Raw genomic sequence first — 119177 nt, forward strand, 5'->3', positions numbered from 1 at the left:
ACCCCCCCTCTTTTCGTAGTTGGTTTGGTCTCCGCTTTCCCTCCCCCTCCCGAGCGTGAGGAAGTTGGGTGGGGGGAGGAAGAGTCAGTCAATAAGGCTGACACTGAGGAGGGAGAGGAGTCGGGGCGGGCCTTGAAGGAGAAACTAGGGTCAAAGGCTACGGTGACCATTTGGAAAGGACTTTCCAGACGGTGGCCACAGCCATGAGAAAATGGCTGCTCAGTTCCCCATCTGGGTTGCTCTTTTCTGAAGGGCAGTGCCCCTCCCCACTCCCTGCAGCCAGAGCCAGGATGTCCTCCCATGCCCCCAGAATAAATCTGGGAGAGCCTCCAGGGCTGGGCACCTCAGGTTGCCCACGGGCAGAGCCAAGGGCAAACAATGGTCCTCCCCCAACCAGAGCTAGGATGTCCTCCCATGCCCCCCAGAAAAATCTGGGAGAGCCTCCGGGGCTGGGCACCTCAGGTTGCCCATGGGCAGAGCCAAGGGCAAACAGTGGTTCCCCCCAAACCAGAGCCAGGATGTCCTCCCATGCCCCCAGAATAAATCTGGGAGAGCGTCCAGGGTTGGGCACCTCAGGTTGCCCACGGGCAGAGCCAAGGGCAAACAGTGGTTCCCCCCAAATCAGAGCCAGGATGTCTTCCCATGCCCCCAGAATAAATCTGGGAGAGCCTCCAGGATTGGGCACCTCAGGTTGCCCATGGGCAGAGCCAAGGGCAAACAGTGGTTCCCCCCAAACCAGAGCTAGGATGTCCTCCCATGCCCCCCAGAAAAATTTGGGAGAGCCTCCGGGAGTGGGCACCTCAGGTTGCCCGTGGGCAGAGTCAAGGGCAAACAGTGGTCCCCTCCCAGCCAGAGCCAGGATAATAATAATGATGGCATTTGTTAAGCGCTTACTATGTGCAAAGCACTGTTCTAAGTGCTGGGAGGATACAAAGTGATCAGGTTGTCCCACGTAGGGCTCACAGTCTTAATGCCCATTTTACAGTTGAGGTAACTGAGGTACAGAGAAGTTAAGTGACTTGCCCAAAGTCACACAGCTCACAAGCAGCGGAGCCGGAATTTGAACCCACGACCTCTGACTCCACAGCCTGGGCTCTTTCCACTGAGCCATGCTGCTTCTCAATGTCCTCCCATGCTCCCCAGAAAAATCTGGGAGAGCCTTCAGGGCTGGGCACCTCAGGTTGCCCATGGGCAGAGCCAAAGGCAAACAGTGTTCACTACAATAGAGTGTCAGGCTGCTCACTCCCTTCTATCTTCCAGCGCTTAGAACAGTGCTTAGCACATAATAAGTGCTAAACAATATGCCATCATTATTATTACCTCACTGACTTTCATCGATTCAGTCGTATTTATTGAGTGCTTCCTGGGTGCAGAGCACTGTACTAAGCACTTGGAAAGAACAATTCAGCAACAGATTTATTCAATAGTATTTATTGAGCGCTTACTATGTGCAGCGCACTGTACTAAGCACTTGGAATGTACAGTTTGGCAACAGATAGAGACAATCCCCACCCAACAATGGGCTCACAGTCTAGAATGGGGGAGACAGACAACAAAACAAGTGGGCATCAATAGCATCAAAATAGATACATAGAATTATAGATACATATTGGGGAGGGGAGGAGGATCAGAGGGAAAGGGAGGGCTTAGTCTGGGAAGGCCTCCTGGAGGAGGTGAGCTCTCAGTAGGGCTTTGAAGAGAGGTAGTTTGGCGGATGTGGGGAGGGAGGGCGTTCCAGGCCAGAGGTAGGATGTGGGCCAGGGGTCGACGGTGGGACAGGCGAGAACGAGGCACCATGAGGAGGTGAGCGGCAGAGGAGCGGAGTGTGCGGGCTGGGCTGCAGAAGGAGAGAAGGGAGGTAAGGTGGGGGGGACAAAATGATGGAGACCCTTGAAGCTAAAAGTGAGGAGTCTTTGCTTCACGCCAAGGTTAATAGGCAACCACTGGAGTTCCTTAAAGAGGGGGGTGACATGCCCAGAGCATTTCTATAGAAAGATAATCCAGGCAGCTGAATGAAGTATAGACTGAAACAGGGAGAGAACAGGAGGAACTACACAAACATTCCTATTACAACCCAGCCTGCACACTTGGCTCCTCCACTTGTCAACCTATTCACTGTACTTTGATCTCATCTATTTCATCACCTATCCCTTGCCCCTGTTCTCCCTCTGACCTGAAACTTCCTCCCCCTTCACGTCCAACAGACCACCACTGTCCCCCCGCTGCAGCCTTATTGAAAGCAAATCTCCTCCAAGAGGTCTTCCCCAACTAACCCCTAATTTCCCTTATTCCCTCTCCCTTCTGCCTTACCTAGGCACTTGGATCTGTACCTTTTAAGCACTTGATATTCACCCTATCCTCAGCCCCACGACACTTATATGTATCCTTACTTTATTTTAATGTCTGTCTTCCCCTCTAGTCTGGGATCGCCTGTTGGGGAGGGAACATGTCTACTAACTCTGCTGCACTATACTCTCCCAAGCCCTTCGTACCCTGCCCTGCATACAGCAAGCACTCAATAAATACCACTGATTAATCGATCCTACCCCATCCATATGTGGTAAAATGTCTCCAGGTAAGAAGCAGATTGACCTAGTGGATAGAGGATGGGCCTGGGAATCAGAAGGACCTGGGTTCTAATCCCTGCCACTAATAATAATAATGATAGCATTGTTAAGCACCTTACTATGTGTCAAGTCCTGCTGTAAGCACTGGGGTAGATACAAGCTAATCAGGTTGGATATAGTCCCTATCCCACATGGGCCTCACAGTCTTAATCCCCATTTTACACAGAGAGACACAGAGGAAATGAAATGACTGGCCCAAGGTCACACAGCAGACAAGTGGGACTGGGTCCAATCCGATTAGCTGTGCCAGCTCTGCCACTTGTCTGCTGTGTGACCTTGGACAATTAATTTCACTTCTCTGTGCCCAACCTGATTAGCTTGTATCTACTCCAGTGCTTAATACGGTGCCTGGCACATAGTAAGCATTTAAAAACTACCATGGACCAGGCCGGGAGGCTGGCTTGATGGCTGGAACTCCTTGAACGCTGCTTTCCCTGAGTCATCTTGAGCAAATTAGTTCTCCCTGGGCAGGGAATGGGGATTTGGGGTACTCCCTACTCCTTCAGAGGGGTGTTGCCAGGCCAGAGGGTGGATCCCAGGGGTGCTGGCACAAATCCAGGAGATTTTAAAGAACCAGCATAACCTAGTGGAAAGAACCCGGCCCTGAAAGTCAGAGGACCTGGGATCTCTGTCCGGCTTCACCACTTGCTTGCAGTATGACCTTCTCTGTCTCAGTTTCCTCATCTGTAAAATGGGGGTAGATGCCTGTTCTTTCTCCTTTTTAGGCTATGAGTCCCATGGGACAGGAACTGTGTCCGGCCTGATCATCTTAGTACAGTGCTTGGCACATATCGTGTGCATAAATCCCACGATTAAATTATCAAGATATGTTCTCATGGTCTGAGGGAGTGGGGGAGCGTAGGAATTGGGGGTGGGGGGATTCCTCGATCCACCTATTGACCTGGCCTCCCTCTCTACCCTGGCCGACTCTTCTCTGAAAGGCCAAGAGAAATCCCCAAATCCTTTTATCCCTTGGCTCGCCATGGCCTTTGCAGCTTTCTCCATTTTCCCTTGTGCTTCTCCCTGTCCAGTGTTCAGCCCCCTTGCTGTTGAAAAGCCCCCCTTCACCTTTTCCCTTCCCCCAGAGACCCGGTAGTGTTACTGGGTCCCTGGAGGGAACATCTGCCTTCCAGGAGCCTAGCAGGACTCTCGACCGAGGAATAGAAGGGGTTTACCCTTGTCGCCAGGGGAGCGAGAGCTGACAGGGCCTTTCCAGAGGTCATGGTGAAAAACATCGATGCTGCTGAGGCTGGTTGGGGCCGGTTGAGCCGCCCACCCTCCCCCTGCAGGGGTCTGTCTGACTGTGACTCTCCCCAGTCACTTCTGAGACAGATCCTGGAGGGGATTTGAGGCAGGGTTGTAGATCCCGCTCAGCTCCTTCCCTCCCTCCATCCCTCCTTCCCTCAGGCAGGCTGAGTCAGCTAACCTCTGGGACCCAGAACAAGGCTCTCAAGCCCCAGCCTGATGCAATAGCGGTGATTAGTGCCTTTCCCTGGTTTGAGCCAAACTGGGGGTGCATTTCTTTATCTTCTCTCTGCCAGTTCCCAGAAGCTCTGCAGAAGGGGCACATTTAGCGGGGGGGAGGGAGGAATAAGGCAGTGTGGAGTGAAAGAAAGGAAGAAAGGGAAGGAAACCTCTAAAAGTGGACAAATTCCCTGAATCCGGTTTGATCTGGGAGTCTTCTCCCGGTGAAACAGGGGGAGGGGCAGATGAAAAGCAGCGGCTGCTTCCTGCTGGGAGAGCTATTCCTGGGCCTCGCTTCCTGATACCACTAAGAGACAAGAAAAGCTGCTTCTGGTGCCTCGGAGGGACCTCCAGGGGCCTTTCTCGTGGGCGGGTGGTAGTGTGGTTCAGTGATGGTAGCTGGGCATGGGTGGAGTTGGGGTTGCAGGGGCGGGTGTGTGTGTATGCAGTTACTGGGGGGTAAATCAGAGAATATCTATCTCTCCTTCCCTCCTGGCAGGCTGAAGCCTGTCTGTGGATCCAAAGGAATGCTTTTAGCCCCAACCTCTCCTTCCCTGCCTTTTAAAAATAATAATAATAATAATGTTGGTATTTGTTAAGTGCTTACTATGTGCAGAGCACTGTTCTAAGTGCTGGGGTAGATACAGGGTAATCAGGTTGTCCCACGTGAGGCTCACAGCTAATCCCCATTTGACAGATGAGGTAATTGAGGCCCAGAGAAGTGCAGTGACTTGCCCACAGTCACACAGCTGACAAGTGGCAGAGCAGGGATTCGAACCCATGATCTCTGACTCCCAAGCCCGGGCTCTTTCCACTGAGCCATGCTTTCGAATGTCAGCGACCCACCCCGGCCTAGGTGACCGGGAAATATCTCCATCGCCGAACAGGGCTTGGGAATCGGATCTCCCAACCAATTTCCTCCCTTCCTCCCTCCCTTTCTGGGTCGTTCCTTGTGGGCAGGAAAGGCGTCCGTTTATCATTGTATTGTACTCTCCCAAACGCTTTAAACAATGCTCTGTACACAGTAAGCGCTCAATAAATGCAATCAAATGCTTGCTATGTGCCAAGCACTATACTAAGTGCTGTGATAGATACAAGATAGGACACAGTCCCTGCCCCACGTGGGGCTCACAGTCAATCCCCATTTTACAGATGAAGGAACTGAGGCACGGAGAAGTTATGTGACTTGCCCAAGGTCACACAGCAGACAAGTGACAGAGCCGGGATTAGAACTGGGTTTTGGGAGGGAAGGAGGGAGCGGTCTGCAGAACCAGTACCTCAGGGAGGGCCCAAGCCTCCTGCTCTCCACTCTCTCTTCTCAGGGAAACCGGGGCTCGGGGCAGTCCAGCTGGCTCAGCATCTTGAGTTCCCGTGGGCAGGGAATTTTCCCAAGCGCTTAGTACAGTGAGTGCTCACTAATATACCAGTTCCCCCACTACTCAGTTAGCAAATACCAATACACTAATAATAATAATTGTGGCATTTAAGCACTATGTGCCAGGCCCTATACTAAGTCTGGGACAGATCCAAGAATTAAATCAGACATAGTCTCTGTCCCACATAGAGCTTGCGGTCTTAGTAGGAGAACAGGTATTTCATCTCCATTTTACACGTGAGGAAACCAAGGTACAGAGAAATGATTTGCCCAAGTTCAAACTGCAGGCAACTGGCAGAGCCAGGATTAGAATCCAGGTTCTCTGACTCCCAGGCCTGTGATCTTTCAAAAAATCAATCAATCATATTTACCGAGCACTTACCGTGGGCAGAGCACTGTACTAAGTGCTCGGGAAAGTATTATATAGGGAAGCGGTGTGGCTCAGTGGAAAGAGCCCAGGCTTGGGAGTCAGAAGTCTTGGGTTCTAATCCCAGTTCTGCCACTTGTCAGCTGTGTGACTGTGGGCAAGTCACTTCGTTTCTCTGTGCCTCAGTTACCTCATCTGTCAAATGGGGATTAACTGTGAGCCTCTCGTGGGACAACCTGATGACCCTGTATCTCCCTCAGCGATTAGAACAGTGCTCTGCACATAGTAAGCACTATGTAAGCATAGTAAGTAACAGATCCCAACATTATTATTATATAGCAGAGTTGGTAGACACGTTCCCTGCCACCAGGAGCTTACAGTCTAGAATGGGACACAGACTTTAATAAAAATAAATCAATTCTGGATATGTATAAGTGCCACGGGGCTGAGAGAGGGGTGAATAAAGGATGCAAATAAAGGGAGTGGGAGAAGAGGAAATGAGTGCCTATCTGAGATGTGCCTTCAATAAGGCTTTGAAGGCGGGGAGAGCGATTGTCCATCAGATATGAACAGGGAAGGTGTTCGAGACCAGAGGGAGGACGTGGGCGAGAGGTCGGTAGCGAGATGGAGGAGATCGAGGTAAAGTGAGTAGGTTGGCATCAGAGGAGCAAAGTGTGCAGGATGAGCGGCAGTAGGAAATCAGGAAGGTAAGGTAGGAGGGCACCAGGTGATGGAGTGCTTTAAAGCCGATGGTAAGGAGTTTCTGTTTGTTGGGGAGGTGGATGGGCAACCGCTGGAGGTTCTTGAGGCGGGGAGAAACACGGACTGAAGGTTTTTGTAGAAAACCGATCCCGGCAGCAGAATGAAGTATGGACTGGAGTGGGGAGAGACAGGAGGCAGGGAAATCAACAAGGAGGTCGAAGCAGTAATCAAGGCGGGCGAGGAGAAATGCTTGGATTAACCCGGAGAAGCAGCGTGGCTCAGTGGAAAGGGCATGGGCTTGGGAGTCAGAGGTCATGGGTTCTAATCCTGGATCCATCCTTGTCAGATGTGTGACTTTGGGCAAGTCACTTCACTTCTCTGGGCCTCAGTTCCCTCATCTGTAAAATGGGGATGAAGACGGTGAGCCCCACGGGGGATGACCTGATCACCTTGTATCCCCCCAGCGCTTAGAACAGTGCTTGGCACATAGTAAGCACTTTACAAATACCATTATTATTATTATTATTATTACAATTCGGCAACAGATAGAGACAATCCCTGCCCAATGACGGGCTGACAGTCTAATCAATGAGCACTTAGCCCAGTGCTCAGCACACAGGAAATGCTCAATAAATACTATTGAATGAATGAATGAATTGTCCATTCCAAGCGCTTAGTCCAGTGCTCAGCACACAGGAAGCACTTAATAGAGAAGCAGCTTGGCTCAGTGGAAAGAGCCCGGGCTGGGGAGTCAGAGGTCATGGGTTTGAATCCCACCTCTGCCACTTGTCAGTTGGGTGACTGTGGGCCAGTCACTTCACTGTGCCTCAGTTCCCTCATCTGTAAAATGGGGATGAAGACTGTGAGCCTCATGTGGGACAACCTGATGACCCTGTATCTCCCCCAGCGCTTAGAGCAGTGCTCTGCACCTAGTAAGCGCTTAACAAATACCAACATTATTATTAACTTCTCTGTACCTCAGTGACCTCATCAGGAAAATGGGGATGAAGACTGTGAGCCCCACGTGGGACAACCTGATCAGCTTGCATTTCCCCCAGCGCTTAGAGCAGTGCTCTGCACCTAGTAAGCACTTAAATACCAACGTTATTAACTTCTCTGTGCCTCAGTGACCTCATCAGGAAAATGGGGATGAAGACTGTGAGCCCCACGTGGGACAATCTGATTCCCCCGTATCTCCCCCAGCGCTTAGAACAGTGCTCGGCACCTAGTAAGCGCTTAACAGATACCAACATTATTATTAACTTCCCTGTGCCTCAGTGACCTCATCGGGAAAATGGGGATGAAGACTGTGAGCCCCACGTGGGACAACCTGATCACCTTGTATTTCCCCCAGCGCTTAGAGCAGTGCTCTGCACCTAGTAAGCACTTAACAGATACCAACATTATTATTATTAACTTCCCTGTGCCTCAGTGACCTCATCGGGAAAATGGGGATGAAGCCTGTGAGCCCCACGTGGAACAACCTGATCAGCTTGTATTTCCCCCAGCGCTTAGAACAGTGCTCGGCACCTAGTAAGCGCTTAACAAATACCAACATTATTATTATTACTGAATGAACGATTTAGCGAGCCCCTCCTGGGTGCCGAGCACCGGCCTGAGCGCTGGGGAAGAGCACAAAACGAAGAAGGGGGGAGGAATTTCCGGCCTGTCCTTAAAAGGGTCGGGAAGGGGGGGGGGAGGAGCGGCTCGAAGGGGGCGTGGCTTCGGTGGGACCCGGATGAGGGAGGGGTTGGGGGCGTGGCTAAGATGGGCGTGGCCTGAGCCCCTCCCGCGGCCTCCCATTGGCTGGCGGGGGGGCGGAGCGCACGCTGGCCTGGGCACCTTGGCCACTTTCGGTGTGCCGAGGGGGTTAATAATAATGTTATTATAATATACCAACAAATATAATATCTATTCATATAATCTATAATATACCAACAAATAGTAATGTTGGTATTTGTTAAGCGCTTACTATGTGCAGAGCACTGTTCTAAGCGCCGGGGGAGATCCAGGGTCATCAGTTTGTCCCCCGTGAGGCTCCCAGTCCTCATCCCCCTTTTAATAATAATAATGTTGGTATTTGTTAAGCACTTACTAGGTGCAGAGCACTGTTCTAAGCGCTGGGGGAGATACAGGGTCATCAGGTTGTCCCCCGTGAGGCTCACAGGCTTCATCCCCATTTTACAGATGAGGAAACTGAGGCACAGAGAAGTTAATAATAATAATGTTGACATTTGTTGAGCGCTTACTAGGTGCAGAGCACTGTTTTAAGCACTGGGGGAGATACAGGGTCATCAGGTTGTCCCCCGTGAGGCTCACAGGCTTCATCCCCATTTTACAGATGAGGAAACTGAGGCACAGAGAAGTTAATAATAATAGTGTTGGTATTTGTTAAGCGCTTACTAGGTGCAGACCACTGTTCTAAGCGCTGGGGGAGATACAGGGTCATTAGGTTGTCCCTCGTGAGGCTCACAGTTAATCCCCATTTGACAGATGAGGTCACTGAGGCCCAGAGAAGTGAAGTGACTTGCCCACAGTCACCCAGCTGAGAAGGGGCAGAGGTGGGATTCGAACCCATGAGCTCTGACTCCCAAGCCCAGGGTCTTACCACTGAGCCACGCTGCTTCTCTGTTGGGTGTGGGCAGCCCCGAGTGGCTGGGCGCTGCCGCCTCTGCCTTCACCCGTGGGCTGGGGGTCGTGGGGCGGCTCTCGCGTGTCCATGGGGGTGCAGGCCGAGGCTCCCACGGGGTCCCCGGGAAACCCCCCGCTCAGGGCCGTGCTGCACGGACTGGCCCCTTCCCCGACGTTGCCTCCGTGCAGCCCTCCCCGGGGCTCGCTCCCACGGTGGGGGCCTTTGAAGAGATGCAGCGTGGCTCAGTGGAAAGAGCCCGGGCTGGGGAGTCAGAGATCATGGGTTCAAATCCCGTCTCTGCCCCTTCTCAGCTGGGTGACTATGGGCAAGTCACTTCACTTCTCTGGGCCTCAGTGACCTCATCTGGAAAATGGGGATGAAGACTGTGAGCCTCATGTGGGACAACCTGATGACCCTGTATCTCCCCCAGCGCTTAGAACAGGGCTCTGCACATAGGAAGCGCTTAACAAATACCAACATTATTATTATTTGGCCCCCTGGCCCGTCCTTCCTCCATCCCTCCGGTTCCTCCATCCCGCTGGCGTGGGCGGTCAGGACCGGTTTTGGGGGTGGTGGCCGTGTCCCCATCAAGAAGCATTCATTCAATAGTATTTATTGAGCGCTTACTATTTGCAGAGCACTCTGCTAAGCGCTTGGAACGGAGAATTCGGCAGCGTGGCTCCGTGGAAAGAGCCCGGGCTGGCGAGTCAGAGGTCATGGGTTCAGATCCTCTTCAGCTGGGTGACTCTGGGCCAGTCGCTTCTCCGGGCCTCCGTTACCTCGACTGCAAAATGGGCATGAAGACCGGGAGCCCCACGGGGGCCAACCTGATGGCCTGGTATCCTCCCAGCGCTTAGGACGGTGCTTCGCACATCGTAAGCGCTTAACAGATGCCAGCATCCTTTAACCTCCTCCTCCTCCTGCGGGGTCCCCGCCGCCCGGCTTCTCCAGGCTGGCTCCCGGCAGTGCCAGCGCGGGGCATCGAGAGAGCGCGCCGGTGCCGCTGACATTTACTAATCACAGCTCTCACCCGAGATCCCCACGCTCCCCGTCTGGTCTCCATGGAGACGAGGCAACCTTTGCCCATTTGTTAATGGCGGGAGCCCAGCAAAGCTGCGCTGGAAGAGCAGCCTCCCCCCCGTTCCCAGGCCTTGGGGCACGCAGGCCTCCTCTCCCGCCCCACTGCAGGGGACCCGGCAGCCGCTGCCCACCGTGCCAAGGGTGCGGAGGGACGGGGGACCCACGCAGTCGAGGCCTAGTGGGTGCCCGAGCCCCTCCCAGCGCCATCTTCACGGCCGGGGAGGCAGGTGGTGACGGGCACTGGGGGAGGGTGATGTCAGACGGCCTGGCAGAATGCAAATGCCTCCCTGCAACACTCCCCTCCTGGGGACGGCGCTGCCGGAGAGCCGGGCTCGGGCAGGCGGGCCAGCCGCACAGGCAACAAACGAGGGTTGCTTCCAGGGAAGCAGGTGGCTCGGCTCCGGGCCCCCTCCCCTCCCTTCCCATCCTCTCCCCTTCCCGTGCCAGGCCGTGCCAAGCCACTCTGCACCAACGCTCCCCCGGCCTTCGCTTCCGCCGCCCCTCTTCTGCTCTGGAGTCTCCTTAGGTGGGAGGGTCGGGGGCCGGGCGTGGGCCTGGGTGCTAGGAAAGTCACTCATTCAGGCAATAGTATTTATTGAGCGCTTACTAGGTGCAGAGCACTGGACTAAGCGCTTGGAATGGACAATTCGGCAACAGAGAGAGACCATCCCTGCCCATCGACGGGCTTACAGTCTAATGGGGGGAGACGGACAAAAACAAGAGCAGTAAATAGAATCAAGGGGATGGACACCTCATGAACAAAATAAATTGGGTAATAAAGATATATACAGATGAGCAAATGAGCACAGTGCTGAGGGGAGGGGAAGGAGCAGAGGGAAAGGGGGCTTAGCAGAGGGGAGGTGAAGGGGGGACCCCGGGGTTCCGCCCATCCTGCCCTCCGCAGCCTCTCGCCCCGAGGGGTTACGGCGCCCACCGACGCTCAGCCCCGGACTCTTAGCCCCCTTCTCATTCGTTCATCCGTTGTCGTATTTATTGAGCGCTTACTGTGTGCAGAGCACTGCACTAAACGCCTGGGAGAGGACAATACAACAAGAAGCAGACACTTGGGGCCTGGGCTCGGAGCCTGGGCTGCTGCTGATCGGACACGTTATTTTGCAGAGAAGCAGCGGGGCTCAGTGGAAAGAGCCCGGGCTGGGGAGTCGGAGATCATGGGTTCGAATCCCAGCTCTGCCACTTGAGAAACAGCGTGGCTCAGTGAAAAGAGCCCAGGTGTGGGAATCAGAGGTCATGGGTTTGAATCCCGGCTCTGCCACTGGTCAGCTGTGTGACTGTGGACAAGTCACTTAACTTCTCTGTGCCTCAGTTACCTCCTTGTAAAATGGGGATTAATTGGAAGCCTTGCGTGGACAACCTAATTACCCTGTATCTCCCCCAGTGCTTAGAACAGTACACATAGTAAGCGCTTAACAAATACCAACATTATTATTGTCAGCTGCGTGACTGTGGGCAAGTCACTTAACTTCTCTGGGCCTCAGTGACCTCATCTGTAAAATGGGGATTAACTGTGAGCCTCGCATGGGACAACCTGATTATCCTGAATCTACTCCAGTGCTTAGAACAGTGCTCTGCACATAGTAAGCGCTTAACAAATACCAACATTATTTTTGTCGGTTGCGTGACTGTGGGCAAGTCACTTCACTTCGCAGGGCCTCAGTGACCTCATCTGTAAAATGGGGATTAACTGTGAGCCTCACGTGGGACAACCCGATGACCCTGTATCTCCCCCAGCGCTCAGAATGGTGCTCAGCACATAGTAAGCGCCTAACAAGTACCAACATTATCATAACCCACAGCCGGGCGGGGACGGGCACCTCTGAAGCTGTTCCTGTAGCAGTGACCAGCTCCTCCGACTCCTCCCCGCCCCAACCCCCGGCTCGGGGTCACAGAGAGGCTGGGGAGAGGAGGGGAGGGGGCCGGGTGGGAGGACCGGCACTCGGGATCCCGGCCCAGGAGGAGACCCCACCCAGGACCGCCCCGGCCTACTCCACACGGGCCGGTGGGCGGAAAGGGAGATCCGGCTTTCCACTCCCTCCCAGACGTCCTTCCCGTTCCCCCCACACCCCTTCCCGAAAATTCCTTCCCTCCCCACTGCATTGAACTACCAGCCTGCTCTTCCTTGGCCTCCAGAGCATCTTTCTTCCAGAGCTCACAGCATTCCCCATCTGTTGTCTCGTTTGCCTTCCCTCCATCAGGGACGGTCTCTATCTGGTGCCGAATTGTCCATTCCAAGCGCTTAGTCCAGTGCTCTGCACATAGGAAGCGCTCAAGAAATACTATCGAATGAATGGCCTCTCTCTGGTGCCCAATTGTCCATTCCAAGCGCTTAGTCCGGTGCTCTGCACATAATAAGCACTTAAGAAATACTATCGAATGAATGATCTCTATCTGGTGCCGAATTGTCCATTCCAAGCGCTTAGTCCAGTGCTCTGCACACAGTAAGCGCTCAAGAAATACTACTGAAAGAACGGTCTCTATCTGGTGCCGAATTGTCCATTCCAAGCGCTTAGTCCAGTGCTCTGCACACAGGAAGCGCTCAAGAAATACCATCGAATGAATGGTCTCTCTCTGGTGCCCAATTATCCATTCCAAGCGCTTAGTCCGGTGCTCTGCACACAGGAAGCGCTCAAGAAATACCATCGAATGAATGGTCTCTCTCTGGTGCCCAATTGTCCATTCCAAGCGCTTAGTCCGGTGCTCTGCACACAGGAAGCGCTCAAGAAATACCATCGAATGAATGGTCTCTCTGATGCCCAATTGTCCATTCCAAGCGCTTAGTCCGGTGCTCTGCACACAGGAAGCGCTCAAGAAATACCATCGAGTGAATGGTCTCTCTCTGGTGCCCAATTGTCCATTCCAAACGCTTAGTCCAGTGCTCTGCACGCAGGAAGCGCTCGAGAAATGCTACTGAACGAATGAATCCGCGGGGGACGGGGAGGGAGGGGGAGATGAACGTCCTCCAAGGTGGCCAGCCCAGAGAGGTGGAGCGATTGGCGCAAGGTGAGAGCGCGGCGGCCCGGCCGGGGTTGGCAGGCCGCTAGAGGTCGCCGGGTCCCCTCCCACGGTGGGGCGAGGGGCCGAGGGCAGTGCCCAGCCCTGGGCCGCCGTGACTGGCAGTGCCAGGTGGGAATGGGTGGGGGCCGCCGCTGACTCATTCGGCAACCTCTCCGCCGGGATCGTGGGAGAGGAGGGCCGGGCTAAGGCTAAGCAGCCTGCCTTGGTGGAAAGAAGCCGGCCCGGGCAGTCCGAGGTCGTGGGTTCCAATCCCGCCTCCGCCACTGAGCAGCTCTGTGACTTTGGGCGAGCCTCAGGGACCTCAGTCTCAATCTGCGAGCCTCCCGTCGAACGACCTGATTAACCTCGTATCTACCCCAGCGCTTAGAAGAGAGCTTGGCCCATCGCGCTTAACGATTACCAACATTATTAATATTATTATTATTAAAGAGCCCGGGCTTGGGAATCAGAGTCGTGGGTTCCGATCCCGCCTCCTCCACTGAGCAGCTCTGTGACTCTGGGCGAGTCTCAGGGACCTCATGGGGATCGAGACTGCGACCCCCCCGTGGAACGACCTGATTAACTTCGTATCTACCCCAGCGCTTAGAAGAGAGCTTGGCCCATCGAGCTTAACGATTACCAACATTATTATTATTATTATTATAGAGCCCACGCTTGGGAGTCAGAGGTCGTGGATTCCGATCCCGCCTCTGCCACTGAGCAGCTGTGTGGCTCTGGGCGAGTCACTTCACTTCTCTGGGCCTCAGCGACCTCATCCGTGAAATGGGGATGGAGACTGCGAGCCTCACGTGGAACGACCTGATTAATCTCATGTCTGCCCCAGCGCTTAGAACAGTGCTTGGCACATAGTAAGCGCTTAACAAATACCAACATTATTATTATTATTATTAAAGAGCCCGGGCTTGGGAGTCAGAGTCGTGGGCTCCGATCCCACCTCCGCCACTGAGCAACTGTGTGATTTTGGGCAAGTCACTTCACTTCTCTGGGCCTCAGCGACCTCATCCGTCAAATGGGGATTGAGACTGTGAGCCCCACATGGAACGACCTGATTAACCTCGTATCTGCCCCAGCGTTCAGAACAGTGCTTGGCACATAGGAAGCGCTTAACAAATACCATCGTTATTATTATTACCCAGGGGCCGGCAGGGAACCGGTGCCAGATTCCCCAAGGGTCCTGGCTGGAGGTGGCGGCCACAGAAGGGCTGCCCTCGGAGGTCAAAGACCAGGGATGAGAGCGGGGGGCACCCCCACTTCTCAGCTGCCGAAGGCCAAGAGTGGGGAGGGGGCGAATTGCGGGGGGATGGGGGTGATCAAGCCTGGGCTCCCTGCCCGGATCCACAACTCCTCCTCAGGCCTGGGGAGGGAGAGAGACTCTAAGCCCGTTGTGTGCAGAGATCCTCTCTCTTTATTGTATTTTCCAAGTGTTTAGTACAGTGCTCTGCACACAGTGTTCAATAAATACAAATAAACATATGAATGAATGAGACCCCCTCCTCCATGCAGTTCCTTACCTGTACTTAATAAATGGTACTTAATAAATACCATATTTATTATTATTATTTTGTAGGGGTGTCCCTCACAGTCCCTGCTGTCCGGTTTCAAGCCCACACAACTTGGTTTTGCCTTCCCAACCCGGGCTCCGGCCGTCTGACACGTTGGCTCCCGCTCTAGGGCTGCAGCAGGCGGGACCGGCGGATGCTGTGGGCAGGGGCGGCGGGCAGGGGCCGGGGGCTGGAGCTGTCTGGTCGAGCCAGCCCGGAGCCAGCCCCGGAGGAAGAGCGAAGACAGAAGATGAAGTGAGGGCAGCAGCCGCGGCCCCCTCCCCTTCCCCTTTCCCTGACCAGCCTCCTTCCCCTCCTGATTCCCCGGGGAGATGGGCCCCGAGCTGGAGTTGGGGGGCGGTGGGGAGGAAGGACTGTGGCTCCGGAGACACCGGCGCCTGGGAATGCACCACAGTCGAGTCTGGGTCCCCTGAACCCAGTCGACTCGTCTCCCCTCCTGGAAATACCTGGCTTTCTGCCCGCCCTGCTTGAGTGAGGGGTGCCAAAGAAAGAGACCTAGAGGAGGGACAGCCCTTTGGGGGGCCTGGAAGAAAAAAAGCATCAATGGGGCCCGTTCACAGTTCACAGCCTCATCCTGCCCAGCCCACTCCGGGTTTGGGACTCCCGGGGGCACCCGGTGGTTCCAGCCCACAGCCAAACTGGGTCGTCCGGGGTGCCCGGCGTTGTCCGAGGGGCCGATAGAGGCTTGGGGGACCGGGAAGGAAGATTAGAAGGCAGGGAAGGGAATGGGGGAGGTGGAGCAGGGGCTAGCGGGTGGGGAAGGGACCGGGGAAGGGGCTCGTGAGGTGAGGGGTGAGGACGGGAGAGGGCGTCAGGATGAGATGGATGTAGCATGGTGTAAATGGATAGAGTATGGGCCTGGAAGTCAGAAGGCCATGGGTTCTAAACCCGGCTCCTCCACTTGTCTGCTGTGTGACCTTGGGCATTCACTTCACTTTTCTGGGTCTCAGTTACATCAACTGTAAAATGGGGATTGAAACCGTGAGCCCCACGTGGGACAAAGGACCGTATCCACCACGATTTGCCTGTGTCCACCCCAGCACAGTACAATGCCTGACACATAGTAAGCACTTAGCAAATACCATAATTATTACTATTAGTATTAGTGGAGTCGAAGACTGATGTTTTTCAAGCGTTAACCATGGAAGCCCAGGGCTGGGCAGTGCTGGCCACCATCCTCTCTGACTCCTGGTCAAGGGGCGGGGGTGAACTTGGGTCCATCAGCCTCACATTTGAAGGGTACGAGGAGCCCTCCCCGGCCCCGACACGCCGCTCTTGGGGAGCCTGGGCCTAAGACAGACGAAGGTTTTCCTCCCAGGGCTGCCGGCCGGTCCTGTCCACCCCCTCATCTGTGCACCCGCCCGTCTGCCCGGCGGTGGCGGCCTTCCTTCGAAGGGAGTGGCGGGTGCGGGGACCGGGAGGTTTAATCACGGGGAAAGTGAGTCCTCTCCCGGAAGACCCGGGCCCCACCCCCGGCCCGAGGGACCTCTGCTGACTCAGGGGCCCTAGGCAGGGGCAGGCCAGGCTGGGGGCAGAGAGAGGAGAAGCTCAGGGAGTGGGAGGGAGGGAAGAGCAGGAAGTTGAGAGAAACAGAGAGAAAGAAGCAGAAGGGGGTCGGGGAGACAGGGCCGGGGGGCAATGGCGATGGCTCAGCACCTCGTGGCCCAACTCCTGGAGCCCCAAGCTGGGCTTGGGCATCCTGGGCTATCCAGGATGCCACTTTGATCTCCGCTATCTCACCGCCGACCTCTCTCGCCCACGTCCTGCCTCTGGCCTGGAACGCCCTCCTTCCTGGAATTCGACTGACAGTGACTCTCCCCTGCCTTCAAAGCCTTATTGAAGCCACGTCTCCTCCAAGAGGGCTTCCCTGACTAAGCCCTCCTCTCTTCTTCTCCCACTGCATCGCCCTGACTTGCTCCCTCTATTCACCCCTCCACTCCCAGCCCCGCAGCACTTATGTCCATGTCTATTTTATTTATTTCCATTTATTTCAATGTCTGTCTCCCCCTCTAAACTGTAAGCTCATTGTGGGCGTGGAATTATCTATTTATTGTTCTATTGTACTCTCCCAAGCGCTCAGTACAGTGCTCTGTTCACAGTAAGTGCTCAATAAATACAAGTGACTGAATGAATGAATGAACCCAGTTGGCCTCCCTGCCCCTCAGTGCAAGGAGACCACAGCCTATAAGGACTGGGCTGAAGGGGCCAGAGGTCTGGCCCTTGCTCCTTAGGGTCTGCATCTCTTGGGGGGCTGGAAACCCCCTTCTTCCTCCGGCCTGCCAACACCTCTCTCCCCAACCCCGTCTTCTAGGGCCTGCCACGGCCGAGTCTCTCCGAGTCACCTTGGCCCAGAAACTTGGTGCCGGTTTGAGGTGGGCCGGGGGAGTGGAAACCCAGGAGGCCCTGTGGCTTAGAGGAAGCCTTTTCCCTCCTCCTCTTCTCTACCTCGGAGGCGGGGCTGTGCTGCGGGGGAGGCGGGCAGGCAGGTGGGACCCAGAGAGGGGAGAGTGTTTTCCCCCCAACACCATCCTTCCCCTGGGCCACCCGTTGCTAAATGTCACTGACGGGGAAGCTAAAAATATCTGCTCTTTCTTCCCACTCCCAGAGACCCTGGGGGCAGCTCCATCTTGGTCCCCTTCGGCTGGGCAGAGGAGCAGGCAGAGGAGCAGGCCCCATCTCACACTGCCAGGCTGCAGGGACTTGCGGTGCCGGGGAGGGAACAGTGGGCAATGCCAGGACAGGCCCGGGGCACCCTGGAGGCCGGGACTTTGGTCCCCAGCCACTCCCACCTCCCTGCTGTCCTTAAAGATCCAGGGAAGGACAATCCTGAGTCCGGTCAACCGGTTCCAGCACCTCCCACTCCTGCTCGGGTCCGCCCTCGGTCTAACCCCAGTCCCTCCTGCTGCGGCACGAGGCACGAGGTCTCTTTCCCCCTTGGGAGCGCTGCACCTCAGGCGCCTCGGCCTGGTGCGGCCACGACACTCCTCCGGTCGCCCACACGTCCCAGGCGAGAGGCAGGATGCGGCTCCCTCCCTCAGGCGCCAGCAGAACCATCGTCTTCTCTCTCCCCCTGCGCTCTCCTCCCTCCTCTCCCTGCCTCGAAGACCCCCCACACCTCCCCCCCACGAGGCCCCATCCCTCCCCCAGGCCTTCAGATCTCTCTGGCAGCAATTCAGGGGCTCTGGCTGGGCCCACGTCCGTCCTTCCTCCCCCCGCCCCGCCTGGGCCTGGTCTCTCCCCTGACCTCCCTGGGAGGAGGCTGCAGCTGAGGCAGCAGATCTGGCCCGGCGGGGTGGCCCCCAGGACCCCTCTCCATCTCCTCGAGCAGAGGACGGCGGCCCCTGCCTCGCACTCCGCACCGCTAATGGGGTCCCCGCTGCCCCCTCCCACGCTATGGACTCTCTGCCCTCGTCCTCCGGCTCCAGGGGAGCGTCTCCAAGGCTGCTGGCAGAGGCTCGGCCCTGAAGCCGCAGCCAATCCCCCCCTCCCCTCTCCCAAGCCCTTCCCCTCTTTATCTCTGACCTTCAGCTCTCCTGCTGCTTTGTGCCACGCACTCCCCCTCCCCCAACTCCCCTCCTGGCAAGGGCAGGGTGAGGGCAGCGAACCCTGGCCCAGCACCCCCCAAACCCCCCACCCCCGGCACCCGGCCCCTCCTGCTGTACACACGCTCCCCCACCAACTGCCCCCGAAGCTGAACCTCGGGCACAAAGCGGGGGAGTTGGAGCTTGGTGTGTGAGTGGGTTGCGGGGGGGGGGGGGGGCGGGCACAGGGCGACAGCTCCTCCGGCTCCCCCGGATGGAGCCGGCTCCGAGAGGGCACCTGCGGGCACTCAGCCGGAGGCAGCGGACAGACAGTGCGTCTGAGCAAAGAGCGCGGTCACCTCGTGCGGGGGAGGGAGTGGGCCCATTGTTTCCCGAACACCTTGTGAGTGTGTGCGTCTGTGTGCGCACGGCGTGGGGAGTTGTGGGCATGCGTGTGCATGTGGGCACCATGTGTGTGCCTGTGGGGGGGCTGTGCCGGCTGCAAGCGTGTGTGATTGTGTGAGCCTGGAGGTCTGTGTCTGCTTGCGCGTCTGCCGTTTGCGCGCGGCTGCGATTATGGGCGCCTGCCCACGTCTGTCCATGGGCGTGTGTGCCCCTGTCTGCGGGCACGTGTGTTCCGCCATCCTGCCGCCGGTGCATCCTTCGCTGATCCCCTTCCCGCTCTCCCTCCCTCCCTCCCCTGTGTCCGGCCCAGAGCGGTGGAGCCCCTGGCAGTTGGCCGAGGCTTCTGCGGTGAGGAGAGCGGCTGGGGGCAGCGAGAAGCCAGCCTCCCACAAGCCTCCACACCAGCCTTCTTGCCAGCCTCCAGGCCCGTCTCCCCACCAGCCTCCTCTCCTGCCTCCCTGCCAACATCCACACCAGCCTCCCCGTGAGCCTCCCGGCCAGCCTCCCCCCCAGTCTCCTTGTCAACCCTCTGGCTAGTCTCCCCACCAGCCTCCCCTCCAGCCTCCCGGCCAGTTCGCCAACCAGCCTCCCCACCAACTCCTTGCCCTGCTCCCGTCCAACCCCCCTTCCGGCCTCCGTGCCAGCCTCCCACAGTGCCCCCGGGGAGACCGAGCCCGGGGCCTCCATTCCCGTTGGGTGTGGAGGTGGGCATCCTCCCCCCACCCTCCCCGGCCTCAGCTGCGGAGCGCTCGGAGGGGCGGGAGCCGGAGAGGGAGGAAGGGAGCCGCAGAGACGGAGGCCGAGGCGGCGGCGGCTCCCTGCAAACATGAAGAAGAAGAGCCTTGGTTACACGTAAACACCAGCTGTGTCAAGAGCGAACAGTTTCTTCTAGGTCAACAGACAGCTGTGGGGTTGCCGGGCAACCACTCGGCTCGGCCTCCCTCCCTCTTGCCCCCCTTCCCCTCTCACCTCTCTCCCCTCGCCCCTCGCCCGGTCCTCCCTGGCAGCGGCTCCCCGGCGGGCAGGGATAAGACGCCAGGTGGGCACGCTTAAGACTCCCGGAGTGAGGCCGGAAGTGGCGCCTTTCTTTCAATGATATTTGCTAAGCGTTTACTACGGGCCAGGCACTGTTCTAAGCACTGGGGTAGGTCCAAGCTAATCAGGCCGGATGCAGTCCCTTTCTCGCAGGGGGTGCACAGTCTTAATCTCCATTTCACAGATGAGGCCCAGAGAAATGAACTGACTTGCCCAGGGTCACACAGCAGACAAGTTAAGCACTTATGTATATATCTGTAATTTTACTTATTTGTACTGATGTCTGGTTCCCCCATTCTGGACTGTGAGCTCGTTGTGAGCAGGGTTAGAGCCCGGGCCTGGGAGTCAGAAGGTCATGGGTTCTAATCCCGCTTCCGCCACTTGTCTGCAGTGTGACCTTGGGCAAATCACTTCACTTCTCTGGGCTTCAGTTACCTCATCTGTAAAATGGGGATTGAGACTGTGAGCCCCATGTGGGACAGGGACTATGTCCAGATCAATTTGCTTTTCTCCCCCTCAGCCCTTAGTACGGTGCCTGGCACATCGTAAGCCCCCGTAGACTAGAGGGAACAACCCTATCCCCTGCTCCGGGTCCCTCCCATCCACCCCAGGCCACCCCCGCGACCCCTGGCCGGGACTCAGAAAGCCTCTGGGACAGGGCCGGGCTGGGCCGGACTAGGCCGGGCCTCCGAGGAGGGTGGAGAGGAGGAGTTCGTGCCAAGGCGATGCTGACGGTGCCACTGCATCCAGGGCCCGCCCTGGCTGAGACCCCGCTGGAGACCCCGCCTGCCTCCATCCAGCTGGATGCACGGCTTGTGGGAGGGGGGCCTGGAGGCCTGGGGGGCCTGGGGGCGTCGGGCAGAGAGTGACCCAGCACCCGCTCCACTGGCCCCGACAGAGAGGTTCTGCAGAATCGGAGGAGAAATACAGACTAGCAGGGTGTGGGAGCGGAACAGACTCGCTCCCCTCCAATCCTTCCTCACCCCCTCCCACCATCCTTGGATCTCGGATCCACCTCCATCACCCCCACCCTCTTGGTCGGTCCTTGGCCTCACCCGGCCCCTCACGGGTGTTGGTTGGTCGGTGGGTGCCCAGGACTCTCCCTGACAATGGATCCCCAGCTGCCCCTGGGGATCCTCTTCCTCCTCCTCTTCCTCCTCCTCCTCTCTCCCTGGCAGCCCTCTCTTCCCAAGGCAGGATCCCCTCCTCCTCCTCCTTCTCCTCCTCCTCCGGATCCTGCCCCCTCCACCCTCCAGCCTGCTGCGGGAGCCGGCGCTGAGAACAGATTGTGGGCTGGGCCCCGGGGGGGAGTTGGGTGTGGGGGGGTGGGGGGAGGAGGGGTGCGTGCACGTGGGCGGGCTCGTCCGTGCATATGCCCCCTGCGCAATGTGTGCGTGCATGTCTCTGTGAGACTCTGCGTGTCTGTGGGGGGGTGTGGGGGTGTGCGTGTGTGCACGGGCATACTTGTACGCGACTGGGTGGGTGCACAGGCAGGGGGACTATGTGAAGGTCTACAATCCATGTGTATCTGCGTAAGCATCCGTGTGGAAATGGGGGTGTTGACAGTCTAGAGGTGGGCACGCATCTCTTTGTATGTGACTGTGTGTATCTGAGTGTCTATCAGACTGGGTATGTGCCTGTGCTTGACGGGCCAGTGGGTGTGCGCCTTGGGTGTGAGCATCTGTGGGTGCGTGTGTATTTGAGTGGGTGTGTTTCATTGTATGGCTTTCTGTCGCTGTGGATCGGCGTGCGTGTGTGACTGCTTGTGAGCATGTCTTCCTCTGGACCTCTGCTGGGTCCATCGGTGTCTGTCGGCAACCACTCAAGGGTCTGAAGAATTACATACTGTGGGGCGTTTCTTTGGGTTAGTTGACGGTGGTGTGTATGTGAGTGTGTCTGTGTGCTCCTAGGAGGGGTGCTGACCGTAATGGTGGGGGGTGCTTTGGAGAAGGGGATTCTGGCTGTATGAGTGTGCGTGTGTGTGTTTGGAGAAGCGGGCATGGCGACTGTGTGTAGGAGGGGAGTGTTGTGTGTCTGTGTGTGTATGTGTTTGTTCCTAGGAGGGGATGCTGACTGGGTGGGTGAGAGGGGCTTTGGAGAAGGGGGTAGTTACTGGCTATGCGAGTGTGTGTTTGGAGAAGTGGAGGTGGTGGCGGTGTGAAGAAGGGGAATGTTGTGCATGTGTGTAGTGTGGGGGGAGTGGGGGGTGCCCTCTGCCCCATCCTGCAGCCAGAGTCGCTGGTGGTTGCTGCCTGAGGAAGCTTGGCACCTGCTCCCTGGGCAGAGAGATCAGGTCTGCAGCTCCTGTTCCCTGAGTCAAGGACAGGGAAGGACATGCCAGACCCTCCGAGGGACCGGAGGGGAGGGGAAAGGAGGGGAGCCCAGGGGATTGGAAAGGCAGAGGAGAAGAGGCAGAGGAAAAGGGAGGAGAGCAGAGCAGAGGAGGGAGACAGAGGAAAAGGGAGGAGAGCAGAGAGAGAGAAACTGGAGGAGAGGAGGGAGAGGACAAGAGAGGGAGAGGAGCGGCAGGAGCTCTTTGGCCCAGACCCCATTTCCAGCTCTGGCTCCTAAACGAGACATCCGACAGGCGCCCCCCTCCCTCTGGCCCTCGCCCTGGAGTGTAGAGGAGGAGAACTTGGAATTCAGGCCAGGGGAGGAAGGAGTGTGACAGGAAGACCCAGGGCAGGTCAAGAGCAGCCCAAGAGCAGGCCCAGCGCAGGGTGGCCCAAGGAGGTCTGGAGCTTAGGGTAAACAGCTCCAGGCCCAGTCCCCAACTCCTAGCCAGCTCTAGCTAACCTCTATGCAGCCCTAGTCTCCAGCCCCTAGCCAGTCTTAGCCGATCTCTAGCACACCCCAGTCCTAGCCCCTAGTCAGCCCCGGTCCCCAGCCCCTAGCCAGCCCTAGCTAGTCGACCTTTCAGTTCTCTCTGTTCTCCATATAAGTGGCGCCAGGCAACAGGGAGCAGTTTCCAGGGTGCAAGGCCTGGTTTCCCTGGGCGGGACCTCAGCAACCTGGCAGTGTCACCTGGAGGGCATTGGATGGGGTGGAGCTCTCCTGCCCCCGCCCCAGCTCATCCCAGGGAATTGCCCGGGAGGCCGGTGGGCAGATGGCCTGGTGTTCCCGTGGCCCAACAGGTGCTGGAGTGGTCCGATCCTGAGTATGGTCGGTGGGACTGTCCATAATCCACCCCTACTGGTTTCACAAAGCAGACAGGTGTCGGAGCTGTAATTTGAACCCAAGTCCTGATTCCCAGGGCCATGCTCTATCCGCTAGGCCATGCTGCTTCTCAGCATCTCTTTCCCAGGGTGGCCCCTGCTCGCCCGCTTTCAGACACAGAGAGGACCAAGCAGGTGCCAGCCCAGGCCCCGACTCAGCGGGCCTCGCTGAGGCGGTGGCCACACTAGCCCTGCTGCGTTGGGCCCCTACCTCCACCTCCACAGAGCGGGCAGAGGAGGGCAGGATGGGCAGCAGAGCCATCCTGCCCTCGCTCAGAGAAGCAGTGTAGCCTAGTGGAGAGAGCACTGGTCGGGGATCAGGAACCCTGGGGTTTAGCCTGCTTCCAATACTCACCTGCTGTGTCATCTTGGACGAGACACTTAACTTCTCTGTGCCTCAGTTTTCTCAACTGCAAAATGAACCCTAAATACCTGTTCTTCCCTCTAAGATAATAATAATAATAATAACGTTGGTATTTGTTAAGCGCTTACTATGGGCAGAGCATTGTTCTAAGCGCTGGGATAGATACAGGGTGATCAGGTTGTCCCCCATGCGGCTCACAGTCTTAATCCCCATTTTACAGTTGAGGTAACTGAGGCACTGAGTTTAGTGATTTGCCCAAAGTCACACAGCTGACAGGTGGCGGAGCCAGGATTAGAACCCACAACTTCTGACTCCCAAGCCCGGGTTCTTTACACTGAGCTACGCTGCTTCTCATGTGATGTGAACCTATGGGACAGGGACTGAGTATTATTATTATTAATAACAATAATAATAATTAACAACAATAATAATCGTGGCCTTGTGGTACTATACTAAGCATTGGAAAAGATACAAGGTCATGAGGTTGAACACAGTCCTGTCCCATATGGGAGGGAGAAATAGGAATGAAACCTCATTGTACAGAAGAGGAAACTGGGACCCAAAGAAGTGAAATACTTGTCCAAAGTCACACAGTAGAATCTTTTCTGATGATAGCTATCTCAATGTTTAGCACAGTTCTTGGAACATAGTAAGTGCTTAACAAATACCACAATTATTATTACTATTTATTAGCCCAAATCGGCAGCCAGAATGAACTGGGGGGGGTGAGGGGAGGTAAGAGAAGCTGCATGGCCTAGTGGAAAGAGCACAGGCCTGGGAGTCAGAAGTTGTGTGTTCTAATTCCGCTTCCCTAATGTATCTGCTGCGTGGCCTTGGGAAAGTCACTCAAGTTCTCTGTGCTTCAATTACCTCATCTGTAAAATGGGGATGAAGACTGTGAGCCCCATGTGGGACAGGGACTGTGTCCAACTGACTCTCTTGGATCTATCCCAGTGCTTAGAACAATGCCTGGCACATAGTAAGCGCTGAACCAGTACCACAGTTGTTATTAAGTACTGGAGGGGAGAGGCAGGGAGCAAGGGCCAGGGGAGCACAGAGGAGAGGCGGGAAGTGCAGGGCGGCACACAGACGCCTGACAGAGTGGACGGCTGGAACAGATGGACGGACGGATGGACAGACGGACAGGCAGAGAGCAGGGCCACGTGACCAGCCTCTCGTGTTACAGAAGATGGAGGAGGTCCTGAAGCCAGCAGCGAGAGGAATCCAGTGGGGGGCAGGGGAGACCCCCCCCGGCTGTCTGGCCTTTGCGGGGGGTCTGGGAGTGGGCAGGGGCTGGACCTGGAGGAGTAACTGCCGCTCTGCCCACTCCCAGGCAGTCCACAAGCTGGGTGTTCAGTTTGGAGGTCCTTCTGCCAAGTAGGCAGGGAAGGGGACTGAGGAAGGGAAAGGAAGCTGGGGGTAGAGGCTGGGGAAGGGAGGCTGGGGAGGAAGACTGAAGAGGAGAGGTTGGGGAAGGGAGGCTGGGGAAAGGAGACTGGAGAGGAGAGGCTGGGGAAGGGAGGCTGGGGAAAGGAGACTGGAGAGGAGAGGCTGGGGAGGAAGGCTGAGGAAGGCTTCTAAAGACTTGGGTAGCTTTTGCCCCTGGGGCCTCCCTTTTATGGGGAGAACCAGAATAATGTCTCAGCCCAACCGCTGCCCCCCAGCCCCCCCGGCCCCCCCAGGAGGGGTTGCAGTTGCTGGGGTTGGAGAGGGCGACCTGGGGGCATGGGAGTGTGGGGGTCCCAGCCTCCCCACTGCCCCATCTCTAGCTGAACAGACACAAAGAAGAAACCTCAATCAATATATAGGTTTGCTTTTAATATAAAAGTGCCTATGAAAAAAATCACTTCCTAAATACACAAAAGGTCCCCCCCCTCCACCCCGCCATCCCCGTCCAAGCAGAAAGGAGGCTGGGAAGGGGGCTGGGGAGGAGGCTGGGGAGGGGAGCAGGGCTGCAGAGGGGGTCCCCCACCCCAGCCGGGGTGGGGGAAAGGGGAGAGGAGGGGACAGGCCCAGGCCTGAGCCCCAGGGAGAGGCCTGACCGGGCCTGGCCTCCCACCATGGCCACAGCGCGGAAGGTGAGAAACGGACACACAGATTGGCTTGGTTTTCTTTTTTTTTTCTTTTTTCTTTTTTTTCACAATCCACAAAGCTGTACATAGACCCAGACCCTGGGAGGCGGGGAGGGGGTGTGTGTGCTGAGATGGAGGGGGTTAGGGGTAGGACAGAGAAAGCAAGCCCGCGGGGACCCCCTCTCCCCCAACCCCCATACCCCTGGCACACACACACCCTGCGTTCAGCACGGATGCGCCCCTCCCCCACCTCCCCACCCCCCCCAGTTGGGGCCGTGGGGGGTAAAGGAAGGGGGGTGTCTGGGGAAAAGCTCGCCGGAAACTCCACGGTGCCCACCCCACACCCCCCCCCCAGTGGGGTCCCCCGCCCTCGCCTCCCCGACCACGCAAGAAGTTTTTTTCTTTTTTCTCTTTTTTAATACAAATGTGGATCTTTGGGTGTGTCCTGCGAGAAAAACCAACCCAAGAAGGAGAGTGGAAAAAAGAAAGCCAAAAGCTGGGAACAGAATCGTCCAACCCAACAAAACCATGCAAATTTGCACGTCACAAAACCACAGCAGATGTACAGAATGCAATATACAGTCCACGATTTATAATAAAACATTATATACAATAAATAGGGTATTGTTCATTCTGCCCAACGGCCTGTAAATAAATTTCTCAGTGCACACCGGAGGGAGCGACTCGGACCTCGCGCTGGCTCTCGCCCTCGCCCTCGCTCCCGCTCCGTTTTTTTGTGTTTTTTTTTTTTAAACATTTTTAAAAAGTATTTACAATGCTGGTTTTGTGCAGAACGAGTCTTGTTCGACTTCTGCATGGAGGGGCCGGGCCGGGGCGGCGGGGTTGGGGGAGGTTGGGAGTGGGGGGGGTCTGTCCTCTGCGCTGTCCCACGGCCCCCGCTGCGGCCCCCGCTGCGGCCCCCGCTGCGGCCTCCGCTGCGGCCTCCACTGCGGCCCCCGCCGCGGCCTCCGGGCTCACCGGCTGCCCGGGCAGGCCGGCCCCGCCCCTGAGGGCAGCTCTCCAGGCCACGGGGAGTGGGGAGACAGGAGGATGGCGCTGGTCCTGGGCCGACGGGATGAGGGTGGGGAGCCAGTGGGCTGGTGGGCTCTTGTTTCTCTGGGGAAGCTGCGGAGGAAACACAAGGCAGGAGTCTTAGCCAGGGCTGGGCTCGGCCGACGTCTGGATGACACGAAGGGTGCGGACGGCTTTAGGGACCTCAGTTTAGGCTGCTGGGGTAACCCCTGGGGAAACGCAAACTCAGGGTTGAGATTGAGGTAGAGCTGGCCAACCCCACTGGTGAACCCCGCTCTTTGGCCGCCCCCCCAGGACTGCCTACTATCTAACACCTCTGCACGAGGGAGCCGTGGACCATCCAACATTTCTGCCTCTCCTCTCTCCATCCCCGACTCTCCCCTGTGATTCAGCACGGGCTATTCAACAACCCTGATTCTCCCACCTCCATCCCTGACTCTCCCTAGTGACCCGGCATGGACCATCCAACACTCCTGACTCTGCCCTCTCCATCCCTGACTCTCCTTGGTGAATCAGCACAGACCATCCAACACCCTAACCATCCCCTCTCCACCCCTAACTGTCCCCAGTGATTCAGCCCGGACCATCCCACAGCCTTAATTCTCCCTTCTCCATCTCTGACTCTCTCCCACTGACCCAGCACGGACCATCCCACACCCCTGATTTTCCCCACTCCATTCCTGGCTCTCCGAGTGATCCAGAATGTACCATCCAACATCCTGACTCTCCCCAGTGACTTAGCACGAACCATCCCATAGCCCGCCCTGAATCTCCCCTCTCTGTTCCCTTCTCCCGCAGAGACTCAACATGGGTCCAGGCCTTGAGTCTTTGGAGTATTGTAGGCAACACTCAGGACTTAGCGGTCACTACTACGACATGGCAGTGCCAGCCTCAGGGGCTGGTCCAGGACAAACCTGGCCCCAGGTCAGTACCACTGCACTGTCCGCCCCCTTGTTACCGGTCACCATGACCTCAATACCTCCCAGAGTGGTAGTCCCAGGACTCTCCAGGCTCAACGGGCACTGTTCCCTTCGGCTGGGCTGGACATTCCTAATCCTTGGGGGGTCTCATCCCCCAGTCCTATTTTCAATCAATCAATTAATGGTTGAGCTCTTATTCTGTGCAGAACACTCTACTAAGCGCTTGGGAGTGGTCCTCGCTTTCCTCCCTGCCTCCTGTCTCTCCTCACTCAAGTCCTTACCTTGCTTTATGGTCTGGATCATCTTTCTAAAAAAATGTTCTGTCCAGGTCTCCCCACTCCCCAAGAACCTCCAGTGGTTGCCCATCCAGCTCCGCATCAAACAGAAACTCCTTACCATCGGCTTTAAAGCACTCAATCACTTTGCCCCCTCCTACTTTACCTAACTGATTTTCTACGATAACGCAACCTTGCCCACTTCACTCCAGTAGTGCTCAGTCGACCCCTTTCCCACATCCTCCCCCTTGTCTGGAATTGTCTGCCTCCTCCAAGAGGCCTTCCTTGATTAAGTCCTCTTTTCCCCTCCTCCCTCTCCCTTCTGGTCATCTATGAACTTGGATCTGTCCTCTTTGGTCATTTTGAATTTGCTCCACCCTCTCAGCTCTACAGCACCTATGTACATACTTATAAATTATTTACATTAATGTCTGTCTCTTCCTCTAGGCTTTAAATTCCTTGTGGGCAAGGGACGTGTCAACCACTTCTGTTGTATTATTCTCCCCCAAGTGCTTGGCACACAGTAAGTGTTCAATAAGTGTTCAATGATTGCTCTGCACACAGTAAGCACTCAATCGATACCAGTGATTGATTGGGCAGCCAGGAAGGACAGAGGGTCTATTCCTGTCTCCACTCTCGGCATCTCCCCAAGTTGTGGGTCCCAGGCCCTGCCATGAGAGCTCCACGTGCCTACCGATGGCCAATCGATCCACTGTATTTATTGAGCACTTACTATGTTCAGAGTGATGGATCAATCTATCAGTGGTACTTACCGAGTGCTTACTATAGGCAGAGCAGTGTACTAAGTGCTTGGGAGACTAATAATTATTATTAAGGTACTTAAGTGCTAACTATATGCCAAGCACTACAACAGAGTTGTTAGACACATCCCCTGCCCACTTACAGGCTAGAGGACTGTATTCATTCATTCATTCAATAGTATTTATTGAGTGCTTACTATGTGCATAGCACTGTACTAAGCGCTTGGAATGAACAAGTTGGCAACAGATAGAGACAGTCCCTGCCGTTTGACGGGTTTACAGTCTAATCGACTGTACTAAACGCTTGGGAGAGTACAATGTAACTGAGTTAGTAGACATGTTCCCTGCCCACAAGAAGGTTAGTCTGTCACGACCACCACCCCCCACCCCCACCCCCAGACAGCCCTGCTGGGACCCCAGAGGACCCAGGTCCGGGCTGGGGTAGGGGATGGGGATGGTCAATAACCTGCCAGGGCAGTCCGGCTCCCCATTTCCTCTGGACCCAGACATGGGCCCCGCCCGGCCCACAGGCTGTGGGTCTGTGTGGGGGGGACAGGTGTCTTGTGCGGGTGTATGTGTTTTTGTATCCATGGGTGTGCATGTGTGGCTGCGTAGGGGAACGCTGTCATGCCTCTGGTTTCACGCCCTTTCCCACAGTGGGAACACTTCCCACGAGAGGAGGACCTCCTCCCCTCATCCTCCACTCAGATGTCTCCCCTGTGCCCCCAGGCCTCTGACCCCCGGTCCCTCAGAGAGCAGCTGCCCGCCCATGCCAACAGCTGGTCCTGGGTGGCCTGGTCGGCTCCTTCCCAGAGGCTCCGGGCACATGCTAATCTGCAGCGAAGGGGAGTGCAAAATGAAGCGATTCTACAGCCTTACGGGGGGTGGAGGGCAGTGGAAAATGGCAGGGATTTTCTCCATTTTGGAAAAACTCTTACACAAAATGGGGGAACTGGTGAGAGTATTGGTTAGGGAACTAGTTAGGGAACCAAATAGGGAACTAGGAAGGGACGAGGGAAGCCAGGAGTGTTGGCTGCTACCTCATTCATTCATTTTTCCATTCAATCGTACTTACTAAGTGCTTACTGAGTACAGGGTGCTGTACTAAGAGCTTGGGAAAGTACAATACCACAGTAAGCAGGGACATTCCCTGCCCACGTCGAGCTTACAGTCTCGGAAAACAGTTCCTCACAAACAGGAGTTGGCAAGGGTGGGAAGGGCAGTGGGGTAGACAGGGGAGGGAAGGGAGGGAGAAATGACGCGGGGAAGGGTACAGTGATCCAACCTGGCCAGACCTTCAGCTGGGCCAGGCCCGAGGCAGCGTGGCCTAGTGGAAGAAAGCATGAGCCTGGGAGTCAGGGGCCTGGGTTCTAATCCCACTTCTGCCACTTGTCTACGTGTGATCTCAGGCCTCAGTTTCCTCAACTGGAAAATGGGGAGTCAATGTGGGTCAGGGAACGGGTCAGACCTGATGATCTCATATCTACCTCAGTGCTTGGCACATAGTAAGTACTTAACAGATTATTATTACTATTACACTATTACCACTTATCACATATTCCATTATATATTATACATTACTTGTTCATATTAATATGTCTCCCCCTCTAGACCCTCAGTGCATTATGGGCAGGGAATGTTTCTGCTAATTCTGTTGTACTGTACTCTCCCAAACGCTTAGTACAGTGCTCTGCCCCCAGCAAGTGCTCAATAAATGCCATCGATTGATTGATCCTATGGGTAACCCATCTGGGTTCCGGGCGAGAAGTCCACGGAACAGCACTGGTGCGCTGGGGTAGAGTCAGGAAAGCCAGCACTAAAAGTGGAGCGAGTGGGAAGGTCGGTGTGGAAATTCACCAGGCCTAAGACTCGTGCCCCAAAGCCTGGTTAAGGAATAGGGGAGTGGGCAGCCCAGGACATCATGGGGCAGAGGCTTCACAGCTGTTCTCTTTAGCCAAAAAGGTCACATGTAACCAGATAGGCGGTGAGCGACTCCTGGGAGGGGGGTCTGGGAGTCCAACCAGGAAGAACCGGTTGGAGATTACACTAAGTCGCTGGGGTATTTGAAAATCAGGACAAATGGGAGCCCTCTCTGTTATCCTGGGGTGGGCTGCTTCCCCTCTCCAGCTTTGTGGCTGAACCAGCTGAACCAGGACCAAGAACAGAGCTGAGGTGGGGGTCCTATCCACTCCTCCCCTGAGCAGGGCGGGGGTGCTCCCTCCATTGGCAGCAGAGTGGGTATGAAGGAGAGGGAGGTTCTCACTCCCAGCTACTTGCTTAAACCCTCAATCTCATGAATCAGAGATCCCGGTGGTAGTGGCCCTGGATCCACACAATTTCTGTCTCCCTACTGGAGTTCACCGGAGCGGGCCTGGGGCCCAGGGTCCGGTGGGAATGGGGTGTTTGGGAGCCCCTCATGTACGTCCCGGACTGGGCTCGGGTTTCATCGAGCTGATTTTTGAAGCCAATGGTTCTCCGGGGCTATTTCTTTTTCACTTTTTTATTAAGCACTCCCCTCCCCACCTGTGCCCCCGCCACTCCCCAACTGAACAACAAAAGCAGAGACCCTCTCCGCCCAGCCCTCCCAAGTCCCCGTTCACAGAGAAGGCCACACACCGAATTCCACGGGTCCGGGAGTGTCAGCCGGCATCGTCGGCTCCAGGCAAGGTGGGGCCGGGGGTCCTCGGAGAGCCCGAGCGCCCTCGAGCCCTCCCACCCTCCAGCCACCGTGCCCCCCTCCGTGCCCGCCATCAGGCCCACCCTCCACTCACTCTGTATCAAAACCTGGCGGTCCGGGCGGCGCATCCGGCGGCACTACAGGGAGGTGACGGTGAAAGTATCCTCGGGGTGCGGCTGCTCCCCCATGGGCCCCAGGAACCCACTCTTCTGGGGGCCGGCCAGGCCGGGGTGTCCCTGCCCCGCCGCGGCGAAGCCGGGGTACCGGTATCCGTCCTGGAGCAGCAGCACAGAGTCTCTCGGCACCGGAGACAGGTTCAAGTCACTCATGAGGGGGCAGGCGTAGGCCCCCCGTGGGGGGTGAGCCCGGGCCAGCTCCAGGGGCTCCTTGTCGCACTTGGGCGTGGCCGAGGGGCTGGCCAGGTGGGGGTTGAGGCACGAGGAGTCCACCCGGCCCATGAAGTCGGCCAGCAGGCCGGGGCCCGCCTTGCCCTCGTAGGGGGGGCTGCGGGGGGCCGAGGTGGTGGAGGAGAACCAGTAACTGGTGTTCTTGCAGCTGGGGGAGTCGTAGTGGGGCTGGCTCAGGGGCAGGTCCCGGCAGCTCAGGAGAGCGGGGTGGGGCAGACCGGCCCCCTGCAGGCCGGGACCCTGCAGGCCCGTCCCCTGCAGGCCCGTCCCCTGCAGGCCGTGCTTGAGGGAGTCACAGGCGGGCAGCTTGGAGGGCCGCAGGTCCTCCTTGAAGGCCAGCGGGGGGGAGCAGTTGGGGGAGAAGGGTTTCTGCAGGCCGGCCTCGAACACGGCCGGGGGCCCCGGGGTGCCCAGCGGGTGCGGGAGCCCGGCGAAGGCCTTGGCCTCCAGTTCGGCGGGGCCCAGGCCGGGCGAGTCGCAGTGGAAGCCCTGGCCGAAGGTGCCGTCGGAGGGCGTGGAGGGGTTCATGGAGTAGGGGCCGGCGAAGTCGCAGGCCTCGCGCTCCCCCAGCCCGAAGGGCCGGGGCTGGGAGGGCAGCGGGGACATGCTGCTGTCGCCGCTGTAGTAGTCCAGGCCCAGGTCCGTGGCCTCGGGGAAGAGCGGGTTGACCGGCTGCGGCTTGGGGAGGAACTTGGCTTTGGCCCCGCCCCCCCTCTCCTTCTTGGCGGCCGCGCAGGCGCCCCGGCCCCCCCGGCCCCCCCTGGGGCCGGCGCTGCGCTTGGAGGGGGCGTAAGCGGCGGGGGAGGCCGAAGAAGAGGTGGCGGTGGGGAAACCCAAGTGGGCGGCGGCGGCAGCCGCGGCGGCGGCCGCGGCGTCAAACACGTCGACCTTCTTCCGCCGGCCCCGACCCGGCTTGCCGCTGCTCTGGAAGAGGACGCTCTGGTTCCAGTTGTAGCCCGGGGCGGCCGAGGCCTCGTTCCAGTCCATCATCAGCTTCTCCAGGCTGGACAGGCTCGACTGGCCCTCGCTGGACGAGGCCTCGCTGTTGGCCCGCCGGTAGCCGCCGGCCGGCTGGCCGAACTGGGTGCTGTCGGAGGACGACTCGGAGAAGGTCTCGGAGGCCGGGGCCTGCTGCTTGGCCTTCTGGGGCGTGTAGTTGGAGATGTCCAGGATGACGTTGGGCTCGCTCAGGTGGCACTCGGGGAAGCCGGGGTTGTACAGCTGCCCGAAGGCCTCAGCGCCCCAGTCCAGCCCGCCGTAGCCCTGCCGGAAAGGCCACTGGGCCGCCGCGCCGGGGAATGGCCGGCAGCTCTCGGGCGAGGGCTGGAAGGCGGCCCCAGGGCCACCCTTGGGGCCCAGGTAGCCCCCGCCAGGGGAGGCGGTGCTGGCCCGGCTGTCGCAGCGCAGGGGCGTGTGGCCGGCGCCGGGGAAGGGGCCCGGGGGCTCCGAGCCGCCGAAGAAGGCGGCGGCGGCGGCGGCGGCCGCCGCAGCTGAAGAGGAGGAGGACGAGGAGGAGGACGAGGAGGAGGAGGCCTTCGCCAGGGGCAGGCCGGGCCCGGCGGGGGCCGCGGAGGGCTGGCCGTAGCCGCCGGCGCTGTGGGCGCTGCTCGGGGAGGCGGGTAGGCTGCTGCCGCTGCCATAGGCGAAGCTGCAGTCCTTGCTGTTGGCGCAGTCCTGGCCGGCGAACGGCTTTCCGGGAGTGAAGCCCCCGGCCGCGGCCACGCCCGGCCCGGCGCCGTAGGCGCCGAACGGGGAGGAGTAGCCCCCGGGGGCCGCGTGGGCCGGAGGCGAGCGGGCCACGGCCGAGGGTGGGGCCAGCTTGGGGAAGGCGTCGGCGCCCCGGCAGTCTGGGGCGGTTGGGGTGACCCCGCCCCCGGGACCGGCGCCGCCGTAACCCGGGGCCCGACCGTGGGGGAAGGCGGGACGGCCTGGGGGGACGGTCTGGAAGGCCGGCTCGCCCGCAGCCCCCGCTCCGCCCCCCGGGCCGGCCTTGGCTCCCCGGCCGGGAAAGGCGGCTGGTCCCCGCTGGCCGGCCAGGGCCCCGGGGGGCGCGCCGGCGTAGGCCCCGGCCGCGGCCTTGCGGGACTCGGGGCGCGAGGCCGCCAGGGCCAGGTCCAGCAGGTCGGAGGAGTCGTCCGAGTCGAGGAGGGAGCGGAAGTAGCCCGTGAAGAGGCTGTGGCGCTCCTGGCCCGGGTCTCCCGCGGCGGCGGTCGGGCCGCCGGCGAAATAGCCAGCCCGACCCGGTCCGGCGGCCTCCGGCCCCCCGGCCGGGAAAGCCCGGGCCTCGGCTCCCTGGAAGGCGCCATGGCGGCCGGCCGGGCCGGCGGGGTGGCCGTGGTGAGGGGCCCAGGCGCCTCCCTTGTCCCCGGGCCAGTCGGCCCCACCGTCGCCGAAGCCCGGACCGCCGGGGCCCTGTTCGGGGAAGAGCGCCCCGTTCTTGCGGCCCCGGCGTTTGCGCTTGGGCTTGGCGGCAGCATCCGGCTCCGCCCGGCCCCTCTTGCGCGGGTGCCCGGGGTCGGCCAGGGCCGCGTGGGCGGCAGCCGGGCCGGGCGCTTTCTTCTTCTTGCCAATGCCCTCGAAGAAGTCGCTGAAAGAGCAGCGGGCGGCCCGGGCGGCGTGGGCCCCGCCCCGCCCGCCGCAGCCCCCGGCCTTGCCCCCGCGCCGTCGGAAGCCCTGCACACGCTGCAGGAAGTGGGAGATGCTCTGCGTGTCGGGCGCCTGGTGGATGGAGTCGGGCTCGCTGGGCGTCCAGCAGCGGGGTGGGGAGCAGCGGCCCGGGCACTGGCTCTGCCGGTTGAGGAAGGCCAGCTTGGCCAGTACGTCCGAGTAGTCGGCCTTGCTGTCGTTGGCGTCGGCCGCGTAGGAGGGCTGAGGCGAGGCCAGCTTCTGCTTGCGCCTCCGCCGTTTCTTGCCCTCGGGTGGGGCCGGCTCCTTGGGCTTGCCCGGGCCCAGCAGCAGGTTTTTGGGTGGGCGGCCCCGCTTGCGCTTCAGGATGATGGGCATCTCACCAGGGGGGAAGACCACCACCACGTTGCGCCCGTTGTTCTTCATCTTGAGCAGCGGGGTGGGTTCGGCGGCGGCCCGGGCCCCCGGCTCTTTGCCTTCCAGGCTCAGGCTGCTGCTGAGCGAGGACACCTTGTAGGTGGTCTTGTTCCGGCGGCCCAGGGACACGGGGATCTTGGCCATCTTGACCACCATCTTGCGCACCCCGCGGCACTTGCCCTTGCGGGTGGGCGGCAGCGGCCCCCGGGTGTCGTCGCCGGGCTCGGGGGCAGGGAGCGGGGGCGGCCGGGCCGGGGACGGGGTGGGGGCCGGCGGGGCGGGCGCGGCCATGGGCGGCAGCCGGCCCTCGGCCCCGGCGTCCGCCCTGCGGCCCCGGCCCGCCTTGCGCCGGCGGCACAGGATCTTTGGCTTGTCGCTTCTGCGCAGCGCGTACTTGCGGGGGTCCTCCGGCCCCGGCTCCGCCGGGGGGCAGCCCCCGCCGCCCCCGCCCAAGGTAGGCGGGGGCTCCAGCAGCTTGGGCAGGGCCTCCAGCAGCTGGGGCGCCTGGGGGTCCAGTAGCTGGGAGTCCAGGGAGTCCGGCAGCTGGGCGTTCAGGGCCTGCAGGGCCAGCGCCTCAGCCAGGGGCGGCAGAGCCGGGAGGTCCAGCGCCTCGGCCAGCGGCTCCAGCGCCCGGGGGTCCAGGAAGCGGGGTGGGGCCTCCAGCGCCCGGGGGTCGAGTAGCTCGGGCTCCGGGGATCGGGGTTCCGGGGACAGCAGCTGGGGCTCCGGGCAGGCCAGGGAGGCCAGCTCGCTCAGGATGTCGCTGTCCACCAGCTCCGAGTAGCCCGCCGCGTCGGGCTCAGAATCCTCGTCACCGGGCGGCTCCTGCGCCAGGCCGGCGGGGGCTCCAGGGCCGGGCCCCCGCTCCGGCGCCGTCCCCGGCCGCTCGGCTTTGCCGGGCGCACCCCGCTCCTTAGGGCTGCGGATGCTGCTGGCCAGGCTCGGGGAGGAGAAAAAGCTGTATTGGAGGTCGCGGCCCTCCTCGCCGGGGCCGGGCGGCGGGCCGGGAGGGGGGCCGGGCGGGGGTCCTGGCCGCCGGCCCGCCCTCAGCCCGCCGCAGTCCAGTCGCAGGCCACTGTGCTGCAGATCGTCTGACAGGCGATTCAGGTCCTTCATGATGTCGATGAGCCGCACCACGGGGAGCAGGGGCCCCTGCCCGTTGTCCCAGCCGGCCCCGGGCGCGGTGCGGTGGGCCGGCCCCCGCGGGGGTGGCGGGTCCTCCCCCTTGGCTAGCAGGGGCGGGCGGCAGCCGGCGGGGTCCCCGCGGGACGGCGGGGAGCGGCCCAGGGGAGAACGGGGGGCCTCAGGGAAACCGCAGGCAAAGGGCCGGTCGGGCAGCAGGGGGCGGGCCGGGTGCCCGCTGGCGAAGAACTTGGGCTCCCGGAGGTAGTCGGGCGAGCTGCAGACCGTGCTGGATGACACCACCAGCCCCTGGGGCTTCACGCGCATCCTGACCGCCTCCTCCGGGGGCCGCTTGGCCGGACACTTGCTGACATGGGGGTCGGGGAAACCGAGGCACAGACCTGGCAAACACGGCAGGGGAGGGTCAGCCCCGATTGTTCAGGTGGGGCCTCTGCCTTCGCCACCCCCCGCTCCCACCTTGGGAGTCCTCTGCCCCCAGGGGCCCCCCTCCCCGCCGCCAGGAGCCCAACTCCCCGGACCTGGTCAGCCAGTCAGGCTCCTCTGCCCCTCTCCTGCAGGCCTCCAGTTCTCCTCACCCGGTCCAGCTCTTAAGCTGGGTACCGCCGGTGGCGGAGTCTGGGGCAGGATGCTGGGGTTAGGGGGCAGGAGAGAGTCCCCTGCAGAACCCTCCCCGACTCTCCACCGTCCCCAGGGACCAAAAGACTAAAGGGAAACAGTCAGTCGGCAATGGGCTTCCTACCTGGCCTCCCATCTGCCTCGCTGCGTGGCGAGGGGCAGAAGGGGGACGGAGGCAGGGAGGTCGTGTTTGGGGCAGGAAGGGAGGGGCTGAGGTTAATAGGGGGTGGGGCTGGAGATGGGAGGGGCTGGACTGAAGCCCGGAGGGGAAGGGATCCAGGCTGGCAAGGGCAGGGCTGAGGATTGGAAAGAGGGGGCGGGGTTAGATCTGGGAGAGGCGGGGCTGAAGCCTGCAGGGTCTGGATTTGGGTTTGGAAAAGCACGGCTGGAGGGTGTGGGGGTGGGATCAGATTTGATTTGGGCAGGGCCAAAGGTGACCGCCGGGACTGAAATTTGGAAAGCTGGTGCTGGAGCACGTGGAGGGTGGGGTTGGACTGAAGTCGGTATGGCGTGGGGTTAACCCTGGCAGGGGCTGGGCTACCCCCAGGTCACTCTGGCCCAAGGCCAGGTCGCACTCACCCTCTGCTTTGCTGTTCTGGCTGTTACACTTGAGCTCTCTGTGGGGAAGAGAAAAAGCACTTTCTTTAGTTTCCTGAGCCGGCCTGGCGCTGACTGGCCGGGGGTGGCCGGCCCCTCACTGGCCCTACCAGGCTCTTCCTCCCCCAGGCCGGCCCTCCCTCCCGCTGGCCAGTCGATCGATCTCTGCCAGAGATCTCGGCCTGTGACCGGGAGAGCGAGGGGATGCCGGGCGGGGACATCCGAAGTGATTCTGGATAAGGAGGCCGAGGAAATTTTTGGTTCTGTGTGCCCGGTTCCGCCCTGCCTGCCCCTGCGTCCCTGTCTCCCTGGGTTCTGAGGTCCGGCCCGGTCAGCCCAGAAGCGCAGGAGCCAATGTAAAGATTAGAGGCTGAGCGGGGCAGACAATAATAATAATAATAATTATGGTATTTGTTAAGTGCTGTACTAAACTCAACCAAGGTCACACAGCAGACAAGTGGTGGAGCCAGGATTAGAACCCATGACCTGACTCCCAGGCTCATGCTCGACCCACTATGCCACACAGGCCCTACACCCAGCTACTAGGGGGAACCAGCGAGGCTGGGGCTGCTGACGCCAACCCAACATTGTAGAGACCGTAGCTATATTGTCCGTTCCAGATGCTGAGAAGCAGTGTGGCCTAGTGGAAAGCGTCAGAGCCTGGGAGTCATGGGATCTAGGTTCCAACCTCGGCTTAGCCACCAGCCCTTCTGTGTGACCTTAGGCAAGTCACTTCAGTTATCTGGGCCTCAGTTTCCTCATCTGTAAAATGGGGATTCAGTACCTCTTCTTCCTCCCCCTTGGACTATTAACCCGATGTGGGATAGGGATCATGTCCCCCTGGGTTTTCTTCTACCTATCCCATGCTTAATTACAATGCTTAGCACATCATACACATTTAACAAATGTCACAATTATTATTATCAGAGGCTGGCAGCAGTTCAAGGGGGTTGTGGTTCCAGGAGGTGTGTGGCTGAGGGACACTGCAGGGGTGGGAGTGTGCCAGCCTATACTGAGCCTTACCCCCACCCTCAACCCATCCTCACCTGTGACTGAGGGGCCGGGGTTTAGGGGCCAGTCTGAAGGCAGGTGTCTTCCCCAGTGAATTGGGTGAATTGGTAATCGCCCAAGCACTGTACTAAGCTCTAGTGCAGATTCAAGATAATCGGGTCCCACATGGGGCTCAGAGTCTAAATTGGAGACTGAACAGTTTAGACTGAACAGATAATGCAATCCCATTTTGCAGATGAGGGAATGGAGGCACAGAAAAGTGAAGTAACTTGCCCAAGGTCACAGGTCAGCAGGTATGAGGCAGAACCCAGGTCCTCTGACTCTCAGGCCCTCCTTCCACTGGACCATGCTGCTCCTCACAACGTTCCCGGCAACTGGATGCTCACCCCACTACTTCAACCCACGCTCACATCCCTTTTCTCTCTGTTCTCCTGGCTGCAATTATCTTAATGGCTGTCTTCCCCATTCGACTGCAAGTTCCTTGAGGGCGGGGATCGGATCTTCCGATCCTATCATCCCTTCCCGGGAGCTCCGGCCAGGGCTCTGCACAAAGTAGACACTTGGTCAATATGACTGATGGGCGGTTTGATTGACTGGAAGGGAGCCTATCGTGGCCTGGGTCCCGGAACACCCCATTTCTGAACACACTGCTCCCACCCCCACCCCGTGGGCACGCAAGAGATACAACAGATGCCTGCGATGACCATTCCCTATATCCTCCCCGGGCCCCAGAAGCTCCCTCAACCCCCTCCTGCTGCCGTGTCACTGATCTCTGTTCAGCTGGCCCTTAAGCCGGCTACCCCTCCTGCTGGGAACCAGCTGGGAACCAGGATTAGATCGGCTCTGGAGGGGGCTGGGACCTGTTGACTTTGAGAGAGACCCCCCCCCCCCACGCCACATCGCCTTTCCATCTCTCCCTTCCTCTCCCCCTCCCTTCTTAGCTGCTCCCAGCAAGAGCCATCTTAAAGTTCGAAATGTCAGTGGGCCAGGCCTGCAATTGGAGGAAAATACCCAGAATCTGGGACTGGCCTCCATCTATCTGCTTTCAGGATGGAAAATGCCCAGAATCCCAGACTGACCTCCATCTCCCTGCTTCAGCTTCCAGGTCGGCCCTCAGGGCAGACCTGGGTGTGGGGTCATTCATTATTCACCGGTTTCTGTTTTTCTCCATTGACTCCTGGGCTCTTTCCCTCTTTGTGCTATGCTATACCTTGGGTGGTTTGGGCAGCTGGTCTCCTGCATGGGGGGGGTCAAACCTGAGGGCGGGGGAGTCCTGTGCTGCCCCAGTATTCCCGGGCACCAGGTGCAGGGCTCAAGTCCCTGCAGATGCCCCATCGATGCCACCGCTTCTGCCGTCAGGCCTGCCAGGCCACCGTGGGTGGCTTCCCTCGCCCCAACCCCGGGCCACTCTGGTGCTCTGTAAAGGCCTGGACTGGCCTAGCTCCCCTGGAGCCTGCGCAGAGCACGCTCAGCGAGACTCAGTCCTGTTGCATTTTGAGATTTGCAATACCCCTCCCCTCAAACACTGCAGAGCTTCAACCCTGCACACCACTGAGGTGCAAGGAAAAGGAGTCCACCGTTCCCCCTTGCCTCGCAACCAACCAATCTATCAATCAAGAGTACTGACTGAGTGCTTAATGAGTGCAGGGCACTGTACTGAGCGCCTGGAGACGTGCAACAGAAGCTCAGTCCTGTGCCCTACCCATGAGGAGTTGCACTCAAACAGGGAGGTATACATCAAAGTATTCACAAGCCGAGGAATGAGAATCAAGAACATGCTCAGTTGATCGGCTATCCCCATAATCACACAGGCTGCCAAAGTAAAGGTAGAAATAAATACAGAGAAGTAACGTGGCTTAGTGGAAAAAGCCCGAGCTTGTTAGAGGTTGTGGATTCTAAACTCAGCTCTGCCACTTGTCAGCTGTGTGACTTTGGGTAAGTCACTTCACTTCTCTGAGGCTCAGTTCCCTCATCTGTAAAATGGGGATTAAGACGGTGAGCCCCACCTGGGACAACCCAATTACCTTATATTTACCCCAGCACTTAGAACAGTGCTTGGCACATACTAAGCACTTAATAAATACCATCATTATTATTATTATTATTACACTAGGTGGGGGTGGGGTTCTGTTAGATTGTCACGTTTTCCAGGAAGCTCTCCTTGATGGGCCCCACCCACATCATCCCTGGGGAAGGACACTAGCTGAGGCTGCCTCTGTTTCTGCTAAAATACACATGGAATTTCAATACAACAACCGATTGCCAAAAGTATTTACTGAGCACCTACTGTGCACAAGCACCGTGCTACGCATTTCCATGTCACAGGCCACTGAGGATCTCAAATCCCTTTTCAGACCCTAATTGATTGACCCACACAACCTCCCTGTGGTAGGCACTGATATGAACCAAATTATTTTTACAGCTCCCTCTCCAATGTCGTCAGCCTACAGGACACGGAGGGCACAGATAACGTGGAACCATGGATAATCCAGAGAACACACGCTAACCATTCTTTTCTACCTCTTTCCTCCCCAAACCTTCCAATGGAGTAAACAAACCCTCCCCTGGAATAAAAAAGGAGCAGGCTGGATTTCACCAGGGATGCCCCACCCTGCTTCTCTGGAGTTGGTTGCGGCGGGGGCGGGGGGGGGGGGGGGGAGCAATGAGGAGGAGAGAAAATAGCCAGGGAGTCAGGGGACAGAGAGGTGGGGGATGGGGGCAGCGGAGGGAGGAGACAGAGAGGCCGCAGACAATCCTCTTCCTGGATAAATAATAATTATGGAATTTGTTAAGCACTTACAATGTGACAAGTACTGTTCTAAGCACTGGGGTAAATAGAAAGTGTCAGGTTGGACACTGTCCCTGTCCCACATGGGGCTCACAGTCTTAATCCCCATTTTACAGATGAGGTAACTGAGGCGTGGAGAAGTTAAATGACTTGCCCCAAGTCATGCAGGAGACAAGTGGCGGAGCCACGATTAGAACCCATGTCCTCTAACTCCCAAGCCCATGCTCTTGCCACTAGGCCACGCTGCTTCTAACCTGTGAGGGGAGCCAGGGATCAGTTCTGGCAGATCGCTCACTACGGTGGTCCTCTTGCCCCACGAGACCCCCATTTCGGCATGTGGTGGGTAGGTCGGTGCTCCCGGCCCAGAGATGCCACCCACCTTCCGGGCCCCTGGCTCGAGGCTCGACTCAGAGCCTGTCCCCTCCCCTCCCGGGTGGCTCGTGAGAGCTCGACGTAGTAGAGGGCCTGCTCAACCTCCACCCTCTCCTCTCCCCTGCCCCTGGGAAGTCTCAGATCGCCCACTCCTGCTTGTAGAGGTCACAGGACGGGTGGGGGTGGAGCAGAGAGCATATTTAGAGCCCAGGCTGGGTGGGGCCACCCCCTCAGCCAGAAACATATCCTTGATGCCCACTTTTTCCCCGCAAGTGGGGGCAGGGGAGCAGAGAGGGAGCTGCCTGGCCCCCGCCTTAAGGGGTGCCCCTTACAGCAGCTTCACGAAGGGATCACCCTAGCCCTTGATTCAATCTGGCCTAGACCTGGTTAGACTTCTGTGCTTCTCTTGGCTGTGAGGCTTTAGTCCTCCTCCTGGGCGCCAGCCCTGAAAACAAGTCCTGGCCTGTAGGGCCCGGGCCTAGAGAAGCAGGGTGGACCAAAGGGAAATCAGGCAGCAGACCTAAAAGAAACAGGGTGGACCAAAGAGAAATCAGGCAGTGGGCCTAGGAGCAGGGTAGACAGAAGGGAAATCAGGCAGTGGGGCTCAGAGAAGCTGCGCCAAAGCACTGTGGTCCAGCGGAAAGAGCACGAGTCTGGGAGCCAGAAGGACCGGAGTTCCATTACGTACGCTATCACTGGTCTGCTGTGTGACCTTGAGCAAATCACTTGACTTTTCTGTGTCTCAGTTACCTCATCCACAAAATGGGGTTTAAGATTGCGAGGCCCATATGGGAAATAGACTGTGTCCAGCTCATTAGCTTGTATCTACCATGTGCTTATTACAGTGCCTGACACATAGTAAACACCTAAGAAATACCATTAAAAAAAAAAGACTGGGTTCTCAAGAGCTCCAGGTCAGGGATGTGGTGGCGGGGTTTGAGCCCAGGGATCTGGGGCAAAAGGGGAGGAAGGAGGGGAGAGTGGGGTGATGGGTGGCCCTGGGCTATGTGAACCTTCTGATTCAATTCTGAATCTGGGTGACATTGGGGATGGCCATGGTCTCCCGGTTCTCCGACTCAACTGGCATGTCAGGCTCCCATTTCCCTGTCACGCTGGCCCCCACCTCCCAGACAGGGCCCCTTGGCCACAATGGCGGGGGGGATTTCCGCCCAGTGATCCCACAGCAGGCATGACTGGGCCTGCCCCTCGGCCTCCCCTCTGCCACCTCCCCTCTAATTGGCACAGGCCTGGAAGTTAGGACCTGGGGTCTAATCATGGCTCTGCCACTTGTCTGCTGTGTGACCTAGGACAAGTCACATCACTTCTCCGGGCCTCAGTTACCTCATCTGTAAAATGGAGATTATGAGTGTGAGCCTCACATGGGACAGGGGCTGAGACTCACTTGTTCATTCATTCATTCATTCATTCAATTGTATTTACTAAGCGCTTACTGTATAGAGAGCACAGCAGAGTTTAGTAGCATGGCATAATGGATAGAGAATGAGCCTGGGGGTCAGAAGGTCATGGGTTCTAATCCCAGCTGCCACTTGTTTGCTCTATGGCCCTGGGCAAATCACTTAACTTCTCTGTGCCTCAGTTACCTTATCTGGAAAATGGGGATTGAGATTGGGAGCCCCAGGCAGGAGAAGGACCGTGTCAAAATCGATTTGTTTTCATCCCCCCCAGTGTTTAGTACAGGGCCTAGCACATAATAGGCACTTTATAAATACCACTTTTATTATTATTATTATTACAATGCTGGGCACACAGTAAATGCTTAACAAATACCATTATTATTATTATTATTACAGTGCCTGGCACATAGTAAGCGCTTAACAAATACCACTGTTATTATTATTACAGTGCTTGGCACATAGTAAGTATTTAATGAATACAGTTATTATTATTATCATTATTATTACAGAGCCTGGCGCATAGTAAGCGCTTAATGAATACCATTATTATTATAGTGTCTGGCACATAACAAGCATTTAACAAATATCATTATTATTATTATTATTACAGTGCCTGGCACATAGTAAGTGCTTGTCTCCCCCTTCTAGACTGTGAACCCATTATTGGGTAGGGATTGTCTCTATCTGTTGCCGAATTGTACTTTCCAAGCGCTTAGGACAATGCTCTGCACAATAAATATGACTGAATGAATGAGTTAACAAATACCTCTTTTATTATTATTACAGTGCCTGGCTCATAGTAAGCGCTTAACAAAAACTACTATTCATTCATTTGATTGTCTTTACTGAGCACTTACTCTGTGCAGCGCACTGTACTGCGCACTTGACTCATTATTATTATTACAGTGCCTGGCCCATTGTAAGTGCTTAACAAAAACTATTATTAATTCATTCAACTGCCTGTACTGACTGCTTACGGTGTGCAGAGCACTATACTAAGCGCTTGACTCTAATTATTATTATTATTACAGTGCCTGGCCCATAGTAAGCACTTAACAAAAACTACTATTCATTCAGTTGTCTATATTGAGCGCTTATTATGTGCCAAGCACTGTACTAAGCGCTTGACTCTTATTATTGTTACAGCACTGACCCATAGTAAACACTTAACAAAAACTATTCATTCATTCATTCATTCGTGTATTTATTGAGCGCTTACTGTGTACTGAGCACTGTACTAAGTGCTTGACTCATTATTATTACAGTGCCTGGCTCATAGTAAGTGCTTATCAAAAACAACTATTCATTCATTCGTATTTGTCTTTAATGAGCGCTTACTGTGTGCAGAGCACTGAACTAAGCATTTGACTCATTATTATTATTACATCACCTGGCCCATAATAAGCACTTAACAAAAACTACTATTCATTCACTTATTCAATTGTTTTTATTGAGCACTTAACTGTGTGCAGAGCACTATACTAAGCGCTTGACTCATTACTATTATTAGAGTGCCTGGCCCATAGTAAGCGCCTAACAAAAGCTACTAGGCATTCATTCGTATTTGTCTTTATTGAGCGCTTATTGTGTGCAGAGCACTGTACTAAGCGTTTGACTCTCATTATTATTATTATGATTACAGTGCCTGGAACATGGTCGGTGTTTAATAAAGGTCATTATTATTGTTATAATTATAAGTGGCATTTTTTAAAAAAATGGGGTCTCCCCGTCGTGCCGCCCGCGGCCTCCCCGCAGCGGAGCGGGCTGGCGGAGACTGGCCGCTAGGTGTCTCTGCTGAGCCGCGGATGCCCCTAGGAGGGCTCGGCCCGCCCCCCCGCCCCCCATCCCGCCCCCAGCCCCCCAGCCCCCCATCCCCCATCCCCCCAACCCCCCACCCCCCGTCCCGCCCGGTCCACAGAGCCCCTTTGTGCAGCCCCGGCCCTTGCTCTCCCACCGCCGCCGGCCCGGGAGCAGGCACCTGGCAGCCAGGTCTCCCCCCACCCCTTGGGGACCCAGGCCCCCCATCCCCCTCCCTAACCGGGCCCCCTCGACGTCCGGGACGAGACAAAGGATCCCAGATGACCGCCGGCTCCTCTCCCCGGCCCGGTGGGCTCCCGGGCCTCGCACCGCCCTGGGCCTCGTGCCCGACCTCGTGCCCCAGGCCACCTGCGAAGCTGCGGCTCTTTGGCGTCCGGCTAGGGTCCTCCCTGCACCCCAGCGGTCCCCCACTCCCACAAAGGGGTTCCCTGAGACCCCCCTATTCCCCGCCCAGTGACGGGGTAGGGAGGCTGGGGGCAGGGGGGCCGGGGGCAGGCGCGACTCCCCATGCCCCCATCAGGGGCTCCGTGGGCTGTTTCGCCTCCCACCCCCCGGCCTGGCACCGCCCCCCCCCCAGGTTTCAGTTCGGTCGTGGGATTTCCCCTAGTGTTTCCTGTCGAAGAGGCACCCTGACCCAGCCTACCTGGTGGGCGGGAGAGCCGGCGGCCCCTGCCGCCCCGACCCACCCCAGCTCGGGGACCACACGCCTCCAAAACCTTCCCTCGCAGGGGGCTGGTCAACGGGAGTTCCATTCCTGGTAGGAACAGTAATTAGGCTGGCCAGTCCCAGCCCTCCCATCTACCCACATCCCCTCCCTCCACTTCATCCACCTCCCGAGGGGCTCCCCAGCTTCTCTCCCCATAACCCCGCACCCCGCTTCTTCCTGGCCAGACCTCCAGTTGCCCCTCCTTTTTCCCCTTTTTCCTCTGGCTCCCATTGTCAGTCTCCTCTCTTGACAGTTTTAAACGCTCTCTGACTGGGTCGACCTGGGGTTCTTTCTTTGTGTCCCCACTGCCTCTGCCCCTTCATCCCCCCACCCTCGCCCTCTGCAAACTCCCCCCCAACCCTCCCTTGCTGCTGTGCCACTACCGCGCCGCCAAGGCTGCTGCTGCCGCCGCCGCCCGAGGGCTACACTCATGGAAAGTTGCTGCAGGAAGTGACTTCAGCTCTTTGGCAGGCCGGGCTGGGCACTGTTGTACACTGCTGTGCGCTGGGCCACATGGGTGTCTTTTCTACAGCGCACACCCGGACAAACACACACATTCATGCAAGGACATACACTCACACACGGGCGGGCCCACTCTCGTGGTAATGCACTCACACGTGCACACCCACGGTCAACAAATGGCTATACGTGCCGGCACGCCCACTCACCCAGGGGCACGTTCATACATGGGCACACATTCACACATGGACAAAAACACGCGCAATGGCATGCTCATGCACGACACCCCCCCCCCCCCCAAACACATGGTTACACTCACAGACACCCCCTCACTCCTCTTCAGGGCTGAACCCAACCAGAAGCAGTATGGTCTAATGGAAAGAACCAAGGTCTGGAGTCAGCGGACCTGGGTTCTCATCCCGGCTCTGCCACTGGCTTGCTGTGTGAACTTGGGCAAGTCACTTAACTTCTCTGGGCCTCAGTTTCCTCATCTGTAAAATGGGGATGAAATACCTGTTCTCCCGCCTACTTAGACCGTGAGCCCCATGTGGGATAGGGACTGTATCTGACCCGATTACCCTATATCTACCCCAGTGCTGGGCCCGTAGTCGGCACTTAAAAAATACCACAATTATTATTATTATTCTTATTGAATAAAGCTTAAAGTCACATTACATTCCCCAGGAAAGGGCTGGGCCCAGTGGTCTGGTGGGGGCACAGCCTGGGATCAAGTCAGCTGCCCCCTGGTCCTCCCTGTTTACCCCCTCCGCCTGGGGGAACTGATGCGGGGGAATATCTGATCGGTGGGTAGGGAGGGAAAGCATTGTTGCCCCAAGGCTGGGGGGGGCATTTCTTCCCCACAGGTCCCTCTGCCAGCCCCTCCCCCAGCTCCCCAGGACAGAAGTGCCACTGCTCTGCCCAAGAACGTGGCCCTTGCACGTGCCAGGGGCCGGGTCAGCTGACACACACCAGGGGGAAGTGGGTGGGACCCAGAGAATGGAGAGTTGTCTGTGTCATGACACCGGTGTCACTGCCACATGCCCAAACTTGTTTGAGTGGCCTGGCTCTGCCACCCCAAACAGCCCCCAGAGCAGGGTGGCCCAGAGTGGGTGGCACTGAGTGGGGTGGCCCAGAGATGGGTGGCAGTGCAGACGCCACTCCCAACACATCTGCTGACCCGGGCAGGTGGCAGGAAGCAGACCCAGCCCTACCCAACTGCATGCATCCCAAGATTCCACCCCAGGCTCCCTAACTGCAAACCTGCTGTCCTCACCGGCCTGGGGTCCAGCAGGCCGCCTACACCCCTGCTGACCATCAGGCTCTGGTGCCCACAGCAGAGTGACCTCTGCCCCCGATGCCTCTCTGGCCCTAGATGCCAGTTGCCTTTCTACTGGGGGCAAGGGGAGGGGGCCTCTTCCGGGGAGGGAGGCTGCGGAGAGGTACAGGCTGGAGGGGCTAGGCTGGCATCTACGGTCCTGCTGGGGGGACTGCCAGGCCTTGCCGCAGCCCTGAGACGCCCAAGCGATGTAAGAGCCTGCCTGGCCTGACAGTGGGGACCTCATCCCACAATGGATCCCGAGGACAGATGGACGGATGGACGGTGGTGACCCCACATACCCTGGCTCCAGGCCCACTCCCCCTCCTCTCCCCAGCTCGCTGACGCGGTCTCCCGGCGCTGCGGGTTTGGCAGGACTGGCGATGGCCGCTTTGAGGTGACTCACAGATGAGAAAGAGGCTCAGAACGCCCCCTCCTCCTCCCCAGGAACTCAGACCCCAGACCCTCCCGCCGCCAGCCCAGCCCGGCACCCGAGCTTCCGGGGGGTACGGGGTGAGAACCCGAGTCGGCGGTCAAGCTGAGTCGGTGGCCAAGCTGAACCGGGCCCCTCGCCGATGGTCTGCCCGGCCTCAGTCTCCCCCCTCACCTGACAAGGATCCTTGGGTCTTGAGGTTGGGGAGGGAGGGAAGAAAGGCAGCTGAGCACACGGGGTGGGGAGGGGAGCCAAGCTCGATGAGGACGAGGATGGAGAGTGAGGCGGGGGGGAGAAAGAAGGATGGAGGGAGGGAGGGACAGAGCCAGGGAGGGTGAACAAGCGAGCGAGCAACAGAGGGAGGGAGGGAGGGAGAGGCGGAGATGAGACGCCAGCACAGACACGGGCGGCTCCTGGGGCAGCCAGCAGCCAGCCGTTACCTGGACACGCCGCGGCTCCAACGCGCGCTCACTTTGAAGCTGCTCTCGCCGCCGTCGGCGTCTCTGCTCGCCTGGCGCAATCCCGAGCCCTGGGCCACCTGAAACCTCTCCGCCGGGCGCCTGCCGTTTTCCAAGCCGATGGGCTGGCATGGGACCGAGTTCCTTCCTGTCAGAGCCAAACACATACACACACACACACATGCAGACCCAGACGCTTGAATACAGAAAGAACGGGGCTGGGGGACGACCGTGGACGGATGGAAAGATGGACACACGGATGGCCGGTGGACATGAGGATCCGGGCCAACGAAGGGGAGAGGGGACGCGGAGGGAGGCGGTGGGAGGGGGGCCCTTTCAGGGAGGGAGGAGAGCCTGGGATAGAGGGTCTCCCGACATCCTGTCCCCTGCCCGCCCGGTGGGCTCTGGGCCGGCTGCCCGGGTTGAGGGATGGGGGAGGGGGGTGGGTGGGACCCGCTTCCGTGGCTGAAATGGGCTCCGGCGGGGGCAGGGCTGGCTCCCCTGGGGCGACCCGGGCTGTGGGTGAGTGACTGTGTGCCCCAGCGTGTGCCTGTGTGTGCGCCTGAATGCATGTGCACCTGTGTGTGCGTGCCTGCGTGTGTGCCATCTGTGTGTGTAGATAAGAGCCCCGGCCTTCACGCCTGCCCGTATGGCTGTACTGTCTCTGTGCGTAAGCGTCTTTGCTGCCTGCCTCCATTTTTTGTTTTCTAATAGCTCACTGGTGGATGTGGGGAGAAAGCGTGGCCAGGCTGGGCTGGGCAGCAGGGGCCCCGGGCCCAGGTTCTGCCTGGCAAGGGTCTGCCTCCCCATCGGGGGGAAGCTGCTGACCACACAACCTCTGCCCGGCTGATTCCTGGCCACCCTGCCTGGCTCCTCCTACAGGTAGCCCTGCCCGGAAGAAGACCAGCATGACCCCCCTAAGCCGCTTCTGGGAGAGGGAGCTCATCCCCTCGAGTCCCGCCTGTCGGTCACATACAACTGTCTTTCTGGGTGCCCCCACGGCTCTGTGGACATCCTTAGCTCTGCCTGAACATGTGTACACAGACGTGTGTGTGTGTGTGCGTGTGTTTGCGCCCACGCTCGCTCACACCCAGTTCTCACTGCATCCCCTTGCTTGACTTTCAGCATCAGGACCCTGTCCTTTGCATCTCTGCTCCTCTTGGGCAGATGGACTGTGGTGTTTGTGTAGGGAAACCCTTCTGGCGGGGTGTGTGTGTGTGTGTGTCTTCCTGTCGGTGCTCGAGCAGGACTGCGTGTCTGTGTGTGAGTGTCTGCGGGTCTGTGTCTGTGCGCGCCGGTCTGCATGCCTGTATGTGAATCTGTGTACCCGCGTCTGTGCCTGTGGCCGTCCGTGTGCCTGTGTGTGCACGCGTGAGCGTCTCCCTCCTCTATCTTTTGCACTCTGCACGATCCAGACTGATCCCCGTGCCTGGATTAGCGTGACAACTTATCAACAAGGCAGGAAAGGAGAATCCAGACCTGTCAGTCACCGAGTCCAATCCTCCCCTCCCTGCTCCGCCCGCTCTCCCACCCTCACCCCCCCCCTCCCCCCGCATCCTCCAGTCTCCGGGCTACGGAAACACAGGCAAATGTGCCTCAAGCCCTCGTTGGCCCCACAGAGCCGCCGCCGCAGTGTAGGGTTACAGCGAAGGGCAGTGTGTGCAGCACAAGGTATGTGCACTGGAAAGATCGGCCGGGCCTCCAGAGCATCTGCTAATGCGCCCAGAGCTGGGAGCTGCTGGGAAGGAGAAGCCAAAGAAGCAGAGCTGCGAAGCCAGCCCTCCCGGCAGCCAGCCCGCCCGCCTGCCCGCCCGCCCCTGGGTCCCCAGCTCCCTCCCCTCCTCCCCACAACACTTCTCTTTCCTCTCTTCTGCTCTCCCCCCATCCGCCCGCCCGCCCCCGGGAGACGTGGAGAGACTGGAAAGCAGCCTTCTCCCCAGATCCGGGCCAGGCAGGGTCGGGCCCAGGGCCCGGGCTCCAGTCTCCCTCCACCCTTTCCCACAAGCCCGCTGACCTGCGGCCTCTCCCCCTCTCTCCCTCCCTATCGGCCCCCTCCCTCCCACCCTCCGGCCCGGGGCAGCCAAGGATGAGAACTGTCCAGGCCCCTCCACCTCCCACCCCCATCCCCGGCACTGCCCGGCGGTCCCCAGTCTCCGGCTGAGGCCCAGGCTGGAGGTCGCTTTCCCTTCTCAAACGCCAGCTGGCCCTGGCAAAGGCGGGCAGCTCTGGTTGGCGGGGCTCAGCCCAGGGTGCCCGGGAAGGTGCCCACGGCACCAGGCTGGCGCCCACGTGACAGGGACATCTCTCTCCCCTCAATCTGCCCATTGTCTCTCCCTCAGAGGCAGGGCCAGTCTGGAAACGGAGCATCCCCGGTCTCCAGTAGACAACAATTCCCCTACCCCTCACCCCGCACCTTTCCCTCAAGGATCTCTGGGCCCCTTCACCCCCAGAGATCTCTGGGGCTGGACCAGGGGGAACCAGGAGCTGTCTGGGGGCCACCACTTTCTGGCACGTGGCCCCTTGGGGGTGACCCGAAGCGGGGCAGAGGATGGGGGAAGGAGGGGAAGGGCCTGGGGAGGGGGGAGGGGGCCGGGGGCCGGGGGCCAGGCCTGGCTGTGTTACCCAGAGTGCTCACTTTCACCTCTGCTCAGCCCCAAACCGCAAGCGACCACACGGTTCCTATTAAGAGCTGTGGGGCTTCGCCATTCCTGGGTTGTTGGCCAGGGCACCTTCTTCCTGGTTACAAAACACCAGGAGAGACCACACAAGAGAGAGAGAGAGAGAGAGAGAGACAGACAGACAGAGAGAAATGCAGAGGGAGAGAAGCACTGAGAGCCTGAGAGATGAAAGCCCAGGGAGGAGGATGAGGAGGAGGTGAAGGAGGAGGAGAAGGAGGAGCAGGGTGGGGGTTGAGGGAGTGAGGGAAGCAGAGAGGGATATACTTACTGGGGAGATGGCACCAGGAGGCAGAGGAGAGAGGAGAGAGGCAGAACCCCACAAAGGTGTGGAGAACTGACTAAGGGAGAGAGAATGGGGGACGAAAGGAAAAAAGAGAGGGAGAAGGAAGCGACAGGGAGAGAGGCAGAGCAGAGAAAGAGAGGGAGACAGAGGGTTGGAGAGAGATGAATGGAGAGAGGGAAAGGAGAGAGGGAGAGAGAGAGAGAATGACGGAGAAGGGAGAGAGGAAGAAAAGAGAATGAGGGAGAAAAGGAGAGAAGGAGGGAGGGGGAGAGGAAAAAAGGGAGAGAGGGAGAGAGAATGAGAGTAGGAGAAAGGGGGGGAGAGGAAAAAGGGAGAGAGGGAGAGAGAATGAGAGAGGGAGAAAGGGAGGGGGGAGAGGAAAAAGGGAGAGAGAATGAGAGAGGGAGAAAGGGAGAGAGGGAGAGAAAGGATGAAAGAGGGAGAGGGAGAAAGGGGGAGAGGAAAAAGGGAGAGAGAAAGATCCAGGAGCCTGGGAGACTGGAGCAAGAAGGCGCAGGAGATGGCAGGGCGGAGGGGAGGCAGACAGGCGGGTGCGCGGGCAGGCGGGCGGCCGGCGGTGTGAAAGAGATTGCAGTAACCTCGGCTTTCCACCTCCTGACCCCTGGAGCCTTGGAAAGATAACAACCCCAGAATAGTGCTGACTTGCCTTTCAGAAATCCAATATCCTCGCCTGGTGAACTAATCGACTACCTGGACTCACAATACCCACACTGCAAAGGATTAATCCTGCCGCTGAAAATCTTTAATTAGTTTAACAGTTTCAGGCTGCTCAGAGGCAGGGACACAGACACACGAGCTGCAACAACCCCCCCACCCCATATGTACGTTGCCCCCCTCCACGGTCTCCCCAGATCCTTCCACCCCAAACTGGGGGGGCAGGGGCTTCACCCCAAATTGGGGAGCAAATGAGGACCTGGACTGCCCACCTGCTAGAGGAGCCCAGCTCACCTGCCTGCTTCTTCCCCCCAACCTGACATCTCACCCCCAAGACCCCTATTTTTCCCACCCCCCGGGACTCCTGCTCTCACCCCCCACCCCCAGATTCCACTTCCACCCACAGATCTTGACCTCTCACCTCCTCCTCCTCCTTCCATCCCCTTAAAGTCTCAGGGGGACCCCCCTTCTCCGTCCCCCGACCCCAACACCAGCTCCCCACTGGCCTGGGAGCTGCGGCCCAGAAGCTGGAGTCTGAAGACCCCTCTGAGACAGGGGCAAAGTGGAGACACACAAACAGGGCCCCCCACAACCCACTGGGGGGGTTGGGAGGCTGGGCAGGCAGTGAAGTCCAGGCCCAGGCATCCAATAATTGGTTGGAGAGCGGGGGTCACATCACCCAGGAAACGGGAAAGCACCCGCCACTCCGCTACAACCTGCAAACCCCAGAGTCAGACAACTACACAACGACAAACCCATCACCCCATGTAAGCCAGCCAAACAACAAACCCCGTCACCCCATGTGAGCCAGCCACACAATAACCTGTCATCTCCCAGTTTGAAACAGCTACACAATCCCATCGCCCCATGTGAGCCAGCCACACAGCAACCCTGTCATCTCCCAGTGTGAAACAGCCACACAAAATCCCCATTGGAACCAGCCACACAGTAACCCCATCATCCCGTGTGAACTAGCCACACAACAACCCTGTCACCTCCAGTGTGAGCCAGCCACACAACAATCCTTTCATGTTCAGTGTAAGCTGGCCACACAACATCCCCATGTGATACAGCGACATAATAGCCCCGTCACCTCTAGTGTGAGACAGCCACACAATAACCCTGTCCCCCCAGGTAAGCCAATCACACGGCAACTCTGTCACCTCCCAGTATGAGTCAGCTGCACAACATCTATGTGTGCCAGCCTCACAATAGCCTTGTCACCTCCAGTGTGACAGCCTCACAACAACCCCTCATCCCATGTGAAACAGGTACACAACACCCTACCACCCCATATGAGCCAGCCACACAACAATGCTTTCATCTCCAGTATGAGTCAGCCGCACAACATTCCCATGTGAGGCAGCCATAAAGTAACCCCATCACTCCAATGTGAGTCATTCACACAACAATCCCATCACCCACTGTGAACCGGCCACACAACAACCCATTACTCCGTGTGAGCCAGCCACAAAACAACCTTGTAACCTCCAGTGTCAGCCAGTCACACAACACCCCCATGTGAGTTAGCCACACAGTAACCCCATCACCCCGTGTAAGAGAGCCACACAACGAGCTCCCCATAGTAAGCACATCACCCTCCTGCTGATAGTAATAATAATAATGGTATTTGTTAAGTGCTTACTATGTGCCAAGCACTGTGCTAAGTACTGGGAGAGATACAAGGTAGTCAGGCTGTCCCACATGGGACTCACAGTCCTAATCCCCATTTTATAGATGAGATAGCTGAGGCCCAGAGAAGTGAAGTGACTTGCCCAAGGTCACACAGCTGATAAGTGGCAGAGGCGACATAAGAACCCACAACCTCTGACTCCCAAGTCCATGCTCTTTCCACTAAGCCACGCTATTTCTGCGGATCAGACAGCCTCACCACAACCGGTCACCCCCACAGCCAGTCACCTCCACAACTTGTGCCCCTCTAGTGGGGGACGGCACAACAATAACGCTCTGACACAATCCAAACTCAACAACTCTACATGGACCTGTTGCCCAGCGACCACATCCCCTCACCCCCCGGACTATCTAGCGCCCACCTCAGGGTTCCGGTCTGCCTCCCTTTAACCGCTAGATTTGCCAACGCCCAACTGGGGTCCTGGCCTACCTCTCCTCATCCCCTGGATTTGGTAGCCACCACCCTGTCCCCCATGCCAGGGTCCCTGCCCACCGGTGGAGGGTGGGACAGCAGAGTCTGCGCAGCTCCAGGCGGACCCCCTCTGGTTTGAGACCTGGAGGATAGACCCCTCAAGCTACTGAGAAACCAGGAGGCCCAGTAGAACTGGCCACTTCCTGTGGGAGCCGTCTTCCCAACCCAGACTCTCCCAGTTCAAGGGACAGCCCCACTGGGATGGGGCCCGAGGACTGGTGGAGGCCCAGGCAGGAGGAGGCCAGCGAGACCAGTTACTCCCCAGCCCCCCTGAGCTTGGTTCCCCCATGCAGTTTTGTGGGGGAGGCTGGGCTGAGAACCCCCAACTGGCTGTAATAATAATAATAAAAAATAATAACTGTGGTATTTGTTAAGTGCTTACTATGTGTAAGGCACTGTACTAAGCACTGGGCTAGATACAAGCTAATCAAGTTGGACACATGGGGCTCACAGTCTTAATCCCCATTTTACAGATGAGGTCACTGAGGCACAGAAAAGTTAAATTACTTGCCCAAAATCCCATTGTAAGTGGACTAGTGGCAGAGCTGGAATTAGAACTCATGGCCTTCTGACTCTCAGATCCATATCCTATCCACTAGGCAGTGCTGCTTCTCCCCACATTTTGGCCTGTTAGACCTGCGTGGGACAGAGGACAAGTCACTTAACTTCTTGGTGCCTCAGTTACCTCATCTGTAAAATGGGGATTAAGACTGTGAGCCTCACGTGGAACAACCTGATGATCCTGTATCTACCCCAGTGCTTAGAACGGTACTTAGCATACTGTAAGTGCTTAACAAATACCAACATTATTGTTATTGTTATTATTATTATTGTTATTGTTACCCAATCTGATTAGTCTATATCTACCCCACTGCTCAGCACATAATAATTTCTGAATACAACAATTCCTAGGACCATTAATACTACCACTAATAATAATTGTGGTATTTGTCACGTGCTTACTCTAAGCCAAGCACTGTACTAAGCCCTGGGGTAGATACAAGCAAATCGGGTTGGACACAGCCTGTCCCATGTGGGGCTCGGAGTCTCAATCCTTATTTTACAGATGAGGTAAGTGAGGCCCCAAAGTAATACGGCAAGTAAATTGCAGAGGTGGGATTAGTATTACTATTAGTACGGCAACGATTGTAATAATAATATAATAACATCAATAGTAAGAATAATAATAAGCGCTGAGTGTGGCAGGGGGAACCTGGAGACTCAGGTGTCCAAGGCACTGACACATCCCCTTATCTCACCTCCCTCCCTCCTGCTGTGTGGCTTTGGGCAAATCATTTAACCTCTCCATTTCAGGCTCCCAGGCTGTAGAATAGGGATACGATGCCACAGTCCTCCTAAGTCTCCTCTCTCAAGCCCAAGCCCAAGTCTCTGAGGATGGGAGAGGTCAGACTGGAGAGGAGGGAAAGCCATATGTACTTCAGGTTGGTTGGGATAATAATAATAGTAATAATTTTTGTATTTGTTAAGTGCTTACTACGTGCCAGGCACAAACTAAGCGCTGAGGTAGGAGGCTGGAGGCTGGTCTAAGGTGCGAGGCCGTCAGAGCAAGAGGCGGTTCACGACTGGAGGCCGGTCGGGGGTAGAGGCTGTTTGTAGTTAGAGGCCCACGAGGCTACAAATGTGTATTCTGGACATTCAATAATCTTGAAAACACATGTTTCCAGGGACTGTCTGGATCCCTCTGGGAGTCAGTCATCTCGGGCCTCAAGGAGAATACTCATTAGCTCTAGTTCTACATTTTCACTGGAAAACTTTTTGCCAGGAGAGGCTGATGGTGCCAGATCCAGGCTTTGGAGGCCACTCTACCTATGCCACTGCTGACATTCTTTTCCCAGGAATGAGAGTCACTGTGATCTGAATCGAGTCCTTCCTTATTTCTATTAATGGCTGTCTCCCTGTCTAGACTGTAAACTCATTGTGAACTCATTGTGGGCAGGGAATGTGTCTTTTTATTGTTATACTGTACTCTCCCTAGTGCTCAGTCCAATACTCTGCACATAGTAAGCGCTCAATAAATACGATTGACTGACTGCTGATGCTGGGTCCCTCTGGGTCCCTCCAATACTACTCGTCTCACTCTTCTGTCTGGGCACTAGGTCTGGCATAGAGGGGGTACCCCTCTTGGGATAATTAGAGGGCACCTGCCCCCTGCCCCCCAACCCGCTGGCATGTGTGGACCATGTGGGGCCGGGGGCTCTGGGCCGCTTTCCTACTGCCCCTGGGGTGGGAGGGGTGCTGGCTCGGAAGCTGGGAGGATTAGGGTGCTTGGGAGGGACATGGGGGTGGGAGAGGGAGCACAGTACCTTGGAGATCACGGACCTGGGGCACCTCTGCCGGGGGCCAAGGTGCGGGGATGTAAGGAGCCCACCCCTAACCTCAGTCCTCACCCATACCAGCTCACAGGCTCTCCAAGGGACCAGGGATGGCAGGCGGGGGGAGACAGGAAGGGGGTGTTGGCGGGAATTGAGGCGGGGGGGGGTTGTGAAACCAGGCGACAGATGGGCTGCAGAGGCAGCGGTGCTGTGGCCGGCTGGAGCCCGGAGCCGCAGTTCAGCGAGGAGCTAGCAGGGAAATGTCTAATTTTAGCTGCGTCCTCACTGCCAGCTTTGTTCCCCGCCCCAACGGGGATGGGGTGGTGGGGGGAGAGGGGAGGGGTGAGGCAGCTCCCGGCTCCCCGGCCCAGAATGCTTTGCAAGTCCTGCAATCGGTGTGTGTGGGGGGTGTCTCACCCCCGGACCCCTGGGGCCCCCGCCTCTCTGATGCCCCCTCAGCCAGGCCTGTGGTTCCCCCTGCCCCTCCCTTGCTTTCTGGCCCTGCCCCTCCGGCCTAGAGTCGGAGTCCTCAAGACCCAAGGTAGCAGTGACCCTCCTCCGGCTCAACCCTACAATGTCTCCCCTCCCTCATTTTCCAGGCAAGGGGGGAAGGACTGGGGCTTTAACCCTTCAGGACCTATGGGGCAGTGAAGGGCCCCTGCATCTGCCAGGAGCGGGGAGGCGGTGGGCCCAGAATGGGGCGGGATCGGGGTGGGGGGTGGAGGGGGGGAGTAGGAAAGGGGAGCCAGCTCGGAGCCCTAGGGGGGTGGGGGGAGGGAGAGAGAGGCAGCATCAGGTGACAGAACCAAGCTATTTCTTCCATCAACATCCTGCCCGCCCCCTCCTCCTGCAGCCTGATCTCAAAGCCCCCAGTCTCAGGGCTGTTCCCTGGTGGGCATAGTGCTCCCCCACCCCATCCCCCAAGACCTTGGCAGGACCCTGGCACTTACCCAGCCCCCCGCCCCCCGCCAAGGCCCTCCGGAGAGGAGTGGGCAGAGTAAAAAGTCCCTCCCCCAGCCTTTTTCAGAAACCACCTGGACCACAGCCAAGGGGCTCACCCGAAGCTGAGATTTACTGTCGGGACCCCTGTCCCGTCCCCCACCCCTCTACTCCCTCCTGTCTCCCGGGAAACCCCAGCGCCGGCAGGGGGCGGCTGGGAACAGGCCGGTGGGCCAGGACAGAGGGGGGTGGGCAGCCCTCTGGGGCCACAGAGCCTGGGCTGTGGGCCAGTGGTCCTCCTCCCAGTTAAAGAATCAGGTTCTGTCCCCTCCCCTGCTGCCTCAGCGGGGTGAGGTGGGGCAGAGCCCTCCATTCTCCTCCCAGGGGGCGGCACCTTGGGGAGCCTGAAAAGCAGAGGAGCCCAAGGTCTGGGGGCGGGAAGCTGCCGGGAGCTGGAGCGGTTCAGAGGGTGGCCGGGCTGGCAGAGGGGGGACCGGACCCCAAGTCAGGGCCCTGGGCCCAGGGGCTTGGCCAGTGGGTCCAGCCTGGGAACTGCCCCCCGGCCATCCCCGAAAGCTTTTCTAGTGAAATACAAAACCCAAGTTGTTGATGCCTGTGTGCCTGTGTGCCCGCATGTTTCCACATGTGCCCTCGTATGCCCTGTCAGTCAGGCGTCAGTGTGAAGATGCCCATAAATTGCTCCATTAATTCTGCTAACGGAGGAGAGCCCAGCTGCCAAGGGGCAAGGGTCCTGGGGGACCTGGGCTCCTTCCCGGAGGGGCCCCCTCCGGGGCCTAGTGGGAGGGAAGGTGGCAGGACCACCTCCCCCAGTCCCATATCCCTCTTTGGGATCCTGCAACATGCTCCCACCCTACCCCCACGGCACCTAGACTTTGCCACTTTGCCCCAGGATCTGGCCCGGGGTCCCTGAGACACCCCATCAGGGGCTGAGGATGCTGGGGGCTGAAGCAGGCAGCAGGGGTCCCCCCACAGGGACCCTCCAACCGGGGGAGGTGGAGGATGACCAGAATCTTTCACCGATAGGCAAACGTGGGGGGTAGGGAATGCAGGAGCCTTGGGACACCACTCCCTCTCCCAGGATCCTGTGGCTGCAGCTGGGGACTCCAGGGGCCAGGGCGTTTTGGAGACTAAAAATCTCAAGAAATCCCAATCTAGCTCCCTGGTGGGGAGTTGTAGGGACCAGTGTAGACCCCACCCTCGCCCAACAACCAACTGTCTCTCAGGCAAGGCTGTGCTAGAGTCATGGGTGGGAGGGCAGCTCCCCCAAGCTGTCCACTGCTGTCCTCTAACCTCCATTGCCACTGTTCTCTGACCTCCTGCTTACCGACTTCAGAGCCGGATTTTTATCTCAGCAATAGATGACTACAATGTACTTGGCCAACAACCAAATTGTTGCAAAGTGTAAAGCCCATATTAAGCAGAGAAAGGAAATAATAATAATAACAATAATGATAATAATAAAAAATGATTACTCTTTATTTAGTGATGCTCCAAGCTCCCCCACCCCCTCCCTTCTCCCAGGGGGCGGTCTAAGAAGGATACTGAATCCCCCACTTTACAGATGGGAAAAATGAGGCCTTCAGAGGCTCTCTAGTCTCCAAACTGCCTGCTGACATACTACTCCTGTTGGGGTACCCCTTAAAACCCCAGATTGTTAAGAGCAGGTCTTGGTGCCAGCTGGCATTTACTGGACTGCCCAGGGTGTGGTAAGCTTGGCAAACAGCATGGCTCAGTGGAAAAAGCCTGGGTTTAGGAGTCAGAAGTCATGGGTTCGAATCCCAGCTCTGCCACTTGTCAGCTGTGTGACTGTGGGCAAATCACTTCACTTCTTGGTGCCTCAGTTACCTCATCTGTAAAATGGGGATTAACTGTGAGCCTCACATGGGACAACCTGATTACCGTCTCTACCCCAGCGCTTAGAACAGTGCTCAGCACATAGTAAGCGCTTAACAAATACCAACATTATTATTATAAGTGTCACTTTGCTTGCCCCCAAGGAGCTTACCCTCAGACCAAAGTTTCCATCTGGGCAGAGGCCTGGGCACCAGCAAAGGAGTCTAGCCCGGCAATGGTCAGGTCTGGACCACAGACGGCCAGATTTGGCCCTGGGGGCTTCTTTTGGGTGGGCGGGACTCTCCGTTTCGGGGTGGTTGGGCCTTGGGGTGCTGCAGTCCCAGCAGCCCCTCCCATCCCTGCAGCACACACATCCATAGGCACACGCACGCATACACGTGCTTGCCCCCATGCTCTCAGCAGAGCCGTGTCTCCTGGCCACGCACAGACCCTGCAGCCATGTGGCACCCCCGGTCTGGAACCAAGGACTTGCAGGGGCATTCCAGATCCACTCCAAACCCCCGGGCAGCCATTCCTGGGCCAACTCCAGGTAGCAGGTATGCTGCTCTGGGAAGCAGCATGGCCTACTCGACAGAGCACGAGCTTGGGAGTCAGAACGACCTGGGCTCTAATCCCGGCTCTGCCACTTGTCTGCTGTGTGACCTTGGGTGAGTCACTTTTCATTCAATCGTATTTAGTGAGCGCTTGCCGTGTACAGAGCTCTGCACAAAGTGCTTGGAGAGTATAACACAACAATAGACACGTTGCCGGCCTGCAACAAGTTTATACTTCACTTCTCTGTGTCTCAGTGATCTCATTCTGTAAAAAACGGATAAGACTCGGAGCCCCATGTTGGAACAGAGATTGTGTCCCCCCCCTGATTAGCTTGGATCTACCAGAGCGCTTAGTATGTGCCTGGCACATTGTAAGCTCTTAACAAACACCATCATTATTATTAAATACCAGGATCCGCAGAATCAATGGTACCAGGGCTGCCCCCCCCCACAGATGGATACACTGGGCAGCCAGGCAGTGAGGCTCCAGTCTGAGCATTGGGGGAAGGGCCAGAGGCTGTGTTTGTGCCGGGGGGGTGGTCAGCTCTGCTAGGGGCTCTGCTAGGGGCTCAGCAGGGATGCCATGTCCAAGGCTGGCAGGCGGGGTCGGCACCGCCGGCGGCGGCGGTGGGCGTCTCGGAGTCCCCAGGGACTGGCATTGCTGGCGGTGGGCCCCTCGGGGGGACCCCAGAGACTGCAGTCTGGATGTCAGGGGAAAGAGGTTGGGGACAGATCATCTGGACCTCAGCAGAGGTCCACTGTAGGATCGGTGGAGAGCGGGGTGGTGGGCGGGGGGACCCCCAGCCCCTGAGACGGACCTGCTACTGCCCCGCCATACCCTGCAGGAAGAGGGCGGGCTCCCCCCTGCCTTGGAGAATTTCCTGTTTGTCTCCTGCCATTGGCATAACCGGACTCGGGGACCCCTGGTGCTCTGCTGGGCTCCAGATGCCCCAGCTGCCGTTTCCTTGCTGGGCCAGGTGTGTGTATGTGTGGGGAGCGGGAGATGGGGGGTTGGCGTAGCCAAGTCTCGGAATGAGGGGGCCTTCAGGAGCAAGGGGGACTGGGAGCCCTAATTGAACACGGCGAATCTAGCCCCAAGATCCAAAGAGGCACTGAGCGTGAAGAAGCCGGCAGGCCATGCCCCTGGCAAATGCAGCCACTGGAAACAAGGGAGGGGCCCTCTCCCATCCCCATCCCTGCCGCCACTGCCCGAGCCAGAGGACCTGGAGCCAAGGTGAATGGGGGGGGTCCCCCGCTTCTCCACAGCCCCAGAGCTGCCCAGACTCCGCTCTCCCTTCCCCTCCTTGACGAGGCAGCAGCAACTGAGAACACAGGGAGCAGGAGGCTGGATGGAGTCCAAAAAGACTTAAAGCAAAAGCAAGCTGCCTGCAGGGGGAGCGGAGGAATCAGAAGCCAAATTAGGCTCTGAGCCCTGAAGAAAATCCATGGAGAGCAGGTGGGGGGAGAAGAGATGGAGAAGAGAGAGTGCGAGAGCCTGAGTGGGGGAGGAGGAGGAGGAGGAGGAGGAGGACGAGGAGGAGGAGGACAAGGAGGAGGAGGAGGAGGAGGAGGAGGAGAAGAGAGGAGAGGAGAGGAGAGGGAGAGAAAAGAAGTGACAGGGTGAGGGAATGGGGGGAGGAGGAGAGAAGGCAGAGGCGAGTGGGGGGGGAGAGGAGGAGGGGGGCGGCGAGGAGAAGAGGAGGGAAGAGAGGACAGCAGGAAAAGGGGCACTTCACCAATGGAATGTCTGTCCGGGCACGAGGTCTGCGCTTTTGGCTTGAGTTTCATCTCCAGGCAATTGGCTGAGGGTCGCCGTGAGGAAACGGGTTTGACTTCTCCCATGGTGGCATCGGTGGTTGTTCCCCAGGCCGGGCTGGACAACCAAGCTCCAGGGCCTGGCCAGAGTTGGGCCTCAGAGACCCTCACCTGCTCCCCACCGGCTGCCCCCCTAGCTCCTGGAGCTGAGGAGCAGGGGGTAGAGGGTAGCTCCTCTCTGGGCTCTCTGGGTCTCCTGAGGTAGGACATGAGGCAGGACAGAGAGGCCTCCCCTTTAGGGGGCTGAATCCCACTCGTCTCTAGGCCTGAGATCCTGCACCCCGCCGCCCTGCTCTCCCTGGCTCCCTGAGACCTCAGCGAGGAGAGAAACTCCTGAGAGAGGAGAGAAGAGGGGAGAGCGAGGAGGAGCGAGAGCCAGAGAGCGAGGGGAGGAGAGGGGAAGGAGGGGATGGACAGGAGAGACGCTGCTGCCTCCACTGCTGCTGATGCTCAGAAAGCCAGCCACTCTAATCAAGGTTTGGAGAATTCATCCTTCCTCTGCCTCCCTCCCGTTCTCTCCAGGCAATTCTGAGGCAAACCTGGCCCTGCCAGCCCCAGCCTCTTCCCTCGGTGTGCTCTCATGCTTTATTTATTTCACTGCCTCTTTTCCTATTTTTTTTTTTGTGGTGTTGTTAATGTATGCATGAGTTTTCGGGAGCCAGACAGCCGGCAGCCTGAGAGCTGTCAGGACCCCAGAGGAAGGGGGTGAGGAGAAGAAACCAAAACCAAAAAGGGGGAAGGAAGGGGAGAGGAAAAAGTTTCATCTGTACGCAGACCAGACAACTCCAGGGCCTGTGGTTGGGGATGGCTCCCTGGGGGGATGGGGAGAAGGCATGGAGGAGGAAGGCAGGGGGGTGGAGGGAGACCCAGGCTCCTGCCCCTGGCCAGCACCCACGCTTCCCATCCCAGGTCCTCGGCCAGTCAGCCCATCCGCTGGGCTCAGCTCCACCCAAGCTGGACCCGGGACCACTCCACCCCGGAGGCGGACGCGTTCAGGAGTGCCAACGGCAGGTGAGCGGGAGGCGACGACGGTGGAGCATCCCGAGGAAGGTGCGAGGTGCTTGGGTGGCCCCAACGGCGGTGCCCGGAAATGCCTTCCTCTCCCAGCTGCGGGTGGGAATGGGGAAAACATGTCCGCTCCCCCCCTCCCCCTCCACCGGCCCCCAATCGATCTACACCCTGTATCTCTGGCCCGCTCGCTGGAGTTTAAGGGAATTCAGAATCTGTAATCTTGACACCACACAGGCCTACCCGGGATCCAGTTTCCACAGCAACGGGGGGTCAGAGGGCAGAGAGGGGAGCCCGCTCCTCTAGTCAGAATCCCAATTGTTAAGTCTCCAAATAAACAGCTGAAATGGACAGGAGGGAGGGAGGGAGGTGGGGGGCGGGAGGGAGGGAGGCTGGAGTGGGAGGCTGGTTGGTGGGGGGGCCGGGAGGAAGAAGGGGGGGGAGGATGAGGTTTGAAGCAGCTCAGTGTGGCGTTGTCAGCGAGATGTCACTAATTGTCTGCAGGAACAGTGCGCCGGCTTTTAACCGCTTCGGTGCCGGGGCTGCCGCGGCTGTGGCGCCGGGCTTGGGGAGGGGGCTGGGACCCCCGCCACACCCTACCACCCGCCTTCTCACGAGGAGTGGGAAGGGGAGCCAGTGGGCAGCCGTGGGCCAAGGGAGAGGTCTGGCGAGATCTAGTGCTCTGAGCTGGACGTGGTGGCTTCCCGCCCTAAACGGGGGAGACCCTCCCATTGGGAGTGCTTGGAGATCTGCAGAAGGAGGGGCTCTCCCCTCTGGCTGTGTCCACAGTGGTGGCCTGCTCCCTGGCCCATGGCCTCTGACTGCTGGAGGGGGAGCAGCAGATCACACCGGATCATCGTCTTCTCCCCTCGGGCACCGAGGCCAATCCCGCGCCCTCCGGACCGCAAACACCCCTCGCTCACTCAGATGCCTGGATGGAGGGGTGGCCATCTCTGGGACCCGTCCCAGAGCCGGCCTGGGCAACGAGGATGGCAGTGGCTCTCCCTGCTCCTGCCTCCTCCAGTCAGTCTTCCTGGATTGGGTCTCCCTCAATGTGGGGCAGGGACCGGCCCTGCTCACAACCCTGCATCTCTGACCACCCCAGAGCTCGGCACAGAGAAGAGCTTAATGAATGTTATTACTGTGATCAGCCTCACTCCATCCCTTCCCCTCTCTGCACGACATGGCCCCCTGGTCCCCCTGGTCCCGGGCCCCTAAATCCCCCAGGCTGGGAGCCAGCCCTGCCTCTCTCCTGCCCTCTGCAGGTTTCTGGGGACTACAGCACCTGCCGAGTCCGTGGCTTCGCCCCAACTTGGTGAACTCTGGACACACCGTGGAGTGTACCCACCTCGTAATTCAATCGTATTTATCGAACGCTTACTATCTGCAGAGCACTGTACTACGCGCTTGGCCCACCGGCTGGCGATACAGGTTCCGGGGCACCAGGTACCGTTGCATATCCTCTAGACTGTGAGCTTGTCGTTGGCAGGAGTGTGTCTGTTATACTGTACTCTCCCACGCGCCTAGTACAGTGCTTTGCACACAGTAAGTGCTCAGTACATTCGAATGAATTGAATCGAATATGCTCACCTGCACCCCTGCACCCCCAGACACAGTCTGCCTGCATCCATGCCCCCAACATTCAGCCCACCTGTGACCCGCCTCCCCCAAATGCAACACATCTGCCCCCTTCCTCCCAGTGTAGTCTAACTGCCCCCTTGCCCCAATATGGACTGCCAGCCTCCGACCCCGCAACAGCTCACCAGCCCCCTGCCTCCCCAAATGCAGTCCACCTACCCCTGCAGACACAGCTCACCTGCCCACTATAAGTGAGTCTGAGTCCTTCACTCTTGGGGGTTCAGCTCAGGCCAGACTCTGGATTTTCTTGTATCACGTATCCTTGCCTGCCCGCAGACAGACACTCAGAGGGCCACCCTGCTAGAGCTGCAGACAGTGGGCATGCCTGCCAGCTGCTCTCTTCCCAGGGACGAGAGGCGCCCTAACACAGACCTACACACGTCCTGGGCCACCCCGGTCCACCCACCCCCAGCCACGACCCCTCCGGCTCCTCGAAGGAGTCACCAACACATGGTTGGACCAGGGCTCCTCTCTTAGCACTGCCCAGCCTCTGACAAGCCTTGCTCCAACCTGCTGCTTGACTACCCTGCCCCCACCCCCAGGTCCACCTCCATCCCTGCAGGGAGACCCAGAAAGTGACCCCAGCCCCACACTCTCTCAGCACAGAGGCTCCTCTCCCCAGGGCACCTTGTTTTCTATTGCACCAGTGGGGCAGGAAGGACCGGGATGGGGAGTCGATGACTAGCTCTTCTAGATGCGGGGGGGCCCAGCCCATGAAACAGGCAGGGAAAAGGACTCCAGGACTGGGAACTGCAGTTCATTGGTCTGGCTTCTAACTCCCAGCTTCCCCTTGGGCCTGGGGTCACGGGGTTGAGCACAAGGAGTTGGGGAAGAGGAGCCAAACCCAAGTCCTCCTGGGGGATCCCTCATCAGTGGAATGTATGTTTGCCTCTTGGTGAGAGGGGCCTCTCCATGGGTCGGGGGTGGGAGGTAGCCCCTTTCCCACCCTCTCTGGAACCCCGGGGAACCTGTCTGGCTTTCTCTTGGGAATTCCGGGCTGTGCCAGGACAGGAGTCATCCCAGTGGTCCCTGGCTAGGGTAAATTGAGGGAAGGGGTCCTTCTAGATTGTAAGCTCATTTTCAGCAGGGAATGTATCTGTTTATTGTCATAGTGTACTCTCCAAAGCGCTTAGTAGAGTGCTTTGCACACTGTAAGCACTCAATAAATACGATTGCATTGGAGCGAGGGGGTGGGGAGGCACTGATTACTGCACCAGGTCCTGAGAGGAGCCAGCCCATCCAGAGACTTCCATGCTTCAGAAGCAATCAAATCGAGTTCTCTTGTCTCTCCATCTAGAGCGTAAGCTCACTGTGGGCAGGGAATCCATCTACCGACCTTGTTGTACTGGGCTCTCCCAACTGCTTAGTACAGTATCTCTGGATCATCATCAATAGTATTTATGGAGTGCTTACTAAGCGCTTGGATGAGTCCTATACAAAAGAGTTGGCAGGCACATTCCCTGCCTCCAGAAGCTTACAGTCTAGAGGGGGAGACAGACATTAATATAAACATAAATAAATGCATCATAATATAGAATTTAAAGATTTGTAAGTAAGTGCTGTGGGGCTGAGAGTGGGGCGAATATCAAAAGTCCAAAGGTCACGGATCCAAGTGCCTAGATGATGCAAAAGGGAGAGGGAGCCAGGGACAAGATGGTTTAATCAGGGAAGGCCTCTTGGAGGAGATGTAACCTTAATAATGCTCTGAAGGTGGGGAGTGCAGGGGGCTGGCATATATGGAGGGGGAGGGAGTTCCAGGCTTACTGCACACAGTAAGTGCTCAATAAATTCCATTGATTGATTGACTGCAGGGGTGCCTGCTGGTTTCCACTCCCCTAGTCATAGCTGCAACAGAAGCCCCTTGTGAGAGGGGAATGTTTCGCTTCTCCAGGCTACACTTTCAGAGTGCCTAGTACAGTGCATTGCACCCAGAGGGTGTTCACAACTACTACTTCTATACTACTAGCAATTTTGATATTGTCACACGGTTACAGCTCGCCAGGCCTCCACACAGTCAGCCCCTCAGGGGGCTGTAGCACCCCCCCCAAACACACACACACACACACACACACCCCACACACTGACTGCTCCATATGTTGATCACCTGACACTTAAAGTCACAGCCTCATGTCCCCTCAGCCAGTCAGTCACTTGAGCAGGGCACCAGGATGGTGGTCCCTCCCAAGTGCACTGGGGTCTCAGGGAAGGAGTTACTACGAGGAGGGGGGGTCTCCGGGAGTCAGATTGTACCCCCAAACCATCCCTCCCGATCTGACCCCTCTACACCCACCCACAAAGCTTTCCCCGGTCCCTGGATGCACACCCCAGCATCTGCCCTGGCTCCGGCTCAATTTTCCAGACAGCCTACAATCCCGGCCCCGAGGGGATCTCGATGGACCACCCAGTCTAACCCCCTGCCTATAGGAGAGGGAATGACCACGGTCCAGGGCCGGGGCGCTAATCTTCTTCGGAACTGCAGGAATGGACACCGGGCCACCTCCCTCGCTAGCCGGCCCCACCGTTCAATCACCCGGATGACTAGGAAGCTAGTCCCACTTATCTCCGACCCAGCTCCTGCAGGCTTTAACTCCACCCATCCCTTCATGTGCCATCGACTATGGGAGGGGGTGGGGGGAAATGGGGCACCCCCTCCCCACCTCCCGAAAGCCCATTCCCAACTTGTACCCAGCCCCTCGGCCTTCCATTCCCCAGGCTGGACAACCCCAACTTTGATCTGGGTCGTGGGGAGGGGGAGGCCCTACTGCTCTCCTGGGGGCAGGGATGACCTCATCTTTCAAATGCCAGCGATGCCCTGCAGGCGCCCCCTCCCCGCCAGCGCCCCCACCCCGGTCTCTCTCCCGTCTCAGCCCGGGTTCAGGCACCAGCCATCCGTCCGTCCAGCCCCGGGCTCTGCCCGCACGGGAAAACAGTGCAGACGGCGGCTAGATCTTCCTGCAGGAGCCATGGCCCGCTTAGCTTGCTCACTCTGTATGCTCAACCCAGGATCCTTTGCGTTGCCCTTTCCTGTAATCCCATCCCCCTCCCTGGCCAGGCCAGGCCAGGGCAGGGCAGGGCCCAACAGCCCGGGGCCTCTCCGGCTCTCTCTGTCTGCCAAAGTGCTGCCGCTGCTGCCGCTGCTGCCGCTGCTGTGGCTGCTGCGGTGCCGCGTTTCCTGCCCGTTAACCCTTTGTGCCGCTCCTCTTTTCCCGCCCGGAACTCCGTCGGCATCCGCTTGGCCTCGGGGAACCTCTGGGGGGGGTCAGGCTCCCCAAAGCTGCAGAGCGAGGGCCCCCGCCACCCACCCTCCCAGCAGGGCACAGACGCTCGGCTGGAGCAGCTGAATGTGACCTGAGTTATTTTCGCCAGTGGATCGCGTTGCAACCTCCTTTGGCCGCCGCCCCCTCCCCCTGCCCACCTTCCACAGGCCTGCCTGGCAGTCGCCTCTAGTTACCCGCTGTGGGCCTGCGGAACAGCGAACCTCAGACCCCTCGACTGGATCAGATAGTCAACCTTGGGCCCCCATGTCCTAGGGTCCTAGGTGAGGGAGAGGGTGAGAGGTGGCTTCTCAACTCGGGCCGGTTTTTGTGTCATAGTTGGGGCTCGAGGGTGACAAGCACCATGGATGTGCCCGCTGTGGGCTCAGACCTGGTTTGGGAGCCAGGCAGGGAGGGTGGCAGGACTAGCGGCTAGGGGGAGGGGCCTGGGGAAAGGGGGCATGACTAGCAAAACCAGATGCCAACTAGCATTTGTGTGACTGAAGCAAAGGGTTTTCCCAAAGGTGGTACCAAAAAGGGGAAACTGAGTTCCAGACAGAGCTGGGTATCAGAGCGAGGCTTCCCCCCGGCCCTTGCTCCTGTCTCCCAAAGGGGTCGCTGGCCAAGCCCCCCAGGAGTTGGCCTCTCCCTCCCCGGCCGGCCCCGCCCTGCCCCAGACCCCCTGCAGGAATGTGACTTGTCTGGTCTGGGCTGCCTTGGGTCCAGAAACTTAAGCGTCTCTAATGCCCCGGGCGGGTGGCCCCAGCTCACATGTCAGGAGAAGGCTGGGGTGAGGCCCCCACACCCCCCTTCCCCTCATGGGGTGGCCATAGTTAACCCAATCCATGCCAACCCCCCACAGCAAGGGACTGCTGGAAGTGATCTCTGACCTCTGGCCGCATGAGAAGCAGTGTGGCTTAGTGGATAGAGCACAGGCCTGGGAGTCAGAAGGACCTAGGTTCTACTCCCAGCTTCACCACTTGTCTGCTGTATGACCTTGGGCAAGTCACTTTACCTCTCTGTGCCGCAGTTACTTCATCTAGAAAATGGGCATTAAGACTGGGAGCCTCACATGGGACAGGGACTGTGTCCAACCCCATTTGCTTGTATCCACCCCAGCGCTTAGTACAATGCCTGGCACATAGTAAGTTATCATTAGGGGATGGATGGAGTGGAGACCAGCTGATGGGTGGCACTGCAACCTCCTTTCTGCCTAGCTACCCATTCCCACCAACCTCCACAGCTCCCCAGATGCCTCTAGGCACCCTGTGACATGAGTGTGTCTAAAGAGCACTGAAGTCCCAAGTGTCTTCAGTCCTCCAGTCTCTTAGGCCCCCAACTCTGAATCTCCAGCTCCTCAGCCCCCCAACTCCCGGGGTCCTTGGATCCCCCAGATTGGGAAGCAGCTGGGCCTCTCTTCTGCTCTCTGCAGGTTTCCAGGAGTCCAGCTCCCGCAAAGCCAGTGACCTCTCCCCAGCCTAGCGAAGCAAGGAAGCACATCGGGCGGCACCGGGTTGATGGCAAGTTCCAGGCCCAGAACGGGACAGGGCCCCAACATCCAGTGGCTTCCTCTGGGGGTGGACCCAAGGGGCCCCACAAGCTTCAACATATCTGGGGTCTCTGTTAGAGCCCCAAAACTATTCCTCTCTCCATCATCAGATCCCAGATAGGGTGAGCAGCGGGCACTGGGTGACACAATGGTGGCCACTGGGGACTTGGGATTCAGGACTCTGTGGGCCCGGCCTGACCGGGCTGGGGGTTGTGAGAGGGAGCCCCACAGGGGAATGGTCCCTGCCGGAAAAAGGCTTCAGAGAGGTTTTAAGAAGCAGCCTGACTCCAAGATCACAGACAGGATCCTTCCTCCCCCTGAGATTTGGAAGCAGCAGAACACATCTGGTCTCCCGAGCCACGTTCCCGACATGCCCAGCGGGGCTCTGGGCAGACGCTGGCCCCACCCTGAAGAGTTCCTCTAGATTGTAAACTCACTGTGGGCAGGAAATGTGTCTGTTATATTGTTGTATTCTTCCAAGCGCTTAGCACAGTTCTCTGCACACAGTAAGCACTCAATAAATACGATTAACTGATTGAGCTTCTCAGTCCAGGGGCAGATTGGGCCGGCAGGGATTAGACAGTCAGTCTCCCCGCCCACGTCAACTCCCACCTCCCTCAGAGCCCCCCAATCTACCCCACCCCTCCGCCACGGGTGACGTGGGGAATGTTGGGGATGAGCGAACTGACTCCAGGCCCCTCGGCCTCCCCCGGGACTCCCTCCCGGGCCTCCGCCAGACCCACAGTCCCCGGCGGCTTCCAGGCCTCGAGGCCGGCGGCCAGGAACAGGGCACCCGTGAGCGGGCCCGGTCCGGCCCGGTCCGGCCCAACTCCCTGGGTGGGGGGCATCCGGATCGAATTTTCTCCCCCCAAGTCTCTGCCTCTCCTTCCTTCCTTCCGTGTGTGCGGAGAACAGTCTGTGCCGAGTTCTTGTGAAAAACAAACACCACAGGGTTTGCAGGGAGCAGTCTAACCTTGACACAGTTGCAGCAGTCACTAATGGCAGGCAATATGCCGGTTCTGGGGGGACTGTTGCCGTTGCTAAGATACTGGCGGCCGCGTGCATGGAAATGGGTCAGTAAACCTGTGGAGAGATAGTGTGACACTCGAACCGCTGCAGCTGTTAGAGCCCGGCTCCGGCTCCCACCCTTTCAATATTTATCACTCCCAGCCCTCGGCGGCTTCCTGCTAGCAATTTCCCCGCTCTGGGGCCGGGACTCGCCCGAGACGTCGAGTGCAGCTCTGCGGGGAGACGTGGCCTGGGAAGACCGGCTGGAAGTCGTCCCCCCGGCAAAAGCGAGGGGAGAGAGGGGAGCGGGCACTCTCACCCCAGATCGCCCCCTCCCTCCTCCGGGGGACGTCAACCCCTCCCCAAACCTCCGCCACCGCTACCACCGCGCCAACCCCGGCAGGACGGAACTGGTTCTGGAGGAGATGGAACAGGAAACACACTCTAATCCCTCGGTGGGGAAAAGGGTTAAAAGGTCAATTTACTGCTGTCCCTTCCTTAGGCACCGTGGTAAAACTACCCGCCAACCGGAGGAGACGCTGCCAGCTCCGGGATAAAAATATCCCTATCTCTCCCCGCCCTCCTCCCCGCTGCCTTCACCTTCCCCTGCCCACTGACCCGCCCGGGATGGAGGGAGGTGGCGGCAGCAGGATGGAGGCAGTGGGATGGAGGTGGTGGCGGTGGGATGGAGGTGGCCGGATGGAGCGGGTGATGAGCCAGAGTGTGAGGAAGGAGCCAGAGTGAAGAGGAGGAGGAGGAGGAGGAGGACAGCACTCTACCCTCTGATAGTCTCACATATACCACAGCCCCGCCCCCCCAAGCACACACACACACACACACCACAGCCCCCCACAGATACACAGCCTCCCTCAGACTCACAACAGTCCCCTCATACACACTCATATACCACAACTCCCTCACACTCACATACACCACAGCCCCTGACACACACACACAAGCAGCCCCCTCACACACACGATAGCCTCTCACATTCACCACAGCTCCCTCACACACTTACACACCACAGCCCATTCAGTCACATAAAACACAGCCCGCCTCACACCCACACCATGGGCCCTGACACTCATACACACCACAGCCCACTTGCACATATACCCCCCCCACACAACCCCCCCCCACACACACATCAGCTCCCTCACACACAATCACACCATAGCCTTCTCACACTCACAGACATCACAACCCCTCTCATAGTCACACTACAGCCCATCAGCCACCCCACTCCACTAGTACCTGACAGCTTAGCTCTCAGACTCAACCTTGTCTTCCTCACCTGTGTCTCCCCAAACAGTACAATACAGCATCTCTCACTCCCCACAGTGCCCCTCCCACACATACACATACACACCGGTGTATCTCTCTCTCACACAAATACCACAGTGGCTCTCACACACTACACCATCTCACACATCAAAGCATCTCTCCTACACACATTACAGTGTCTCTCCTACACACACACACACCACAGCACCTCTCATACACACCAATGTCTCTCTCACATAGAGCTGCATCTCATCTACACCAGTACCTCTCACACCAAATAGCAAAATATACCTCACACCCACACCACAACATGCCTCCCATATGCACATGACAATGTCTAACACACACATTCACATCCTTATACATGCTGTGTCGTGCATCCGAAATACTAATGTTTCTCACACACACACAGAGCATCTTTCTCATATACCACATCCCAGTGTGTCTCTCTCACACCTTCTCACAAATACCAAACCATTTCTCTCCAACGCAAACCACTGTCCCTCTCTCACATACTCCATACCATTTGTTACACCTAACCAAAACATCTCTTTCATGAGTAATAATAATTGAGATATTTGTTAAACACTTACAATGTGCTAAGCAATGTACTAAGCGTTGGAGTAGATATAAGACAATCTGGTCCCACATGGGGCTCACAGTCTAAGTAGAAGGAGGAAACTGAGGCGAACGGAAGTGACTTGCCCAAAGGTCACACAGGAGATATTAGGCGGGGCTCGGTTTAGAATTCAGGTCCTCTGACTCGCTGGCCCATGATCTTTCCACTAGGTCAAGTTTACATCCAGTATAACAGTGTTTGTCACACACACACACCAGTGTCTGTGTCATCCAAAATACCAATGCCTCAGTCACACATTTTTATGCCTCTCTCTCTCTCTCTAACACACACAGACACACACACACACACACACACTCACCCTTTGAATGTCTCTTGTCTTTGTGAGGGAAAGACAGACAGAATTCCCCTCCCCACTTCAGTGTCTTTCTGAGTCGTCTCTCACATAAACAAGTCTTTCTCACACACCCACAAATGTACCCTCATATAACTGCCCACCTTTACGGACATAGTCATCCTCCTTGCCCTCTTTACCAATCCATACAAACCCTCAACCCTCTCTGAAATTCTCTCTGTGTCTCATATGCACCCTCCTCACACTCCCCTTCTATCTTACTCACACACTTCCAGCCTTACAGACACACACACATATGAAGTATCTCTAACTCTCATACAAAAAATACCCCTGAGCACTCAGCTCACTCAACATGTTCTCACAGACCCACATACAGTCTCCGTCACGTACACACTCCCTTTCTCTGACTTCACCTAGAAATACACACCACATGCCTGTCTCTCCCCAAGTTCCTCTCCAGTATCTCATCTCTCTCTCTCCCCCTCTCCCCCTCAAACACCCGGTACTCCTGGGAGCACTGGGTCTCGGGCACATTCAATCTCTCCATTTTTCACACCCCAGGCTCTCCTGAACACAAAATCCATCCACTCCCATCCCTTCTAGAGTGCCGTACTGGGTAGCTCTCTCTCTCTCTCTCTCTCGCACACACACACATACAACCTGCCTCTGTGTGTATGTGTCTCCCTCTCACATACAATCTGTCTCTCTCACAAAGCCTTTCAGAGACACCCATCGCACACACAGCCTCTCTCTCACATACACACCAGTCTTTCTCTGAAAGAAAGTCTGACACACCATTTCTCATTCACATACCTCGACAGTCTCACACATACACTTAGTCTCCCAAAGAAGCCACCTGCAGTCCCTCCCCCAGGTTGACAGACATACCAGACACAGACACCCCTCCACTCCTCCTTCCCTCCCTCCCCCTGCTACCCTCTACTCCCCCCGACCCCAGCGTGCACACACACACACACACACACACACACACACACACACACACACACACCCTGATCACAGGCAGTCCAGACACAAACTCCAGCCCCCGTCGGCCCTCACGGCTGAGGTCCAACGCAGAAAGATCTGCCACAGTAAGTGCCAGGGACCCTCTCCCCACCAGGCTCGGGGCCAGGTTGAGGCTGGGGACCTCGATCCCAGGAAGTACAGTCCTGTCACCCAGCAACCGCAAGGCTGTGTTCTTCAGCACACGGTTGGCATCTGCCTGTCGGGAGGAGGGAGGGGAGGAGATATTTCTGGATGTGTCAAAGGCGACTATGCAGGCAGGCAGGCAAGCAGGCAGGCAGCCTGCTCTGCCCAACAGCCTTCAAGCCCTCCCTCTCCCCTTGCTTCAATTCAAAACATCTTTCACCTCAGTGGAGCTGGGGTCTGTCTGGCTTGGGCAGCCTGGGCCCACTGGTCACTCAGGGGCAGTAGAATCTGAGGGGTGAGGAACAGAGGGATGGCAGCGATAGGGACAGAGGCGATCAGAGGCCTAGCCCAGCAAAGCCTGGTGGGGCAGGGGCAGCGGGGAGAGACAAAGGTGATCAGGGATCTATCCCAGTGAGGCTGTGGGGGGCTGGAGGCAGGAACATGGGTGATTGGGGCCTGGACCAGAGAAGCCGAGGTGGGTGGGCAGGGTGCAGAGGGGAGAGAGAGGCAGTGGTGATAAGGGACCTGGCTGGTCTGGGAGAGAGATACAGGTGATCAGAGGTCTGGTCTGTTCTGGTAAGGCCTGGGGGCACGAGGGGGGCAGAGGGAGGCAGAGGTGATCAGAAGCCTAGCCTGATGAGCCCTGATGGGGCAGAGGAGGAGAGACAGAGGTGATTGGGGCCTGGACCAGAAAGGCTTGGAGAGGGCATGGGCAGGGGAGAGAGACAGAGAGGATGGGAAACTTGAATTCGAGCTACAACATGGTCTAGTGGTTAGAGCTGAGGGCTGGTAAGTCAGAACGATCTGGGTTCTAATCCCAGCTCTGCCACTTGTCTTCTTGCTGCATGACCCTGGGCAAGCCACTCCATTTATCTGTGCCTCAGTTGCCTCATCTCTGAAATGGGGATTAAGACTGTGGCCCCCATGTGGGACATGGTCTGTGTCCAACCTGATTAGGTTGTACCCACCCCAGAGCTTAGTACAGTGCCTGGTACATAGTAAGCACTTAACAAATACCATTTAAAATGAAAAAAACAAAAACCCAAGTTCTCCTTGGTGCTACAGTCAGAAAGCCACCCAGGGAAGACAGCTAGTCTCCACAGCTTCGGGCTCCCAGGAATGTGGCCGGGCCTGTGACGGACACACGCAGACAGAAGGGCTGGTGGTTCCAGGCTGGGGCGTTCCTTTTGGGGAGGGGGGAGATCCCTCGGGGGTCTCCTACTCTCCCCATTGCCTGGTTGGGTATCCCAATGGTCGGTGCAGTGTTAGGGGTAAATGGGAAACTGAGGGTGGAGTGGAATATGTGTGTGTGTGTGTCTGTGTGTGTGTGAGGGAGAGAGAGAGAGAGAGTTGAGTGTGTTGCCTGGCTACCAAGGCTGCCTGCCCTGGTCTTTAGGCCCAAACCAAATGAAGATGTGTCTCTGGGTGGCGGGGGGCCGGTGGACGTGGGGTGTGGGGGGAGGTGGGTAGGGGGTGGAACGGGTTGGCCCTGGGTCTCTGTGTACTTGGGGGAGGAGGGGGGAGCCGGGCTCAGCTCCCGTCTGCCCAGGGACCAATATGCAGGGTCGTAATTTATGGGTCCTGACCCTGCATCCTGAGGGGGAAGGGGGAAGGTGGGGGGGCTGGCTGCACAGAGAAGGAAATAGCTAATACTTCTACCTAATGGCTCTTGTGTCTGAGCGCCAGCACACACACACACCCTCCCCCTCCCTGCAGGTGGCTAGAGCAGAACCGTTGATATGGAGACAGAAGGATGCACAGTCTGGCTAAGGTGACATTCGGCAGAGCCCTGAGGAGGGAGGAAGGAGGGAGGGAGGGGGAGATGGAGGGAGGAAGGGAGGGAAGGAGGGAGAGATGGAGGGAGGGACAGAGGCAGGGACAGAGGGAGGGATGGAGGGAGGGACAGAGGGAGAGATAGAGGGAATAATAATAATAACAATAATAATTATGGTATTTGTTAAGCACTTACTATGTGCCAAACACTGTTCTAAACGCTGGGGTGGATACAAGGTCATCAGGTTGTCCCCCGTGGGGCTCACAATGTTAATCCCCATTTTACAGATGAGGTAACTGAGGCACAGAGAAGTTAAGTGACTTGCCCAAGGTCACACAGCAGAGGGAAGGATGGAGAGAGGGATAGAGAGGTGGAGGGATGGAGGGAGGGATGGAGAGACAAGAGGAGGGACAGAAAGAGGGTAGGAGGGAGGCAAGGAGGGACAGACAGAAGGACAGAGGGAGGGTCAGAGGGAGGGATGGAGGGAGGGAAGGGCTACTCCATCCGGTGTCCTGGACACTGCCCTTTGCAGGGGGCCCACAGCCAAAATGGGAGAAGCCTGTGGGGGTGGTGGAGAGGCGGGGCTGACTTGCCCCGGCCCTGCCCCAGGCCTGCCCGGCCCTGCTCCCAGTTTGAGGGCTCTTCCCTGAGCAGCTGCAGGGATGTGGGGAGAGGAGGGAAGGGGAGGGACGAGGAGAGCCTCTGCCCCTCAACGGCTCCCTCCAGGCCTCTGCCTTGGTCTCCACTGCAGGGATCCAAGGGCTCTCCTACCCTTCCTCCTCCTCCTCCTCCTCCTCCCTGGTCTTCTCACCTTTCCCAGCAGGCGGCCAGCGGGCCAGAGATCGTGAGATCTCGCCCATCGAAAGTGCTTAGTACAGTGCTCTGCGCACAGTGAGTGCTAAATAAATATGATGGATTGATTTATCTCCCTTCCTACCTCTGACTCATTCCCCTGCCTCCAGTTAGCCCTAGCTCACCCACCCCTGTCTTGGCCATAGGAGAGGACTGAGTTGGCACAACCCAGGCTCTGCCAGCTTCCTGCAGATGCCCAGTGGGTCTCCTGTATTGGCCTCCCTTACCTGCCCCATAAGTCAATGCCTCTGGGTCCAACTGTCCATCCTCACATGCAGCCTGGGGACCCCCAGAGCTCCACAGCACCCCCCAAACCACCCTGTCCTTCTAACAGCCACCTCTCACCACCCTGCTCCCCCCAACCTCAGCCTCGGTGATTACACAGTCCTCCTGCCTCTCCCCTCTCCTCCCACCCCCTCCAGGCTCACAAGGGAAATGGAATGTGTCAATCTCAAATCTCTGCCATTTCTCCTCCCTCTCCCATTGGGACAGGTGGGAGAGAGGTGGGGGAGGAAGTAAGGGGCTCAGGGAGGGAAGGATTGGAGTGGGTGGGAGGGAGGGAGTCGGGTCAGTTGTCATTTTGCAGGATCCCAAACAGAGCCACCTGGGTAACAGAAAACACACCTCCTCCCTGGGGGGCAGCTCTCCCTCACACTCCCAAAAAGGGGTCTCATATCAGTGGGAGCCCAGAGCTCCCAATAGCCCCCACGGCAGTGGCGGCATCTTCTGAGGCCTTCAGCTTGTTAGTGAGTCTGCTCTGCTGTTTTGTGTCTTCTCGCTTTTTCCCTTTCTCCCTCACCCTCCTCAATCTACTCCCTGGGGTGGGAGGAAATGTGAGTGTGTGTGTGCGTGTGTATGCTTGTGTCTTTGTGCCACAGGCCTGTGCCTGGGTGTGTTCTGAATGTGTCTTTGTGAGATTGTGCCTCTGTGCCTGCCTCCTGGAGTATGTGTGGTGCCTCCCTGGGCTGTGTGCGTGTGCCTGTCTGGGCTGTGTGTGTATCTGTGTCTGGTGGGTTGTGTGTGTACCCCCCTTGACTGTGTATATATGTGTGTGTTTTGTGTGTGGTGTGGGGTGTGGGTATGTGTGTCTATGGCTGCCTGGGCAGAGAGTGTGTTTGTGTCAATGGGCTTGTCTGGGCTGTGCGTTGCACCTCCCTTGGCTATGTGTGTCTGTGCCTGCCTGGGCTGTGTGTATGCTTGTGTCAATGGGCCTACCTGGTCTGTGTGTGTGTGTGTGTGTGTGTGTGTCTGTCTGTATGTCTGGGCTATATGTATGTTTGTGTCAATGGCCTGCCTAGTGGGGTGGGGGTGGGGGGTGCACACCCCTGATCTGACTTCCCTGCCTCCCGCCCCTGCGGGCTCCCATCACTTCAAAGGGGCTTCTGAGGGCTCAGCTAGCAGGGGCCGAGCCAGCCCAGGGCTGGGGAAGCATCAGGTCATGCAAAGATCCAGGGGAGGGGGCGAGGTGGTGATGAGGTGAGGTAGACGGACCACCGGGGGCTGCCCCCCACTCCCTCTTCCCCCACCACTCCCAGCCTAAGGTTCCCTCCTGCCAGTTGGGGGTGAGACCATCCCTATCTCTTCCCCACCCTACAACACCCCCTCCTCGGTCTCTGTTGCCCCCCACAAATCCTGCTGCTGCTGCAGCTGCCCCATGGCCTGCTCTAATAATAATAATAATGATGTTGGTATTTGTTAAGCGCTTACTATGTGCCGAGCACTGTTCTAAGTGCTGGGGTAGACACAGGAGAATCAGGTTGTCCCACGTGGGGCTCACAGTTTTAATCCCCATTTTACAGATGAGGTAACTGAGGCACCGAGAAGTTAAGTGACTTGCCCAAAGTCACCCAGCTGACAAGTGGCCGAGCCGGGATTTGAACCCATGACCTCTGACTCCAAAGCCCGTGCTCTTTCCACTGAGCCATGCTGCTTCTCAGCATGCTTCTCAGCTTCTCTCTGCAGCCCCCCACCCCACATTCCCACCTCCGCCTTACTGCTCCCAGCCACCGACCCCTACTTGGCCCCGAGGGTTGTAAGTGGGGAGGGAAGAGGGGGCGAACTTTTACTCCTCTAATGCTAACCTTCTCACTGTACTGAGATGTCTGTACCGACTTATCACCCACGTCCTACCTCTCCTCAAATCCGACAATTACTCTCCCCTTCTTCAAAGTCTTACTGAAGGCCCATCTCCTCCAGGAGGCCGTCCCTGACTAATACCCTCCTTTCCTCTTTCTCCCAATCCCTTCTGCATCATCCTGCCTTGCTCCCTTCATTCACCCTCCCCTCCCAGTCCCACAGCACTTAGGCCCATATCTGCAATTTATTTACATTAATGTCTGTCTCCCCCTCCAGACTGTAAGTTCATTGTGGGCAGGGAACATATCTGCTTACTGTTATTGTATTCGCCCCAGTTCTTAGTACAGTGCTCTGCACCCAATAAACGTTCAATAAATAAGACTGACTGACAGACTAAACACCAAACCATTTCCAGTGAGGACATAAGCAGGTTAGGGGAGGAGAGGATGGCCCAGCCTGGTGATCATCCTGCCATGGTTAACCACACGTTCTGTTGAAGCCCAGGGGACTCAGGTGCCTAGGCCCCAGCACTGGTCACCCTGTGTAGACTCTACTGCCTTTCCTCACTCGAGGTTAATCCTTCGGGGAGAGGCACATCGCTGGCTGGCTAGCTAAACCTAGTGCCAATGCCCTGTCATCCACCCCCTAACAATAATAATAACAGTATCTGTTAAGCACTTACCATGTGCCAAGCACCGTACTAAGCACTGGAAAGGGTGCCCAGTCCTTTCATTCATTCAATAGTATTTATTGAGTGCTTACTATGTGCAGAGCACTGTACTAAGCGCTTGGAATGTACAAATCGGCAACAGTCCTGACCCTGCTTCTCAGATCAACTCACCCCCTTCCCTGGTGGGACCTCACTTTGCCTCTCTGTGGAATGGGTGTCTTGTCCCTCGGAAGGGGAGAGGAGAAGGAAGGGGAGTCAGTCAATCGAATTTACTGAGCGCTTAGTAGGTGCAAAGCACTGTACAAAATGCTTGGAGGAGTAATAATAATAATAATGATAGTATTTGTTAAGCACTTACTACGTGTCAAGTACTGTTCTAAAGCGTCGGGGTAGATACAAGACAATCAGGTTGGACACAGTCCCTGTCCCACTTGGGGTTCACGATCTTAATCCCCATTTTACAGATGAGGTGACTGAGGCCCAGAGAAGCGATGTGACTTGCCCAAGGGTTACTCAGCAGACAAGTGGCCCACCTCCTATCTCTGGCCTGGAATGCCCTTCCTCCTCAAAGACGCCAGACAATCATTCTCCTCCCCTTCAAAGCCCTGCTGAAAGCACACCTCCTCCAAGAGGCTTTCCAGACTAAGCCCCACTTTTCCTCAGCTCTCACTCCCTTCTGTGTCACCCTGACTCGCTCCCTTTGTTCTTCCCCCCTCTCCCCACCCCATAGCACTTATGTACATATGTATATATCTATAATTCCATTTATTTATACTGATGCCTGTTTACTTGTACTGATGTCTTTCTCGCCCCCTCTAGACCGTGAACCTATTGTGGCCAGGGATTGCCTCTATTGCTGTACTGTATTTTTCAAGTGTTTAGTCCAGTGGTTTGCACACACTAAATATTTGTAATAATAATAATAATAACGGTGGTATTTGTTAAGCACTTACTATGTGCAAAGCACTGTTCTAAGCGCTGGGGGGGATACAAGGTGATCAGGTTGTCCCACGTGGGGCTCACAGTCTTCATCCCCATTTTACAGATGAGGTAACTGAGGCCCAGAGAAGTTAAGTGACTTGCCCAAAGTCACACAACTGACAAACGGTGGAGCCGAGATTAGAACCAATGACTCTGGACTTGCTTTTCCACTTAGCCACTCTGCTTCTCTTGTACTTTCCAAGCGCTAAGTACAGTGCTCTGCATGCAGTAAGCACTTAAATAAATAATAATGTTGGTATTTGTTAAGCGCTTACTATGTGCCGAGCACTGTTCTAAGCGCTGGGGTAGACATAGGGGAATCAGGTTGTCCCACGTGGGGCTCAGTCTTAATCCCCATTTTACAGATGAGGGAACTGAGGCACAGAGAAGTTAAGTGACTTGCCCACAGTCACACAGCCGACAAGTGGCAGAGCTGGGATTCGAACTCATGAGCCCTGACTCCAAAGCCATGCTCTTTCCACTGAGCCACGACTGAATGAAATACGATTGAAATTGAATGGAATGAATGAAAGTGGTGGAGCCGGAATTAGAACCCAGGTCCTTCTGCCCCCCAGGCCCGTGCTCTATCCGTTAGGCCACACCACTTCCCATATAAAATATGTACCACATAACAATAAACAGAAGGGGAGGGAGAGAGGCTCCAGTGGCCCGCCGCTCCCCTTCTGCTCCAGGGAGAGGAAGGCGCCAGGGCAAGGCCGCCCAAGCGGGACTGGGAGGGCGACTCCGGTTCTCACTGCCGGTCCTCGCTGCTGGTCCTTGCTCCGCCTCCACGTTTTCCCGCTGACCCTTTGGCTACCTGGCAGCACAGGCTGCCCCTCCCAGCCGGCTCCCCGGGACGGGGCCCGGGCCTGAGCATCTGCAGGCAGCCCTGGCCGGGGACGGGAAGCTAGAAGCAAACCAGAAGGGCTGGGGGAAAGGGGCGTCTGCACCTGGACTCCTCTTCTGCTGCCTCAGCTCAGCCCAGGGGCCGGGAGGGAGGCGGGGTGGGGAGGGGTGGGGGGGGCAGGAAACCGGGGTGTGGGGCGGGGGAGGCCCTGGAGAAGATCCAGACCAGAAAAGCCGCGGGAGGCCGGGGAAGGAGAGGGCGCCTGGGCCTTCCAGCTAGGCCCAACCGCCCTCCCCGGGCTGTCACGAGACCCGGGGCGGAGGAGCTGCCCCCAGGGTCCCCGCCCCCTCCCCAACAAAAAACCCCGTCCAGCACCGTGGAGATTAGGGGGTAGTAGAAAGGGGGAATGGTCAGCCGAGGTGGCCAGGCAGGGCGGTCAAGAGCTGCGGGAGGAGAAGGCTCTCGCGCTCGGGGGGCTGACCAGTCCTGCTTCCCTCCGTGTTGTTCCCAAACAGGGCTTCAGAACCAAATCAACAGGCGAGAGAGCAGAGCCCCCCACTCCCTGCAGTCCCCCAGAATGACCCCACCTCTAGCAGCCCGCTTTCTCTTTTGACTCCCCATGCCCCCCCTCCCTCAGGACTCCTGCTCCCACCCCCGCCCCCCGCTCTGTGGTGTGCGCTCCGGCTGCAGGAAATTCCTGGTGCGCTCCATCATGCAGGCGCTGCGCACAACCTCTCCCCTGCCAAGTCTCCCCTAAAGGAGACACATATGCTGGGCACTGAGCGTCGACGTCACGCTCCTCCTCCTTCCTTCTCCTCCTCCTCCACCTCCTCCCTCTCCCTCTGCCTGACACGGGCTTGAATTTTTTTTTTTAAACTTAAGTTATAATGAGAGAGAAACAGAGGCCCGGAGAGACGTCGAAGCGGGTTGGGGGTGCTGGGGACCACGGGGCAGGGGGGGTCTGGGCTGGGCAGCAGGCGGAACAAGCTAGGGCACGGTGCGTGCGTGTGTCCGGGGGCTGGTCACGCTGGCCGGGCGGCCCCGTTCTCCCATCTCCTACCTCCTTCTCTCCTCCAACATCTCTCCCGATCTTATTTTAATTCGCCTCAGACGGGGCTGGAGTGTTATTTTAAGAGAGAGGATATGCACAGACATTGTGTTTTCTGCTTTTTCCTGGCCCCAAGCCAGTCTCTCTGGGCTCTCAGCTACCCACTGTGTTGTAGTCACGTGGGGGAAGGAGGGAGGGAGGGAGGGAGAGACAGGAGCAGGGAGGGGGTGCAGGGGGGTTGGGGCGGGGGGGGGCGGGGGGGAAGAGCCAGCCCCGAACTCCGGGGAGGAGCGTGGAATCCGGCGGTGTGGCTTTCTTCCTCTGTCTGTGTCTGTATTATTAATAGCGGCAGCTCTGTCCCTCTCTCCCTCCCTCCGTGGGATTGCCAGAATCCAATGGGCTTCCTGCCCCTTTGCCCTTTCTCCGGCCTCTATCCCGTCTTTGGGCAGGCAGGGGCTACAGGAGCTAGCGTGGAGGGGGCAGGGGGTATGAGGAGGAAGCCGGGTCCAGATATGGGCAGCTTGCATGGAAAGGGCAGGGGGCATGAGGAGGAGACCGTGTCCAGATCCCGGCAGCTAGCACGGAGGGGGCATGGGGGGTATGGGGGAGAGGAGGCGGGGAGGCCAGATCCAGATACGGGCAGTAAGATGGGGGTGGGGCCGGGTTCAGATACGGGCAGCTAGAATAGAGGGGGCAGGGGCATGAGGAGGAGTCTGGGTTCAGATACTGGTAGCTAGCATGGAAGGGGCAGGGGGCATGCAGAGGAAGCTGGGTTCAGATGCCAGCAGCTAGCAAGGAGAAGGGAGGGGGCATGAGGAAGAGACCAGGTTCAGATACCGGCTGCTAGCATGGAGGGGGCAGTGGGCAGGAGGAGGAGACCAGGTTCAGATAGAGGCAGCTAGCAAGGAGAGGGCTGGGGACACGAGGAGGAGACAAGGTTTAGATACTGGCAGTTAGCATGGAGGGGGCAGGGGACATGAGGAGGAGGAGACCATGTCCGGATACCGGCAGCTAGCATGGTGGAGGGAGGGGGAGGAGGCCGGGTCCAGAGAAGGGCAATATGTTTTGGGGGTAGGGGGCAGGTCCAGATATGGGCAACTGGCATGGACGGGGCAGGGGCCATGAGGAGGAGACCGGGTTCAGATACAGTGAGCTAGCTCGGAGGGGATGGGGGCACGGGGAGGGGTATGGGAGGAGGCTGGGTCCAGAACCCAGGGTGGCTAATGGGCTTCCTTGTCCTCTCTCTCCCATCCTCCAACTAAAGAAGGTTGAGGGTTGAGCGGGTGGGTGGGGGCCTCCCCTTCCCCCCACATTACAAAGGGTCCAGCTGGGGTTCAATGCAACATCATCATCATCAGTTGTATTTATTGGGCACTTACTGTGTGCAGCACACTGTACTAAGCGCTTTACTAAGGCCACAGACCCCAGTCTACGATGGGGGGGACACTACTGCTTCTCCATCGAGGCCTCACACCCTCTCTCAACACTCTACCACCCGACAGACCCCCTGAAAAACCGCCCAACACACACACACACATACACATACAAACGTGCACACATACATCAGCCCCAGCCACCACCCCCCAGCCTCTTTAGCCAAGGAAGAACATCAGGGGGAAAGGGATTTTAGGAGCTCTCTTGCTTCTTGGCTTCCACCCTGAGGCCAGACCCAGCTAAACCCTTCTGGGGAAATACCAGAGCCCAACCTGGCTCTCAAGGCCCAGGGCGGCCCCCACTGCCACTCCCCAGGGCCTGCCAGAAGCTAGCTAGGCCCAGAACTCAGCCATGCCAGGCCAGGAGGGCACAGGGACGGGCGCAGGGACCCAGAACATTCGGCCTGATCCTGGAGAGGCTTGGGGGCCATGAGCGCCCTGGGATCCGTGGTTCACCCTCCCCTTCCCCCCACCCCCCCGAAACCCAGAGCTTTATTTCTGTCTGGGTGACCCCCGTTTCCACAGAAACCAGGCTCGGAAGGCTGGCAGCAGCTGAGCGGGAGGGAGCCGGCTTGCTCCCCCCGCCTGGGTCCAGCTGCCTACTGCCTGCTGCGTCTTGGCAAGAGGCAGGTTCCAGAGCCAATGCCGGGGCGCGGAGCCGGAGCAGAGCTGGGGGGGGGGGCGTGGATCTGGAGCCACAGAGCCAATGTCAGGGGGCGCGGAGCCGGAGCTGATGTCGGGGGACTTAGAGCTGGGGGGCACCCAGCCAGAGCTGCGGAGCCATTGTTGGGGGGCAGAGAGCTGGGTGCAGGGGGTGGAGCCAGAGCCACAGAGTCAGTGACAGGGGACATGGAACCAGAGTTGACATCTTGGGGTTGTGGAGTCAATCCCAGAGGGGTGTGGAGCTGGAGTCGGGGCGTGCAGAGCTGGAGGCGGAGCCGGGGGCAGAGAAGCCCCCCACCCCTTTGGAGGACAGCCAACACACTAAACCAAGGGCAGAGGGTAGGGTTGACCCCACCACCCCAATAATGCCCATTTACCAGCCCTGTGCCCAGAGAGCCCACATTTGGAGCCTATGTCAGGGTTTCTCAGGTTCAGCAAGGCCCACAGCCAGTGCTCACCTCCCCTGAAACCACCCTGACCGACGCCGCTGCCCACCCTCCACCAAGAGCAAATCCTCGGCGAAGCAGCACCACTCATCTTTTTGGGGGGACATCAACAGAGCCTGGGGAATACTCTCCCCCAGCCAGGCGGACGAGCGGGGACGACCTGAGAATTACGGTGGGTTTCTGTCGAAAGGACCTGGGTTCTAATCCCACTTCCGCCACTTGTCTGCTGGGTGACCTTGAGCAAGTCGCTTATCTTCTCTGTGCATCAGTTCCCTCATCTGTAAAATGGGGGTTAAGACTATGAGCCCCATGCGGGACAGGGACTGTGTCCAACCTGATTAGCTTCTATCTACCCCAGCTCTAAGAACAGTGCTTGACACATAGTAAGCGTTTAACAAATATCATCATCATTATTATCATTATGTGCTGCTGGGACTCTACGGCCAGCGCTCCTGCTATAATCACGGCGGGTTCATGCACTGCTGGGACTCTATGGCCTGCACTCCCGCCTCACGCCCAGCGCACCATGTCTCCCAGACAAGCTGGAGGTGGTGGGGGGCTTCGTCTTCTGGCCTTTTCTTCAGGTCTGGACTGTAGGGAGGGAAAGTGGGAAACACCGACCCTGCTCCTGGTTGGCCACTGGGTAACTTTACAACCCCGCCTTCCCCCTTCCCAGCCGATCCCAGAAGCCAATCTCCACCCGCCACGTCCCCCATGATCCAATCAGGAGACGCTCAGATAGTGGGGAGAAGCCACACTGGGGTGCAGGAGCTCAGGCCGGGGCCGGGGGCTGATGGGATGGGCAAAGGCCGAGGGTGGATATTGCTGTTGGCCGAGCAGACCCACCTCCACCCTACTCCAGAAAAGACCCGGGATGGGGTGGGGTGGGCTGGGGGGGCCAAGGCCAGGGGATCAGACAAGGCCCCAGTCCGGCCAAGCAGTGGCTTCACGGAAAAGGCGGCTGAAGTCCAGTTTCCCCGCCCCCGCCCCTCCAGCCCAGAGCCAGCCGCTGCCGGAGCCCCGCGGCCCGTGAGAACGGAACGGGAAGGAGAATCCAGGCAGAAGCCCAGAGACGGCTCTCATTGTCCCGCAGAGGGAGGGGAAAGAGCATGAAGCCAATAAAAGCCCCCCCCAGCCCTCCCCACAGCACTCTGGCCTCCCACTCCTCGCTAACTTCAAAGGCAGAAGGGGAACGGGGTGGGGGCAGAGGAGAGCATATCCCGAGGCTGGGAGCTGGGGAGGGGGCCGATCCCGAGGCCGCCATCTTGCTTCGGCCCCCGCCCCCACCCCTGCCGGTCCAGGCCGGAGAGCAAACAGACAAGCAGGCAGTCCCAGAAACTCCACGCTGGCTGGGTCAGTTTCAGGGTCGGGGGCCCTGTGGTCCCCTTCCTCTCCCAGTCCAGCAGTCTCAGGTCTTCCCCCACCACAGTTTACTTCCTGAGGGTCTCGCCAGGCCAATGGCTGCCTTTCCCCTACACACCCCGGCTGCCTTTCCAGGCTGGGCCCATCCCCAGTGAAGCAGGAAGGCCGGGTGATGGCCAGGGCCGTTGGCAGCTGGAGCATGGCAAGGTCACCTTCCAGGGGCAGGGGAATCAGGGTTGTCCCAGCAAGGGCAGAGCCAGGGCCGGTGATGCCCGGGCTAGTGACCCTCGGGGTGGTGAAGTCTGGGTCGATGAAACCCGGGTTGGTGGAACCCGGGGCTGAGATTCCTGAACAGGCTGATTCAGCTGCCGAGGCTGCCCAGGCCTATTCTGACCCCTCCCAGCTACTTCTTCCCTGTTTTACCCACACTGAGGGGTACAGACTGCCCCAGGGGAACTCACCCCACACTTCTCCTTAGAGCCAGGGCTGAACTCAGAGTCCTGGTCCCCCCCACACCTGGGCTGGGGCAGCACTTACGTACATATCTGAAATGTATTTATATAACTGTCTGTCTTACCATCTAGACTGTAAGCTCATTGTGGGCAGGGAATGTGTCTGTTTATTGTTGTATTGTACTCTCCCAAGTACTCAGTACAGTGCTCTGCACTCAGTAAGTGCTCAATAAATACGACTGACTGACTGACTGACCGTCTGTTAGGTCAAGGGGCTTCTCCTAAGGGGGCTGTCTCTCCTCTCACTCCCAGCAGAGGCCCACGGCACTTGCGTCTTCACCTGCCTCAGCCTCCGCTGGCAGCCCCCATCAGGTTCCAGCAGCATGGTGAGAGTCCAGGGGGCTTTTTCTTTTTATATGGTATTTGTTAAGGGCGTACTATGTGCCAGGTACTGGTCTAAGCACTGGAATAAATAAAAGGTAATCGGGTTGAACATTGTCTATGTCTCATGAGGGGCTCACAGTCTTAATCCCCATTTGACAGAGGAGGTAACTGAGGCACAGAGAAGTGAAGTGACTTGCCCAAGATCACACAGCAGACAAGTGGCAGAACTAGGATTAGAACCCAGGTCCTTCTGAATCCCTGGCCTGTGCTGAATCCACCAGGCCATGCTGCTTGTCCCAGGCAGGCTCTCTTTGGGCTGGCTTCTGAGTCCGCACCCAGAGCTGAGCCTGGCAGGGGAGCAGAGGACAGTCTTGACAGGGTGGGAATCCCCGTGCCCCCTCCCAGCCCTGCTTGTCGGGCACAGCCCCACCCCCATTTGAATAGGCTTGGTTTGCAGCACCTGGGGTCTGCTCTGGCCGGGTCCTGGGCCCCTAGGAGTTGGCCCATGTGCCCCCCCCCCAGCAGCGGCCACCCCAACCCGAGCCCTAGGCCCTGCAAGGCTGGTGTCCAAGTTCTCGTTGGGAGCACTGAGCCGCTGGGGTATTATGCTTGGCTTCCCCCCACCTCTTCTCGCCCCACCCCAGAAGAGGCTGCATTTCAGATCCAAGCTGTAGACATACCCAAGACTGGACACACTGCACCTTGGAGGGGAGGGAAGGTTACAGAGCCTAGGAGATGGGTGAGGCGGGAAGTCCCGAGCCCCAGCCCCGGCCCACGGCCTGCCTCCCCCCGCCCCCCGCCCATGGTCTGAGCCTCCTGGGGAATTTCCAAGCCGCTTGGAGGCTTGTGGCTGGCGCTGGCCAGGTCTGCCCCACTGCTAGGAAAAATGTGAGTACAGACCCCTCTTCCCCACCAAGGGTTTACAGCCAGACAACTGGACACCCTCAGGGGACGGAACAGTGGTGTGGGGTTGGGCTCTACCGCCTAGGCCTCTGAGGGTCTTGTCTCTCTGTCCGCCGCCCCACCCCACCTTCCCCTTCCATCCCCTCTCGAGGCTATGCTTCCCTCTTGTTCTCCCCTCCCTCTCTCCCTCAGGCTGAGGCCCCCATTTCCTGACCATCCCCAGGCCTCTGCCTCTGTCCATCTCCCCCGCCCCACCCAGCCACTTCCCCTTATCTCCAGGTCCCTCCCTGGCTTCTCCAGACCCTTAACCGCTTCCAGCTCCGCCTGGCTGTGGAGTCCATGGCCTGGGGGGAGGGGGTTAAGATATTTCCCGCCCACTGGCCGGCTCGTGGTGCTGGAGCCCCCAGCCCAAGCGCAGCTGCCGTCCATCTGGAAGTGAGGCCCAGTTCCTGGGGCTCTCTGGTGAGGCTGAGGTTGGGGGTGAGGGGTTTGGGGGGAGGGTACTCCAACCAAGCCACGTTCCCCTACTCCCACTCCAGATCCTTTTGCCCGAGGGCACCACGGCTCCCTACAGCAAGGAGCAGTTTTGGGGGGGAAGGGTAAAAGGGGAGCAGCTTGGTCCCATGCCCTAGAGGAACTTGGCTATGTGGCTTGAAGCTCCTTTCAGCCATCTGCCCTGTCCCTCTCTCCCCTCGGCTCCGTTCCTGGAGCCCCCTGGGTAGCGGCGGTGAGAGGGCGAGGGTAGGGAGAGCACCTGGGTTCCTTCTCCGCTGGGGGCAAGGGGGCCACTCCCGGGCTGGGCATATAAACTCAATGTGGGTTGGGAATATGTCTGTTTATTGCTATAGTGTACACTCCCAAGCACTTAGTACAGTGCTCTGCACACGGTAAGTGCTCAATAAATATGATAGAATGAATGAATGAACGAATGCATGAATCGAACGGGCGGGAGGTGCACCCACGGGTGGTCGCTGGACCCGCCCCCCAGCTGGAAAGGGACCCGGTAGGTCTAGCCCCTGGCAAAAGCAGAAGGGGCAGGGGCTGGGGATTCGGAGAGGAGGGATGAAGGGGGCGGGGTCAGGGGAAGGGGCGTGGACAGAGACGCGAGTGGGCGTGGTCAGTGGACGTGGGCGGGGCCGGGGTGACCCAGCTTGGCCACCACCTCAATCGTCCAGGCTCCCCGTGCCCCACTTCTCCCCCAGGAAGAAGGAGAAAAGGGAGAAGGAACAGCAGCAAGATGCTCGATAGGCGATTACCCACCGTTAATTAATTAAAATAAACAGCAAATTAAATACAGCAAAATTAAAATAGCTCAGGAAATTAATTCCCAGCCATACTCCACCTAGGCAGGTGGGATAGTTAGAGAACTAATTGAAACCTGGGCCTGGAGGGCCGGCGACGACAGCCCCAGCCTTGTGGCCCCAGGCCCATCCAGTCCCACCGTGGAACCCCCTTTCCCAACCCACTCCTCCTCCCCGGCCCTGCAGCGGGGTGGGTGCCGAAGACCCGGGGAGGGTCTGCGACCAGGATGGAGGGCAGGGAGGCCAAGCAGGCGGCAGGGGGGAAACTGAAAGAGAAAGCGAATCCCACTTCTGAACTCTCTGAGCGACTGCCCCTTGTGCCCGTTGGCATAGGGGTCTCATGGGTCATGCCCAGAGTCCCACAGAGGGCTGGTCCCCACCCCTGAGGGAGCCCAGCTGGTTCCACTTCTTGGCAGCAAGCGGGAAGCCCTGGGGGGTACCGCCCAAGTTTGGGGGCGGATGAGGTTAGGGGCACCCGGAAAGGGGCCGACCTGCTCCCTGTCCCGCTCCCCTCTCCTTTCAGGTGGGGGTGCTCAGGTCCTCCTGCCCCAGCTCACGCAGACCAGACCAAAGTTGGAGAGGGGTTCCTTTTGCTCAACCCCCGCCCCAGCCCTGGCAGACCTAGGCCCCATTTGGGGTCCACCGGCCCTTCCTCAGAGATCACCGAACACCGGAAGGCTCAGTCCCTCTTCACCATGAGGCAGGAGATGGGAGGCATGCTGGAGTCTCATCTTCCAGTACCCCCTCTCTAGGGCCTCTCCCCATGGCCCCTGAGGGGCTACTAGCATGGCTGGGCAGGTCTCCCACTTGGGCACTGGACTACCCTAGCCGGGCCCCAGGGTTGAAGGCCACTTGTCCGTTCTCCCCTGGCACCTCACCGCTCTGGGTCAGGGTGAACTTGGAACTGAGCCCAGCCGTGGCCGGCTCGGTGTCCCTGGGTGGTGCCAGGTGGACACAGGCTGTGGAGGAGGGGCAGTAGGGCGAAGCAGGGGGGAGCTGGGCCCACCTCAGAGCTGACAAGCTGGAGGAGGGTCCTTGAGCCCCCTCCCCAGCTTCCCTCCAGCCCACATAGATGGTGTGCAGTGTTGCCCTAGTACTTGACCTAAATCTCCCTTGCCAGCCAGGGCTGGCTACGGGCCCCAGCAGAGGGTGGCACCCTTGGCTGGGTGAGGCGATGCTGGGTTCCCCCTGCAAGGGGCCATGGGAGCCGGCCATCAGGAGGATTTGGGGAGCACAAAGGAGGAGGCGGCCATGGGGAGGTTGTGTGGGGGGACCCTCAACAAACCACAAGCCCGGCCCAGGCCCTGTATAACCACTTCCCCCCCAACGGCTCGGCATCTGCGTTGTGACTCAGCCGCCACCCCGCGGCCCTTGGGCCGCTCTCACGGCCGGGACCGGTGAGGGGCCGGCTCCGGGGACCGGGTGGCGTCTGTGGTGGGGTGCCACGGGAGCCCCGACCCGCCTGCCCCGGGGAGAACCACTCCCCAGCCAGAGCCTGTCTGCAGGAACCAACCGCGCTCCACCCACCCCCACCAGACCGGAGACGTCAGAGTCGCTGGAGCCGGATCCGGGACCACAGTGCCAATCCCCAGCTCCATGACTCATGCCTCGGTGCTCCCAGCCCGCGTCGCCCAAGACGTGTCCCAACACAGACAAAGGGTTGTAGGGAGAGGGCACAGCAGCGGTGACAGAGAGCTAGCTGGGAGTCAGAGAAGACGCAGAGATGGGGGGGAAAGTGGTGGAGGCAATGACGGGGAAGGGGAGGATGAGAGAGCCGAGTGGGGATGATGGAGGTGATGGGTACGGCCGGGGGGAGGACGGTACAGATGATGGTAAACTAGACTGTAAAATCCCTCTAGATTGTAAAGTTGTTGTGGGCAGGAATGTGTCCATTTATTGTTATACTGTACCCTCCCAAGCACTTAGTACAGTGCTCTGCACATGGTAAGCCCTCAATAAATACGCTTGATTGATGGAGGAGCTGGGAGAAGACAAGGGAGATGAAGGTAGAGCTGGAGGAGGTGAGTGCAGATGATGGTGAAGCTGGGGTAAGGCAGCTGAGAAGCAGTGTGGCTTAGTGGAAAGAACGTAGGCCTGGGGGTCAGGAGACCTGGGTTCTAATCCTGACCCTGATGCTTGCCAGCTGTGCAACCTTGGGCAAGAACCTTAACTTCTCTGGGCCTCCGTTTCCTCTGCTATAAAGATGGGGATGAAATTACCTGTTCTCCCTCCCCCTTAGATTCACAGCCCCATGTGCCACAGGGACTATATCCAATCTGCTTATCTAATCATCTAGAAACAGCGTGGCCTAGTGGAGAGAGCATGACTCCTAGTGGAGTCAGAGGACCTGGATTCTAATCCCAGCTCTGCCATCTGCTTGCTGCGTGACCTTGGGCGAGTCCTTTGTTACCTCAGTCTCCTTAACTGTAATATGGAGATTCAATACTTGTTCTCCCTGCTACTTAGACTCTAAGCCGCATGCAAGACAGAGATTACATCGGATCTAATTGACCTGTAGCTACCCCAGTGCTTAGAACACTGTTTGACAGATAGTAAGTGCTTAACAAATACCATAAAAAAACCACATCAGTGCTTAGTTCAATGCATAGTTCATAGTAAACACTTAAATACCACAGTTATGACAATGATGGGTGATAAAGGGCTAATAATAATGAGATTTTAAGTGCTTACTATGTGCCTGGCACTGCTCTAAGCACTGGGATAAATACAAGATATTAGGGTTGGTCAGTCCCTATCCCACATAGGGCTCACAGTCTTAATCCTCATTTTACATATGAGGGAACTGAGGCCCAGAAAATAGAAGTGACTTACCCAAGGTCACACAGCAGACAAGTCACAGAGCTGGGATTAAAACCCAGGTCCTTCTGACTCCCAGGCCCATGCTCTATCCACTAGGCTACACTGCTTCTCAATCCTGGCCCAGGGGCTTAGTTCAGGTGTCCCACCATCTCAGCTGCCCCCACCCTAGGCCAGGGCCCAGGGGTCCTGACCACCATCCTCCCCCCTCCACTGGGTGCCAGCTTCCCTTCGGGCATGAAGGGTGAGGAGCAGGGGCTGGCTTACAAACTGAGCCCTATGCCCCGCCCCCGGCCAATCTACCCTCTCCCTGGGGTGTGGGGCTGCCCAGGATGGGTCCCCGGCCTCGCGCCAGGCAGCTCCAGGTGCCTGCATTTTGCTCATTAGGCTAATGGGCTGCGGTGGGCCAGGCGGGCTTGGCTTGTGCCTCCGCTGAGACCCCCAGCAGGTGGGGCTGGGAGAGGGGGCTGGGAAGGGGGCTGAGCCAAGTCCAATTGTCCCCTGCTGCACCCCCCTCCCCGCCTTGGCCCCTCCCCAGCCCCAATCCCCCATTTCCACATTGCCCGGGTGGCTCGGCTCGGCTAGGCCTGGCCTGGCCCAGCTCGCCTTGGCCCGGCCCGGCCCAGCTTGGCTTGGCTCAGCTCGGCCTGGCTCGACTCGGCCTTCCCCCGCTTCAATCCCGCCCCACATTCCAGCACACAAGCCCCGGCAGCTGGGTCGGGGAGGGGCTGGGAGGGGCTGGGGAGGAAGGAGGAGGCAGCCCACTCTGCCTGGAGAAGGGGTTCCGGGCACAATTATGCTCTCAAACCTGGTCACAAAGAAGCTGCTGCTAAATACCAAAAGTTGGGGGTCTAAGTGGAGCCCGGGAGGGGGGGGGAGCAGGGATATGCCCCTGGGACCTTAGATCCCACCCTGCCCCATGGATTTTTTTTTCTGGTTTTCGTTAAGATCTTATGTGCCAGGCACTGAACTAAGCAATGGAGTAGATGATAATAATAATAATTATGGTACTTGTTAAGTGCTTACTATGTGCCAAGCACTGTTCTAAACACTGGGGGGATACAAGTTAATCAGATTGGACTCAGTCTTTGTCCTGCATGGGGCTTCACAGTCTTAATCCCCACTTAATAGATGAGGTAACTGAGGCTCAGAGAAGTTAAGTGATTTGCCCAAGGTCACAGAGCAGACATGCGGCGAAGCCAGAATTAAAACCCAGGTTCTTCTGACTCCCAGGCCCATGCTTTCTCCACAAGCTAATCAGGTTGGAAATGGTCCCTAGCCCACATGGGGCTCACAGTCTTAATCCCCATTTTACAGATGAGTCAATCAATTGTATTTATTGAGCACTTACTGTGTGCAGAGCACTGTATTAAGGACTTGGGAGAGTACACTATAACAATAAACAGACACCTTCCCTGCCCACAATGAGCTTACAGACTACAGGGGGTGACAAACATTAATATAAATAAATTACAGATATGTACATAAGTGCTGTGGGGCTGGAGACAGGGTGAATAAAGGGACCAAGTCAGGTTGACACATAAGGGAGTTGAAGAAAAGAAAAGGGGGGTAACTGAGGCACAGAAAAGTAAAGTGACTTGCCCAAGGTCACACAGCAGACATGTGGCAGAGTCGGAATTAGAACCCAGATCCTTTAACTCCCAGGCTCATGCCCCGTGCACTAGGCCACACTTCTTCTCAGAACAGGTCTCCTGTCCTGCAGTTGCTCTGACTGTCTGACACACCCTCTCCCTGGTGCACCTCCTGTCAATCAATCAGTTGATTGTATTTAATAATAATAATAATGGCGCTTGTTAAGTGCTTACTATGTGCTAGGCATTGTACTAAGTGCTGGGGTGGGTACAAGCAAACTGTGTTGAACACAGTCTCTGTCCCACATGGGGCTCACAGTCTCAATCCCCATTTTACAGATGAGGTAATTAAGGCACAGACGTGAAATGACTTTCCCAAGGTCACAAAACAAATATGTGGCAGATCTGGAATTAAAACCCATGGCCTTCTGACACCCAGTTCCATTCCTTATCCACTAGGCCACGCTGCTTCCTGGATGTGTACTTGTGAGAATGTGTATGAGTAGGTGTACCTGTAGTGTGCATGAGGGTATATGTACAAGTAGATGAGAGTGCATATAAAAGTGTGTTTATGTGACCAAGATAAATGTCTGTGTGAGGCTGTGTGTTGCGGGGGGGAGGTGGGGGCGTACAGAGGGTGAGGCAACTGGTTGTTGATTTGAAGGGCTGATAGTTCCAGTGGCTATACAAGTGGAGCGGAGTAGGAGTGGGTTGTGTGTGCCTGTGTGTGGGAGACTTGGTGTAAGTTTTGTGTGCATATCCCTCTAGATGTGAATCTGTGTTTTTGTGTATACACTTATTTGTATATCCCTTTGGGTATGAGTATACACCTCTCGGTGTGTGGATACTTGGTGTGTGTGTGGACTTGTCTATAGGGTACACCTCTGTATATGTACATCTGTGTGTGTACACCTCTGTGTGTGTGTGTGTGTGTGTGTATCGGGGGGTCTGTCACAGACTGGTGAGCAAGTTAATCTCTGGTTCTGTGACACGTGGAAGAAAATCTCGCTCCCATAATGGAATTCATTCGTCTTCCTGTCCAAAGAGAGAACAAACCCAGCACTGCGGAGACACCCTCGGGCCTGGGGACTTTCTGCCCCGGGCAACCGGTCCCTCTCCTGCCCACCAGCCCAGCCCTGGGCACCTGGCCCCTTTCCAACCTGCCAACACAACCCCCGGGGCACCCCACTCAGCCTCCAGCCTGCCACCCCTATTCCCAGGGTCTGTGCCCAGAGGCTTGGGCTGCTCCACAGGCAGAGAGGTCCTGGCTCCCTGGTCCTGGCTTAGCCTCAGGGCAGTCATGGGCACTTGGCTTTGGGGCCCGAATGGTGATCAGCCCCTTCTTGGAAGCCCTGGGCTCCCGCTGGGGGTCTTGTTGCCCCTCAAACCCGGGAGGGCCTAAAGCCTACCCAGCGGGCTGTAATGCCAAGGCCCGGGGGTGGCGAGGCATGGGCAGCCTAAGAGGTGAGGGGGGAGGGGTTGTGGGTTGAGCTCGGAGCCAACGAGTTTTCCATCTCTTGGCAACAGGAATTCCCAGCGTCCAGCATCAGCGATTCGGCAAGACACTGGGAGAGGCTCCGCCCCCCCGGAAGAAGCTCTTTCGCCCTCTCCTTCTCTAGCCCCTGGGCTAGTGCTCCCTAAGCAGGGCTGGTGGGTGGGCAAAGGGTCTCCCCGGTGCTGACTGGTGCCACTCAAACCCCCCCAGGCTTGCCCAATCCCTGCTGGAGGTACGGCCGTGAGAGGGGAGAAGGATGGTGAGGGAACCAGGGGATCAGGCTGTTCCACCTCCCTCAGTCTGGCACGCTCTGGCCCCGGCAACCCTTCTGGAGAGAAATAGACAGCAGGACACTGAGCCCACTTCACAGACAGGGCGACTGAGGCCCAGTGCCTGGTATTCTCGGAACATCTAGTTCAGGGCAATGGGAGGAGTCCCAGGCCAAACCCAGGACAGAGTTGGCTGGTGGCCCCTGGCATCTTGGGGGTGGAACTCCTAGCTGGAACCCCATTCCATCCCCTGCCCTCCCCAGAAGCGGCCATGATTATAGGGCTTCCTAAGCACCCACAAGGTGCAGTGTGCTATGCTGAGCACCTGGGAAGTACAAAACAGAAGGGAAGCAGCGTGCCTAGTGGATAGAGCACGGGCCTGAGAGTCAGAAGGACCTGGGTTCTGAACCCAGCTCCACCACTTCTCTGCTCTGCACCCTTGGGCAAGTCAATTCACTTCTCTGTGCCTCAGTTCCCTCATCTGTAAAATGGGGGTTAAGACTGTGAGCCCCATGTGGGGCAGGGACTGTGTGCATTGTAAGCTCACTGTGGGCAGGGACTGCGTCTGTTATACTGTTATATTGTATTCTCCCAAGTGCTTTAGTACCGTGCTCTGCACCCAATAAGTGCTCAATAAATATGACTGACTGACTTAGTTGTATCTAGCAGTTAGTACAGTGCCAAGCACTTAGCAAATACCATTAAAAAAAAACAGAGAAGGGAAATGTTCCCTATCAGCAAGGGGCTTTCTCTCTAGGTAGGGGAAAGCTGCAGTTCTGGGGAGAGTTCAGAGTGCCCAAAGGGAATGGTGCTGGGGCGGGGGGCAGGGGGGTCCTCGAAGCCCATCGCCAGGTGATACAGCCAGGGGCCCCCTGAACCCGGCTGTGTGGGTGCAGAGGAGTTGGTGCTGTCACAGCCCGCTAGCGCTGCAGGGGTCACCATGGACACGGGGCGGCTGGAGAGCAGGTTTGGTGAGAGATTAAAAGCACGGGGGGTGGAGGGAGAGAGGAGAAGTTCCAAGATTTATGAGGCTCATTCTTTTCCCTTAAATTTCCCTTCGGCGTTCCCCCCCCAACCCCCTCCCACTCCCCCAGGCTCAGCACAACCCTCCCACTCCCCGGGCCCCCTCCCCTCACCCTGGCTATTTCTGGGCAGGGGCTCAAAGAACCACCAGGCAGCTTCGGGAAGGGGCCACGCTGACACCCCGAGCACCCCGGTATCCATCGGTGGTCCCGGGGTCAATCCCCACTCCCCCTGGATACTCCTCTCGTTCCAGTGTTCTGTTTCACTAGTACTTGAGGGAAGTGAGGGGGAGGAGGCAGGGTACCCTCATCACATCTTGCTCAACACACCACCCCATCCCCAAGGCAAAGCACCATCACCCCACTCCTGATGAGCAGGGGTGGCCAGACTGCCTGGCACCCTATTTTCAAGAACACCCAATCCCTTGAGGCAGTATATCCCAGGTCCATCCCTTGTCTGCTGTGTGACCTTGGGCATGGCACTTGGCTTCTCTGTGCCTTGGTTTCCTCATCTGTAAAATGGGGCTTAAGACTGTGAGCCCCATGTGGGACAGGGACTGTGTCCAACCTGATTTGCTTATATCCACTCCAGCGCTTAGTACAGTGCCTGAAACAAAGAAAGCACTTAACAAATACCAGAATTACTTAATTATAGCCAGGCCTCCTGTCCAAACCACTCAGGCACCATCCCCCACCCCATCCTCATCCTCCCCTCCTCGTCCTTCCCGTCCTCAACCTTCCCTCCTCCTCCTCCCTTCCCCGCTTCCCCGTCCTCCTTCCCGCCCAAGCATCGACTTCCAGCTGGCTCAGCCTCCTCTACCCCCTCCCACCTACAACAGCCGCTCTCTCTGGGGACTCAGCCCCTGTCTCTCTCCAAGCCAGATGCCTTCCCCACTCCAACCCCCTCCTCAGAGCAGACCCAGAGCCCCACCTCCACCCCCAACCTCTCTGCTGGGCACCTGCTCGCCAGCAGCTTGCCAGACACATACTCTGGCTCACCTGTCTGCTGCCCAGCCTCGGGGATGCAGGGGACCGATGGGGTCGGGCTGACAGGGCGGACTGGGCCCAGCTATCGGGAACTGGTAGCCCAGCCCTGGAGTCTCACTGACATCTCTCTGCCCTTCGGTAAGTGTGAGAGAGCCAGTCCTCCCTCCCCCAGACAACCGTCCCGCTCCCAAGGGCAGCGGCTGGGGATGAGTTGGTCTGGCCAAGGGAAGCCAGACAGAGGGGTGACTTGTCCTGAATAATCAGCCTATGGGTGAGAAGTGAATCCCTCCAACCTGGCACCACCTCCCAGGGCCACTACCCAGCACCAGTAGATCTCTGGGGGCCAGCGTCCAGAGCCACAACCTACTGCCACCGCCCAGTGCTACAACCCAGAACCACTATCCAGTGTCACTGCCTAGTGCCACCACCAAACACTACTTCCCAATGCCGATGACCCCTTCCACTGCCCAGTGTCTCAGTCCAGTGCCAATGCCATCCCAATAACATAGTCGAGTGCCAATGCCATCTCCAATTGCCACTGCTCAGTGCCACCACCTAGCACCAGTGCCCAACACTACCTCCCAAAGCCATCACTCAGCACCGCCATCCCCCAACGCATTACCTCTCAATGCCAATGCTACCGCCCTGGTGTCATAACCCAGCACCTCGACCCAACGCTACCCTACGATGTGTACTCTCCCCATTCCAAACCATACTTGGCTCTGCTGCCTGGATTGTGTTTCTAAAAAACCATACAGTCCACGTCTCGCCACTCCCCAAGAACCTCTAGTGGTTGCCCATCCACCCCTGCATCCAACAGAAACTCCTCACCATCGGCTTTAGGGCACTTAATCAGCTCCCTTTCCCTACCTTACTTCACTGATCTACAGCCTGGCCGGCGCACTCTCCTCCTCTAATGCCAACCTACTTACTGTACGTCGATATCGTCTATTTTGCCACGGCCCCTTGCCCATGTCCTTAATCTGGCCTAGCACTCCCTTCCCCTTCATATCTGACAGGCCACCACTCTCCCCACCTTCAAAGCTCTATTAAAATCACATCTCCTCCAAGATGTCTTCCTAGACATTTTTCCCCTTTGCTCTCCCTTTTATGTTGCCTCTGCGCTTGGATCTGCACCCCTTTAGAATTTGATATTCATCTCACCCTCAGCCCCACAGCACTTAAGATCCTATGCCTATACTCTCCCATTCTCCCATCACTAATTCATTTTAATGTCCGTCTCCTCCTCTAGACAGTGAAAAGCTAGTGGTCAGTCAATTAATCGATCATCAATGGTATTTATTAAGTGCTTACTGTGTGCAGAGCGCTGTACTAAGCGCTTGGGAGAGTATAAAACAACCAAATTTTATGCTGCCTACAATGAATTTACAGTCTAGGGTGACTACCACTCCCCCGCTGTGTGACCTTGGGCAAGTCATTTCATTTCTCCGGGTCTCAGTTCCCTCATCTGTAAAATGGGGATTAAGACTATGAGCCCCAGGTGGGACAGGGACGGTGTCCAACCTGATTAGCTTGTATCTACTCTAGTGGTTATTTCAGTGCCTGGCACATAGTAAACACTTAATAAATACCCCACTTTCTTTACTATTATTACTCCCAACCCTACTATATTGTTCTCTCCCAGGTGCCTAGAACAGTGCTCGACACCGAGTAAGTCCTCAGTAAATATCATTGATTGATTGACTGATTGAGGGGGAACCCGTGCATGTAGGTAATGTACATACGCCTTGTACTGGGCTGCTTCCCTTACCTGTAATTTATTTTCATATCTGTCACTCCATTAGACTGTATGCTCCTTAAGAGCAGAGATCATGTCTACCAATTCTTCCAAAGGCCTAGTCTAGTATTCTGCACAAAGTAAGCCTCAATAAGTACCACGGATTGATTGATAAGGCGGGGGGGCGGGGGGTGCTACTCTGGTAGCCTCAGGCCTGACTGCCCACCCCCTGCCCAAGGAGGAAGAACAGCCCCAGCCCCTGGGAGGGAACTCAGCCACTTGCTTTGGGGCAGATGGGTGGCAGGGCCACCCAGGCCTGGTCCAAAGCCCTGACCAGGAGCCTGGCAAAGGGGAGGCATGGGCAAGGCCACAGAGAGAAGGTAATGCCCCCTCCTGCCTTTTGGCATTGTTGCCCCCCACCCTGAGGCCAGGACCACCCAGATAGGAGGAAGGGCAACACCAGAATCAGACAAAGGCTCTGGGGAGGGATGGGGTGAGAGGAGAAGGGAGTGGCCAAAGATGTGGGAGCAAGGCGGGAGCAGCATCCAGGTAGACCAGTGGGAGCAGGATCCAGGTAGACCAGTGGTGGCGGGTGGCTGGCAGGGTTGGGAGGGGGGGTAAGAGGGGTGATGGGCAGCCGGGTGGCAAGGCGGGGGTAGAGCAGGAGTGGAGGGCAGCTGGCAGGTCGGGGCCTGGGCATGAACAGAGCAGGAATAGCGGGCAGCTGACAGGGCAGGAGTAGGACATGAGCAGAGCAGGAGTGGTGGGCAGTTGGCAGGGCAGGGGTAGAGCAGGAATGGCAGGCAGGCAGCAGGGCAGGGGCAGAGCAGGAGTGTCGGGCAGGCAGGCGGCAGGGTGCCTGCTCTCAATCTTCTGGCAGGATTCAGGCTGTTAGGCAAGTGGGCCAGGAGGTCTGAAAGCGCAATCAGCTTTAACCACCAGGGCTGACGACAAACCCCCGGGAAGAGACCAATCTCCCGACAGCAGGGGGAGGAGGGGGCGGGTGGGGGAGGGAGGGCTGCACATCCGACTAGGGGCAGCAGGGAGGCAGAAGGCTGGGGCTTGGGCAGGGCAGGGCAGCCGTGGGGGAGGGAGGGTACAGAGAGGGAGAGAGGGTCCAGGGGAAGCCAGCAGGTGGGTCCCCTGGGCTCCTGACCTTGTTAGCCCCTTCCCCATCACCTCCCCCAGGGCTGCATTGGAGAAAGGCCCCAGCCTGGGTCTCTCTGCTCATTAATGACTCCTCATTTTTGAGGAGCACCCAGCACCCCCAACACGGCTGCAGGCCCTGAGGAAAGAACGTGGGCCACAGACCCTTAGGGCCAGGTGTCCGAGGCCAAGGCCAGGAAGGTCTCCAGGAGCCACTGGCCCAAGCTGGGCAGGGACCTGGATGGTGTGAAGGCACCCCTGTAGGCTGGGGCACACACAGACCTCAGCGCCCCCTTCCTCTGGCCCCCCAGAGACAGGGGGTTGAGACCCCCTGATCCAGGACTGTCACAACACCTATCACCCATACTACCTGTCTGCCCTCTAGACTGTAAGCTCGCTGTGGGCAAGGAATGTGTCTGTTGTACACTCCTCAGGGCTTACTAAGCACTCAATAAATATGATTGACTGCCACCCACATTGCCTGTCACCTTCCTCGATGACCTGGCACCCCCCTCCATCGCCTGCCACCTGCTCTGCCTGTTCCTGCCCGCTGCTGGTGGGCAGGGGAGCTGAGGTGCCCCCACGAGCACCTGGGAAGGACAGGAGCCTGAGAAGGAAAATGTGCCTAGAGGCAGTAGTTCAGATTGAGGTTTTACTGATCTACAAACCGGGAGATGTACAGACAACAGGTCCAAGAGCCCCCTACACCGCCAAGCCCGTCGCCCGCCACCCCCCCCCATTTCCACCGGGACCCCGGCCCCAGACACAGGCACCTCAGGCTGCAGCTCAGGCGCACAGCTTGCAGTGTTGCCATGGCAACCTCCAGTTGCTAACTACCTGTCTAAACATTAACAAGCCCCCCACCCCCCAGCCTCCAGCCCTGGCCTAGCAGAGGGGGCAAGGCTGGGGTCAGTGGCTGGGGGCAAGGCCCAAGGAGGAGAGACACAGGACAAGGGACTGGGGCTCTGCTGTGAAAGGGGAGGGGGAAGAGGGAGGGAGAAAGGGAGAGGGACAATTCAGTGCTTCTCCCCTTTCCCCTCCCCAACCTCAGGTCCCCCCACCCCTGCCACACCCTGACAACCGTGTGGATACATGGCCACAGGTCCAGCCAATGAGCAGTAGCTCCAGAGAGGTGATGTTTCTTCTTTTGCCCCCATTGGCCGAGCAGGCTGCCTGTCGGCCCAGGAAGGGTTGAGCCTTCTCTGGGACCAGGACACTCGGGTTCCCTCCCCACCCTCTCTCTCCCTCCCCTTCAGGATCTCCAAGTGGCTCCCTGGCTCTTCCGGCCACCCAAGAGAGGACTAGCTCTGTCCCTGAAGTCACAAAGCAAAGCAAAACAACGAGGCTCCCTCCTCCAGCCACCTCACTGCGCTAGACCCCGGTGGAAGCCTGGCAGGCCCGGTGCCCGGGAGCCAACGCCAGGACTCTGGGCTCCTGGCGTGTGGCACGGACACTGGTACCTTCAGCGGCTGCAAGGTGACCGCGGTCCAGCCTGCTCCCCTCTCTCCGCCCCCGCCCCCGGTGTGCAGTGGGGCTGAGATGCCTTCGATCGGAGCGTCTGCAGCTCCCAGTCAGCCCGGCCTCTGCTGCATTATTTATAAAACGGAGGAACTCAGGACCGGGCAACAGCTGCGCTGCGCTGGCCACCCCCTGGTGCCAAAGGGCCAGAGGGCATGGGTCACTCGGGAGTGTGTTGCAGGGGGGAGGGCAGGGCAGGAGAAGACAATCCGGGGGACACAACCGGCCAGACCTGTGCTTCTTCTCCAGCTGAAAACCCCTGGATGCTACTGAGGTCCCTCTTCTGAGGGAGGCAGTGCCAGCTCCCTCTCCAAGCTAGGCTCCCCCTCCCCCACCAACCCCAGGCCAGGCAGGGCCAGGGAAAGGGGTAGAGGGGTTTCTTCCCTCTCCCCCACCCCCGCCCACCGCCCCTTTTTCCCAGAGATTCCAGCCTCAGCGGAGCCGGGAGGGCGGAGGGGCTGCTGCTGCTGCCGTTAGGATTAATTCTGCATGACTGCCCAGCTCCACGGGGGTGGCTCAGACCCTCAGGCCTGCAGCAATCTTTAAAATTCCTGCAGCCCAACCTGGCTCTCCCTCCCCGCAGTGCTCCTGATGCCACTGCTGCAGCCCAGGGCTGCGCCAGGCCAGGTGCCCGCAGCCCATGGGCAGATGCGGGCAAACACCCTGGGAGTTCTGCCCTCCGCAGTCCTCCCCCCGCCTCTCCAGCCTCATCCACCAAGGGGCACCCAGCTGGCATGAGGGTGTGCTGGGCACGCGGCAGGGGTGCCCCCTGCCAGGCCATCTCTGCGGGCACCCCGGCCACACCTCCTGCCCTTGCTTGCTGGATCCTTCCCAGCTGGGGCCCAGCTTGGGGCCAGCTGTGTCAGCAACGTTCCCCCTACTCTGCTCCCTTTCCCCCGCCCTCTCTGGGGAGGGCATGGGTGCCAACCGCCAGTCCATTGGGAGCTGAAAGAGCAGGTGTGTGCAGGCAGGCGTGCCAACCGTGGGCCTGGGCACTATTGGCCAGGGAGTCATGGGTGGGTGGACAGATCAGGACTGAGCAGGCCCAGCTTGCTGCTGACCCCAGAGTGCCCAATTTGGTCTCTGCTCGCCCTTCCCACCCTGCCCTTCACCCTGGACAGGGCCTACGGCTGGCGGGGCTGCCCCTCGCCCCTGCCCAAGCTGGTCAGCACAGACAGGAGTGGGCTATGAGCCTCATGTGGGGCAGAGATTACTTTCATCTAAACTCAGCGCTTAGTACAGTGCTTGGCATGTGCTCAACAAATGCCACAAATATCATTATTACTGAGGCAGTGTGGCTTAGTGAAAACAGTATGGGCCTGTGAGTCAGACGAATTGAGGTCTAATCCTGGCTTCACCACTTGCCTGCACTGTGATCTTGGGCAAGTCACTTCACTTCTCTGTACCTCAGTTTCCTCATTTGAAAAACAGGGATTCACTCCTACTCCCTCCTGTTTAGACTGTGATTCCCACTTGGGACAGGGACTGTATCCAACCTGAAGAACATTATCTACCCCAGCACTTAGTACAGGGCTTGAACAAAGTAACTGCTTCAGGCGCTATAACTGTAATTGTTGTTAGTATCCTGCAGGACAGTGGGTGAGACAGAGTCCCAGGGGAGGGGAGGGGAGTGTTGCAAGCAGAATTACAGACAATTACTCTCCCCCGTTTCAAATCCTCACTGAAAGCACATCTCCTCCAAGAGGCCTTCCCTGACTAAGCCCTCCTTTCCTCTTCTCCCACTCCCTTCTGCATCGCCCTGACTTGCTCCCTTGATTCATCCCTCCTCCCAGCCCCATAGCACTTATGTCCATATCTGTAATTTATTTATTTCTATTAATGTCTGTCTCCCTCTCTGGACGTAAACTCGCTGTAGGCATGGAATGGGTCTGTTTATTGTTGTACTCTCCCAACGCTTAGTACAGTGCTCCGCACAAAGTAAGCGTTCAATAAATATGGCTGGCTGACTATTTCAGAACCCACTAGGGCGGACTCCGGCCCACCCTCCTCTACCAAGACAGGAAGGCCTGGGGGCTTATCCTCTTGGTCACCATGCCCCCCACTCCCCTCCCTTCCCCTTCGCTCTCACGTTCATTCATTCGTATTTACTGAGCGCTTACTGTGTGCCGAGCACTGTATTAAGCGCTTGGGATACTACAATATAACAATGAACAGACACATTCCCTGCCCACAGCGAGCTTACAGTCTAGAGGGGGGAAACAGCCATTAATAGAAATAAATTACGATTATGTACCTTTCTCTCTCCTCTCTCCCCTTCTCCATATGAAGTGGGAGAGGGGGAGGGTCCTCCATCCAGGCCCCCGAATCCCCACTCTTTGGAGAGGTGGGGTACAGGCAGGGACACTGTTCCCACTGAGCCTCCAGGGCCCGAAAGGGTGGACGGAACCAAGCAATAGAAGCCACTTAGTAGCTTAAGGCCCCTAACGGCATCTGTCCCACCCTGGGTGGGGGCTCACTCCATCCCCACTCCTTCCAATGGGACCGAGGGCAGACTGGGGAATGGTGGGGGTCTCCTTGGGCCCAGACCAGTTGACCCCACCCAGGTCAATCATCCGCATGGCCTCTCAAGGCACGACCTCATCCCTTCCCACTGGGCCAAGGCACTCCGGCTTTCTCTCCGCACCCTCTCTTCACATGTGAGAGAAGTCCCCAGCCCCATCCCCTCAGTCCCCAGCCCGCCCCTTGATGACCAGCTCTGCCCCTCAACCCCCAGCACCGCCCTCTGTGCCCAGCTCAGCCCCTCGGTGCCCCTCTCCCTCTGTGCTCAACCCCACCTCCTCAGTCCCCAGCCCCACCACTTGGCACCCTGGTCCCTGGGTGCCCACCCCCGCCCCTCAGTGCCCTCCCCCGACTCCTGCCCATCTATGACCTCCCACTCCCGCAGAGGGGTAAAGCCCCATCCCAGATGCTTGTGGGGCGCGTAAGCCCCGCGGATTAAATCACTTCTATCTTCCCTTCTCAGCACTGGCTGGGAGGCGGGTCTTTTGCATCCCTAATTAGGGGGGGAACAGATGGCGGAGGTTCCGTTTAAAGTAATGTATCCATTAAAATAACCTTCGCTGTCGGGAATTTCACTCCACGGGGCTGTGGGGGGGTGCACACCGAGGGAGGGGGCTCACTCCTCTCATTAGTTCAAGTCTTGGCCCTGAGTCGTGGTGGGAGGGGGCGACTGACCCCTGGCATTCTTGGGACATTCGACCCCCACCTATCCGGAAGGCTGGGAGGGGGGCTCGCTTGGCCAACTGGTCCAGGAAGAATCTTCTACTCCGTCCCTGCCTCCCTCCATCAGCCGGCCTCCAACCTCTGCTACTTCTGCTTTGGGCCATCTATGGAGTGGGAGCACGGCAACCAGCTAACACTAGGGCTCAGAGGGCCAAATAACAGGGATGGAATGGGCTAAGCGCCTTCTGAGAGCTCAGCAGCATGGCCTAGTGGATAGAGCACATGCCTGGGAGTCAGTATGGCCTGGGTTCTAGTCCTGCTCCACCACTTGTCTGTTGTGGGATGTTGGGCAAGTTATTCAATAATAACAATGATGATATTAAGCACTATGTGACAGGCTCTGTGCCTGTTACTTCAGTTGTAAAATGGGAATTAAGACTGAGCCCCTTGTGGGACACGGACTATGTCCAATCTGATTAGCTTGTATCTTTCCCAGTGCTTAAAACAGTGCCTGGCACATAGGCGCTTAACAAATACCACAATTATTATTATGTGCTATACTAAACACTTGGAAGGACCATCTCTCACTTGTTTCTCCATCGCCCTGACCTGCTCCCTTCACTCTTCCCCCTCTCCCAGCCCCAAAGCACTTATGTACATAGCTGTCATCTTATTTATTTGTACTGATATCTGTCTCCCCCGCTCTGGACTGTGAGCTCATTGTGGGCAGGGAATGTCACTGTTTATGGTTGTACTATACTTTCCCAAGTGCTTAGTACAGTGCTCTGCACACAGTAAGCCCTCAATAAATATGACTGACTGAATGAATGAGTAAATGAATGACCAATGCTGTACCCTGACAGAAAAGCCCGGGGACCCTCTACTTTCTCCCTCTGGCCTGACGCTCCCCATCTCAGTCCTGGGCAACAGAAACGTCAGCCCGCTAGGAGCTTATGCGTGCCCCAGACTCCAGCGCCATCATGTCCAGGGGCCCTTTCTTGGAATTCAGAGATGGGACAGTGGGAATTCCCAGGGAAGGGGGAAGTGGGATTGGGAGGGGGGAGAGGAAGGGAGGGGTGTTCAGAGAGGAGAGTGCTCACGGAGTAGGGGCCTGGTGAGGGGGAGGAACTAACAGAGACAGATAGGAAGAACCAGCACACATGAGAAACTGCAAGCTTTGTGTGCGTGTGTGTGTGTGTGTACGTGTGTGTGCACACTATGGAATGAAGTTGGAATGTGACTAGACTGGAGTCGTGTTGGAGTATATGGCAGGTTAGGGGTGTGTGTGCTTGTGTGTGTGAGTGTGTCAGCAAGAGTGTCTGTCTGGGTGTGTGTAAGGGAATTTAGGCTGGGGAAGTATGTACTGGGGATGTTTGGGGGAAGAAAGAGAGGCAGTGCGTGTAGGGGTGGGAGGTGTGTGGGGAAGGCAGTGTTTGAGTGAGGTGGGTGAAATTCCCCCATTTCTCACCTCCCACCAGAGCAGGAAGCTGCCATCAGCCTTTGCCCCAGGATAGGCAGGAGAAGGGGGAGGGGGAAGGTGGTGTTTATGGTTTTCCAAGAGAGAGAGAGAGAAAGGTGGGGAGAGAGGAGTCGCTCACAGGGAGGGGCGCAGGCGCCCCCAGCCCTTGGCCCTGAGCTAGGGGTGAGGGGCCGCTCCCGGCCCATCTGTCTCTGTCGCTGCCCAGGGCCCAGAGCCGCCCCCTCCTCCTGAGCCCAGCGGGCGGCGGGCAGGCGGCTAGGCTCAGGGGGAGGGGGTGGGGGCGGGGGACAGAGGAAAGGCCCGAAGCTGGTCGGGCAGACAGGCAGGGAGGGAGGCAGGCAGGGAGGGGGGCCGGATTCCAGCCCACCCATCTGCCTTCAAATATTTAGTGCGGGCCAGAGCAGGAGTAGGAGCCGGAGCCGGAGCCAGAGCCAGGCTGGGCAGGGCTGGGATGGGAGCAGGGCCCCGGCTGAGCTGGGCCGGGAGCCGGAGCGAGACCTGGACCCGGAGCAGGGCCCGGGCTGGACTGGGCTGGGCTGAGAGCCGGAACAGGGCCGGGGCCCCAGGCTGGGCTCGGAGCCGGACAGGGAACCGGACAGGGGCCCCGACTGGGAGCGGGAGCCGGGCAGGCCTGGGAGCAGGGCTGGGAGCCGGCTCAGGGCTGGGGTTGTTGCTGTTGCTGCAGCAGCAGCAGCGATTGCCTTCAGGGCACGCCTGCGTTTGAAGCATCAGAGAGCTGAGAGGAGCAGAGGTGGGGAGAGCAGAGAGGAGGGGGCTCCCCCTACCCTCCCCCCCTCCCCAGGCTGCCGCCGCCTCCCAACTGCCCGGCAATGGGGGGGTTACCAGGCCCTGAAACAAGGCCTTGTGAATTGTTCTCATCTCCTTGCAAACTGCTGACGCCAGCCAGCCCCGGCAGGGGACAGGGGGGCCCGCGGGGTTGGCGGGCAGGCAGGCTGAGTTGGGCGGCTCATGGCATGGCCAAATGAGTCGGAGACCAGTCGGACCTGGGGCTGGGGGCTTGGTGGGGGGAGGGGGCTGCATTCAGAGATTGCCCTTTGGTTCAGTTCCTGCGAAGCCCCAGGCCCCTCTACGGGGACCACCAACCTCCCACCCCACCTCCCACCCCCACAGACAAGTCGCAGTCGACAAGCAGAGACTTGCGATCCAAGTTTTACTGGTCCTTGAACTGTGCTCTGTGGGGTGACTGGGTTAGTGTGCATACGTTTGGGTGTGACTGTGAGTGTTTGTGCACACCTAGGTGTGTCTGTGTGAACGTACAATACCCCTGGGCGTGGCTATGTGAGTGCACGCACACCTGCGCATGACTGTGAATGTGCGTGCACACCTAGGCATGATGGTGAGTGTTCATAACCATTGGGTGTGTCCGTGTGAGTGTGCACGCACACCTGAGTATGACAATGAGTGTACAGGCACCTGGGTGGGTCTGTATGTGTGTGCAACACACCTGGGCATGACTAGCCATGCATGCCAATTGGATGCGACTGAGTGTGCATGAACACCTGGGTATGACTGAGTGTGTAGGCACCTGGGCATGTCTGTTTGTGCTCTCATCTGGGCATGTCTGTGTCAGTGTGCCCACACATGGGAGTGAGTTTGACTTCCAATGTCACTGCACTATGTCACTGCATGAGTGTGAGGGCACACCCGGATGTGCCTGGGTGTACCTGCATCTAGGTGTGTTTGGTCTCTCTGGGTATGTGTCTCTGATGCAGCGTGGCTCACTGGAAAGAGCACGGGCTTGGGAGTCAGAGCTCATGGGTTCAAATCCCAGCTGTGCCACTTGTCAGCTGTGTGACTGTGGGCAAGTCATTTCACTTCTCTGTGCCTCAATTACCTCATCTGTAAAATGGGGATTAAAACTGTGAGCTCCACGTGGGACAACCTGATCACCTTGTATCCCCCAGCGCTTAGAACAGTGCTCTGCACATAGTAAGCGCTTAACAAATACCAACATTATTATTATTATTGATGCGGGGCGAGGGGGGTTGGTGGAGGGGGTGTATGACATGTGTGCCTAGGGGGTATGTGTTTTTGTCACTGGAAGCAAGGATGAGCACTTGGGTGTGCAACTCTTTGTGCGCAAGCTCACGTGACTCTCCCAGGTACATAAGAGTATGGGAGGAGATGGGGCAGGGCCCGTTGGGCTCCCCCACAAGCTCCTGCGCTGAGCCCCCTGCTCCATCTTCCATCTCCCTCTTCTCCCTTCCCTCCCAACAAGCCCCAGGGCTCCTCCCTTCCCCCCAAGCCTGCCAGCCTCTTCCTGTGTGGCTGGCCCTGCCCCTCCCCCAGGGGCCCGGCCCTGGCCTGCCCCACCCAGAGCCGCCCTCCGAGCCTGGCTCCCTGCCTCCACTCCCCCCCCACCTCCCAACCCCTGCCCACCCCCTCCGGGGTCCCCACCCAGCTGCGGCTTTGGATACACCCCCTCCCACCAGGGCTGGCCGTTCCGCTCCCTCCCTAGCTGGCAGCTCTGGGTGGGGCCCCTCCCCGTGCTCTTCCCCCCACCTTCCCCAGCTTTGGGGTCCAGCCTCCTCCCTTTCCCTGGCACCCACACTCCCTGACCCTGTCGCTCAGAGGGATAGAAAAATCTGAACTGGGACGGGTGTGCGTGGCGGGGGGGGGGCGCCTGCTTATGCACTACAGGATGTGTGGGGATGAGTGGATTTGCATGTATGGGTCTGTATGCACGTGTACCCCATGGAGGTCTAGGGGCAAGTGGGTTTGCATGAACCGGTGTGTGTAAGTGTGGGAGCGTGTGGCACCGTGAGAGGAGGCGTTAGTGCTGTGTGATGCCCTGCTCAGTCATATCGCTATATGACTATAGTGTTTCCTGGCTCTTAACCCGATGGAAAAACCAAACCTGTTAGAGGTAGAGCGTGTGCAAGAGCACACGTGTTCATATGTGTGTGCCTGGGTGTCTGCATCCCCTGACTCGGCCTCCTGGGCTGAGTCTGCTGTGGCTGGCGAGGGTCTCTGGCTGTGCCCTTGGCTCAAGGCTCGGGCACCTGGAGAGGGGAGGGGGGCAGGAATGAGGGGGTCCCCTGCCTCCTGTTCACCGGCTTGGCATGTGGGTGCCAGGACGGGTTGAGCGGTGTGCGTGTAAGCCCTGGGTGAGTGCACGTGTGTGGTCCTCCGGCAGAGTTGGGGGGGCTCTGTTTCCTTCCTGCCCCCAACACGCCTCCCCCTCAGGCCCCCACACCCTCCCCTGCAACTCGCCGGGTTTCCACGGGCCCAGGCCGTGGCCAGAGCAGACAGTTTCTAGAAGCTTCCGTGGCAGCTGGTCCGGGAGGCGGGAGAGGCCGCCAACTGGGGAGCTGCCCAGCTCTTCGGCCCGCCCTGCGGGGCGCCCCCCCCCCCAAAACGTGCCCCTGGGCTGGCGGGGTCTCCCTGGACACCAGAGCTGGGGACTGAGGCTGCTGGCTACGAGGCCAGGGAGTATGGCTCAGTGCAAGGACGATGTTGCAGGGGAAGATCCAGTGGTCTTGGAGGTGGTGTGGGGGGGAAGCTCTGACTTGGCTCTCCTTCTCCGTCCCCTCAAAGGGCTGCGGCAGCCCCCTCCCCCCAGTCCAGCCAAGCCCCACAGCCTTCTGGAGCCGGGATGGGGCGAGTGGGCCTGGCGCGCTCCCCGGCGGCGCCTGCAGGAGCGGAGGTGCAGTAGGACCCCGAGGAGAAGGCGGGCGGGGAGCCATGCAGCCGGGGGAGGAACCGGCGGCTTCCTGTCAGCTGGGGCCGGGGTCCCCCCTCCCCTGCTCGGCCCACGCCACGGCCCCGGGGAACCCCCCAACCCGGCTTACAGACGGGACTGTGCCCAGACCGGCAGCCTGCCCGCTGGAACCCAGTGTTGCCCGGGGGTGCCCCATCGACACCCCAGCCCTGCCCTGGGAAGACGCCCCCCTTGGCCATCCCAGAGGGGTCTCTGTCTTGATGGGGGCTGCACAGCACTTGGAGGAATCGGGGATCTGGTCTCCCTCCTGGACATCCACAGTCGTGGTTAGGGATGGACCATCCCACACCCCTGACTCTCCCCTCTCCCTCCCTGACTCTCCCCCAGTGATCCAGAACTGACCATCCAACACCCCTGACTCTTTCCGAGTGACCCAGCACAGACCATCCAACAGCTTGCCTCTCCCCTCTCCACCCAACTCTCCCCCAGTGACCCAGCACAGACCATCCGACACCCTGACTCTCCCCTCTCCACCCATGACTCTTCCCAGTGACCCAGCACAGATCATCCAGCACCCTGACTCTCCCCTCTCCATCCCTGAGTCCCCGGCAATGCAGCATGGACCCTCCAACATCCCTGACTCTTCTCCAGTGACACAGCACAGATAATTCAACACCTCTGGCTCTCCTTCTCCATCCCTGACTTTCCCCCAGTGACCCAGCACAGATCATCCAACACCCCGACTCTCCCCCAGTGACCCAGCATGGACCCTCCAATACCCCTGACTCTCCCCCAGTGACCGAGCACAGACCATCCAACACCCCGACTCTCCCCCGGTGACCCAGCATGGACCCTCAAATACCCTTGACTCTCCCCGTGACACAGCATGGACTATCCACCACCCCGACTCTCCCCTCTCCATCCCTGACTCTCCCCCAGTGTCCCAGCATGGAGCATCCAACACCCCACTTCCCCTCTCCATTCCTGAATCTCTCCCAGTGACCCAGCATGGATAGTTCAACCACCTGATTGTCTCCAGTTACCCAACACAGACCATCCAACACCCCTGACTCCCCCCCAGGGGCCCAGCATGAACCACCTGGCACCCCTCATTGTCCCCTCTCCAACCCTGATTCTCCAAAGTAACCCAGCTCGGACAATCCAACACCTCTGATTCTCCCCAGTGACCCAGCACAGACCATCCAAAACCCCTGACTCTCACCTCTCCATCCCTGATTCTCCAGAGAAACCAGCAAGGACCATCCAACACCCCTGATTCTCCCCAGTGGCCCAGCACTGACCATTCAACACCACACTGAGGGTTAGGGATGGACCATCCAAAACCCCTAATACTTTCCTCTCCATCCCAGACTCTTCTCCTGTGTTTCAGCACAGACCATCCTACATCTGACTTCCCCTCTCTAACTCTGACTTTCCCCCAGACCCAGCATGGGCCATCCAACACCGCTAATTCTCTTCTTTCCATCTCTGACTCTTCCCCAGTGACCCAGGACGTACCATCCGAAAACGCTGACTCTTTCCCCGACCGTCGCCTCCCCTCTTCCTTGCTATTCAGCAACTGGTTCCTGCCAATCCCCTGCCTGCACCCCCTGGCACTGCCCCTTCAGAGGCCACCTCTCCCATTGGGCCTCAGGCCCTTCCTGCCCCACCCTGGCTGGGCCCTAGGGAAGAGAAGTTGTTTGGTTGGGGGATGGCGGGGTTACGAGGAACTTTTGTGGGGAGCCAGGCAAGGCTCAGGCCTCAATCCAGACCTAACCTGCCACGCCAATGAATGTCTGAGCCTCTGAGGGCAATCCCCCTGGAGGAAATGCCAGAGCCTTGGTGGCCTTGTTTCTCAGATGCCCCCTCCCCTGGGATAAAGGGTACAGGAGTGTTGGAGTCCCAGCTCCAATGGGGCTGGCAGAGTTAAGGACTCTGCCTGGGAGGCTGCTGACTGGGGCCCGGGCTCCCTCTTGGAGGCAGACTAGGTTCCTTGTCTTGTAGGCTAGGTTGGTTCACCCCTTCTGGGACAGGGTGGCCCAGGGGAGTCCTTGGGGAGAGGGCTCAGGCACTCATCACAGTCCCTCGAGCCCCAATCTCAGCAGCAGTGGCGGAGGCTCCCAGAAAGCTCCCAGCTGGAGCTGGGTCTCTCCAACTCCCTGCCTGCTCTCACCGACCCACTCGCCAACGGGATATGAAACACTGCAGGAGAAGCAGCCAGTCATCATCAATTCCCCAAGAGGTGCCTGGCATCGCCAGCCCGGCACTGCCTCAGAGCTGAGGGATACTGGCTGATTGCCTCCCCCACCCCCAGTTCCGGCCCCAACCAGCAATCAGCCTGGCCCCCAGCACCTCAGCCTCTGTCCCGTCGGGGAGAGAGCGGGCACCCCATGAAAGACCCATCTCTCTGGGGAGCCAGCATCCTTTCCCCTTTTTTTCTGGCTCCAATTGTCTCCCCCATGCCACCTCAAAGCCTGGAATGAGCTGCTCAGCTCAGATGTCCGGTCCAAACAACTGTCTTGGCTCCTCCCAGAAACCCCCAACCAGAATTCATTCATTCAGTCATTCATTCCATTGTCTTTATTGAGCGCTTACTGTGTGCAAAGCACTGTACTAAGCACTTGGGAGAGTATAAGATAACAACAAAAGAAGCCCCTCTAGCATTTGACCGGTAACCCTCAGCGGCCAGGTTCCCCAGCGGATCCAGCACCCAGTTAAGCTCCTGCTCAAGCCCCACCACCCTGACCCCCCATTTCACTGCACGCAACCCCAAGGTCCAATCTCGCAGGCCTTCTTCGCTGGCTCCATTCAACAGAGAGAGAAACTGAGGTCCTGGGGGCTGGGGGGTGGGGGTGGCAGGCGGATGCATGGCCGGTCCTTGGGCAGATAGATTTCCGATGGCAACAGTACAACAGGATGCCCCGAGGGCTTGAACCTGAAGGAGGGGCAGCAAAGTCCAACCCTGACAGGAGCAGCAGGGAGAATCCCGGCTCCACCACTTTGTCTGCTATGTGACTTTGGGCAAGTCACTTCACTTCTCTCTGGCTCAGTTACTTCATCTCTAAAATGGGAATTAAGACTGTGAACCCCATGAGGGACAGGTACTGTGTCCAACCTGTTTAGCTTGTATCTATCCCAGCGCTTAGAAGAGTGCTTAACACATAGTAAGCACTTCACAAAAGCCATCATTATTATTATTTTGGGGAGAGAGTGGGCTGGTACTGGGGGTTCGGAGCCCCTCCCCCCACTCACACATACAGCCTACTCCCTGTCCGAAACCTCCAGGCCCTACTGCCCAGTCACCCTCCCTCCTGGATTTCTGGTGAAGTTGTGCTTCCCTCTCTGCCCGCCTGATTCCCATGGCCAGTCCATCCCCCTCCTTCTTCTCCCCCTCCTTCCTCTTCCCCCAGGCTGGCTCTGGCTGGCTCTCCCTCCCCCACTCTTGCCTGCCTGACTCACTCCCTTCTCCCCAGGGCCCAGCTGAGCCCACCTGGTCCCTGCTCTCCCTGACATACTGGGGGTCTTTCTGGTCGTGCCCCCTCCCACAAGCCATGTGGCCACCTCCCCCTCCTACTGCCTACGCATCACAGTGCCTAGGGCCTGGCAGGCCAGCCCGCCCATCACCACCTATGCTTAGCCAGTCCCTTGGACCGGCGGCAATGGTGGCCGGTGACTCTGGGGCCTCTGCCCTTCCCGGGCTCTAGCTGAGTGTGAGGCATCGACTGCATTCCCAGTCCAGTCCCCGGGGCCCCTCGCACAGTCCTGCCCCAGGCTTCCTTCTGCTTTGGCCCGGGGACCTGATCCAGGGACCCAGAGGGGCTCCCATGCCACTCCTGGGTCCCCCTTCTCCCGTGCCACCACCACGGGTGCCTATCTGCCCCTCCTTGGGGCTGGGCCACCTGTCTGCCTGCCTGCCTGTCTGTTTGCTTGTCTGTCTTCCTGCTTGTTAGTCTTCCTGTCTCTCTGCCTACCTATCTGCCTGTCTCTGCCTGTCTGCCTATCTGTCTCTCTGCCTGTCAGTCTGCCTGTCTCAGCCTGCCTGCCTGTTAGTCTTCCCGTCTCTCTGCCTGCCTGTCCCTTGTCTCCGCCTGCCTACCTGTCTCTCTGCCTGTCAGTCCGCCTGTCCCTTGCCTGCCTGTCTGCCTTTTTGCCTTCCTGCCTGTCTGCCTGCTTGTCGGTCTACCCGCCTCTCTGCCCGTCTTCCCGCTTTCCCATTTGTCTGTCTTCCTGCCAGTCTGTTCTGCCTCCCTGTCTGTCTGTCAGTCTGCCCTCCTGTCTGCCTCCTGCTCCCTCTTTCTGTTCCAGACTGGACCGGGCCCCCAGCTGAGTCGTCCTGGCTCCGGTCCCCAAGCACACAGCCTCTGTAGTTCACTCCCCCAAAACCCCCTTTCCTGTGTCACCCGCCTGCTCTGCTCTCCCCCACCAACCTCTGCTGAGGTTCACTCCCTTCCTCTAACCACCGGGTCTAGGGGCATCTGACTGTATCTTTCCCTCTCACCCCCATGCCTCCGTCTGCCCGTGCCCCCTCCCCCAGTCCCAGTGTATACCGCCACTCCCTTCCCCTTGCCAATCCGCCAGGCTGTCTCCCTGGAGGACCAATTTCCTGGCATGTCATAGTGACATCCCCCCACTCCCAGCTTCTCTGCAGTGTCAGCCCCCAGCCCGCCTGGGGGGAACCTAACTAGGGGGGAAGAGGGGGCAGAGACAGAGGCTGGGCTCCCTTTCCCCAACCCCCAAGTCCCCTCACCCCTGCCTGCCACAGACCCCCTCCTCCGCCCACTGATGACTCAGACATCGGAACCCAAGCAGGACCTGGATCTGCCCCATGCTCTCCCTCGGGGGCCAACAGCCCTACACACCTGCTCAGCTGGGCTGGGAGGGGAGGGTCAGGAGCAGAGCAGGGAGCTGACTGCCGTTCTAAGGTGCCAGGGGCAAACCGGGGAGGTCTGGCCATCTCCTCGGTGACCGGGCCTGGTTGACAGAGAGAAGTGACCTCGCTTGCAGCAGGACAGGCAGATCCCCCGCCCACCCCAGGGCCAGAGAGGTGACCGACTCTATAAGCCCCTCCCTCTCCCCCTTCCCCCTCCTGCCTCTAAACTAGCCATCAGCCAGGCGATACAGGAACTCCCTCCCTGCCTCAGCTCCCTAGGGGTCCAACACAGCTCTTAACTGAGCCCAGGATGAAACCGAGCCAGGCTGGGGGGAGGTCCCCCAAGCCCCAAATGCCCCTACTCAGCTCTGCCCCCACCCCCTCCCCACCTGCTCAGCCAGAGGGCTGGGGCCAGGGCCAGGACAAGGGTGGAGCGGAGCCCGGGGACTGAAAGATCAAGGTCCTGCCCTCCCTGGGCCCGGTTCCCGGGCCCACCGGGTGGGGACAGACAGACCCCCCCAACAGTCCCCTGGGGGTGAGGCTGCTGCCTGCCTGGGCGACTCCGTGCCCCCCACCTTCCCGGGCAGACCAGCCCTTGCCACCGGCGCTTGGACTGCACCCTTGTCTCTTGACTCCAGGCTTTATGGCGAAGCCGGGTCACCCTCAGGGAGAGGAAGATCCTTCTACCTCAGCCTTGCCGCTCCCCATCTATCGTGTTAAAAACTCACAGCGGGCAACTTAAACATGTCACGTTTGTTTCCCTCTGTATTACCTCAAAAGTAATTGCATTAAAAATGGATTCTACTATGGAAAATAGATATTGACACTCGGGCCAGGCGTAGGGGCACAAGAAGGGCAGGGCAGGGTACTAGGTGGGGGTCTCGAAGGTGAAGGGTGAGTGAGGTCAGGAGGAACGATAATAATAATAATGATAATAATAATAATAATAATGATGATGGTATTTGTTAAGTGCTGACAATGCATCACGCAGAGTTCTAAGTGCTAGGGTAAATACAAACTAATCAGGTTGGCCACAGTCCCTGTCCCACATGGGGCTCACAGTCTCACTCCCCAGTTGACGGATGAGGGAACTGAGGCACAGAGAAGTGAAGTGACTTGCCCAAGGTCACAGAGTAGACAAGCGGCAGAGCTGGGATTAGAACCCAGGTTCTTCTGACTCCCAGGCCTCTGCTCTATCCATTAGGCCATGCTGCTTCCCATGCCCACCCCCGGCACTGGGGGCAGGGGCGAGTGAGGCCATGGCCAAGGCAGGGTGGGTTGCCGGGGAGGCCCTGCCCTCCAGATTGGGCATTGCCCGAGGCCCTGGGCCTCCAGGGAAGCTCTGCCCTCCGGACTGGACACTGTCCGAGGCACTGGGCCCCCAGGGCACCAGCTTGGCTTCTGCCATTTGGGAGCAGTAACTCCCGCAGGAGATGGAGAGGTGGCTACTGGCCAGAACAGGCAAGTGGGTATGCTCACCCTGCCCCAAACCACTCCAGGCCTCCCCCTCTCCTCTCTTCCCGTGGTGCCTGGAAGAAAGGGTGGGATCAGGGGCCAAACCCGCACTCGCCCCCAGCCCCTAAATCCCCAAAGTAGCTAGAAACAAACAGGCATCTTGGCAGAGGCCGGGCCCGCCGAGCCCGCCTGAGAAGGACAGCCCGTGCTGGCCGCCGAGCCCCGGGCCAGGGAGCCGGATAACTCACCGCCTCGCCTCAGGCTCCCCACCGCCCCCCCGTATGCCAACACGCACTCACCCACGCGCACCCCACGTGCTACGGCGGCAGCAACCTGGCCACAATGGAGACAGCCCCCTTCACCTCCGGACAACGCTCTCCAAGGCGGGTCCCCGGCTGGCCCCCAGCGATCACCACCACTTCCCGGGGTGGCGCCGGGACCCCTGAAGCCTTCGGGATCGAGGGTCCTTCAGCCAGCAACGGCACCCCTTCTCCCCGCCTGGCACATAGAGCAGACCCCTGGGGTAGACGCCTGGTGGAGACCTCGGCCTGGGGAGGGAGAGCCTGAAGGGCAGATACCAAGGGTGGGCCCGGCCCAGGCAGAGGGTGGTGAATGGGCACGGATCGCCTTTCCATCACCAGAGTCCCCGGGAGGGGCGGGAAGCCGCTCAGGGTGAGCCGGGCCTCAGCAGCCCCTGTCTGACCTCAACTCCACAGCCTGGGGCCCTGAGAGTCCAGGTCGGAGTGGACGTTCGGAGCCTTCTACCCCCCCCCCACCTCAAGCCTTTCCTGGAGCCTCCGGCCCTGCCCCCCTCGGGGCTTGGCACGGTTCCCGGTGGGGAGCGGGGAGGGCGACGAACCTCGGAGTCTGTTCGGCTGTTACCCCTTCCCCACCCCTGGCCAGGCTCCTCCCTGGCATCCGCAGACGGTAACCGCCTCCCTGTCCCTGCCACGGCGGTGGTGCCAGCTCGCTGTATGCCTGGGGGTAGCCACGGCCACCTCCCCCAGGCTCCAGCAGGCTCAGAAATTCCTGCCCATTTCCTCCCTCCTCCCTCCACCCCAGCTGACGGGGTGGGGCGGAGGTGGGAGGGGGGACAACAGCCCCCCCCAACGCCTTCGGCAAACTTTACCCAGAGGGTCAATCTGGGTCAGGGTGGTCCCCGGGGGGCGCAGGCTCAGTCCCCTCTTCCTTCCCCCCATCCTGGCCAGACCCCTGCTGTCCTCCCTTTCCTCCCTAACAGGAAATCAACCCCCCACCCCAAGTCCCGCGGCCCCCCGCCTCTGCCGGAGAAGGTGTGAGCTTGGGGGAGGGTTTTTCATGGAGAAAGAGTCTTCCTTCCGGCCCCCGGCCGACCCCTGCCTGCCTTCTGGCGGCCAGAACCCGGCCTGTCAGCCGCCTGTCACTCTGGCCCTGCACACGGGAGAGCCGTGCACACGGCGTCCTGCACACACGGGGCCCTGGACACATAGTTCTGTATGCCGAGCCCCGCACCCGGAGTCCTGCACCCCGAGTCCTAGACACCCGGGGCCGGTTCTGCACCCCCGGGGCCGGTCCTGCACCCCCGGGGCTGGTCCTGCACACCCAGGGCCGGGCCTGCACACCCCGAGCCGGTCCTGCACACGAAGCCGGTCCTGCACACCGGTTCTCCGACCGTCCCCCGCGGGTCCTCGGGGGAGCGATTGATCCCAAGGGCGCATCTCGGCCCTCTGGGGGAGACCCCCCTCCTCTTCCCCCCCGACCCAAATCTCCCCGGGGAGATCTCCCCCTCCCCCAGCCCCGTGACTCCCGTCGCGGTTTGAACTTTACGGGTTGGGGGTGGGGGAGGGTGGGAGGGGGGAGAGGGCATTCCGACGCCCCCCTCCTTTCCGCGCGGTGCTGGGAAAATACCGACCCCCGCCCCCGGACGCCCCCGGCCTTGCCAAGCTCCCCTCTCCCCCCCGCATCTCCCTTCGACGCGGTGCAGACAGCCGCCCCCCGAGGACCCGGGCGGGGGTGGGGGGCTCTGGGGGATCTTGGGGGGCGGGGAGGGGAGGGGGCAAGCAGCCGCCGCTCACCACCTCGCCAACGCAGGGCTGCGGGCGGGGGGTGGCAGGAAATTAGAAAAATCCAGCCCCCTCCCCCGCCGCGTCCCCCCCACCCACCCCGCGCCTTCCGCTGCCGGGCCCCGGGCGAAGCCCCTCCACCAAAACAAAGGCGGCTTCGGGCGCGACGCCCGGGACCGGGACCGGGCCGGGACCGGGGCAGGGACCGGGGCAGGACCGGGGCAGGACCGGCCGTCGCCGCTGCAGCAAGTTGCGAGCCGGGCGGAGCTGGGCGCCGGGCACCTCGGGGGGCACGGAAAACCAGGCGCAGCACACAAAAGAGGAGTCGGGCCGGGCCGGGCAGCCCCGGGAGGCCTGGGCCGGGCCGGTCGAAGGCAGGGGGGCCGGAGGCCACCGGACAGACGGACCGGAGCGAGCGAGGGCTGCGGGAGGGCCGGAGAAGGGACGGGCAGGGGAGCCCCTCTACTCACCCGACTGCTGCACGCTCGGTCCCTCGCAGCCTGTCCGTCTCGGGGAGGGGGCTGGTCCGTCCGGAGCGGCCGGGTCCTTGCTGGTGGGGAGATTCACGGAGCTCTCAGCGCCGCTGGCGGCCTTCACTGACAGCATTTTATTCCCTCCGCTCACATTATCCTTCGGTAACTCTGCTGGACATGTCGCCCCCCTCCCCCGCCCCCCGCCCTCCCTCTCCTTCTCTGCCTTCCCTCCCTCCTTCCCTCTCTCCCTTTCTCTCTGCTCCTGTGCCGCGCACACACACACACACACACACACACGCTCACACACTCTCTCTCACACACACACACACACTCACACACAAAGCCCCCCCACCCCTTTCCAGAAATTGCAAGCCTGGGAGAAATCTCCCCCTTGGCTCCCACCCCTCTTCGCTGCTGGGTGGGAAAAGGAAATGAGGACAGAGAGCCCAGCCTGGCTTGGTAGTGGGGGGCCGGTGGGTCTCTCCTTCTTCTCCCCCCAACCCTCGGCTTCCCTCTGCCTCCACCCCCCAACACACAGACACACAGACACACACAGACACACACACACACCTCTCCCCCCGTACCCCAGCCCACCTCCTCCTCTCTTCTTGCCTTCTGGTGTGGCTTTGTGGGGCTGGAGCAGGGAACGGTCCTGTCTCTGTCCGTCTGTCTGGGTCTGTGAGTCTCGCTCCCTCCCTTTCCTTCTGCCTGTCTAGCTCGCTCAGCCTCCTCCTCCTCCTCCTCCTTCGCCGCCTCTGCTGCTGCTTCTTCTTCTGCTGCTGCTGCTGCCGCCCCTGCTGTCTGCGAGCTCTGGTTCCCTGCCTCTCTCCGCGGCGGCGGCAGCATCCGGAACCCCAGGGACACCCGCCCTCGGAGCATCACGGGACTTGTAGTTCGGGGGCCTGGAGGGGAGGAGGGGGGATGGGGAGGACGCCCCCCAAAGGACCCCGGGACCCGAATAATAATAATAATAATAATAATAACAACAATAAGAGAAGCAACCTGGCTTGGCTTTGCTCTCTGTCTCCTCCGGTTAGACTGTGAGCCCGTCATAATAATAATGATGTTGGTATTTGTTAAGCGCTTACTAGGTGCAGAGAGCCCTGTTCTAAGCGCCGGGGTAGATACGGGGTCATCAGGTGAGGCTCACAGTTAATCCCCATTTTACAGACGAGGTAACTGAGGCACGGAGAAATGACTTGCTCACAGTCACACAGCGGACAAGTGGTCGGGCAGGGATGGTCTCTGTTGCCAGATTGTCCATTCCAAGCCCTTAGTGCTCAGCACGTAGGAAGCGCTCAATAAATACGATTGAATGATTGAATGAATGAAAGAGCAGGGGCTTGGGAGTCTGGGGGTGTGGGTTCAAGCCCTGCCTCCACCACCCGTCAGCTGTGTGAC

General features: G+C 58.4%; 1 protein-coding gene across 4 annotated transcripts; it reads right to left on the reverse strand.

Annotated features, from left to right (window-relative positions):
• Nucleotides 1-25848: 25848 nt before the first annotated feature.
• On the reverse strand, nt 25849-118424 carry AHDC1 (AT-hook DNA binding motif containing 1). 4 transcript variants are annotated; one of them, XM_029080383.1, is made up of 6 exons: nt 118389-118424; nt 117774-117853; nt 47681-47846; nt 36906-36943; nt 31214-36091; nt 25849-26579 (listed from the first exon to the last, which is right to left on the reverse strand). In XM_029080383.1, the coding sequence occupies exon 5, from the start codon at nt 36015-36017 to the stop codon at nt 31257-31259; it is 4761 nt and encodes a 1586-aa protein (XP_028936216.1). In that variant the 5' UTR covers nt 36018-36091; nt 36906-36943; nt 47681-47846; nt 117774-117853; nt 118389-118424; the 3' UTR covers nt 25849-26579; nt 31214-31256. The 4 variants fall into 4 exon arrangements, with proteins under 4 accessions (XP_028936216.1, XP_028936214.1, XP_028936217.1 ...); XM_029080381.1 differs by having other exon boundaries at nt 118371-118405; XM_029080384.1 differs by lacking the exon at nt 47681-47846.
• Nucleotides 118425-119177: the final 753 nt, after the last annotated feature.

This window comes from Ornithorhynchus anatinus, chromosome 16 (assembly GCF_004115215.2).
Source record: "Ornithorhynchus anatinus isolate Pmale09 chromosome 16, mOrnAna1.pri.v4, whole genome shotgun sequence".
Lineage (NCBI taxonomy): Eukaryota > Metazoa > Chordata > Mammalia > Monotremata > Ornithorhynchidae > Ornithorhynchus > Ornithorhynchus anatinus.

Coding starts and splice junctions, on each gene's coding strand:
- AHDC1 (XM_029080384.1), bottom strand. CDS start 36,017: ATGCGCGTGAAGCCCCAGGGGCTGGTGGTGTCATCCAGCACGGTCTGC.